The 137,806-nt window shown below is 44.8% G+C and overlaps 3 protein-coding genes across 3 annotated transcripts; 2 read left to right on the top strand and 1 right to left on the bottom strand.

The window, feature by feature from the left end:
* The first annotated feature begins 41,512 nt into the window (after positions 1-41,512).
* LOC128409452 (vomeronasal type-2 receptor 26-like) lies at positions 41,513-43,285 on the top strand. The gene is made up of 2 exons (XM_053379961.1): positions 41,513-41,930; positions 42,336-43,285. The coding sequence occupies exons 1-2, from the start codon at positions 41,804-41,806 to the stop codon at positions 43,250-43,252; spliced, it is 1,044 nt and encodes a 347-aa protein (XP_053235936.1). The 5' UTR covers positions 41,513-41,803; the 3' UTR covers positions 43,253-43,285.
* Positions 43,286-52,452: 9,167 nt separating this feature from the next.
* LOC128408859 (vomeronasal type-2 receptor 26-like) lies at positions 52,453-62,670 on the top strand. Its single transcript, XM_053378879.1, has 5 exons — positions 52,453-52,860; positions 53,321-54,109; positions 60,547-60,774; positions 61,056-61,182; positions 61,755-62,670. Exons 1-5 carry the CDS (start codon positions 52,453-52,455, stop codon positions 62,666-62,668), a joined length of 2,466 nt encoding a protein of 821 aa, XP_053234854.1. The 3' UTR covers positions 62,669-62,670.
* Positions 62,671-65,540: 2,870 nt separating this feature from the next.
* On the bottom strand, positions 65,541-130,586 carry LOC128408858 (alpha-2-macroglobulin-like). Its single transcript, XM_053378878.1, is given in 36 exon segments — positions 65,541-66,375; positions 67,612-67,653; positions 67,884-67,986; positions 70,267-70,335; positions 71,304-71,394; positions 71,662-71,789; positions 73,324-73,542; positions 75,976-76,208; positions 76,746-76,911; positions 77,622-77,696; positions 78,765-78,921; positions 79,448-79,532; positions 81,278-81,454; positions 87,319-87,405; positions 88,924-88,975; positions 90,445-90,566; positions 91,954-92,080; positions 92,254-92,488; positions 98,082-98,264; positions 99,757-99,920; positions 102,344-102,517; positions 104,655-104,804; positions 105,723-105,865; positions 107,041-107,110; positions 108,724-108,945; positions 109,512-109,673; positions 111,070-111,179; positions 114,371-114,485; positions 115,516-115,666; positions 116,982-117,066; positions 118,043-118,211; positions 120,920-120,940; positions 122,512-122,564; positions 124,052-124,229; positions 128,591-128,768; positions 130,400-130,586. Coding segments are annotated over 36 exon segments (4,617 nt in total). The 5' UTR covers positions 130,495-130,586; the 3' UTR covers positions 65,541-66,349.
* Between the last annotated feature and the right edge of the window lie 7,220 nt (positions 130,587-137,806).

Here is a 137,806-nt window from a genome sequence, read left to right as displayed (position 1 = left end):
GGATTAAACCAATTCATGAAGGCAAGGGCTATTAATGGCTGCTAGGCATGATGACTGTGATTTACCTCCCTAGTTGGAGGCACCAATGCTTCTGGGTGCTGAGTTGCTGGGAATCACATGAGGGCAGAGTCCATTTGTGCTCATGCTGTGCTTGCTGGTTTCCTACAATCACCTGGCTGGGCACTGTGTGAACAGGATGCTGGGCTAGATGAGCCTTTGGCCTGATCCAGGAGCCTCTTCTTATGTTGAAGGATTTGTCCTGCTGGGTGAAGAAGGGTTTCACAAAAAGGGTCACCATCAGAGCAGTCTAAGGGGTGAACATTGGCTCATGGGAGTTGGAGGTGAATTTCACCTGGAGGGCATCACTTTGGGAACCTGGCCTGTATGGTAAATGAATGTTTCCTCTCAAAGAGCAAACAGCTTTGTGAAATGGGTTTGAATTTTAAAACTGGAAAACAGTCTAGGAAAAATGGGACAGATTCCCACACGACTAGTCACTGGTTGAGTACTGCCCTAAAACTTGTTAATCCCAGAACATCCCCAACAGAAGCCATCTCTCTTAAAACAAATTCTGCTGTTTTTCATTACTTGTTCTTATGAATGTGGGTTGTTGCTGTTCTAACTGTGCAACTTTAAAAGGACAGCAGATAAGATCGAGGGTCTAAATCTAGCAATGTTCTAGCAAACGATTGTGTGGTTATGCATGAATTATTGTCCAAGTCCCATTTCTTCCTGCTGAGCTTCTTGAGTAGGTCTAGGGCCTTTTCATTTCCATATTGTGCCATGCTGATGCTGTTCTGTACACCATAAATGTAAAGCACTCAATACAAGAATCCTGGCAACTGTGGTTTACCCTTCAAAGAGCTATAATTACCAACAAACTACAGCTGTCAGGATTCTCTGGGGGACACCAAGAGCCTTCGACATGCTCTAACTGTGTTGGGTGCGTGTAATATTTTTTAAAGTAACAGTGCATTTTTGGATTATTTTATTTAAGGTGTCTGTTGTTGCTTCACTTTTCTGTGCAATGCTTACAGATATTTTAAATATATTATGCAGTATAAAAATTAAATAACCAATCCATCAAAACCCACTGCAATGCAGGAATCACAGCTGATCAAATCCTTATATTGGCAGGTGTGTGAAATAGCGCCATACAGTGGCGGAGGGTGCAACCCTGAGTGAAGGATCCTCCACACGCAGCTGCGATGGCAGACGCTTGTGATGCCACTCTCAGGGGTGGGGATGCGAATCCCCCCCCACGGGGTGTCTTCTTGTAACCTCCCCTCAATGATGGCCCCCAGGGCAGGACACCCCCGCCCCCTTCCTCCACCACTACACTCAATGACAACATATCTTAACTCAACATAGTGTTAAATATCGGGGGGGGGGACATTCAGGGAGAGAATAATGTGGAAGACATATTAAATTGTTGCCTATAGTGAATGAATTGATTTATTTCGTTCACTGACCAGAGTGTATTGTTGCCAAAGGTGTCCTACATATCCTTTCCAGAGAAGCACTGGAAAATATGGCTCTCCCTGACCACAATTTCCAGTTGACCAAGAAAACCCTCTATATCTTCCTGTACTTCCTAGGTCAATTATGCTTCTGTTCACCATGCCCTTGACAAAACGCAATCTCCTTTGCTCTACCGAATGACCCCAAATGAAGAACCCCCAGGCTCAGGGATTGTCAGACTACTCCTGCATTTCAGGTGGACTTGGATTGGGCTCATAGCTCCTGACTCTGACAATGGAGAAAGGTTTCTGAGCACCCTGGCACCTGCGCTTGCTACGGGTGGTGTCTGCGTTGCCTTCTCACAAACCTTTTCACGATGCAATCTCTTTACATTACAATGGATCGGAAAGCTCCGGCAGAAGATTTCACTTTCCATGGACAGGCGAATCAACGTGTTTCTTTCCTATGGGGAATCTCAGTCCCTCATTGAAGCTGCGATTGTACATCGCACAGTGGGTGAAACCCTGAAACCGATTACTGGGAAAGTTTGGATCACAATAGCTTTCTCATATGTCAGCTCCAACATTTCTCCAGAATTACTTGAGAACAAACACATTCATGGATATTTATCTTTGTTTATCCAGACCAAAAAAAGAGCAAAACACGATGGTAATCTGCCAGTTACTTTACCCTATAAGAATTTCCATCCATGTTGGCCTGAAGGCTATCATTGCTTATATTCAAAGCATGTCTTGTCTGTGAAAGGCCAGAGGCGATGCAGAGTGAAGGAGACCCTTTTGGGGTTCTCTCAAGACGTCCTTGAAAGGAGCCTGTTTCAGGACACCTCCAGCATTTACAACGCGGTCCGAGCTCTGGCCCATGCCTTAAATGCTGCGTACTCCTCTAGATCCAAGAGGGTGGTGATGGTGGGACAGAACAGGTTGGAAGATGAAAAAGTCCAAGCATCACAGGTATTCATTTTTATTGTCTAATGATCTGGATAGATATTGTTCCATTTTAAATGAAAATGGGTTCTATGACAGATTCCTAGATTCATTTCCTTTAATTAACAGAAATTTACCAAACATTAAAAAAGAGGAGATAAATAAGGTTATAAAATACTGTAGGTCAAAATGATTGATGCAGAATTGATATGCCCTTCAATAGTTACCTTGATCTGCAGGGCTATGGACTGCTAGCAATAATCATGTCACCCTTTCAAAGAGAAGACTAAAGATTCGTCAAAAGGACATTCATATTAAATCTCCATTCATATGCATTCCTAGGTATACCATCGTAATTATTTCCATCATAATCATCATATCTCGCTTTCCTAATATCAAAGACAAACAAAGCATTCCAAAGTTATAGCAAGATAATTAGCACTGGAATTAGAGCAGCATCTTGACCACACCCTGCTACCTGCCCACCTGGAAGCATTAAAGCATTTCCATTCACCCCATTTACAATTGGGGGATTAGGCCACAGAATACTAATCTAAGGCACATTAATAGACATGCCCCACACTGTCGGAAGAAGATGTTAGTTCCCTTAGCTACTTTCCTCCCACTGACTCTCATTCAGAGGGGGAACTCCACCAAACCAAACTTCCTTTTCAACCAGCCTCTCACCCTGGTTGAGGGTCACAAGCCTGCATCACGCAGTGCCTGGAGATGCAAGAAAGAAATAGGAACAATGTTTCACATGTGGTGGGAATGCCGACCTATTCAACAATTTTGGAATGAAATATATGAAGAAACCAAAAAGATCTTTAAAATATCTTTTAGTAAAAAACAGGAGGCATTCCTTTTAGGTATACAGTGGTACCTCGGGATGCGAAAGGGATCCATTCCGGAGCCCCATTTGCATCCAGAAGCAAACGTAACTAGCGGCGGCACGTCTGCGGACCCGCGCATCGCTTATCGCCGCTTCTGCGCATGCGCGTGACGACATTTTGAGTGTCTGCGCGAGCAGCGAAACCCGGAAGTAACACGCTCTGTTACTTCCGAGTTGCTGCGGAGCGCAACTCGAATGCACTCAACATGAAGCATATTCAACCTGAGGTACGATTCTAATTACCAAAGATATTCCTGTCAATTAAAGGAAAGTATTCCTTTATGCAACAACAGCTGCCAGGATGCTCATAGCAAAAAACTGGAAAGGGGGGAAAATCACATCAATAAAAAAATGGCAAATTAAACTTTGTGATTTTATAAATTTGGCAAGATTCACAGCATTCTTAAGGGGACAATCGGACCAAAAATTAGCAAAGGAATGGGATTGTGTTAAAGAATATATGAAAAACATTGTTCTGGTGTAAGTATAACGGTATGTAATGAATGAAGCTTTGCAGGGTTAAAGAAGTTGAAAAGCGGTGTGAAATCTGTAAAGATAGAGGTAATTTACATTAGACACAACAATTCAGAAAGATTAAAATGTTTGAGGTCTCAAAACAGAGGAAGGAAGTCAATATGTGTATATGTACGTAAAGATTAGTATGATGGCAGGGGATTTTTTTGTAGGTGTGATTTTTTTCTTTTCTGGTTTCTGTTTGTTTTGATTTGTTTTTGTTGGTTTGTTCTTTTTTTAGGATTTTATGTTTGTAATTTTTGTTCTAAATTTGCATTGAAAATATTTTTTTAAAAAAGAAGTATATTGGGAACATTAAATAGAAAAACCCTCCATGGCCACTATGTGCCTAGATAATATGTGAACCACCTGGGCGGAAACAGCCAACTTTCTTAAATGCTGTGATCTTCTCTGTCATTCTAGTTTCACCGTTTCCTGAGTGATTTTCAGTTCTACAATGCTTCTATGGGTGGAGCATATTTAGATGAGAATGGGGACCTGACAGCTGATTTTGACGTGGTGAACATTGTGATGCTTGCCAATGACTCCCTTCACGTGGGGAAAGTTGGGAGTATGGAGAGAGAGGGATCTGCAGACGTAAAATTCACCATTGATCAGGATGCCATTGTGTGGCCCCTTTGGTTTAATAAGGTGGGTTAAATCATTCAGATACATTTGACTATGATCCAAAAAAGAAAACAGAGGATATTGGATTGAAAGGGGCTTTTAGTTTTGTAGGAAGAGTCACTCCCACTTCAACTCCCATGAGCATATTTATGAAAGTAATATATTTGCCTCAACCTGCATCACTTCACACTTGTTTGCTTTGAATTACATTTCCCAATTTATTGCTTAATGCGTCTACAGATTGACTATTGTTATTTAATATTTTATTGGCAGCCACCCAGTGTGGCTGGGGAAACCCAGATGGGTGGGGTATAAATAATGAATTATTATTATTATTATTATTATTATTATTATTATTATTATTAATCACTCAAGTTTGGAGAGGTTCTTTTGGAGGTCTTCACAATCTATTTTTATTTAAAATTCCCTGAACAATTTAGTAAATGTAAAGTTCATTCCAGTGCAATCCAGTCAAATCCAACTATGGGGTGTGGCACTCATCTCTGCTTTCAGGCCAAGGTAGCTGGCATTTGTCTGTAGACAGATTTTCTGGCTCATTTGGCCAGACTGACTAAACCGCTTCTGGCGCAACAGGACACCAGAGAGTAAGGAAATGCCGTTTACCTTCCCATAGCAGCAGTATCTATTTATCTACTTGAACTAATATGCTTTCAAACTGTTAGGTGGCAGGAGCTCGGAGTATTGGCTGCAGTATTATTGCATAGATAGACATACTTGTGGGAAGGTTTACTTTAGCAGAGTTAAACAATCCCCTTTATAAGTTTATGCAGCGATCAGCTTATTGCTGACTTGTCTGAGTTCTACTAATAAATATGCCTTCCTGCTTAGAATCCCTCTATAGGAATACACACACGAATCTGATTCATGTAATATAAAACCATTTTACTCTCAGGTTTACAGAAGCGTATCTGAAGGCAGGCTTAGGTTACATAACAAGCAAATGAACTATACCAGAGGGAAGTTGGTCCTAAGGTGACTGCAACTCAGCAGTTATCTTTCAAAGCTACCAGCAACCGACAAACTGGTTGTCCCAGCAACCGGTTAGAACCTGGAGGCCGTTAGTCCTCTGTCGGAAGGTTGCACTTGACTTTACATCCCACAATACCACTAACTCCTGACCATCTTTCTTTATGGGCAGACTGTCCCTCAATCCAGATGTGCTGAGAGCTGTCATATTGCGGATGTCAAGGTCATCTCGGAAGGAGAGCCACTTTGCTGCTATGATTGTGCTCCCTGTGTAAAAGGGACCATCTCCACCGAGGAAGGCAAGTGAGAGAAGGAATAGGGCAACTTTTGTAATCTTGTCCAAAACAGTATCATTTTATTTCTCTCCCCCCCCCCAGAAAACCTTTACCCAAGGTTGGGGCATCTGCTTTTCACGCAACAGATTGCCGATTCAAGTCATAGTATCTCCTGCTGGGGCTGGGAATGTCTCTTGCTTGAGACCCGGGGTACTGAAATCACTCATCTTACTTTCAGATGCAAACCATTGCACCAAATGTCCGGAAGATCAGCACTCAAACAAGGACCGAGATCAATGTGTTCCCAAGATTGTCATTTTCCTGTCCTATGAAGACTATTTGGGGATTCTCTTGTCTTCCTTTACCTTGTTATTCTCCTTAATCACATGCTTGGTGTTAGGAATTTTCATCAAATACTCAAGAACTCCCATAGTCAAAGCCAACAACAGGGACCTGTCCTACATCCTCCTTGTATCCCTCTTGCTCTGCTTTTTGTCCTCCGTGCTCTTCATTGGCCAGCCAAGAAAAGCCACCTGTCTTCTCCAACAAATTGCATTTGTCTTCATCTTCTCAGTTGCTGTCTCTTCTTTGTTGGCCAAAACCATTACCGTTGTGCTGGCTTTCCTGGCCACAAAGCCAGGGAACAGGGTGAAGAAATGGCTGGGCAAGACTCTGGCCAATGCTGTTGTCCTTTCATGTTCCAGTGTCCAAATTGTCATCTGCACCACCTGGCTGGGGACTTCTCCCCCATTCCCAGACTCCAACATGCACTCCCAACCTGCAGAGATTATCCTGCAATGTAATGTAGGGTCTGCTGCCATGTTTTATGGTGCCCTTGGCTACATGGGCTTCCTGGCTGCCATCTGCTTTACAGTGGCTTTCCTAGCCAGGAAGCTGCCTGGGGCCTTCAATGAAGCCAAGCTGATCACCTTCAGCATGCTGGTCTTCTGCAGTGTTTGGGTGTCCTTTGTTCCCACGTTCCAGAGCACCAAGGGGAAATACGTGGTAGCCGTGCAGGTCTTCTCTATGTTGGCCTCCAGTGCTGGGCTTCTGGGCTGCATCTTCATGCCCAAGTGCTACATTATATTACTCAGACCTGGTCTGAATACAAAGGAGCATATGACGACAAAAAGTAAAGATGGCATTTGATTCTTTGTACATTCTTTTCCATTGTAGGGATCTGTGAACAGAAAGGCAATAACAAAATCCAGCCACTTGCTGGTCTAAAATGAAATATTCAAATGTCAAAAAACTTTGTCAGGAGAGGATATGAGGTGATGGGGAGAGATACAAATACTCTGAAATAAAATATTTGACTGGCACAGGAGGCTTCAAGTTTCCCTCCCATATGCATAACAAAAGTCCATCAAGCAGCAGAAGTTCATCATATCAGGCCCCAAAAGCTCCTGAAAAAATAGCTTGATGCTGGCTTATCTGGTGAACATAGAATCAGGGCATTATGGAAGTGTAAAGTTTGAAGAGGGATCCCAAGGGGCATGTAGTTCAACCCTCTACAATGCAGGAATCTCAACCAAGCATTCATGACAGATGGTCATCCAAACTCTGATTAAAAACCTCCAAGGAAGGAAAGTCCACAACATCCCAAGGGGGACTATTCAATCAGCTCTTGTTGTCAGAAACGTTTTCCTGAAGTTTAGTTAGAGTCTCCTTTCTTTTAACTTGAAGCCATTGGTCCTATCCTCTAGAGCATCAGAAAACAGATGGTGATGTTTTCTTCCAGCTCTGCAGCTGCTGCTCAAGCTCCACAGTGATTCCAGAGATGTATATTCCCTGCATAATTATCATAATCATAGTGATTTTTTCCTTGGCAAAACTCAAGCAATGTACCCACTTTTGACACGAAGAACAGATATTTCAGAAACGAAAGCTTGAAATGCCTGCTGCATATTTAAAGACGTCTTGTGCCATCGAGGGCTTTGCCTTATCTTCCAGGCAGGCAGGGATTCTGCCATTGCGAAAGTTTGTTTCTCCCTTTCCTCACATTTTCACTGGGGCTTCGGTCTCGTTGGAGACTTTGGGCTTCATCTAATTCACTTCTTGCTAAGTTGAGAGCAGTGAGGACAGACGAAATGACAGGAGGCAGACCCAGAGTGAGGCTCTTATTGATGTTGCTGCTGCTGCTTCTGCTTCCCTGTGCAGCTTCTAGGATGCGGAAAGCAAAATGCCCATTGAACTTGAGAAGGGATCGTCCAGATGCAACAAATTATTATAAGCCAGGAGAGCACCTCATAAGCGGGGTCATATCTACATTACAGACAGTTCATCCTGAACACAGTTTCCTTATCCCCCCTTGCAATTACATTGTAAGGTAAGCTGTACTTTCCCCTTGCAATTTCAGCATAGCCGATAAGATTGTGATTAATGGGTAGGCATATATCCATAAGGTACCCCTGCCCGTATGGGCCAGTCGTGTCCGACTCTAGGGTTGTGCGCTCATCTCACTTAAGAGGCTGGGAGCCAGCGCTGTCCGAAGACACTTCCGGGTCACGTGGCCAGCGTGACGAAGCTGCTCCGGCAAGCCAGCTGCAGCGCAGCACACGGAAACGCCGTTTACCTTCCCGCTAGAAAGCGGTACCTATTTATCTACTTGCACTTAGGGGTGCTTTCGAACTGCTAGGTGGGCAGGAGCTGGGACCGAAAGACGGGAGCTCACCCCGCCGCGGGGATTCGAACTGCCGACCATGCGATCGGCAAGTCCTAGGCACTGAGGTTTTACCCACAGCGCCACGCGCATCCCCTAAGGTACCCCTGCCCCCTGTACTTTCCCCTTGCAATTTCAGCATAGCAGATAAGATTGTGATTAATGGGTAGGCATATATACATAGCATATTCTTGAATACTGTTGTGCTTAGCTGTGATCGCCCAAGCCTGTAATGCTTACCGTATTTTTCCCTCTATAACACGCAGATTTTTTCTCCTAAAAAGTTTGGGGAAATGTCTATGCGTGTTATTGAGCGAATGTGTGGTCCCTGGAGCCGACTGGCCCAAGTGCATCACACATTTTCTTCGAGGGACGTCTTCGTTGCGGTCAGCAGAAGCCAGGGAAGTGCTTGCTAGGAGGTTTGGCCACTCTGCAGCGCGACTGTGTGTTTGCTAGTGTGTGTGCTTTGTGAGTGTGTGGTTGCCTGTGTGTTTGTTCGCTAGCGTGGGTGCTTGGAGGGAGTGAGAGAGTGACTGACTGCTGCATCTTCTCCTGCAATTTGCCTTTTAAAAAATTGGAAGCAGCGGGGCAGTAAAAACCACCTCCGAAAGCCCCATTTTTCCCTTCTAAGGCTGCAGCTCGGCTTTGGGAGCCCTGAACCCCTGCCTTGTTCTTGGGGGATCTTTGAGGTTTTCCCTTTAGCTTTAACCCAGCCCCCTTATTTTACCAGTTTATCTTCATTCTCTGCTTTGGAGCCTCCCGAGAGAGAAAGCTGTTGCTTTCCTGCATTCTGCCTCAGGGTCTTACTGCCCACCCGCTTCTGTTTCATTACTGTGTTTGCTCAAACGGAACAAAGAGCAGAGAAAACCCCTCCCCTCCAGGCAAGCAGAGGGGAAAGCAGCGCGTCCTTCCTTCTACCGTAATTCCTCTCCGTGCTCCAGTGCTGCTGCGTCTAGGGACTCGCAGGCAACACGCAGGTGGGGGGAGAGAAAGAGAGAGAGAGCTGGCTGGCTGGCTGGCTTGGGTGGGTGGGTGGGGGGAACTTTTGCCTTCCTTTCCTCCCTCCGGTAAACCCCCTATCCTGCATTCTTAGCCAGCTGCTTCTCCACACACCCCTCTCTGTGCTCCTTGTCCATTCTATGTTTTTCCTTCCCTCCCCACTTAAAACGTGGTTATAAAGCACGGATCCACATGGATCCTCAGGATCTTTGCATAGGGTCACCCCAAATTCACCATCAGATCACATAGCATATCCATGGCTACAGCCTGCACCAAAAGAATCACACACCCACTGTTGCCTGGGGCTGCAATGGTGCAAAAACGTGGTTACAAAGCATGGATCCACATGGATCCTCAGGATCTTGGCATAGGGTCACCCCAAATTCAACATCAGATCACATAGCATATCCATGGCTACAGCCTGCACCAAAAAAATCATGCACCCACTGTTGCCTGGGGCTGCAATGGTGCAAAAACGTGGTTACAAAGCACAGATCCACATGGATTCTCAGGATTTTTGCATTGGGCTACCCCAAACTCACCATCAAATCACATGTCTGTGGCCACAGCATGAAGCACAAAAATGATACACCCACTGCTTCATTCAAAATTTTTTTCCTTGTTTTCCTCCTCTAAAAACTATGTGCGTGTTATGGTCAGGTGCGTCTTATCGAGCGAAAAATACGGTATATGCCAGGGACAAGTCCTGCTTTCTAGATCTTGCCCAGTGAAGACACAAAATGCATGTGCATTGCTTCCCTCCTTTCTTTTTTCCACTGAAAAAAACCAAATCGATGGTGAATCATGAAAAGCCAGAGATCATCTGCATCCCAAGTTCCTGACTTGGGAAATGTGAAGATGGCCTGATCCGCACTCCTCTGAAAGGAGCAGGACTATTGCTATTAAACTTTCACAATCTATCTATCAAGTCAACATATAATCACATTGAATTGAGTCTAGAAATTAACTGGCAGCCAGTACAGTTCTCCTGCCCTGGGACCTTAGGGTGAAAGTTTGGTACTAAATAGGATAGGAACAGCAATAACAATTAGAAGCAGGAATTATATGACTTGTAAAGGTCTCTATTTTACATCTCCTCTACCTTTTTTAAAAATAAGGAAGCAAACTCTTATAACCTACCACTCCCCTTGAACTAGTGCCCTGTCCTTTTACAAACTTTTGCTCAATATATTTGAGGGTGGTATTTACTCCCTGCTTCCAGCACTTAAGTGTTCAAATATGCTTCTATCTCCCTTTAACTGGCAAGCAGCCGTTCACCTTCCAACAAACTCACAGATGGCTGATTATGTGATGTGGATGTTCTGTTTTGCTTCATTCTTGTGGCTGCAATTTCTTCCAGGACTTAGAAAGCAGGGACTTGACACTTTTCACTGAACGGAGACTGACATTAGGCTTCATGTTTATTACAGGGAAAGAGGGACAAGAGCATACTGGAATCTCCTGTCCTTCATGATCGCCATCCATGAGATTAACCAGGACCCCGGGATCTTACCCAACATCACCCTGGGCTATGACATCCATGAGAATCATTTCAATGCAAGGATGACCTATGACGCCACGCTAGATCTGCTTTCTCCTGGAAGGGCCAATGTCCCAAACTACCACTGCGGAAGACAGAAGAAGCCCTTGGTTTTCATTGAAGGGGTCAACTATGACACCTCACTCCAGATTTCAAATATGCTGGGAACCTACAAAATCCCCCAGGTATGAACACACTAGCCTAGACAACATACAGAGAACAGCAACCTCCCTTAACAGGAAACAAACTATGAAACTCACTCCCAGAGGAGGCAGTGAAGGTTTTAAGAGAGGATTAAACCAATTCATGAAGGCAAGGGCTATCAATGGCTGCTAGGCACCATGACTGTGATCTACCTTCCTAGCTGGAGGCACCAATGCTTCAGGGTGCCAGTTGCTGGTTTCTTACAAGCATCTTGTTGGCCACTGTGAGAACACAATAGATGGGCCATTGGCCTGATCCAGGAGGCTCTTCTTATGTTGAAGGATATGTACTGCTGGATGAAGAATGCTTTCAAAAGAGAATCACCATCAGAGCTGACTAAGGGGGGGAACAAGCCTTTTGGAAAGAGAGATGCCTCTCAGAAGCTACAACAGGAAGCTCACAAGATGTGTACTGTGAGCTGCTAAGTACTTTATACTTACAAGGGGGAAATAGACTCTTTTTTCAGCCGGCACTTTATAAGAGGACAAGGGTTCATGGTGAGTTCTGGCACCTCTTTTTCTAGGAAAATAGCAATTTACATGGGGCATGAATCATACTTTGGTGGGACAGAAATGCGGCCTCCAGAAGACATCTCTGGGATGGCTTCACACAAGCCTATTTTGGTAACCTGCCCTGGTACTTTAAGGTGGGGGAATAATATAGACTGGGCAGAAAAACAAATCTAAGGAACGAAACTCATGTGAAACTAACACTCAATTGAGCTAAAAATCGACCCCTTTCCCCGAACCATGTTAAAAGTAGAAAATGCAACACATCTTAACTCTACATAGCCTCAAACATCGGTGGGGGGGAGCATTCTGGGTTGAAATGATGTTGAAGACATGTTATATTGTTGCCTATAATGAATGAATTGATTTATTTCGGTCACTGACCAGAGTGTATTGTTTCCTATAAGTGTCCTACATCTCCTTTCCAGAGTAGCACTGGAGAATATTGCTCTCCCTGACCACAATTTCCAGTTGAGCAATAAAACCGTCTATATCTTCCTTTTCTTCCTAGGTCAGTTATGCTTCTGTTCATCATGCGCTTGACAAAACACAACCTCATTTGTTCTACCGTATGACCCCAGATGAAGCACCCCCAAGCTTAGGGATTATCAGACTACTCCTGCATTTCAGGTGGACTTGGATCGGGCTCATAGCTGCTGACACTTACAATGGAAAAAGGTTTCTGAGCACCTTGGCACCTGTGCTTGCTAAGGGCGGTGTCTGTGTTGTATTCTCACAAACCATTTTACGAGGCTTCTTTTTTATAGCCGATGCATACAAAAAGCTCCAGCAGAAGATTTCACTTTCCATGGACAGGCGAATCAATGTGTTTCTCTACTATGGGGACTTTCAGTCCACCCTAGAAGCCGCACGTACGCTAGAAATAGTGGGCGAAACCCTGAAACCCATTACTGGGAAAGTTTGGATCACAATAGCTTTCTCATATGTCAGCTGCGGCATGTCTCCGAAAATACTTGAGAACAAACACATTCATGGATATTTATCTTTATTTTTCCAGACCAAAAAAAGATCAAAACATGATGGCAATCTGCCTGTTTCTTTCCCCTATAGTAATTTCCATCCATGTTGGCCTGAAGGCTATCATTGCTTATATTCAAAGCATGTGTTATCTGTGAAAGGCCAGAGGCGATGCAGAGCGAAGGAGAACCTTTCCGGGTTCCCTCAAGACGTCCTTGAAAGGAGCCTGTTTCAGGACACCTCCAGCATTTACAACACTGTCCGAGCTCTGGCCCATGCCTTAAATGCTGCGTACTCCTCTAGATCCAAGAGGGTGGTGATGGTGGGACAGAACAGGTTGGAAGATGAAAAAGTTCAAGCATCACAGGTATTCATGTTTCTTCTCTAATGCTCTGGATGGATATTGTTCCATTTTAAATAACGATTCGTTCAATGACAGATTTGTAGGTCCATTTCCTTCAATTAACAGAAATTAAGCAAGAATTAAGCTGGACCATAAAGAAGGCTGATCGCCGAAGAATTGAAGCTTTTGAATTATGGTGCTGGAGGAGACTCTTGAGAGTCCCATGGACTGCAAGAAGATCAAACCTCTCCATTCTGAAGGAAATCAGCCCTGAGTGCTCACTGGAAGGACAGATCGTGAAGCTGAGGCTCCAATACTTTGGCCACCTCATGAGAAGAGAAGACTCCCTGGAAAAGACCCTGATGTTGGGAAAGATGGAGGGCACAAGGAGAAGGGGACGGCAGAGGACGAGATGGTTGGACAGTGTTCTCGAAGCTACAAACATGAGTCTGACCAAACTGCGGGAAGCAGTGGAAGACAGGAGTGCCTGGCGTGCTCTGGTCCATGGGGTCACGAAGAGTCGGACATGACTAAACGACTAAACAACAAAGCAAGAATTAAAAAAGGAGATAAATAAGGTTATAAAATACTGTAGGTGAAAATTGATTCATATAGAACTGATAGACCCTTCTGTATCACATTCATTTTAAATCTCCATTCATATACATTCCTAGGTAAACCATCATAATTGTTTTCATCAAAATAATCATATCTCACATTCCTAATTATCAAAGACAAACAAAGCATTCCAAAGTTAAAGCAAGATAGAATTCAACTGCATGTAAGAAGTTCAATGGCTTTTATTTCCAAAGTTTCTCCACAAACCCATTGCAAGGTCAAGAGGCTCCCTGGTCAAGGAGATGGTGTCCCTGTAGACAATAGCAACTCCCCTGCCTTGACACCCTAGTCTAGTCTCGGGCAGTATCAAAAATTCAGGTGGGCAGAGCTAGTTAAGGTCAGGCCCACCCAGCTCCCTCACGCAAATCATAGAATCATGGAACTGGAGATTTGGAAGGGACCCTGAAAAACATCTAGCCCCACATACTGCAATGCAGGAATCTCAAGTAAATCATCCTTTACAGATGGCCATCCAACCTCTCCTGGAAAACCTCCAATGAAGGCGCGTCCACAACCTACCAAGGGAGACTGTTCCACAGATCCACCATCAAGCGGCTCTTAGCTTCAAAAAACTCTTGGTAATGCAAGCCAAATCAGCCCACTCATGTGCAATCAAATCATGGAACAGCATGTTTTTAACATGGACTGATCTGACATTCAGCAGTAGCAGCACCAGACCAGAGGGCTCAGTAGATCTGCTACTAGTAACCTCTGGTGGTGTGAGAGGGCTGGAACAAGGAACAGAGACCAAACACCTAGGTCTCCACTCCCGATGGTGGCCAGTCCACCCTCCACTCCAACCACACTCTCCCCTACCCACCTAGCTACTTTCCTCCCACTGCCTCTCATTCAGAGGGGGTACTGCAGCAAACCAAAGTTCCCTTTCAACCAGCCTCTCACTCTGGTTGAGGGTCACAAGCCTGCTTCATGAAATGCCTGGTCTGCAAGTCTATAGCCTGACTGGTAGCTGCCACATCTGCAGCCAGACCCACAGCTGCAGCCACCGCTTGGAGCAGGACTCTGAGAGGAGCTGCCATACCCTCTCTAGCCCCAAGTCACAGGATCTTGGACGCAACCTATTTCTTAAGCTACTCAGCTGAAGGAAGAGCTCATTTTGAAAGACCTCAAGTATATTGAGAACATTAAATAGAAAAATAGTCCATGGCCACTAGGTGCCTAGATTATATGTGAACCAACTGGGCAGAAATGCTGCGATTTTCTCTGTCATTCTAGTTTCATCGTTTCCCGCGTGATTTTCAGTTCTACAATGCTTCTATGGGCGGAGTATATTTAGATGAGAATGGGGACCTGACAGCTGAATTTGACCTGGTGAACATTGTGATGCTTGCCAATGACTCCCTTCACGTAGGGAAAGTTGGGAGTATGGAGAGAGAGGGATCCGCAGACGTAAAAGTCACCATTGATCAGGATGCCATCGTGTGGCCCCTTTGGTTTAATAAGGTGGGTTAAATCATTCAGATACATTTGACTATGATCCAAAAAAGAAAACAGAGGATATTGGATTGAAAGGGGCTTTCAGTTTTGTAGGAAGAGTCACTCCCACTTCAACTCCCATGAGCATATTTATGAAATTAATATTTTTTGCCTCAACTTGCATCACTTCACACTTGCTTGCTTTGAATTACATTTCCCAATTTACTGCTCAGTCACTGAGGTTTGGAGAGGTTCTGTTGGAGGTCTTCACAATCTATTTTTGTTTAAAATTCCCTAAACTATTTAGTAAAGGTAAAGTTAAAGCCAGTTTAATCCAGTCAAATCCAACTATGGGATGTGCCACTCATCTCTGCTTTCAAGCTGAGGGAGCCCGTATTTGTCTGTAGACAGCTTTTTTGGGGTCATGTGGCCAGCATAACTAAACTGCTTCTGGTGCAAGTGGACACTGTGACAAGTGCCAGAATGCATGGAAAAGCTGTTTACCTTCCCACAGCAGCAGTACCTAATTATCTACTTGCACAAGTAAGCTTTAGAACTGCAAGGTTGGCAGGAGCTGGGACTATTGGCTCCACTATTATTGCATGGATAGAAAGACCGTTAACTCCTGGCCATCTTTCTTTATGGGCAGACCGTTCCTCATTCCAGATGTGCTGAGAGCTGTCATATTGGGGATGTCAAGGTCATCTGGGAAGGAGAGCCACTTTGCTGCTATGATTGTGCTCCCTGTGTGAAAGGGACAGTCTCCACTGTGGAAGGCAAGTGAGAGAAGTACAGCTTTGAAGGAATAGGGAAACTTCTGTGTGTGTGTTTTAAAAATCATTTTTATTTATTTTCCAATAAAAACAGCCAATCAACATATCCGCATCATAATCCAATTAAAAACAAGAAACTAAAAAAAGACCAAATTATAGTCCAAATTGTAATTATTAATTTTTCCGGGTTCCCCATAGTCTGGACCTCTGAAGCATATCTCCAAATCTTCCGTCCTGCCTCTTCTCATTGTTTTCATATTTCTGCCTTCTGCTTTTAACACTTTAAAGTACTCTGCCCCTGGCTATGCGATTCTCAATCATGTCAAAAGTCATATGTCCTTTCATTCATCAAACACAGCTTTATTTGTAAATATATTTTTTCCAACTATTTACCAGCACAGCTTTTCCTGACTTCATTCCAATCTTCCAATCCAGGCTGTTGTCCAAGTTTATCATTTGAAGTTTAACGATGCAGCAACTCCCAGGTTGTTAAATCACTTCAATCCAGGCTGTTGTCCAAACCTTTCTTTTGAGATTTAGTGACGCAGTGTCTTCCACGTTGTTGAGTTGTTACTATAGTTTGTTGGGGAGACTGTTTGCAATATTGCAATGTAAATGAATTGTGTTCCACAGATATGTCATTTGGCGATCGATCAGCCTTCTTGGAGACCACACAATCTCCCCCCTCTGGGCCCGGGGGGCGGGGCTGCTAGACATCCATTCAGCCTTCTCTCTCTCTCTCATAATGAAAAATTTCTGCAAACAGCTGCACTATACGTTATCCCAAATTGTTATCTCAAGACATTACAGAGTCAGCCAGCAAATATTTCCTACTCCCCTCAAAAAAGAGAGGAATTCTTATCTTTCTTATCGATCGTATGGGAGTCAGCCATGTCTCACCACCGGAAACAGGAAGCGAGGGACAACTTTTGTGATCCTGTCCAACACAATGCTATTACTTTATTTTATCCCAGCCCCCGCATAAAAAATGACCTTTACCCAAGGTTGGCGTATATGATGGGTGGGATATAAATAAATCATCATCATCATCATCATCATCATCATCATCATCATGTGTAGCGATGACAGACTCCCTGTGGTTTGATTTTGAATTGGGTTTTCTCTTAGAATCTTTAGAAATAGGACATCTGGTTTCTCTGAAAGTTCTCTTTTGGTGACCCATGTGGGACCCATGCTTTCCTCCTAGGAAACAGGATGTGTTTTTGCCTGCTTGGTGCCCACCCTGTTCCACCAGCCTTGCCAGAGGCTTTCCTGGAAAACTTCAGAGGTGTCTGCTTCTGCTGGTTGAAAGGCTGTAGTTCAGTAGCACAGGATTTGATTTGCAAAAGGTTGCCAATTCAAGTCATAGTATCTTCAGGTCAGGGCTGGGAATATCCCTTGCTTGAGACCCGGGGTACTGAAATCACTCATCTTACTTTCAGATGCAAACCTCTGCACCAAATGCCCAGAAGATCAGCACTCAAACAAGCACCGAGATCAATGTGTTCCCAAGATTATCACTTTCCTGTCCTATGAAGACTATTTGGGGATTCTCTTGTCTTCCTTTACCTTGTTATTCTCCTTAATCACATGCTTTGTGTTAGGAATTTTCATTAAATACTCAGAAACTCCCATAGTCAAAGCCAACAACAGGGACGTGTCCTACATCCTCCTTGTATCCCTCTTGCTCTGCTTTTTGTCTCCCTTGCTCTTCATTGGCCAGCCAAGAAAAGCCACCTGTCTTCTCCAACAAATTGCATTTGTCCTCATCTTCTCAGTTGCTGTCTCTTCTTTGTTGGCCAAAACAATTACAGTTGTGCTGGCTTTCCTGGCCACAAAGCCAGGGAACAGGGTGAAGAAATGGCTGGGGAAGACTCTGGCCAATGCTGTTGTCCTTTCCTGTTCCAGTGTCCAAGTTCTCATCTGCACCACCTGGCTGAGTACCTCTCCCCCATTCCCAGACTCAGACATGCACTCCCAACCTGCAGAGATTATCCTGCAATGTAATGTAGGGTCTTCTGCCATGTTTTATGGAGCCCTTGGCTACATGGGCTTCCTGGCTGCCCTCTGCTTCACGGTGGCTTTCCTAGCCAGGAAACTGCCTGGGGCCTTCAATGAAGCCAAGCTGATCACCTTCAGCATGCTGGTCTTCTGCAGTGTTTGGGTGTCCTTTGTTCCCACCTACCTGAGCACCAAGGGGAAATACATGGTAGCCGTGCAGGTCTTCTCTATGTTGGCCTCCAGTGCTGGGCTTCTGGGCTGCATCTTCATGCCAAAATGCTACATTATTTTACTCAGGCCTGATCTGAATACAAAGGAGCATCTGACGACAAAAAGCAAAGATGCCATCTGAATCTTTGTACATTCTTTTCCATTGTAGGCATCTGAGCAGAATGGCAATAACAAAATGCAGCAACTTGCAGGTATAAAATGAAATAATCAAATGTCAAAATGCTGTGGAGTGATGAGGCCCAACATATGAGTCAAGAGAGGAGAGGAGGTGACGGGAGAGTTAGTTTAAATCAGTATTGATTTCAAAAGTTTAATACGTCCTGTACTGACCACCATAAGACACAGAAGTCAGTTTAGTGCTTAGAAGCTAACCTCCTCTTACTCAAATGACATTTCATTTTGATAGTGGTATCACGGCACTCCAGCAGGGTTTGCTCGAACAACCATCACTTTTTATTTCTTAACTATGGATCGTCCTCACTTCCCAAGGGCAAATGCAGGCAATTTTGCACAATTGGCAGGAAACCTTCACAGCTTAGGCCCCACCCAAATGAATGAGCTGTTTTCTTAATAATTACTGATTCAGTGGAGCTAGAAGAACATAAATTCCTAAAGGACTGGGCTGCTTGTAAGCAGAGAGGCAACCAGCTTTCAGGTGGAAGTGCTTATTTCCCAGGAACTCAAATCCAAACAAGGTACTTCATAAATATTTATTCATCTAGTATATCTAATGTAAATATGGTTGCTTATATTACACTAAAACTTAATATCCTAAAAGAGTAAAGAAATCAGAAGTTGAAAAACTACAGAGAAGTGTTCATTTTTTGACTAAACCCTTAAAAATGCGCCCCTTGGAGCTTATTCACAGATAAAATCTGGCTCACAACTCCTTCCACAGTCCCAAAATTTCAGGCCTTTCACCTGTGGAGCAGCAAAACATGTACAATGTACTAAAAGGTAAAAGGTGTTTTTTTAACACTATTGACTTTGTAGATTATATAAGGCAGTCTCCAAGGTAAGAACTCTATCCTTTGTTGTTGTTTAGTCATTTAGTCGTGTCCGACTCTTCGTGACCCAATGGACCAGAGCACGCCAGGCACTTCTGTCTTCCACTGCCTCCCGCAGTTTGGTCAAACTCATGTTCATTGCTTCGAGAGCACTGTCCAACCATCTCGTCCTCTGTCGTCCCCTTCTCCTTGTGCCCTCCATCTTTCCCAACATCAGGGTCTTTTCCAGGGAGTCTTCTCTTCTCATGAGGTGGCCAAAGTATTGGAGCCTCAGCTTCACGATCTGTCCTTCCAGTGAGCACTCAGGGCTGATTTCCTTCAGAATGGAGAGGTTTGATCTTCTTGTCTTGCAGTCCATGGGACTCTCAAGAGTCTCCTCCAGCACCATAATTCAAAAGCATCAATTCTTCGGCGATCAGCCTTCTTTATGGTCCAGCTCTCACTTCCATACTCTATCCTAAGACAAGTAAATAATAATCTCTTTCGGCACAAGCAGCTTTTCCACATTCACTACTTCCAAAGTTTGAGTAAGAAAGCCACTGATTAGGTTAAATTGGTTCCTTCACATCTTTCCAGCTTTCTTATTCACATGAGCTTGAGCTCGAAGAATGTTAGGGGTTTCCTCCATAACTCTGACAAGCAAGTTATCTTCTTCTTCTTTTCCCCCCAAAAAATTTTATTGGTTTTTACAATATTATCGACAAACAAACACACAAAACAAACATAACTAACATAACTAACATAAATCATAACCTTATTAAAAATAACAGTTATTAACTTTGTAAAGCGACTTCCTCGTTTCCCCTTGGTTGAATTTCATTGCATATCCTTATAATGGTTTTCCAAATCCCAATTTTTATAAACTATAACTTAGACATTAACATCTTTAAATCATCTCCTTATAGTATTAAACATATTATTTTATCACTTAACATAAATACAATCCTAAGCCCATTAAATATCTGGAAGCTATTTCCGGCTAGTTAACTTAACAAATTTAGCTAAATAATCATTAAATTTATTCCATTTTTCCTGATATTCCTCCTCCTTCTGGTCGCGGACTCTTCTGGTTAGGCCAGCTAGCTCCGAAAAATCCATTATCTTCATCTGCCATTCTTCTACTGTTGGTAGTTCTTGAGTTTTCCACTTTTTAGCTAACAAAATACGAGCCGCTTGAACACATTTCTGTCGCCAAACGACTATACCCCTTTGCAGTTTGTCTAATCCCGCCAATAAATTTACAAGCTTCCTAACTCAAGGAACAGACCACCCAATTAGGTTTTAAAATATAGTATGTCTTAAATAACCTTTATATCGGCTTCATTTTGGTTATCAAAGATCTTTGATGTTATGCTCTGGTTTTTTGCAGGCAATCCTATAGTACTTTGTACCTGAACAATTTTGTGCAGTTCTCCTTTTGGTCTGAAGGGACGCGGGTGGTGCTGTGGGTTAAACCACAGAACCTAGGACTTGCCGATCAGAAGGTCGGTGGTTCGAATCCCCACGACAGAGTGAGCTCCCGGTGCTCAGTCCCTGCTCCTGCCCACCTAGCAGTTCGAAAGCACACAGCGTAAGTAGATAAATAGGTACCGTTCCGGCGGGAAGGTAAACAGCATTTCCGTGCGCTGCTCTGGTTTCGCCAGAAGTGGCTTAGTCATGCTGGCCACATGACCTGGAAGCTGTACGCCGGCTCCCTTGGCCAATAAAGTGAGATGAGCGCCGCAATCCCAGAGTCGGTCACGACTGGACCTAATGGTCAGGGGTCCCTTTACCTTTACCTTTACTTTTGGTCTTGCATGAAGCACCGCATGCACACATGTTCCTGCTTTGGCTTCTAAAAAGAATAAAGTACATTTTCCTCTTCTACGTACCTCTATTAGTGCAAGTTTAGATTTTATATTTACTGTTAAAACAGATTTATTCTGCCCTCCTCTCTACACTTCAAGACTGATTTAGAAGCTCTCAAATGAAAAGTTTTACTTACCTATTTATTTATATCCCTTCAAGGACCCTGAATACATGCCCCCCAAATTTTCCTCACTACCACCCTGTGAAGTAGGTTAGACATAGAGATAAGAGACTGGCCCATCACTGAGTGGAATCCTAGTCTGACACTCTTGATGGTTCAAAACATCTGTTCCTCCCCCCCACCATAAAATATGGTTGGTTCCTTGGGTATTTGTGTAGTTACCCAGATGTTTAGCAAGTGTAAAAAATAGAGTTTTCAACAAAGTTTATTGCAAAAGTTTGCCTTGATTTCTTTTTTACTTAAATTACACCCGTGGAACAATTCAGAAATCTAGGTAACACAAAACCTGTGCCGCAGTAAATTGCACTGCACTTGTGATCACAACTAACACCGCTTTTAAAAAAAGTTAAGCATTTATCCAACTGCTGCTTTCACTTATTTTGGCAGAACATGAAAACTATAATAACTATTGACTTATTTACAAGAGAAATTTTATCCACATTCCATGCGCTGATATGCTTTCTTTTTATATATATATAAGTATTTATTAAGGTTTTCCATTTTATGCAAACAACAAAGAAAAAAGAGATAAAAAAAACACACAAAAAAGAGACAATATTAAAAACACATAATTTCCAAATCCTAATTTCCAAACCATCGTCCTTTGACTTCCTCGAACCTCCCCTTCTTGTTTTCTAGATCAAATTATTTATCCAACAAATCGTAATCTCCTAACTTCACAATTAATTAACCCTTTATTTTCTATTCAGCTTCTTAAATTATTGTAACTTAAACCTTATTAAAACAAAAGAAAAAGAAAACATATTTCTTCCATATTCTTTTACCATAACAGCTAAAAACCATTGGTTTCAATCCAACTCCCTTCAAAATTCAGTAATATTACAATATTTCTTTAAATAATCCTTAAATTTCTTCCAATCTTCTTCTGCCGACTCTTCTCCCTGGTCGCGGATTCTGCCAGTCATTTCTGCCAATCCCATACAGTCAATCAGCTTCGTCTGCCATTCTTCCAGAGTGGGTAGATCTTGCGTCTTCCAGTGCTTTGCTATAAGTATTATTGCTGCTGTTGTTGCATACATAAAAAAAGTTCTATCCTTCTTTGGCACCAATTGGCCGACTATGCCCAGAAGAAAGGCCTCTGGTTTCTTCAGGAAGGTATATTTAAATACCTTTTTCATTTCATTATAAATCATCTCCCAAAAGGCCTTAATCCTTGGGCACGTCCACCAAAGGTGAAAGAATGTACCTTCAGACTCTTTGCATTTCCAGCATTTATTATCAGGCAAATGGTAGATTTTTGCAAGCTTGACTGGTGTCATGTACCACCTGTAAATCATTTTCATTATATTCTCTCTTAAGGCATTACATGCCGTAAATTTAATACCTGTGGTCCATAACTGTTCCCAGTCAGCCATCATAATATTATGTCCAACATCTTGTGCCCATTTAATCATAGCTGATTTCACAGTTTCATCCTGAGTATTCCATTTCAACAGCAAGTTATACATTCTTGACAAATTCTTACTTTTGGAATCTAACAGCAGTGTTTCCAGTTTTGATTTTTCCATCTGAAATCCAATTTTTTTTGTCCAAATTATATGCCTCCATTATTTGATAATAATGGAGCCAATCACGCACTTTATTTTTTAATTTTTCAAAGCTCTGTAGTTTCAATCTATCTCCCATGGCTTGCATTTTCAAGGGCCAGTGCTGAAGGTGCAACCAGTGGTTTGGTTAGTTCAAATCCATCATCAGGAGCACTTTTCTTCCTGAGAAGTGATACAGTCTGCCTCCCACCAGTCGCCTTTTTAGGCAGAGGAGACTTAGCAGAGTTTGAAGAATCCTCTATCTGGGATTCTTGTTCCCTTTTAGGAGCAAATGGTTTATTTTCATTCCCAGAAGCAGAAGAAGTAGCTATAAGGCATTCTGTATCTTGCTTGGGATTCTGTCCCCATTTTGTAGTGAACGGATTGTTGTCACTAGCAAACCTATCAGTGTCCCGAGGTTGCTCTTCTGGATCAAATCTCGCCTTTTTATTTGCTGTCACCTTTTTATTTGCTGTCAGCTCTCCTCCCTCAATGGAGGACCGTAACTCTGAGGAACCATCTCCACTCCTGGACAAATCTCCAGAAACCGCAATCTTTTCAGTACCCTGGGGATAATCACTCAGCTGCTCATCATCCAATCCCACTTCTGGAATAACAGAAAGGGTGGTGGGTTTTACATTCAGATCTCCAGGGATCAAATTGCCAGGATCTCTCTGATTAGTTAAACCTTCATTTTGGGGCTTCTCTGAAGGCACAACATGAACGTGCTTGGAATCATCAAGGTTTCCTGCTAAGGAGGAAGTAGAGAAAGATGCTGGAGGACTGTTAAAACTTTCAGAGTCCTCTCCCACTTTAGACACGGGAGGATTATCAGTATCAGAAAGCTGAAAAGCAGAAGGGTTCAACTCAAGAACAGAAGTTGCAGGAACAGGCAGGGGAGACTTAGCAGAGTTTGAAGAATCTTCTGTCTGGGATTCTTGTTCCCTTTTAGGAGCAATTGGTTTATTTTCATTTCCAGAAGCAGAAGAAGTAGCAGCTATAAAGCATTCAGTATCTTGCTTGGATGTCTGTCCCCATTTTGTAGCGAACGGATTGTTGTCACTAGCAAACCTATCAGTGTCCCGAGGTTGCTCTTCTGGATCAAATTTAGAGATAAAAGGGTTGTTTTTATTAGAGTGATAGGGAGGAGAGAAAAGGGAAGCAGAAGGAGGTGCAGAAATAGCAGAAGTGGCTTTGGTTTCATTCTCTGAAGACACACCCAGTCTGTAAAAAGGGACAAAATAAAACCTGCGTGTCAGTTGCAGATGCAACGTAAGACAGGCAGAAACATTTTGAACACAAGTTTAACAAGGTTGCTGCATGTTAAGTGAATAGGAAAGGTGTAGGGTTTTAGCAAATGTTACGGAAATTACGGGGGGTGCACATCTTTAAAGTTAAATATTACAAATATTATGCCTGAATGTATCCTTTCAACTTGACAGCTCAGGGAAGTTACCTAGCTTTAAAAATAATATAAAATCATCTCCTTTCCCAGTTTCCTCCATTCCAAAGCTATTTTCCCCTTGAAAAAGGACTCCAGGAAGTTCTCAGAGGTGACAATTGCTGGGCTCATTGTTAGCCAAAGGAAGCCAAATCTCATCACCTGACTCACCTCAGGCTCCAGACATGCAAAGGAACTTCTATTGTACTTTTGGGTGGTGGGTACTTAAGACATATTTGTCTATGCTAATCTTATACCTGAGTCTTGCCCTGCCATGTACCAAGGACTTGTCTGGACATGTTTGCCAAGGTTAACCCCTCCCCTTTTGTGACATGTCAGTGATGTAGCAATGATGTTGTGATGATGCTGTACGAACTGTATTCTGGGATATGGTGGGAAAGTTTTTAAACCCCATCCTCGGGGTTCAAAATTTGCTCTTTGAACCTATTGCACAATAAACTTTGGTCTACAGCTATTTGCTCTGGTTGGCTGGACTCCTTCCTTTATTCTGCAGGGACCCGCGGGCTCTGCCTGACGATCTGGGGGACTGAGCAGCCTCACACCTAGATTTTTCCATAACAGCAAACCACCCCCTTCATGTTATAATTTACCTTTTAACAGCAGCAAATGCTTATAAAAGAAAACAACACGTTGTCTATCAGTAACATCTCTTTTCAATAGAACACCTTTTTAATCCCAATTACATTATAGTATTATCATAGTATTAGTAGTACAGTGAAATATACAAAGCACCAAGCATACGGGAGTCAGGCAGGAAAAAGAGTGGGGCCTCTGTGACACACAGCTTCCATGCAAAAGCAACGTTTTATCCAAAGGTTGCATTCCACCAAGCCATAAAAATCACATTTTAGATTGTGAACGTTTTTCGCCCCCCACAGCCAGAAAGATTCCTGCTCCAGTTTGTCTATCTCCTCCTTAAAATGCAGCAACTGGAACTGGACAAAGTACTGAACCCGGCTAATCCTACACTGACCACAACACTCTGGCGCATTTCCTCTCTCTCCTTCGAAGTTAAAGCATACCCTTATCCGCATTCCTTCAGAAGTCCTGCTATGACTCCCTAAATAAAGAAGGAGCGAAAATCAGATGCAACGGGTCATATTTAGGAGGACTCTCTAGGCAGCGCCTGGCTCCAGCCCCCTCTCCCTCCCTCCCTCCCTCTGCGCACGTGCCCCACGCCCCAGCAAGCAGACTGCCCCTGGCAGCGGGAGCTCCGCGGGAGGCCCCCGCTCGCTCGCCCTCCCCTCACCGTGTGCATGTAGGGACAAAAATTAACTAAGCAGCTCCATTAATCAGAGTGACTGACTCACCACCTATCTTGTGACACGGGTATGATGTTCAGGAACCACCATACCATGTTCTATAAAGAGATGCTTGCAAAGCCACAACTTTTTCTTCTGGATCTAGGTTTAAAGCAAGCATGTCTGAAACAACCTACAATTAGATTTTCACAGTTCTCTTCCACTCTCTCATGCCTAACTATGAGGACCATAAGTAGACCAGACAAACATTCATTCAAGTCAAACACCAACTCAAAGAGGTATTTGTTGCTCAGGCTGGCTGACTGCCTCCACCCAACCCTTCAAGAGTGGATACTACTTCTCACCCAGAGATACGCCAATCTTTACACCAAAAGTTGTCCTAAACAGCATGCAAACCACTGCAATGTGGTCACTTCCTATACCTCTTGTCAGAGTTGAAGGAAAATAATCAGACAATCTCGCCAACTGGTTACTAACCACCAGTAACCAAAGTTATCCAGGCCACCCAAACCTGTCTTTAATTATTACCACAGTAGGGTGGAAGGAGCCATGCCTGAAGGATGCAGGAGATTCTTAGTGGGACAGGAGAGCTGGGGGGGCGGGGGGCGGGAAGCACATCTGGCAACCTAGGAATCCCTTTGCTTCAGACAGTGCATAGGTAGACAAGTCTAAAAAGCCAAGGACACAAATTTTCACAATCCTCTAGTGGTCATGATGGCTCATTTACCAGAAGTAATGTATTTAGCATTAACTTTGGAAGTGTATACTCTATTCTTACCAAACTAAGCCTCCTAGAGCAAAATATGTATCAGAAGGCTATTGCTTGCAAGCCTGTCTGAATCACTTGCAGTTTCGAGGTCACAGGCACGCTTGAGCCTTGTTAAACATCTCCTTTTCTTCTGGAGTCCGGATATACTGCTCTATCTCACTGTCTAAAATGGGCTCATCCCTAGTGATAGCAGAATCTTCAAGGCTTAGCTCAGGAGTTCGTAGCCTCTTTGCGGGGTTCAAGACGCAGGATGGGAGCAAAGGTTTCCACTTGCTGAACTTCTGCTTCTCTCCTGAAAGGGAGGCCTCTTCTACTGTTGCAGCGCTCTCATCGATTAGCTGCAGTGGCGCAGCTGCTGAGTTTTCTAGGTCACAGTCTTCCGTAGTATCCACAATGCGGAAGGCAGCCTGTAGAAGCACACGGTGGTGCCGTAGCAGGTCACCGATGTACTTTGCCACGCTCCGATGGTCCACTTTCAGCACTCGGAAGCTGTACGCCGGCTCCCTCAGCCAATAAAGCAAGATGAGCGCCGCAACCCCAGAGTCGGTCACGACTGAACCTAATGGCCAGGGGTCCCTTTACCTTTACCTTTATTATTATTACTACTACTACTACTATTATTATTAATTGAGTTTATATACCAGGGCTTTCAGGGCGGTTCAAAGAATAGTATCAACCTAACCAGTTGGAATTACCCACAGAATTGTTTTTTTATCATTTACTAAGTATTAAAGTATATCAAATTCTATTCGAAAACCACAATCACTGCCGGGATGTTAGAAGACATAATAGGACAAACAGTATGGAGAAGACAGAAAAACAAAGTCTTTTTATTTCCCTCAAAATCAAGGTGTCTCCTAGCTTGAAGGCCTACCATACTCTCACATTTGAAAAGTGTCATCATAAAATCAGTCTGAGGATTCTACAGTACAGCGTTACATTTCTGAAAAGAGCTACAAAGACTACCAGAGATTTGTGGGGGCTCTGTCTTCAGTTCTGATATGCAGCTTTGATTAGGAGGGGAAGGAAACGTTCTCAAAGTACTCAGCTCAAATTACATAGGGCCTGATCCTGTCTTGTCATTGGAAACTACTGTATTTAATGTGTTAATGTTTTAAGGGACGGTTTGGGAAAACACAAACTATATTGTCATATACTATTAATAATACCCTAGGAGGAGGGAATCATTTGAAGAAAAAAAAGAGCCTAAGGAAGGTACTAAGGTGTATAAACAAGACTCTAAGTTTACCAAGGTCGAGATATACTGGGATTATAAGTGAAACTATTTTCTTTGATTTCTGGACATTATCTTATTCAACTGGATCTGTAACTGTATATTATAATAGTACATATTTTGTAGCAAACATTGGTGGTACTCGGAGATATTATGGCTGTACTTTAGGATACAGTTGAATTAATTGACTTCAAAGGTAATACTCTGTTTGAAAACAAGGAAATACAATAGTAAGTGATATAAAAGAAATTGTAAGAATATAAAATAAGAAAAACAAAATTGCACGGGTGTAATAAGGTAAATTAAAGGAGAGTGGTTAAGACATAGAAAAATAAGAATAACAAAAAAGATTGTGCGCCCCTCAGGGGAGAGAGAGAAAATTAACACAGACTATTGTGTAAATAATCACAAAATGTCAGGGAAAAACGGGAAAAAGGTAGGAGGGACTCCTGGAGACAGAAAGGCCTCACGACAGGAGGAAATTAAAGACCTAGACATTTTGTGGCTAAAGATCAAAGAAGAATTCAAACAGAGTGAGTTACATATGGAAAACAAATTAGGAGAGGTCAGGAACAGATAGATAAAAAAATCGAAGGAGCTGTAGGAGAACTTACTAATAAAATACAAGATTTATCAGTCAGGTTAAAAGTAATAGAGGAATCAAATAAGAAAATTCAAAAAGAATTGAAGGAACACAAGAAGGAGACAGAAAAAATGAAGGAGGAAATAAGAGAATTGAATAAAACACAAGAACAAATTGAAGATAGTTTAGCCATGACAGAAATGCGACAGAAACAACTTAACTTAAAATTCAGAGGAGTAGGAGAAGAAACCAACGAGAATGTAAAAGAAAAGATGATAAAAGAACTAGCAAAATGGTTGGAAGTAAGAGAAGAAGAAGTAGCTTGCACGGTAGAAAATGCATTCAGAATTAGGGTGAAATCCCAACAGCTTAAATCAAAAAAACTTCCCGGTGACTGCTTGGTAATTTTTAATTCAATCGAGATGAAAAATACAATACTAAGAACGAGCTACAGAAAAAAATTAATAATTGAAAATAGGCCAATTATTATATTCAAAGAAATACCAATTAGGCTGTTGCGTAAAAGAGAAGGATATAGACAAATAGTAAGTGTTTTACAGAGAAATGCTATACAATATAGATGGGAGTTCCCTGAAGGAATCTCCTTCTATTACAAAGATAAAAGATTCAGACTGACAGATACACAAGAAGTGAAAAAAATCCTGAGAAGGTATGAGAAAGATCTTGGAAAGGTGGAAGAAAGGTATGGAGGAGGAGGGAGATATACAGAAGGAAAGAAGGAAAAGAAGGAAGAAAGCATAGAGAAACAAAAGAGAGGGAGAGAGGAAGAAGAAGAGGATGTGGAGGAGGAAGGAGCAGTAGGTGGAGAAGAAGAGGAGGTGGAAGAGGAAGAATTAATGGAGAAGAGGTCGACTAGAATATAAATTAAAATTAAACTGTATAATGACGCTAAAGGTACTGTCTTGGAATGTGAATGGTCTAAACGAAAAATCTAAAAGGAATAAAATCGAAAAGGTGTTAAAGAATAAAAATTATGATGTGATTTGTCACCAGGAAACACACGTGGCAAAAAACCACAAACATATTTTATCAAATAAAAGGTTAGGGGTAGAATTTGTCAATTCAGATACTAATAAAAAAAGAGGGGTAGTGATATATGTGAAGGAGAAATGGGATCCAATATTAACATGTAGAGATGATGAAGGAAGAATTTCGGGAGTACAAATTACCGTATTTTTCGCTCTATAACACACACCCGACCATAACACGCACATAGTTTTTAGAGGAGGAAAATCCGTAGGCATGCCACCCGTAGGCATTCCCTCCATAAAACGCACAGACATTTCCCCTTACTTTCTAGGAGGAAAAAAGTGAGTGTTATGGTGCAAAAAATATGGTAATCACCAGGGAGAAAAGATTAACGTAATAAATGTTTACGCACCAAATATAAATAAAGCAGAGTTCTTTAAAAAATTGGAACAAATGTTATTAGAATTTGAGAATCACAAGTTGATCTTACTCGGAGACTTGAACGCAGTGCCAATACCGGAATTAGATAGAAGTACGAAAAGAAGAAAATTCAAGCAAGGGAAGTTACCAAGAACATTTAATAATCTGGTGGAAAATTTAGATCTGATTGATATCTGGAGACATAAAAATCCAATAACAAAACAATTTACACACTTTTCAGAATCACACCAAAGCTGGGCTAGGTTGGACCAAATATGGGTTTCAAGAGAATTAACAACAAGAGCAGTGAAATGTGAAATCCAACCTAGAACCCTTTCTGATCACAGCTCAGTAACCTTGGAGTTAAAAAGTAGAATACAAGGGACATACAGATGGAGAATGAACGAATTCCTTTTTGAAAATGAGGAGATAACTGAGAAGGCCAAAAGAACTTTAAAAGATTATTTCGACATGAATATGAACAAAGAAACAAATATTAATACAGTCTGGGATGCCAGTAAGGCAGTGCTAAGAGGATTCCTAATTAATCAGAATAGCTACAGGAAAAAGTTAAGAGAACAAAAAAAAAGAAGAAATACTTAATCAATTAAGAGAATGCGAAAGAAAACTAATAATGAACCCAAGTAAGGAACAGATCAAACAAACCTACAGAATACTTCAAACGCAATATTCAATTTTAATAGGTCAAGAAGTAGAATGGAGAATTAAGGTATGGAAACAAAAATATTTTGAATCACCAAACAAAACTGGGAAACTATTAGCGTGGCAACTACGAAAAAGTAAAAAACAAAATGTGATCAATAAAATAAGAATAGAAGATCAAATTGTGGAAGACCCCAAGAAAATAAAGGAAAATTTTATTAAATTTTATGAAAAACTATATAAAAGGAAAAAAGAAGACATAATTGAAATAAAGAAGTACTTAGAAGAAAATAGAATGAAAGGATTAACAGAAGAGGAGAAAATACAATTAAATAAACCTATAAAAACGGAAGAAATACAGGAGTCGATAAAAAAAATGAAACTGGGAAAAGCTCCAGGGCCTGATGGCTTATCTGCTAAATACTATAAAGTTTTAGAGGAATACTTAGCCCCGGTACTATGCGAAGTAGCAAATAACATCTTAAGAGGAGGTAAAACACCAGACTCATGGAAGGAAGCCTATATTACATTGATATCTAAGCCAGATACAGATAAGTTGGACATGAAAAATTATAGACCAATATCATTATTAAATAACGATTATAAAATATTCGCAGAAGTAATGGCCAATCGTCTCAAGAAATGCTTAACAAACCTTATTCATACAGACCAAGTTGGATTTTTACCCAATAGACAATTAAAAGATAATATAAGACACATAATAAATATTATTGAATATCTAGACTGCAAGAATGATATCCCTGCGGCAATAATCTTTATTGATGCTGAAAAGGCTTTTGATAATGTGTCCTTGCAATTCCTTTTGGGGTGTTTGGAAACAGTAGGGATAGAGGGCTCCTTTTTGGAGGGTATAAAAGCTATCTACTCAAGCCAAAGAGCAAAATTAATCATCAATAATGACTTAACTGACTCTTTTGAAATTTCAAAGGGCACGAGACAGGGATGCCCTCTGTCTCCTCTTCTATTTATAATGGTATTAGAAATTATCACGAATAAGATAAGAACAACACCAGAAGTACGTGGAATTAAAATCGGTGGAAAAGAATATAAATTGAAAGCATATGCTGATGATTTGATGCTATCATTAGAAGATCCACAAAAAAGTGTACACAGGGTAATAGAATTATTAGAAGAATTTGGAAAGTTATCGGGTTTTAAGTTAAACAAATCAAAAACTAAAATGATGACTAAAAACATCGAAGAAGTTGTGAAAAATCAGTTAGAGGTACAAATTGGAATTAAGGCGATAAAAAAAGCAAAATACTTAGGAATTTGGCTAACTATGAAGAATATAAATTTAATGGCGGATAATTATTTAGTTACTTGGAAAGAAATCAAAAGGGACCTAGATATCTGGAACAGGATGAAATTATCATGGTCAGGAAGAATGGCTGCAATTAAGATGAACATACTTCCAAAGCTGCTATTTTTGTTCCAAAATATTCCGGTGATAAGGGGAACCACAGTTTTTAAAGATTGGCAAAAAATTCTATCCAAATTCATTTGGCAGGGAAAAAGGCCTAGAATTAAATTCAAATTACTTACAGATAGAAGGGAAAGAGGAGGATTTGCTGTACCGAATTTGAAACTGTACTACGAGGCTTCATGCCTCTGTTGGATTAAAGAATGGATTGTCATAAAAAAATACTGACCTGTTAGATCTAGAAGGCTTCAATACCAGATTCGGATGGCACGCATATTTGTGGCACAACAAAGTAAAAGTACACAAAGGATTCTCCAATCATATTATCAGAGGACCATTGATAGAGGTATGGGAAAGAAACCAAAATTTACTTGAAAGAAACACTCCCTGGTGGCTGTCTCCAATAGATATTTTAACAACCAAAAAAGTAAATATAGAAGGTGAAAGATGGACATATGAAGACTTGTTGGTTAGAACAGAGAAAGGTTGGAAAATCAAAACTTATGAAGAATTAGGAGATAAATTAACGAGTTGGTTACAATTCCATCAAATTAACGCACTGTGGACAGAAGATAAAAAGATTGGGATGAACGAAAAAAATCCAAATTTCAGATAGAAATATTGAAAGGAAATTCAAAACTTTTATCAAAAATGTATAACCAATTGTTAGAATGGGATACTAAGGATGAGGAGATAAAAGAAGTCATGGTGAAATGGGCGATAGACCTGGGATATAATTTGGAATATGATAGTTGGATAAAGCTTTGGAATAAAGATATGAAGTTTACAGCGTGTGTCACACTAAGAGAAAACATGGAAAAAATGATGTACAGATGGTACATCACCCCTGCAAAATTAGAAAAAAATTATAAGACTGGAGACAAAATGTGCTGGAAGGGCAAAAATAATGAAGGAAGTTTCTACCACATGTGGTGGACCTGCGAAAAAATTAAAAAGTTTTGGGAGCTTGTTTATAATGAATTAAAAAAAAATGTTCAAATACACTTTTGTTAAAAAACCGGAAAACTTCCTTCTGGGGATGATTGGTAATGAAATTAAGAAAGAGGACCAGACTTTATTCCAGTATGCAACAACAGCTGCTAGAATATTAATAGCACAAAATTGGAAGTCAATTAGTATCCCAATGGTAAGAGATTGGCAAAGTAAACTATTCGAATACTTAGAATTGGCAAAAATAACACAAAAAAATCAGAGATCAGAAAGAAACAAAGTTTATTAAGGAATGGAATAAATTCATAACATATATTGAAGCAGGTTTAAAAAATCTAAAAATCACAGTAGGCTAAATATAACCCTCCGACATGCAGAAGTCTTAAAGATAAACTGCGGAAAAAATCCTTTATTATATAACCCAAAACCAAGGTGGAGGGAAGTCAATTAGTTATATGTTGTTTTTTGTTCTTTGCTTTTTTTTCTATATAGCCGTGTTGTTTGGTTTATTTTTTGTTTGTGATGAATTTGTCTTGTGTGTATTGGTGTGTAATGAAAATTAATAAAGAGAATGCAAAAAAAAGAGAAACTACTGTATTTAAAGACTATTGGTGGGTGTGGGGTGTCACAGTTTGTCCCAAACTGGAGGGAGCCAGGATGTGGGGCTTGCGGTTTTTCCTCTCGCATTTGAAGCATCACCAGCATTTCCATCAGAGTTTGGTGCTAAGAAAATACCTAGCACCACGAACACTTTTCTGGTGGCCTAGCAAGACTTGCCCCACAGCCATTCGCTAAACAAGTGCCTCGTAATCGTTCTCTTGCTTTATTATATAAGGGGCAGTGCAAGATATAATGCATAAGGTCCTCTACTTCAGGACATCCCCTAATGCAAATACGTTCAATTATTGGTATGCCTCTGTGTCTCCCATCTCTATAAGCAGAGTTTATTGTATTTAAACGTAACTCTGTAAAAGCTTTCCGAAGTTGTTTCAATTCATTAGAATAAGTTATATGTTCATAGGCCTCTCTAAGTTTAAAATATAATGGGGCGCATGTAGATGTGTACATAGAGATTAGGTCGTTTTTAGTTGCCACTGCCCTTATAATATTTTTCTGGGAATATAAGGGACAAACTCTAATGTTCATCTTTCACCTAATGAAATAAGCATCATGTGGTAGCAAGTTGTGGGGTGGGGGGTGTTCCACAGGACAGTTTCTTTGGTTTGCAAATTCAAAAGTGGTGGTGACGCCTATCCAAAAAGCATAGCTTGATCCGAGCTCATCAGACGGCCGTTCTCAAATAAAGGGCCACTTTCCAGGGTTAATTTCCCCTCCCTGAACTTTCTCAGAAGATGGAGTGACATCAGTGAGGTCCTGCAAACATGTTTTCCTTCTGCACCTCTTCCTCCAGCTCCACCAAGATAGTCCTTGACAGGGAAGAGGTGATGCTTCCCCTCGCAATTATCAGAATCACAGTGATTTACTCCTCTTTCCGCTGCAAATACCCAAAGGATCAACCAGCCAAACATCACCTTTGAGACCAATAACAGAGACCTCAGAGTGGAGAGCAGGATGAGGCAACTTCAAGCAACAAGTTTGTATTTAAGTTTCTCATGTGTCACTGGGGGCTTTTGTGGCAGGCAGGGACTCTGCCAATGTGGAGGTCCCATATCGCCCCTCTGTTTTGAAATGTCACTGGGGTCTTGCTGGAGACTTTGGGCTTCTTCTCATTAGCTGCTTATGAAGTTTAGAGCAGTGACAATAGCGGCCACGACAGCCGTCAGACCCAGAGTGATGCTCTTTCTGCTGTTGCTGTTCCTTCAGCTGCTACCCAGTGCTGCCTCTGGGATGCGGAAGGCAGAATGCTCATTGAACCTGAGAAGGGACTTTCCAGATGCGCTGAACTATTACAAGCCAGGAGACCACATCATAAGCGGGCTCATATCTACAGTGCAATCTATGCTGTCAACGTACAATTTTAGCAAGCCCCCACAAAATGTGGTTATACGGTAAGCACTTGAAAAGCAATCAGAATAAGGCTGTTACTCAGCTATGATTTTGTCCAATGCCCCACCATTCCACAAACATTTCCTTAACATGTTTGAATATTGCCTACTCCCTCTTTACAGTGCTCAGGTGCCCAAATGTATTGGCCATCTGTCATGGATGCTTTAGTTTCGATTTCTGCACTTTAGGGGGATGGAGTCCTTTCCATGTGTACAATTTGATGATTTTGGTCTGTCTCTGCTTTGGTGGCAAGCAGCTGTTTGCCTTGTATCAAACACACTTATGGCAGATTATGTGATGGCGATTTGCTTCATGCTTAGATCTGTGCGAAAGCTGTGGTGTCATTATTTGAGTAAAATCCAGAGGCTGAAGATTAAGAAAGCAGGGATTCGATATGATTTCAGTGAATGGAGAATGACATGAGAATAATACATTGTTTTATGGTAGGACTGATGTCTCCTACTGGTATCTCCTGTCCCTGCAGATTGCTATTCATGAGATAAATCAGGATCCTGGGATTTTGCCCAATGTCACCCTGGGCTACGACCTCTATGAGAACTATTTCAATTCAAGAATGACTTACGACGCGATGATAGATCTGCTCTCTCCTGGCAGGGCAAATGTTCCAAACTACCACTGCGGAAGACAGAGCAAGCCCCTGGTTTTCATTGAAGGGCTTGATTCGGACACCTCTGCCCAAATTTCAAGTTCGCTGGGAATTTACAAAATCCCCCAGGTATGAAAACAAAAGCATAGGCAGCCTGCAGGAAAGCACTGCAGGATGACAGGAATTGTTCAGAGAAGTAAGGGCTGCCCTTTCCACCAGAGGAATCACACAGCCGCTTGTTCCAGTTAATAGCAGGCATGTGGTTAGGGAAGCTCTCCTACCCTTAGTGGAGGGTTTGTCCAGCTGTGAGAAGAAAAGTCCCAGAAGGAGAGTTCACCAGAGCACCCTTGTAAGAAGGGAAACAATCCTAGCGGTGCAGCAGTAACATTGCTAGCACATTTGCAAAGCTAAGCAGGGCCCGGTATGGTTTCAAATGGGATGGGAGACCGTGCATTGCATGGAGCTTGGACTAGATGACTCTCGGAGTCCCTTACAATTCTATGTTTCTATAAACAGAACACTCATGAGAACCACACTGCTTAGTAGCTTAGTGGGGAAGTACAAGGGAAAATAAGGCATGATAAAAATGCAACCTTTTAGGGGTCTGTCTGGCACCAATAATTTTGGAGTAGATTTTCCAAGAAGAGTTCTTCAGATCCATTAAGGTTATATCTTGACTGCCTTCTTCCAGCTGCATCTATTCCTCTCCTCTCCTCCTTCCTTCCTTTTTGATTTGGCAGAAGTAGAGGGATGGCACATTTGCACTTTCCCCTTGCAAAATCACCTATCAGTGTTGCGATCCCTGCTTCAGAGCTGCTCCAAATACCCAGGAAAGTGTGGTGCTTTCTCACATTGCCAATAGATCCCTTTTCCATTGTGAGCGCCAACCACTTTATGAGATATCATCACAGTTCAAAATGGCATATATAAATGTAATGCACCAGGTAGCTTCTCCGCAGTGCTCAGGTGAGAAGCAGAAAGTGAAATGAGTGCAGGTGGTAGGACCTTATGCTGAAGGCTGATAAATATAGGGCAGGAAAAGAAATCTGTAGAACTGACCTCGCACGGAAGATGTGAAATATCTATTAAACAGCTGCTTAGGAGCACCCTACGCACACAGAGAAATGTGCAGGACATGACTCTTCCTGAACACAATTCCCAGTTAATTGATAATATCAGCGCTTGCCCTGAAAGCAAAAGAAACCCATCAATCTCTCCTTTCCTTACTAGGTAAGTTACATTTCCGTTAATCATGCTCTTGGCAAAGCACAGTTCCCTTTCATCTACCGGGTGATCCCAAATGAAGAACCCCCAAGCCAAGGGATTGTTCGTCTACTTCTGCATTTCAGGTGGACGTGGATCGGGCTCATTGCTCCTGACACGGACAATGGAGAAAGGTTTTTGAGCACCTTGACCCCTGTTCTCATTCGGAGCAGTGTCTGTGTTGCCTTCTCACAAAAAATGTCACGAGAGGATTTCATTGTGCCCGATTTGCTTGACAAGATCCTGCACAAGATTTTGTTTTCCATGGACAGGAGAATCAATGTATTTCTGTACTATGGGGAGTCTCTGTCTTTGGTAGATGTATTAACAACAATTGACGTGGTGGGTGCAACCCTGACTCCAATTACAGGGAAAATTTGGGTCACAATAGCTTTGTCGTACTTCAACTCCAACCTATCTCCCACAATGCTTATGAACAATCACATCTATGGTTATTTATCACTTTTTATCCAGACCAAAAAAAAATCGAAGCATGATGATAACCTGCCAGTTATATATCATGGTAATGTCGATATGAATACAATCTGGGAGAATGGATATCATTGCTTATATTCAAAGCATGTGTTATCTGTGAAAGGCCAGAACCGATGCATTGCGAAGGAGAACCTGAAGAGCTACCCTCAAAATGTCCTGGAAAGAAGCCTTTTTCAAGACACTTACAGCATTTACAACACTGTCCGAGCTCTGGCACATGCCTTAAATGCTGCAGAGTCATCCAGAGCCAAGTGGATGATGATGGTGGGCAGAAAGAGATCGGAAGGTGAAAGAATCCAGTCATCGCAGGTATTCCTTTTTATTCTAGTGACGTGGCTGTATATGGTTCCACTTGAACTGCCAAGCAGTTCCACTCTGCAACTGTTATTTTACTTATATAACAGGTCCAATCCTTGGGGTCTCTAAGAACAATGTTGCTGTTCAACATCTTTATAATAAATAATAAATTCTTATTTATACCCCAGTTCAGAAAACCGGGCTCAGGGCGGTTAACAACAAAATTAAAACAATTGATGCAGCAAAAAACAGCTTAAAATACAGTATAAAACATGAATAACAATAAATTCTGAATTCAAAAATCAATTTAGGGGGGAAATCCATCCAATAATCATTAGATGATCACCAGGGCTAGCTGGCTAAATTAGTCCTATTTGGGCCAGCGGAGAGACCAGGGGAGAATTAGCTGTGGGATCCCAGAGCGGGATAAAAAGGGGAGGGGGAGGGAAGGAAGGGGAATAAAAGATCAGGCTAAGTTCAAATTGAACTTTAGAAACGACTTGCATGAAGGAATTGAGGGGGTGCTCATCAAATTTGCTGATGATACCAAACTAGGAGGGGTAGCGAATGCCACAGACGTCAGAATCAGAAATCAAAATGACCTTAACAGATTGGAGAACTGGGTTCAAACTAACAAAATGAATTTCAATAGGGACAAATGTAAGGTTCTGCACTTAGGCAGGAAGAACCAGATGAACAATTATAAGATTGGGGATACCGGGCTTATTAGCAGTAGAGGAATGCTTGAAGAAACTGGGTATGTTTAGCCTGGAAAAGAAGAGACAGAGAGGAGATATGAGAGCCATCTTCAAACATCTTAGAAGAAGGAACAAGCTTGTTTTCTCCTGTTCTGGAGGGTAGGACTCAAACCAATGTCTACAAGTTATAAGAAAAGAGATTCCTTATGTATAAGGCAGCTTACTATCGTGGAGCCAGTCTCTGAGGTGCTTTCAGAATTAAAGGAGAACTGAGGCAACATTTTACCTATTCTGAGGTCACATTGACTCCTCCGACTCCTCGGCTGCAACATGTGAGCTTCTACTGGTGCCTATTTATCATAGAAACATGGAATCATAGAATTGTAGTGCTAGAAGGGACCCCTGGGAGTCATCTTCCTACATTCCCCTGTAATGCAGGAATCTCAACTAAAACATCTATGACAGATGGCTATCCAACCTCTGTTTAAAAACATCCAAGGAAGGAGTGTCCACCACCTTCCAAAGGAGTCCATTCCACTAGGCTCCACTGCTGGAAAGAGGGCCCCGTTTCACAAGACCTCAAGTAAATTGGGGCCACTTAAAAAAAACAAAAACTTGTGTGGCCACTATGGTGCTGATAACACCAAGGTTGCAGGTTCAATCCCCGTAAGGGACAGCTGCATATACGGTACCTGTATTTCAGAGGGCTAGTTCCAGATGATCTTCAGGGTCTTCCAGCTCTATGATTCTATGACCCTAATCCATGAATCTTTTTTTTTTTAATTTTATTCATTTTTCTTTTTCATTCATTACACACATCTCATATTCATAACATTTGCTATGCATTCCTTCCTCCCTCCCCTCCTAGGCTTCTCCCAACTTCCGCTTCTGGTTTGCTTCTCCTTTCACCCACCTTGCTACCTCCTAAAAGAAAAAGCTACTCATAACATATTTATACAATAATATCAAACCTAAAAACCTAAAAATAACAATGAATACACCATATTATTTCTCTATCTTCTACACAATTTCTAATGCTAACAATGTGAATGATTATTTAAATCCTGCCATCAAGTCTATAGACTTTCTTTGTTTCTGCAAGTGTAATATAAATGGTTCCCATTCTTTTTCAAAGTCACTGTTGTCTTTTTCTCCTAATCTGTCTGTCATTTTTGCCAGTTCTGCATAGTTCATCAACTTCTCTTGCCACTGTTCTTTAGTTGGTATTTCTCCAGTCTTCCAGTTTTGTGCAATCAACATTCTCGCTGCTGTAGTGGCATACATAAATAAAGTCCTCGCTGCTGTAGTGGCATACATGAAAATAGTCCTCTTTTCTTTCAGTATATCTTGGCTTAAAATACCTAATAAAAAGGCTTCTGGTGTTTTTACAAAAGTTATTTTCAACAACAGCCATGAGTCTTAGAGCATGAGTCTATTTTAATCCTTTTTCTTTCTATCCTACCTCTTTCTCTCTCTTTCTTTCTTTCTTTCTTTCTTTTTCTTTCTCCCCCCCCCCCCTCTCCTTTTTGTCTGGATCTGTCTTTTTAGCTACATTAACATTTAAGTTTGGATCAAGTGATATTTGATAATAATCTTTGTATCTCTCTTTAAAATTCTAATAAAGTTTATTCAAACAAAAAAGAAAGGAAAGAAAAAGAAAAAAACCAACTTTGATAAATGCCAGGATTTTCTCTGTCCTTCTAGCTTCACCCTTTCCTAAGAAACGTCAGATTTTATAATGCATCTGTGGACGGAGTTTATTTGGATGAGAATGGGCAACTGGCAGCTGACTTTGATATTGTGAACTTTGTGATTCTTCCCAATAACTCCCTTCATGAAGGGAAAGTTGGGCGTGTGGAGAAATGGGGATCCCAAGGCGTACAAGTCACCATCGACCAGGATGCCATTGTGTGGCCTCCTTGGTTTAACAAGGTGGGTTGAGCCATTCAATTAATGTTATTCTTTTGATCATCTGTTGAGTTCTAACAATACTTCTGGTATTCTTGATTAGACCTCAAAAAAAGAGAGCTATCATTGCTTTGAAAATACTCAGGAAAGGTTCTTCCATATTCACTCATTCTCAAAAAAGCATAGTGTCAGCGCTGCCCGAGGTCCCAGCTCACATAAGACCAACGCTGCTTCGTTGTTTAGTATAAAAGTCTTTATTGAAGTTTAGTTCACTTCCACAGCCGCAGCGTGCAACACTACGTCTCAAACTTTAGACCGCCGAAGCTCCGTCTGAATCTCCTCCCCCCTGACACCAGTTTAAGATTCTAGCCTTACTCCACCTCTTCCTCTGTTCCTTCCTTCTCTGGGTCCGCCTGCTAGTCGGGGTCTCACCCTTCCTAGACTCCTCTGACACTGAGTCCCCTGACTCTTCCCCCTCCCTCCTTCGGGCTTTAGGACCTGGCTCCCAATCCGGGTTTTCTGCTGTCCCGTGCTCCTGCACATTTGAACTTGGCGCGCGCGCCCAGCCTCCCACTTTCCTTCTGACCGTTTCACTGCTGTCACTGCTCCCTCCTTCGGGGAGGCTAGCTGGACCTGACCTCCCCTCCGTTTCCCCACTTTCCGATGGGGGGCGTGGTCAGCCCTGACTCATCTTCTCTCCCCGCTGGAGGAGACGCTGGTCCTGACTCATGTGACTCTTCCCCCCCACTGCGCTCTGGTGGGGGAGCTGGTCCTGATCCTCCGCTGCTCCCTTGGGAGTCCCCGCTGGCTCCTTGCTTCTGGTGCGTCCCCCCTGGGACCCCCCTTGCCCTTACCATCGGCGCCCCCTTCTGGGAATCTTCTGATTCGCTGGAGAAGCTCATGGAATCTCTCGGGTCACTGTCATATTCCCCTACGCTCCCCTCGGATTCCTCTCCTTCGCTCTCTATTTGCTCTCTCCCCTGTGCTTCTGCTCCTGAGCCCCTGACGCATAGCAATTCCAAATCAGAGCTCCTCTGTTTTGAGCTACAAGTTAAATCATGGGCAGGCAACCATTTTTTCTCCAAAGGGTCACAGTCCCTCAGAGGGAAATGAAGGGTGAATTTCTCAGGGAGCCGCAGGCAGGGCTGAGGGTGGAATCGGTCTTGAAGGTGGGCAGAGCAAAACATTAAAGAATTCTGGATCAACATATCTGAACTAAAGATTGCCTTTCATTTTTTACCATGGTTACATCACAGGAGATTTCCCTATGCAGCTCTGTTCAGAAGTAAGCCCACTGGTTTTGATGGCAGCCCTGTACAGTGGTGCCTCTGGTTACAAACAAATTCGTTCCAGAGGTCTGTTCTTAACCTGAAACTGTTCTTAACTAGAGGCGTGCTTTCGCTAATGGGGCCTCTTGCTGCTGCTGCGCTGCCGGCACATGATTTCCGTTCTCATCCTGGGGCAAAGTCCTCAACTCGAGGTAACTCTTCCAGGTTGGCAGAGTTTGTAACCTGAAGGGTTTGTAACCTGATGCGGTTATAAGTAGAGGTTCTACTGTTTAGGGAAGTTTAGTGTTTTATTATGTTTTTACATACGCTGGAAGCTGCCTAGAGTGGCTGGGGCAACCCAGTTAGATGGGCAGGGTACAAATAATAAAATTATTCTTATTATTAAATAAGTATACAATGGACCAGTAAAGGTAATGCTGAAGAAGGAACCTGATCGTTAATTCTTTGACAACTAATCTGCTTCAGTTTTGAACACAGGCTGGAGGGTGGTTTCCATATCAGCAACATGGATTTTTCAGATATCTTCTAATACCTTAAGTTTTACTTAAGGTTCCTAACAGACTTGAAGGAAATAACAAATACAGAGACGCGGCAGGGATCAAGTAAGATCTGCTCTCATAATGGATCCATGAGGTCAGGAAATTCAGAATACCATGGAGCAGGTTAGGTTGAGAACAGCAAACTGAATGAACCAGCCTCTTGCAGAGAAGTCATTAAACTGCATTTTTATACATATAATTAGCCAAAATCAAGGTCTAAACTGCTTGTGATACCACAGTCCTGATGAAAATACCTCCCGCAATCTCCTTACTTTCCCTTCCTATTACTTCTGGTGACTTTGCATAGATAGAAATAGCCCTCACTATTGATCCTTTGTCTATGAGTAGATGGTGCCTCATTCCAGATGTAGCAAGAGCTGTCAGCCAGGGTATGTCAAGGTGATCCGGGAAGGAGAGCAGGTTTGCTGCTATGATTGTGCTCCTTGCAAGGAAGGGACAATCTCTACCCAAGAAGGTAAGTGTCTCCAGAGGAAAGGGCAGCCTTTAAGGAATGGGTAAACTATATTTAAATATTTTTGGACGAATTAGACCTTTGTGGAGTTGAAAGAAATGGCCTTATGAGTGGACTGGTGGCTGTTTAAGGATCCAGAAGTCCCAGGCACCATAATGTCATTTCTTTGTATCATCCTCATTACCATTACCCCAAGTGTGTGATTGGTTGCCATTTTGATGTATCCACTAACCCTTTGCAATTCAATTAACACATTCATCTGCCTTACAGAGACTAGAACAGGCTATCAGTCTATTTTTCAAATGTAGTTGGAATGTAAATTTTCACAACAAAACATGTCTTTTGTGGAATGTAACAGAGTAATTGTGCACATATGAATGATGCTGAAGTCATTGTTCTTCTTTTCAGATGCAAAACATTGCACCAAATGTCCAGAAGACCAGCATCCAAACAAGAATCAAGATAAATGTGTTCCCAAAATTATCAACTTCCTGGCCTATGAAAAACCCTTGGGAATAATCCTGACTTCCTCTGCCCTATTCTTGTGCTTAGCCACCATCTTTGTGTTAGGAGTTTTCATTAAATACAAGGAAACTCCCATAGTCAAAGCCAACAACCGGGACCTCTCCTACATCCTCCTTGTCTCTCTCCTTCTCTCCTATTTAACCTCCTTCCTCTTCATTGGCCGGCCAAGGAAAGAGACCTGCCTCTTTCAACAAATGGCCTTCAGCATCATCTTCTCTGTTGCCATCTCTTCTGTCTTGGCAAAAACCATCACTGTGGTGCTGGCCTTCCTGGCCACAAAGCCAGGGAACAGAGTGAGGAGATGGCTGGGGAAGAGTTTGGCCAACTCTATCGTCATTTCCTGTTCCAGTGTCCAAGTTCTCATCAGCACTATCTGGCTGGGGTTCTTTCCCCCATTCCCAGATTCCGACATGAACTCTCAGCCTGGAGAGATCATCTTGCAATGCAATGAAGGGTCTGTTGCCATGTTTTATACTGCCCTTGGCTATATGGGTTTTCTGGCTGCCATCTGCTTCACGGTGGCTTTCCTGGCTAGGAAACTTCCTGGGGCCTTCAATGAAGCCAAGCTGATCACCTTCAGCATGTTGGTCTTCTGCAATGTTTGGGTGTCCTTTGTGCCTACTTACCTGAGCACCAAGGGGAAGTACATGGTAGCCGTGCAGGTCTTCTCTATGTTGGCCTCCAGTGCTGGGCTGCTGGGCTGCATCTTCATTCCTAAGTGCTACATTATTATTCTCAGGCCTAACTTGAATATAAAAGATAATCTGACAACAAAACTAAAGATGGCATCTGATTCTTAGTAGATTTCCCCCCCCCCCCAACTTACACACCTGTGTTCAGCAAAGAAGTAATAAAAAAAAGCTATTTCACTTGTGTGTGATTATTATGAGTTGCTATTTTAAACATTTTCTCTTCCCTTTACTAATGTCCCAAAGGCTATAGGTCATGGCCAATGAAGATGAGGCTATGGTAATCAACAACAACAACAACAACAATAATAATAAATTTTATTTATATCCCGCCCTCCCCAGCCGAAGCCGGTAACCATGGAATGCCCACAGGTTTTATTGATTTAATATTTTGTAGGTATCAAATATGCAACAAACTGTGTGGTATGTTTCAGATCTCTCACTTGATTAAGCAGACATTAATAGTTGGCCTCTGATAAAGTGTGAACGTAGAAAATATTTCACAAAATGCAATCCTTTCCAGAAATCAGGGCATGATGAGGATTGGTGTAAAAAGGGGTGGCCCACTCCCAAGAGACTGCAATCTACTTACAGAATTAAAAACTGGCAGTGATCTACGAAGAAGAATATGGAGATCATCAGGGGGGTTAGGCTGATGTGGTAGTGTTATATTGTATTATTTATGCAAATTGATTTTCTCTGGAGTTAAAGATCTGACTGGGACAAACCTTGTTATGCTGAGCTCGTATTTTGCACAATTTGTATACGGTGTTTGTTTGATAATTTGTGGTTTGCTATGCCTAATAAAGGATTGACTTTTTAAAGCAAACACAAATAAACTTTAAGTGCATTCAAAACGTTGTTATTCTTTACCTTCTTAGTCTTGTTTTATCCTGTCTCTAACTCTTCTACCTCCCCTCACTAAAGAACCAACTGCACTGTCTCTCTGTTTCCAACTGTCTGCCAACTGCTTTCCCAACTGCCTTTCCTAACCAACCAACCAACCAACCAACCAACTAATTCAACCTTGGGCTAAGCCCTTTTATAATCATGTAGGCTCCGCCTCTGGCTTTTCTATTGGTCTACCTATTAACCCTTTCTCTCCCCCTGTACAGACATTTCCAAAAGAACGGGCAAACGCCACAACAGTCAGTTGGTATTTAGGTACCAAGTCATTGTTTTGTGTAAGCCTTAGCTGAAGCCCCCCCAAAAAATTCAAGGAGGGGACCACAACACCCCCAAAATCCACAGCGGATGTGAGCAAATGCCATGAGACATGCTCACCTTAAGTGAGCAGCCCATGTGGCATTCGGGTGGCATGTCAGCATTGCAGATTGTGCAATGTAAGCTTGATCCTTGTGTATGTTGTGCGGCGGCGCCCCCCTTAATCATGGCGGCAAGGGGGCGCTCTTGAGACTGAGGGAGGGAGGGAGGCAGGTGGGAAGTCAGGCGGGTGGGTGGATGATGGGGAAAAAAATATTGAGGGGACTGACCCCCTAGAAGAAATTTATTAGGGGGCAAGGGACCACAGACTCCTACAATTGGCACCTATGCTAAGTTCCTCTGCTTTGCCTCCATGGTCTTAGACAGACAGCAGGAGGCAGGGGTGGTTTTGGGCTCAGTCCCTGCTTCCCACAGGTGTGGCAACAGAATACTCAATTACAGAAAGGTAGCCGTGTTGGTCTGCCATAGTCAAAACAAAAAATTTTTTTCCTTCTAGTAGCACCTTAAAGACCAACTAAGTTAGTTCTTGGTATGAGCTTTCGTGTGCATGCATACTTCTTCAGATACACTGAAACAGAAGTTGCCAGATCCTTCTATATAGTGAGAAGGTGGGGAGGGGTATTACTCAGAAGGGTGGTGGGAATGGGTGATTGGCAGATAGCTGTGATGAGCCTGTTGACGACTCTTAACGACTGCAATAGGTCTTACAGGAAAAAGCAAGGGGTGAGAAGGTGAAAAATGGCTTTGTCATGTATAATGAGATAAGAATCCAATGTCTTTGTTCAGACCAGGTCTCTCCATGGTTTTAAGTTTGGTAATGAGTTGCAATTCAGCAGCTTCTCTTTCCAGTCTATTTCTGAAATTCCTTTGTAGTAAAACAGCTACTTTGAGATCTTGTATAGAATGTCCTGGGAGATTGAAGTGTTCTCCTACAGGTTTCTCTGTCTTGTGATTCTTGATGTCCGATTTATGTCTGTTTATTCTTTGGCGTAAGGTTTGGCCTGTTTGTCCAATATAGAGAGCTGAAGGACACTGTTGGCATTTGATGGCATATACAATGTTAGACGATGAGCAATTAAATACTCCCGAGATGGTATGTGTGATGTTGTTGGGGCCAGTAATGGTGTTGTCCGGGTGTATGTGGCAGCAAAGTTGGCATCTGGGTTTATTGCAGGCTCTGGTGCCAGTGTCCGTGTTACGTCTGGTTGTAGTATTATTGTGGGTTAGAATACTCAATGATATGTATGTATGTATGTATGTATGTATGTATGTATGTATACCCCACCCTCCCAGGCCAGAGCAGGGCTCAGGGCAGCTAACACTGGTAAAATTACAATAAAAACATAATGGGGGGCGGACCAATTTAAAATACAGGTTAAAATGCAATTTATAATGCACCCTCATTTTAAAAGTAGCTGATAAATCAAGACCATAAGGGGAGGGAAACATAAGGGCCAGACTGAGTCCAAACCGAAGGCCAGGCGGAAAAGCTCTGTCTCACAGGCCTTGCAGAAAGATGTCAAGTCCCACAGGGCCCTGGTCTCTTGTGACAGAGCATCCCACCAAGTCGGGGCCAGTACTGAAAAGGCCCTGGCCCTAGTTGAGACCAATCTAACCACCTTGTGACTTGGGACCTCCAAAATGTTGTCATTTGTGGACCTTAAGGTCCTCCACCAAGTGTACCGGGAGAGGCGGTCCCGTAGGTACGTGGGTCCTGGGCCACATAGGGCTTTAAAGGTCAAAACCAGCACCTTAAACCTGAAGCTGCTGGCCAGATCCAGCAGGCTCTTCTTATGTTCCTACATCAGCCCGTATCCCCAGCTCCATCGAATAACATCTCACATCTCAGGTTACAGACGAAGCCGTCTCACCTCTGCAGCTACCCTATCTTGCAATCTCAGCTGCAGATCTTGAGCCACCACTGCTTCCCTGAGGTGACTGATATTGTTCTTGGTGACTCAGTTTCACATTTTAATGATGCTCAGCAATGTGTGGTAGGTCACATATACAGCCTGAATGAATAGATTGATCCTGGCATATCACATGGTGAAGCTTTTTAATGTTGAATGTTTTATCAGGCTTTTGACTATAGCCGTACCTTGGATCTCAAACTCCTTGGCTCCTGAACAAATCAGCTCCCGAATGATCGAAACCCGGGAGTGAGTGTTCCAGTTTTCGAACAATTTCTGGAAGCCGAACATCCAACGGGGCTTCCGTGGCTTCCAATTGGCTGCAGGAGCTTCCTGCAGCCAATCAGAAGCAGCACTTTGGTTTCTGAACATTTTGGAAGTCGAACGAACTTCTGGAACGGATTCCGTTTGACTTCCAAGGCACGGCTCTATGCTGGATGCCGACCAGAGTGGCTGGGGCAACGCAGTCAGATGGGCAGGCTACAAATAATAAAATCACCACCACAACCACCATTCTCCACTAAAGGTCAGACCAATCTCACCTTTCCCCTCCCTGACCCTTGTCAGAATCCGTGTTTCCACCAACATGTTTTCCTCCAACTTTGCAGCTGCTCCCAGGAATGAGACTGGTTGCCAGAGGTTTTTCACAGGTACCAGGACAGGATTACCACACCACAGGTTATGGGCCCAGAACGCTTCCGCTGCGCCACTCTGCTTTTTTCACATCACCTACATCTTCCTCTGGGTAACTCTGGAAAATTCCCACATTTTCCCCCCACTTAGGATTGTACTCAACACTCCTTGTGAACTTTATGGATTTAGAGTTAGTCATCCATACCCTGTATGCACCTTTTTCGTACCCCAAGAAAAACATGACCGCCTGCATCGGCCTGCTTTGTTGCCTGAGCATACCGATGCAGGCGGTCATGTTTTTCTTTGTTCTGACCCACGCTGAATAAACTGTAAATATGCTCTCCTGCTGTGCATCTCTCGCTGTGTGAATTCTGCTGATAGAGTGTGCACCAGCCTAAGAATGTGGCAATACCATTTCTGAGGCTTCGTGTCGCTAATTGCTGATACTGCCTGTCTACGGGAGGTCGATGGATCGTCCGGCAGCCGGCTTGGGGGCTATGATGGACTTTGCCTCCCTGGCGGTATCCCAACAACACGGAGAATCCATGAAAGTGCAGAGCTCTTAATTATAATTAAAAGTAAATAAATCACAGTTATTTATTACTCTTTTTCTGGTCAAAACTTCACTTGGAGACAAATCACAGTAATATCAAAAATGAGGCAGCATGATGCAACTCCATTTCACATGCCTGAAATGCCTCCTGCACATTGAGACCTTTGGCTGTGATTTGGGGCAGGCAGGGACTCTGCCAGTGGGAAGGTTTCATTCCATTCCTCTCTTGTAATGTCACTGGGGCATGGATAATAATTCATAGAAATAATGATGGAAGATGGATGATTTTGGAAGATTTCTTGATTAAAGGCCCAGCCTGCCCCTCTGACCTATCCCAATATGGGAGACGTTGGGGGGCAGGATTCCTCCCCCCAAGTTCCACAACTGAACCCGCCCAGAAAGTCCAGGAGGCTGCAGAGGTGGTGCATCCCATGCTAGTTATCAAAATTGTAGTGATTTATTCTCCATCGCCTTGCCAATGCTCAAGGGCATTCCCAAAGATCACAATTTAGAGCAATAACAGAAACATTGGAATTGAGAGCAAGGAGGTGAAACTTCTTGCAGCAACAACCCTGCAGCATAAATACCTCCTGCACCACCGAGAGCCTTGGGTGACAATTAGGAAGGGGTGGGGAGCAGGGGGCTGAGTCAGGTTAAGGCCTCCTATGTGGCACTGTAGCCATGACTAGATTCCCTCTGTGATTCATTGCAGTCTCAGCCTTGCTCTCATGAGCATGGAGAACAGCCCCAGAGGCAGCAGCTGTGGCAGGTATATCCAGATTGTGCTGATGGTGATACTTTTTTCCAGGACAACCTGTGAGATGCCAGTGGCAAAATGCCCCTTGAATTTCATAAACAACCAGACAGACCCCTTGAATTATTACAGAGCAGCAGACTACATCATTAGTGGGGTTGTATCTGCCACCAATGTCATTCTACTCCCGATCAAGTTCTCCAAGACTCCCTCTACGAGATATTACCCGTAAGTAATTAAGGGGCGTAAGTAATGGCAGGGACGCGGGTGGCACTGTGGTCTAAACCACAGAGCCTAGGGCTTGCCGGTCAGAAGGTTGGCGGTTCGAATCCCCGCGATGGGGTGAGCTCCCATTGCTTGGTCCCAGCTCCTGCCAATGTAGCAGTTCGAAAGCATGTCAAAGTGCAAGTAGATAAATAGGTACCACTCTGGAAGGAAGGTAAATGGCGTTGCCGTGCACTGCTCTTGTTCGCCAGAAGTGGCTTAGTCATGCTAGCCACAAGACCCCGGAAGCTGTCTGCGGACAAACGCCAGCTCCCTCAGCCTATAGAGTGAGATGAGCGCACAACCCCAGAGTCATTTGTGACTAGACCTAACGGTCAGGGGTATCTTTACCTTTAATTAAGGGGCAGTGGTGGATTTGTTGCAATTCCTGCTGATTCTGATTTCGTATGTCCCAATTGTGCCCCAGTCTCTCTTTTTCTAGTCCTAAAACTGAACATTATCCCCTCTTTTGGCAGAAAGTTGTTTATTATTATTATTATTATTATTAATAATAATAATAATAATAATAATAATAATAATAATAATATACCACCCTATGCCCGCAGGTCTCAGGGCGGTTCACAGGTTAAAATCAGAATATACTAAAACCACAAAATACCTAAATCAAAATATCATCATCTTCATCATCATCGTTACTTTTACTTAAATTTGTATGCCCAGCCTTCGCCTGAAGATCTTAGGGTGGTTCACAGCTTTAAAAAACACCACAAAACAAAAATTTAAAAATGTAAAAATTGCACAGCAAGGGGTTGGAATTTTTCATTTCCCAGAATGCCTTTATTACCTCACAAGACCACCACATATGATAAAAGGTGCCTTCTTTTTCTTTACATTTCCAACAGATATTTGTACCTGTCTTATACAATTTTGCTAACTTACAGGGAGTCAAATACCATCTGTAAATCATTTTCATATAGTTTTCTTTCAGTGTACAACACACTGAGAATTTCAAATCAGTTTTCCATAACCTTTCCCAATCTGAAAGTTGGATATTGTGTCCCAAATCCCTTACTCAGTGTATCATTACAGATTTAACTTGTTCATCCTTTGTATTCCATTCCAAAAGCAATTCATACATTTTCAACAGTATTTTTATTTTATTTTCTAACAAATCTTTTTCAAATCCTGAGGTCTCATGACTGAAACCCCTCTTTTTATCTGTCTTGAAAATATCATTTAATTGATGAAATTGTCACCAATCAGTTAGTAAATCCCTTATCTCTTCAAAATCCTTCAATTTTTTGGCAGTTTTTGAATTTGCTGGCATGCTCTGTATTTTGTATATATTTGTATTTTGACGTTTTGAGTGTTGGCTGTAAGCAGCTTTGGGCACAGCTCATTGTGGGAAAATGACATATAAACATGGTATTTTTATCAGCCGGAACTTGCCGGAACTCAGTCACGGCTCCTCTCAGGTGGGTGCCATTGCCATTATAAGATAATGAGGGAGGCGTTCATGGTGACTGACGACACCTCTTTTTCTAGAAAAATAGCAGTGCAGAAGTAAACTCAGTCGATCAATCGGACTCATATGGCATACAATATATGTCGCTTCACTGACTGATGTTGTCATTGAATAATGATGATGATATATGATTTATACCCTTTCCAGCTGGCTGGGTTTCCCCTGATGAACTTTTGAAGTGCTTTTGCCTGTTGCACAGCTTAGCAGAGTATAGCAGAGTACTGCAGCGTTTCTTAGGCAACTCTTGAGATTTCCCAGGCAGGACGACGATCAGGAACAAAGCTGACGACTAGCAACTTGATTCTTGTAGTTACAGATAGGTAGCTGTGTTGGTCTGCCATAGTCAAAACAAAAAATTTTTTTTCTTCCAGTAGCACCTTAAAGACCAACTAAGTTAGTTCTTGGTATGAGCTTTTGTGTAGATACACACTGTGTATCTGAAGAAGTGTGCATGCACACGAAAGCTCATACCAAGAACTAACTTAGTTGGTCTTTAAGGTGCTACTGGAAGAAGAAGAAAAAATTGTTTTGATTCTTGTAGTTTATTATACACAGCAGCAAACATACAAGTCTATCTACAAGTCACTATTTACAACACAACTTCTTCACTCTCAGCAACTCCTCAACACTAACCAACTCAACACTCACCAACACTAACCACTCAGTGTCATAGGTCATGCTGCCTATCTGAGGGACCTCAGCCAATCACAGAGCTGTTACTGGGTCTCCTTATCTCTAGGCAGATTCCTTTCATGCTCTGTCTTCCCAGGCTGTGGAGACACTAATTGCTAACTTGCAAAGCTGCACATAAGCCATGGATTCCAACATCCCCAGCCACTCTAGGCGGCTTCCAGCAAAATATTAAAATACAATAATTCATCAAATATTGAAAGATTCCCTAAACAGGGCTGCCTTCAGATGTCTTCTAAAAGTCGGATAGTTGTTTATTTCCTTGACATCTGATGGGAGGGTGTTCCACAGGGCGGGTGCCACCACCACCTCCAGATACTCACACAGGAAATTTACCTCCTTCACTGGTTCCGATTTAAAAGAGAGGTACAGCTGGATATCCGCACATTGGTGAACACTCAGCCTAACCCCCCTGATGATCTCCATGTTCTTCTTCATGCTCAGGCTATGAACTAAAACATTAAATTTGCTGGAGAGCCAGTGTGGCTTATGCCCCCTAGGATGTGTCAAGGGAAGGGTTAAAATTGGTGTGATGTGATTGGCCAGTGAGAATGCAAGGGGGGAGTAAAAGATAGAGTGGGGGTTGTCAATTGAGGTCTGGGGGTTGTCGGTTGAGGTTTGGGAGTTGGGAGTTGAGGTTTGTCAGTTGGGGGTTGAGGCTTGGGTGTTGGAGAAGGAAGAGGGTGGAATACGCAGTGGGTTGGTTGAGCTGCATTGTGAGAGAGTGAGAGGAATTGTTAGGGAGTTAGATAGATTGTTGTTGTTTAGTCGTTTAGTCGTGTCCGACTCTTCGTGACCCCATGGACCAGAGCACGCCAGGCACCTCTGTCCTCCACTACCTCCCGCAGTTTGGTCAGACTCATGCTGGTAACCTCGAAAACACTATCCAACCATCTCGTCCTCTGTCGCCCCCTTCTCCTTGTGCCCTCCATCTTTCCCAGCATCAGTGTCTTCTCCAGGGAGTCTTCTCTTCTCATGAGGTGGCCAAAGTACTGGAGCCTCAGCTTCATGATCTGTCCTTCCAGTGAGCACTCAGGGCTGATTTCCTTAAGAATGGATGCGTTTGATCTTCTTGCAGTCCATGGGACTCTCAAGAGTCTCCTCCAGCACCAAAATTCAAAAGCATCAATTCTTCGGCGATCAGCCTTCTTTATGGTCCAACTCTCACTTCAACATCAAAAAAACGAAGATCATGGCCACTGGTCCCATCACCTCCTGGCAAATAGAAGGGGAAGAAATGGAGGCAGTGAGAGATTTTACTTTCTTGGGCTCCATGATCACTGCAGATGGTGACAGCAGCCACGAAATTAAAAGACGCCTGCTTCTTGGGAGAAGGGCAATGACAGGCCTAGACAGCATCTTGAGAAGTAGAGACGTCACCTTGCCAATAAAGGTCCGTATAGTTAAAGCCATGGTTTTCCCAGTAGTGATGTTAGATAGATAGTTGGGAATAATTCAGTTTGTAGTTGTAGGAACTAAGATTTAAGAAACTGATGAGAGAAAAATAAACCGAAACCATACGCTTATTCCTGCACTTAAAAACAAACTTGATTATTTGTTTATGTTAACAACTGTCTGGATGCTGTGTGTCCCTGTGAGAAGCGGGGAGGTGGCAGCGAAGGAAGCAACCGCAGTGGTGGCACAGGGTCAATAGACCGTGAAACATCCAGGGGGCCTGTGTGATCACCACAGCCAGGTTGCTGGTGACCTAGTTGCTGGAGTTTATTGGCCAGTGACGTTACCCTGGATGAATGCAGATGTATCATTTTGACATCAGTGTATGATGTCACAGACAGAATGAGCTTGAAACCCCAGCAAAGAGAGGGGCAGTTAACAGTCAGAGCCATGCTGAATGCTGTGGGTATTCATCTAGCTGGATGGTCGTTAAACGTGGGACACAAATTTTGTTGCAGGTTATCCAACGTGCAGTTCAGGCAGCTCCTGCCCTTCATATTTGCCACTCAGAGAGTCAGCAGGGATCCTGGGCTCTTGCTCAACGTCACTCTGGGCTACAACATCTACGAAAACTACTTCGATGCAAGGACGACTTATGATGCTACAATAGACCTTCTCTCTACTGGGCAAGCAAACATCCCAAACTACTGCTGCGGAAGGCGGAATAACCTCTTGGCTGTCCTCGAAGGGGCTGACTCTGAAATCTCTGGCCAGATTTCAAATATGTTGAGCATCTACAAAACCCCACAGGTAGGAAATGGGAAGTGTGGCTGGTACAGTGATACCTTGGTTCCTGAACGGCTTAGTTGACAAACAAATCAGCTCCCAAACACAGCAAAACCGAAGTAAGTGTTCCGGTTTAAGAACGTTTTTTCGGAAGCCGTGCGTCCATTTTGGCTGCTGCCATTGTTTCTGGGGCCAATCATCCAATCAGAAGCCACACCTTGGTTTGCAAGCGTTTTGGAAGTCGAACGGACTTCCAGAACTGATTGAGCAGATTATGTACTGACACCCTGTATTTCTAAGGCTGCTTTTTTAAAAAGTATAACCACATGTGAAGCAGATGTTAATGCATAGTCTAGGATTTTTATTGCAAAATCACACACACACAATAAATGACAACAGCCATTTCAATAGCTAGTTGTGATGTTTTAGGTTTGCAAGCACCTCAGCTTTATCCTGAGATTCAAAACCTTCCTTTTCTCCACAGGTCAGTTACGATTTTGTTTCTCCTGCTCTGAAAGACAAATCTCAGCTCCCTTTTGTCTACCGGATGGTCCCAAGCGCTGAGACCAAGTACTTGGGCATTGCCAAACTTCTGCAGCATTTTGGGTGGAGGTGGGTCGGCCTCGTCGTTCCAGAAAATGACAATGGAGAGAGGCTCATGAGGACTTTGACAGAAGTGCTGGCGATGGAGGGGATCTGCGTGGCCTTCTCAGAAAAAATCCCAGCACTCGTTTTGTACAGAAATATTTCCCCCATGATGGCGTTCCTCGTGCAGAGGCAAGTCAACGTCGCCATTTTCTCTGGGGACTCTCAATCTGTTTTCGGTTTAGCTTACGTCGTATTCCGGGCTGTGAGGAGCAAGCAGCCCACAGCAGGTAAAGTCTGGATCATGACGGCTTTGCAGGACATCAACCTGAGTGCTCTTTACCGCATGTTTGAGATGCAAAACATCCACACTTCATTGGCCTTCCTAATGCAGTTCAAAAAGGGGACGAGGTATGAAAACGTCAAACCGCGGTTTGATAAGAAAGGATTTCGTTGCTTTCATTTGAAGCATGCGTTGACGGCAAGAGGTCAAATGAGATGCGTCGAGAAGAAGGAGAGCATTTATCAGGAGGTTGATGGAGACAGCTTGACCCTGGACAGCTACCTGATTTACAGTTTGGTCCGGGCTCTGGTGCTTGCCTTAAGGGCTACATTTGCATCCAGATCCCGGCGGATGGTGAGGGGAGGTGGAAGCGACTTGGTCTTCCAAAGGGTACAGCCATGGCAGGTATTCTTTTCTCCTTCACTGCTAACATTATTGCCAGTTCATTTAATACCTTGAGTCTATGGGAGCCAGTGTGGTGCAGTGGTTAAGAGCGGTAGTCTTGTAATCTGGGGAACCGGGTTCGCGTCTCCGCTCCTCCACATGCAGCTGCTGGGTGACCTTGGGCTAGTCACATTTCTCTGAAGTCTCTCAGCCCCACTCACCTCACAGAGTGTCTGTTGTGGGGGAGGAAGGGAAAGGAGAATGTTAGCCGCTTTGAGACTCCTGAGGGAAGTGATAAAGCGGGATGTCAAATCCAAACTACTACTACTACTACTACTACTCCTCCTCCTCCTCCTCCTCTTCTTCTTCTTCTTCTTCTTCTTCTTCTTCTTCTTCTTCTTCTTCTTCTTCTTCTTCCATTTGTGTTTCTCACAAGTTAGGTTGTCTGCCTTTCTTTAGCAACATTTAGCAGCTATATAGGGTTTTCTATAGGGTTTTCAATGTTTAATGTTTTTGTATATGCTGGAAACTGCGCAGAGTAGCTGGGACAACTCAGACAGATGGGCAGGGTGCAAATAATAAAAATGTTGTTGTTGTTATTGTCAGTTTGAAAACGAACACGAAGGGCCGGCCGAAAGCAGGGTTCTGTTGTATGATCAAAGACAACTTAGGGTTTGAAATCAAGCAGTTAGAAAAATGCTTGCCACTTGCACAAGCCCTACTTTTAACCCAAAAAGACGATACTTTGCTACTTGTAAATGTCTATATCCCCCCATCCAAAAACAACAGCAACAGTGAAAATTGGTCACAACTAACCTTTTATATAGAAAATTTGACCGATAAATACCCAAACACCTCATTGATAATAGCAGGTGATTTTAATGCCAGAGTGGGAACCAACAATGAACAACTATGTAGCAAACTAAATTGGAATACTGATAATGATATCGCACATGCCCTGAAAATAGGACGATTCTCCAGAGATAGGGTTGTAAACACCGAAGGCTTACGCCTACTTGAATTATGTAACAACTTTAATTTGCAGATTGTGAACGGTTCAACAAAAGGCGATAGAAGCGGGGAGTTTACATACTTCTCCCCCCGAGGATGCAGTGTCATCGACTATATTCTTGTCCCTTATAATATCATAAATTCGATCATGGACCTCAAAATTGGAACGCGTACTGAAAGCGACCATCAGCCATTATTGTTGTCTATTAACTTAAAGGACGAAACCAAAATAACCAAGCACAATATTATAGAACCCTCTCAATACAAACAAATGACCCAATTAAAATGGTCCCAGGAAATGAGTGCAGTAGTGGGGCAAAAACTTACAGCCAACCTGAGAAAACAAGTATTATCCAACTTAAAGACTACTAATTCCTACAGCGATATTCCGAAAATTTATAATGAAATCTTCCAAATGTTCGTAGAACTTAGTACTCCACCTAAAGTTTGGGTACTTAAACATAGCGCTAGCCCTTGGTTTGACGATGAATGTTTCCAGCTAAAAAGAAAACTGCGCCAAACATTTAAAAATAATCGTACTAAACTAGAGCCCTCTTATCTTGATGAAAAAAGAAAATATCATTACATTCTGGCCGAAAAGAAACAGAAATATGCAACCCAAAAATGGCTACAATTACTCGACTCAATTCAGAGTAAAAATAACAAAGCGTTCTGGAACCTAGTGTACGGAGGATTGAAAGCCGAAAATCAACTAACTCTACCACCAATTGCAGAATCCAAATGGTCCCAATATTTTACATCGGTATTTAACAATCTACACAGTGAGCTTAAAGGAAATGAAACCACTAAAAATAAAATCAATAAACTCCAGGAGTGGCCAAGGGTAGAAGAAGAGGAAATTAGAGAGATAGTTAAAAATTTCAAATCGGGGAAATCTCCTGGGCCAGACGGTCTACCAATAGAATTATTCAAGACCTATATAGATTGGTGGGCAGAACCCTTAGCTCAATTGTTTACTCTCATAGATAAATATGGGATCATACCTGAGATATGGTTAAGATCAATAATTATCCCAATCTTTAAAAATGGCGACCCAAAAGAACCGAGGAATTATAGACCGATAAGCCTATTATCAGTGATAGGGAAAATCTACGCTAAGCACCTTTTATCTAAACTCCTTACCTGGATGAAAAATCTAAATTTACCAGGGAAAGAACAAATAGGTTTCTCCAAAGGTTGCTCTACATTAGACCACTGCCTTATACTTATGCACTTGGTTGAAAAATACAGATCTCAAAGGCAATCTAAGATATATGCTGCTTTTGTAGATTTTCGTGGTGCATTTGATTCAATTGACCGCCCAAAGCTGTGGAGGAAACTCACAGAATTAAAAATTGATCAGCGCTTATTGATCCTAATAAAAAATTTATACTCTTCCAATATCTGTCAAGTCAAACTTAACACCAAAGGTCACCTCTCACCAGACATCCCAAATTCGAAAGGGGTAAAACAAGGGTGTATTCTTGCCCCCTTCCTATTTAATTTATTTTTATCAGACTTGCCAGATCACCTTCAAAAAATAGAATCACATGCCCCTAAACTTAATCAGAAACCAGTTTCTCTGTTATTATACGCAGACGATGCTGTTCTACTATCATTAACGAGCTTGGGTCTGAAACGTCTTATATCTTCTCTGATCCTTTACTGCGAATGTAACAAGCTCTCTATAAATTATGAGAAGACAAAAATTTTGGTCTTCTCGAATGGTTGGAAATTAGAGAAATGGAAAATAAGAGGGCAGGAAATCCAACAAGTGAAAATCTATAGGTATCTGGGAATCTTATTCCAGAGCAATTTAGGGTGGGCAAATCATCGCACAAATGCCATAAAACAGGCAAAGTGCACCTCATCAGCTGTTGCCCGTTTTTATTATCAGAAAGGCAATCAATTTATTCCTGCGGCCAATCAGATATTCCAAACAAAAGTGCAATCCCAGATATTCTATGGAATCCCGCTATGGGTCCAAGCATATAATAGTGATCTAAAAAAGATTCACTCCAGCTTTCTGAGACGTATTCTTGGACTCCCAACTGTGATCAAATATGAAACAATGTGTGCAGAAATAGGCATACACACAATGGAATATTGGGCCTGGTCCACCTCAATAAAGTACTGGTTACGCTGCCATTTTCGCTGCCCTCCATCAAGTCTGCTCGCTGATTTGCTCAAAGACTCCTACAAATCAAGATGGTATCAGTACCTCGAAAAAAAGATTGAATCTTTAGGCATCGAGCTGGAGCCCCTGTACAATTCTAATGAGCAATACATTTTCCATAATATCCTAACTAGACTAAAGGATGTCGAGAGGCAAAATATTATGGCAGCTGTAAACAAAATTTGTTCGCCCATATTCTATGATTTAAATATCTTAGATAGCAGAGCCAATTACGTCACCAAATTAATAATTCCAGCCCAACGTAGGGCCTTTATGCTGGCCCGTTTGAATGTTTTTCCCTCAGCATTTGTCAGGGGAAGATATCAAAACATCCCCAGAAACAAGAGATTCTGCAGATGTTTTATGAATGTCCCGGACACGGTAGAGCACATTCTCTTTCAGTGCCCATTGTACAGTACGCTCCGTCAACGCGTGCTGTCCCCTCTTTTGGGTGGTCTGGAGCCCCAACAAGGTGAATGTGTGGGATTCTGCCTATCCGACGTTGACCAAAGGGTAACGGCGGGGGTAGCCGAGTTTTTGGTAGTAGCCCTCCAAGGAGCGGGTTAGCAAGGAAAACCACTGATTTTATATGTATATATATATATATGTATGTAGCCAACTGCTGCCTTTCTGTATATATCTCAAGGCTTTTATATGTTACTTTCTCTTTTATCGTTTTATTTGTATAATGCCTAATAAAGGTTTGAATAAGTAAGTAAGTAAGTATTGATCTGATGTGTAGTGATCTTTCCTATTCTAATTCATTCAAGAGGTTTCTGGAAGCTTCTGGAAGCTTCTCTGTATGAAAGAAGCTTCATGATTGTTTGGGTTATACCTTCAGAGAATCTGAGTACAGCTGGCTTGAACTGGTTTTCTTATCTCTTCCGATTAAGGTCATGTTGACTATAAATATGGGCCAGAAGGAAGGAGCCTGGGTTAATATTATTATTATTATTATTATTATTATTATTATTATTATTATTACCCCACCCATATGGCTGGGCCTCCCCAGCCACTCTGGGCGGCTTCCAACAGAATATTAAAATACAATAACCTATTAAACATCAAAAGCTTCCCTAAACAGAAAGCTTTCCCTTTCTGTCTCTCTTCCTCCTGGTGTGATGTTCTGTACATTGTATGCTTAGCATTAAAGTTTAGTCTTGTTATAAGTTTATAAGTTTTTGTAAGTGCTGCAACCAGATTTTTATGGACTCTGCCAGTTCTGAATGTAGTGGATTTGTGACTATTATGCTCATTTGCCTTCAATAGCAAGTAAAAGCTCTGCTGAATGAAGTAGAATTGCCTCTGGTCTATTTTTTGGGGAGTTCTGCTACGTGGTTAAGTTTTTTTTCTTTCCCAGAAGAGGCTGGGCAACAGTTGTTGTTGTTGTTGCTCATGAAACCTCATGAAAATTCTTCAGCAATTTAGTGTGAATTTCTTCTAATCAACACATTTTTTTGTATGCGGTTTTGATTAATGCACACATATTTGGAAGCAAGTGCTCCTAAATTAACATGTTGTATGCTATTTTCATGGATATGGCACATTTCCCCCTAATATACAAATGTTCATGAATGTTTGGTTGGAGGAACCGCATTGCGAAATTGTTCTTAGTGCAGATTTGGAAGGCTGGCTCTGCTCCGGTTCTCTTATTGTTTTGGAACGTGCAAATTTGATAAATTCAGCTTTGATCACAAACTGAAATTGAATTTCTCCTCCATCCCCAATAGGCTGAGAGTTAGTGAGGGTCCAAAGTTCTTCCAATGAGCATCATCTCCTCCTTAGCTGTGGTCATTGGACCTCATAGGGCAGGAGGCAGGGAGGTAAATGACAGGCATAGTCAAGTGAATGTTTCGTCCCCATCCTCTTCCTTGATGAGTTCTACAAATGCAACATTCCAAAGAGGAGGAAGCTGACAGGCAATGCCGGCCATTGGATTGGTTAAAAGTAAGAAGGCGGGCAGGGAGCCTGGCCGAAGGTTGGTGGGCTGGAGCCCCATTTGCCCTAACTTACCAGCCTCCATTGCTGTCTGCAGCAGTGCTTTCCAAAGGCTGCCCTTTGGATGCTTGGCTGGACCAAGGAGTTCTCGCCAGTTCACTCTGCCCTTCTCTGCATGATGGGAAGGGCCACGGGCCACGCTGGGACAGTCAGGACAGACAAAAGAAAGCACTCCTTCATGCAACCAATAGTTAATCTATGGAACTCACTCCCACAGAAGGCGGTGATGGCCACCAATTGGAATGGCTTCAAAAGAAAAACAGACAAGTCCACAGAGAAGCCTATCAATGGCTACTAAGCCACGATGACCCTGTTCTGCTCCTAAATACCTGCTGCGGAGAGCATTGCAGGTGTGCTCCGGTCCTGTTTCTGAGGAGAATCAGAGCTTACAGGGCTAAACAGCTCAGGGCTAAACAGTCCTGCCCACTGGGGAGTGGTTTCCCTCATCTGGGAATCTGTTCTTTGTGTTCAGTCTCCTTTCAGTTTTGACCAAGATGGGAGACAAGATGCTGATGGGAGCCAGTGTGGTGTAGTGGTTAAGAGCGGTAGTCTCGTAATCTGGGGAACCGGGTTCGCGTCTCTGCTCCTCCACATGCAGCTGCTGGGTGACCTTGGGCTAGTCACACTTCTCTGAAGTCTCTCAGCCCCACTCACCTCACAGAGTGTTTGTTGTGGGGGAGGAAGGCAAGGAGACTGTTTGCCACTTTGAGACTCCTTAAAGGGAGTGAAAGGCGGGATATCAAATCCAAACTCTTCTTCTTCTTCTGTCTCTTGAGTTTCTGCTTTATTGCTGCTGTACATAATAAAGCTTCTTAGATTAGTGAAGAAGCTGCGTACAGACTCTCTTTTCCTGCATGCTCAAACACAAAGCACATGGTGTGCCTACACTCTGCTACGGTCCGGAGAAGCTGAGCAGTGGCAGTGGAAGCCTACTGGACCTCATTACTTCACACTGTTTGTGGGTTTCCGACAGGCATTGGTTTGGCCAATAGGAGAACAGGATGCTGGGCCTTTCATATTCTAGGACAGTGTTTCCCAAACTTGGGCCTCCAGCTGTTGTTGGACTACAACACCCATCATCCCTAGCTAGCAGGACCAGTGGTCATGGGCGATGGGCATTGTAGTCCAAAAGCTTCTGGAGACCCAAGTTTGGGAAACACTGTTCCAGAACATGCTTGCTTATCTATGCCCAGAAATTTTGGAGGTCCAACAAGGCAGGTTTGCAATATCCGACTTCCGTTTCTAAATGCTGCTGTTTGCTTTGCCATAATAGCTTCACCCTTTCCTGAGAAACTTCCACTTTGACAATACTTCCGTAGACGGGCTGCACTTGGATGAGAACGGACACCTGGCGGCCGTCTTCGATGTTGTGAACGTGTTAGTGCTCCCCAATAAATCAATTGAGAAAGTGAAGGTTGGGAGTGCAGAGGGACACAACCCCTCAACAATAACGTTTGCTATAGATCCAGGTGCCCTTGTGTGGCCTGGGTGGTGTAACCAGGTGAGAGACCTACTTAATTTTCTTTCTTTTTTTACTAGAAACTCAAAGCCAACAAGTGAAGGGGACAATGACAGACACAATAGTGTCCCTATTTCCCAGGGACAGTCCTGGATTTACAGAAGCCATCCCGGTTTCTGATTTGTTTTAAATTTTAAATAATTTTAAATAATTTTAAATAATTTTAAATAATTTTAAATTTCCCAAGTTCTACTGTTATAAGAGAAAGATAAAAACTTTTCTCTGTTCACTTTCTCCACCCACTTCCTTCCTTTTATGAACAGACCCCGCCTCATTCAAGGTGCAGCGAAAGCTGTCGCCAGGGATACACCAAGGTAATTCATGAAGGCCAACCCTTTTGCTGCTACGGTTGCTCACGGTGCATGAAAGGGACAATTTCTGCTCTGGAAGGTAAGAGGGGAGCCCTTGGAGAAGGCAAAGAGAAAGGATTTATATGTCAGCGCCAGTGTTCCTTAGAAACAGTTTCTACCCCAATGTGCTTTTGGTTTTAAACGCATTGTAAGGAGTCTGTATGGGAGTATATTGTATTTAAAAATGGGGTATCAGAGTTTTTAGGGGGCTAACCAGGTTGGGATAGCTGGGATAGCAGGCTTGTTGGTTTTTGAATGTCTTATGCAGATTTTTCAATTTTGTTGTTCTGTATCGTATCATATGTACACACTGATGGGGTCAGGATGCCTCCTCCTGCCTGTTGAAGTGAGTTTGGGTGGCTATCTGCCAGAGGTTCTTTAGCTGTGGTTCCTGCATTGCAGGGGTGTGACTCAATTGATACCTGGGTCCCTTCCAACTCTACAGTTATATGAATCTATTATTCTAACTCCTACTGGACACTAAATGGCTCGTCATGTCTTCTCACTCCTTCTCCTGTTGCATGTAGGACTTCTTAACGTAATAGAATGTAATACAGAACAGAGATAATAGTGATATATGAATGATGCTGAACTCACTGCTTTTCTTTTCAGATGCAGACCACTGCACCAAATGTCCAGAAGATCAGCATCCAAACAAAGATCAAGATCAATGTGTCCCTAAGATTATCACCTTCCTGTCCTATGAAGAGTCTTTGGGGACCCTCCTGACCTCCTTCACCCTATTCTTGTCCTTAACCACAGGGATTGTGTTAGGAATCTTCATTAAATTCCTAGACACTCCCATAGTCAAAGCAAACAACCGGGACCTCACCTATATCCTTCTTGTCTCCCTCCTGTTTTCCTTTTTGTCCTCTTTCCTGTTCATTGGGCGGCCAAGGAAGATGACCTGCCTTCTCCGACAATCTGCCTTCAGTGTCATCTTCTCAGTTGCCGTCTCTTCCGTGTTGGCCAAAACCATCACAGTGGTCTTGGCTTTCCTAGCCACAAAGCCAGGGAACAGGGTGAGGAGATGGCTGGGGAAGAGTTTGGCCAACTCCATTGTCATTTCCTGTTCCACTGTTCAAGTTCTCATCTGCACCATCTGGCTTCGAATGTTTCCACCATTCCCAGATTCCGACATGCACTCCCACCCTGGAGAGATCATCCTGCAGTGCAATGAAGGGTCTGTTGCCATGTTTTACATTGCCCTTGGCTACATGGGCTTCCTGGCTGCTATCAGTTTCACAGTAGCTTTTTTTGCCAGGAAGCTGCCTGGGGCCTTCAATGAAGCCAAGCTGATCACCTTCAGCATGCTGGTCTTCTGCAGTGTTTGGGTGTCCTTTGTTCCCACCTACCTGAGCACCAAGGGGAAGTACATGGTAGCTGTGCAGGTCTTCTCCATCTTGGCCTCCAGTGCTGGGCTTCTGGGCTGCATCTTCATGCCCAAATGCTACATTATTGTATTCAGACCTGAACTGAATACAAAAGAGCACCTAATGATGCAAACATCTGAGAATAGGAACTAGAAATGGAGGAGATAGACTGAAACTGCAGAGTTTTGAGAAACTAAAAAACAAAGTGCAAGACTGGCTTCATTATTATCAGATAATGGAGGCTTACAATTTGGATAAGAAAGTTGGCTTCCAGGTGGAAAAATCTAAATTGGAAACAGAACTTTTAGAACCCAAAACTAAGATTTTGTCAAAAATGTATAACTTGCTGCTGAAATGGAACACTCAGGATGAGACTGTCAAATCAGCTATGATTAAATGGGCACAAGATGTTGGACATAACATTATGTTTGCTGACTGGGAACAGTTGTGGACCACTGGGATGAAATTTACGGCATGTAATGCCTTAAGAGAAAATATTATGAAAATGATATACAGGTGGTACATGACCCCAGTCAAGCTTGCAAAAATTTACCATTTGCCCAATAATAAATGTTGGAAATGTAAAGAAAATGAAGGTACATTTTTTTCACCTTTGGTGGACGTGCCCTAAGATTAAGGCTTTCTGGGAAATGATATATAATGAATTGAAAAAGGTATTTAAATATACCTTCTTGAAGAAACCAGAAGCTTTCCTCTTGGGCATGGTCGGCCAGTTGGTGTTAAAAAAGGATAGAATTTTCTTTATGTATGCTACAACAGCAGCAAGAATACTCATTGCAAAGTACTGGAAGATGCAAGATTTACCCACTTTGGAAGAATGGCAGATGAAGTTGATTGACTGTATGGGATTGGCAGAAATGACTGGCAGAATCTGTGACCAGGGAGAAGAGTCGGCAGAAGAAGATTGGAAAAAATTTAAGGACTATTTACAGAAATATTGTAAAATTAAGGAATGTTGAATGATGTTGGATTGAAATTAAGTGGTTTTTAGCTGTAATGGTATAAAGGAATATGAAAAAATGTTTTTTTATAAGTAAAAATTTAAGGTTATAATAACCTAAGATGTTGGATAGAAAATAAGGTGTTTTTATAAGCTGTAATGCTTTGAGATAAGGATTTGCTGAATAAATAATTTGAATTGGATTACAAGAAGGGGAGGTATGAGGAGGTCAGGGAAATATGTCATTGAAAACTAAGTATTGTGAACTATATGTGTTTTTAAACTTTTTTTGTTTGTTTGTATAAAAATTGGAAATTTTAATAAATATCTTTTTTAAAAAAATAGAAATGGAGACAAGTTCTGTCCCCACTGATATCTAGACTAGAACCATAGCTTCTGATAAGGCCGATGGTTCCAAGACGTTATTCCTTTTGTGAAATTAACAAGGCTGTGGTGTAGGGTCTCCTCTGCAGTGGCTCCAGTGTTATGGAATTTCTTCTGCAAGGAGGTCCACTAGAACTCAATGTTCCAGTGACTCTTTTAAAACCTGCCTCACTCACACTGAAGCTCCTTCCACACTCCGTACATTTATATGGTTTCTCCCCTGTGTGGATTCTGCAATGAGTATTCTGATGTGTCTAAATGTGTGTTTTTTAAAAAAAAATTTTATTAAGAATTTAAACAAAACATATTATCTTAAAACATATCATCCTTGATTCCCCCCCATTTCCCCCTCCCCCCATAAAATGACCCCCCTCCCCTTCCCCTCTGGCTTCCCTCAGCTCCAGTCTCTGATTTCTCTACAAATGCTGTTCATTGCATGTTACAGAATTGTATGAATCCTTAATTTATCTGACTGGTTATTGTCAATAAAAAGTTTGTGAGTGTTTATTCAAAACCTGCCAAGGAGTCTGATTCACTTTGTTGTTTCTTTAAGTACTTTGTAAAAGGTTCCCATTCATCTTTAAAGTCACAGTTGTCTGTGTCCCGTAGTTTATGTGTCAGTTTTGCCGATTCTGCGTACTCCATCAGTTTCTCTTGCCATAGTTCTTTAGTCAGGGTTATGTCTAAGTGTTTTAATATACAGTGGTACCTTGGGTTAAGTACATAATTCGTTCCGGAGGTCCGTTCTTAACCTGAAACTGTTCTTAACCTGAAGCACCCGGGCTGGGGAGGCCCGGCCAGATGGGCGGGGTATAAATAATGAAAAGTAATGAAAGTAATGAAAAGTAATGAAAAATTACTATTACTACTACAGTGGTACCTCGGGTTAAGAACTTAATTCGTTCTGGGGATTTGTTCTTAACCTGAAACTTCTTAACCTGAAGCACCACTTTAGCTAATGGGGCCTCCTGCTGCTGCCGCGCCGCCAGAGCACGATTTCTGTTCTCATCCTGAAGCAAAGTTCTTAACCCGAGGTACTATTTCTGGGTTAGTAGAGTCTGTAACCTGAAGCGTATGTAACCCAAGGTACCACTGTACACTGGACTCATTTTTGTTCTGTTTCTGTCATCCGCACCCTGAGAAGTAGAGGGTTTCTTCTTCCCATTCTTTGACTGTTTCCCCTCATGGTTTTCTTTGATTTCCAAACATCTTTCTTCCTGCTTCCTTCTTGCCTGTTTCTGACGACATCATCAGATGCTTCATATAATCCACATTGTCCTTCCCATCATCTCCTGGAGGTAGTGGACCGGGAGAAGAAAATCTATAATGCTCAGGTGCTGCTTGTGGGCTTCCTAGAGACATCTGGTTGGCCACTGTGAGATCAGGATGCTGGACTATAAGGGCCATGGGCTTGATCCACCAGGGATCTTCTTATGTTCTTTCATCTGCTTCATCTGCAGCTACATACATACACACACAAACAAACCGCATGCAACCTTCAGCAGCAACCTGCTTTATGAGTTTGCTGCTAAACTGGCTGCTCAACCCTAATGCTGTTTGATTTTGGGCCAGTTGGAAAACTAAAATGCACCAGAGAATATAAAACACCAAAAATAAATGGTTGGACTCGCACCACATCCCACCCCAGAAATGCCCGCAGAGATATGCTTGAGACATGACTGGAATCAAAAATATGGTTCTCTTTTATTTTATCCTGTAGAGGGAAATTGAAGCCACACAGAAGGATCTCAAAATGAAGACAAAAAACAACAAAGGAGGTGCCTGAGTTTGTAGCGATCCCCTCTTCTTCCTTTTGTTATTCCGGGTTTTGCCAGAGCAGGCTGCAGTTCAGACCTTTGGGACTATCAAGGGGTGGAATAAGCAAACTGGGCCACACACTTCCGCTTGTCCCATTTCTAGAAAAAAAAAATCCTTTACCCCACTACTTTCCCTTGGATAACGCTCTCTTGAGCGCTAAATCAGAGCAAACCTCAAGATGGAGAAAACCCAATCAATGTTTGCTCCGACTCAGCGGTAAAAAGTGGCTTTTTCCCGGGGGAAAGCAGAGATGTGGATGAGCCTTGCATTTGGAGAAATCCTTCTTCCCTCTTCATAGCCACTGCTCTGTCCCCCCCCTTATCCAGTGGAAGGAAGATAATGATAATAATAATAATAATAATAATAATAATAATAATAATAATAATATTTTTTTATTTATACCCCGCCCTTCCCGGTTCAGAAAACTGGGCTCAGGGCAGCTAACAACAAATTTAAAACACTTAATTGATGCAACAAAAAGCAGCATAAAATACAGTATAAAACGTGAGTAATAATAAATTCAGTGTTAAAAAATCAATTTAGGAGGGAAATCCATCAAATAAACATTGGACGATCACCAGGGCTAGCTGGCTAAATTAGTCCTGTTTGGGTCAGCGAGGAGACCAGACGCCAGCAGAGTCCGCCTGGGAAGCGATGGGCTGCATTCTTCATCATTCATTCCCCTGTTTAGTTTCGGCTGCAGTGGAGGAAAGAATGTAAGAATCTCCTTTGGCCAAGCATTCACCCCCAAGTGTCCCAGTATGCTCTGGGGAAACAGAGGCAGGAGATCCAGATGGCAACCCCCCTCCAACCCCCCCCCATATGCCCAACTACTGCCGTTTCATGCCCTTCCCCAAACCTGGCAGCCCAGGTGGGGCCCTTCAACCTGCCCAGCAGGAGGCCTGGCCTCCATTCAAGTTGCTTTAATCCAGGACACTAAATCAGTGGTTCCCAAAATGGGCAGTACCATGCCCTGGGGGGCAGTGGGATTACTTGGGGTGGTGCTAAGAGGCAAGTGGGCAGCGAGGGGGGGCGGTGCTGGAAGTGTAAATGACTATCAGGCTTTAAAAATCTGGCAGCACTGCATCAAACTCATCCGTTTTGTTGAATCAATGAAAGAGTTGAATTAGGTTTTGAATAAACATGCAATTAATTGTCACCCTTTTGAATTTTATTGTGTTATTGCCTTCTTTCGTGGGTCGTGAAAACTGCTGTTTTGAATGATGCTTTTTATAGGGTAGGGTAGGACATACCGTATTTTTCGCCCTATAGGACGCACCGGCCCATAGGACGCACCTAGATTTTGGGGGGGGGAAATAAAGGGGGGAAATTATTTTTCCCCCCCAGGCGCAGGGCTGGGGCGGGGGAAGCCCAAGCTTCCCCCTCCCCCAGCCCCCAGAACGGGACCCAGAGCGATGCCGAAGCTGCGTGCAGCTTTGGCATGGCTCTGGGAGCTTGCGGGGTTGGAGGAGGGGGAAGCCCTCCGCCAGCCTTCTAACCAAGTCGGGGGACAGTGGGAAAGGCGCGCTGCGCCTCCCCGCTGTCCCCCGAGCTTGTGGGGCTGGCGGTGGGGCTCTCCAGGCTTCAGCGAAAGCCTGCATTCGCCCCATAGGACGCACACACATTTTCCCTTCATTTTTGGAGGGGGAAAAGTGCGTCCTATAGGGCGAAAAATACGGTAGCTGTCAACTTTTCTTGTGAGGAATCCTATTCGGAATAAGGGAATTTTCCTTTTAAAAAGGGAAACATTGACAACTATGAGGGGAGGATGATTTTTGGGGAACCAAGGGGGCAGAGGCCCTAAAAGGTTTGGAAACCACTCCCCTATATCATGTCCTGCCCCCCAAAGAAAGCTGGATTATGGTCTGGGATGGCCTTTGGTAGTTTCGAGCCAGTTCAGATTTGCACAAGGCAATCTCTATTCATACTCTACCTGTACTGCAGGGGGCGCTGTACTCTGCATCAGCAACATCATCTGGAAAGAGATGGAAGCAACAGAGAAAGAAAGGTGGTCAGGCCAGCCTCTGCCTCCCAGAGCTTTCTCCATCACCACTTTTAGACTAGTGGGTGGTTTTTAAGGGGTTGGTTGCAGAATGCTCATAAACGCACCTATTGCATGGTGGTTCTAAAGTTTGCTTTTGGGAGTTAACTAAGAAGTGGGATATGTGAGCCTTAATGGTCTTCAATGTGGGGGGCCTTTCTCACCTGTTTCATAGTAATCATAGACTCTTGCCACAGCTGGCTTTAAGTTCTGGACAGGCACGTCCTGCTCCACAGTGAAGGTGTAGCTCTGGGTCATGTTGGTCACCTGTGGACAAGCAGGTGGGATCATCACGTGAGATACAGAATCACAAGACTGCTGAGATTCTGTGTCCAGGGCAGCTGTTTACTCGCTCCATCTGGTATGCAGGCTGAGACCCGCCCTGCCCACAGACTGACTCGCCAAAGTGGTGTATGCTCTGGTTATCTCCTACTTGGACTACGGCAATACGCTCTATGTGGGGCTACCTTTTAGGTGATCCAGAAACTACAACTAATCCAGAATGTGGCAGCTAGACTGGTGACTGGGAGTGGCAGCCGAGACCATATAACACTGGTCCTGAAAGACCTTCCTTGGCTCCCAGTACGTTTCCGAGCACAATTCAAAGTGTTGGTGCTGACCTTTAAAGCTCTAAAGAGCCTCTGTCCAGTATACCTGAAGGAGCATCTCCACCCCCATCGTTCAGCCTGGACACTGAGGTCCGGTTCCGAGGGCCTTCTGGCAGTTCCCTCACTGTGAAAAGTGAGGTTACAGGGAACAAGGCAGCCCTGTTTAGGGAAGTTTTTAATGTTTGATGTTTTATTGTGTTTTTAATATTCTGTTGGGAGCCTCCCAGAGTGGCTGGGGAAACCCAGGCAGATGTGCAGGGTATAAATTATTATTATTATTGTTGTTGTTGTTGTTGTTGTTGTTGTTGTTGTTGTTGTTGTTGTTGTTGTTATTATTATTATTATTGGTTCCAGATATGAGTCAACTGGCAGCTAAGACAGACCTTCACACACCCAGCAAAGAAATGGCGGAGGGCATGAACAAAACTTTGTCTTTTCTCTAGGATGGCTTCTCCAGAAGGTTCATTTCCCCGTATCTGAGCGGCCCCCTTCTGCAATGGGTGTGTAAGGAGCACTGGTGGGATTGATTAGGGCTTCTGGTTTGTCGGTGCCTCTCTCTCACACAGTTACAATCTTCCCCATCTGATGCCCTGCACATCTCCAGCGGCTACAATGAGCAGCATTCAGAGTGGTACCCTGAATGCCAAGCCTTCTCTCCCAACAAACTCCAACCTTCTATGCAGGAAGGAAATCTCCTCCACAGGCTCCGCACCATCCCTCTGTCCTTCCTTGAGGTGAAGAAGAGGAAGGGTTTGAACAGTATCATCCTCTCTTCCCTCCTCTCACATAGCCAAGTGATTGTGGAATCACAGAATCAATATTGCAGTACTCCCATTATGCAATTTGGAGGTGCAATGTCTGGTTTGCAATGAGAGAGAGAGACAGAGAGAGAGAGAGAGAGAGAGAGAGAGAGAGAGAGAGAGAGAGAGAAGGTCAACCGCTGTCCTGGTAGCTTATCCATGTTTCCAAAGGAATGAGTGTGAGGAGCAAATCCCACCTTCCTCTCACTCTGCCCACCAGTGCACCCAGATAATAATAATAATAATAATAATAATAATAATAATAATAATAATAATAATAATAATAATATATTTATACCCCGCCCATCTGGCTGGGCTTCCCCAGCCACTCTGGGTAGCGTCCAACAAAATATTAAAATACTGTAATACATCAAACATTAAAAGCTTCCCTAAACAGGGCTGCCTTCAGGTTTCTTCTAAAAGTCTGGTAGCTGTTTTTCTCTTTGACATCTGGTGGGAGGGCGTTCCACCGGGCAGGTGCCACTACTGAGAAGGCCCTCTGCCTGGTTCCCTGTAACTTGGCTTCTCGCAGCGAGGGAACCACCAGAAGGCCCTCGGCGCTGGACCTCAGTGTCCGGGTAGAACGATGAGGGTGGAGACGCTCCTTCAGGTATACAGGACCAAAGGAGAGATTCTCCTGCCTCCTGTCTCTGCCCTCTATTGTCAGGGACTGGACAGAAGAGGAGGGTTAGGGATCGCCTCCTCTTTCTCCTCTGCATCCACTGGGGGGATTGCCCCCCCTTTCTCCAGCAGTTTCAGGAGAAGAGAGAAACAGGATTGAATTACAGCAGAACACAGAGCTGCCAAGTTATGAGGTGTTAGGAGAAGGAGGGGGAGAACTGGCAACAGAGACAGAGCATAGAAACACCACCATGCCCCTGGACTCTCCGCTCAATTAGAATTCAAGAGCAAAGGGCTCAACGACATTTGTCTTCTGAGGCCCTCCATAGAGCCAGGTACTGTTGCTGGGAAAAGATGGGGAGGAGCTTAAAGTGAGCAACGTCACTGTGGAGTTCAGGGCTGGGTTCTTTGTCTTGCGACACAATGACTGAATAAAACCATAAATACGAACTTCCTTGTTTCTTCCTTGATGCTACTGGGGAAGGAGAGAATTGCCCAAGCCTGACATCTTTGCTCACCTTCTCCAAATACAGCAGGACATGACTGGTGCTCACTTCCGTGCGCTGGACCAGATTGTGGCTTTCCAGCTGGTGGGCGCAAAATGAAGATTGTTGTTGTTTCTTTATTTCATAGAATTCATACACTTATTGACTGTAAAAGAAGCAACCTCAAAGCAGTTCATGAAAAAGATAAAATGATAAAACTCTGAATAAGAAACCTCAACAACAATAATTTGAAACATTCAAAAAGTTAATATAGCAGTAGACTGAAAGCAGATTGAAACTCGCATTAGCTTCCTAAGCACCTGGGTTAGCTTGTCCAAACAAGAATGTTTTTAACAGTTGCCTGGTGTCAAGAGGCAGGGAGTTCCACAGTGCACTAGAAGATTGAGTTCTTACAAATGCGGAACAGGTATTATGCGGCAAATGCAAGAGTGCCAGTTCCGCCAATTGAAGGGGTCGAGTGGGCATATATGGGGAAAGGCGATCTCTGAAGCCTCAGGGAGTGCAGCGTAGTCTACCTTAAGGTGAGGGCAAGGAGAGCCTTCTCTGTAGTCCTGGCAGAGGAGGTTGAGCTGTGTGGTGTCCTTGGCTTATATTTATTCATTCATTCATTTATTAGACATTAGTCACTTGTCACCAGAAGGTCTCCAAGTGACTTAACTAGTGGCTAGTGGACATTGCAAGCTAGTACAACATTCGCAGCCCCAAGATATGACTATGCCTGTTAGGTCACCTGACTTTAAAACCAAGACGGGATTGGACAATCCCATGGCCAATTACTGTATCCATCAGCTGCGAAAGCTCACTGGCGCCTCTGTGAACAAAGGTTGCAGGCCTCAGAGTAGCAAAGTTTGGAGACAGACTAACAAACACAAGGAGAATTCCCGCTTGTGAAACACCCAGACGGATCCTCGTGGCTGTTTTTGGAGAGAAGATGCCTGGGGTAGGTGGGCAATATGGTAAAGGCAGCTCTTTTCTTCTCAAGTCTCCTACAGCCAAGGAAGTAGGCTGTAGTTTGTGGCGCGACCTTCACACACAAACGAAGCTCTTACCTGCTTTACGGATGGTTTCACTGGGATGAATCCCGAGAGCATCTTAACATCGATGATGGCCATGTTGGAGGCCGGTCGGTTGCCGGTGTAACTGAGAAGCCAAAGAGAGAGGGGAAATAATCGCACCACTCTTCGCCCCTGACAGCCCACCCCGTAACCATCTATCCATCTTCTAATACAGCCTTTGTGGATCCCCCACAACTACCATCACCCCTAGCTAGCAAGGCCAGAGCTCAGGGGTGATGGGAGTTGTAGTCCAACAACTGGGGACCCACAGGATGAGAACTGCTGTTCTAATACATCCTGATTGTGGGATGGTCCAGATTCCCAAATAGCCTTGGCCAATGAAGGGGGCTACCTGACATTGATGGCAACGTCAAAGGTTTGGTGGGCTTTGGGTCCAGCGCAGGTCTCTGGAACTGTGCGTACCTCCAGCATGAACGGCGCCTCTTCCTGGTGTGGCTGCACGTTGTATTTCAAAGTGGTCTGGAAAGGAAACAGGGCTCTAATAATAATTAGTAATTTTATTATTTATACCCCACCCACCAGGCTGGGTTTCCCCATCCACTCTGGGTGGCTTCCAGCACACATAAAAACATAGTAAAACATCAAACATTTTAAAAATTCCCGATACAGGGCTGCCTTCAGATGTCTTCTAAAAGTTGTGTAGTTCTTTATCTCCTTGACATCTGATGGGAGGGTCTCTCTCTCTCTCTCTCTCTCTCTCTCTCTCTGCATCAGGCATGTCCTAGATTTACAGCAGTGACCTGGACACCAACTCAGAGGGTAAGAGGCACCTGGAACCAGGAGGGCAGTAGCACAGCCAACCAAGGGGCTAATCTGGAACTTGACATCACTGAGCCCATCAACCAATGCAGCCCCCTAGCCAATACCCCCAGATGGGCCAGAGTCCTCACACCTGAGGGCTTTATAAGAGTTAGCAGAGAGAGGACACAGGCCCTAGCTTCAGGCTGGAGGTCTGCCCCTTTAAAGGTGGAGTGTCTTAGACACAATATAATGGTTCAGTTAGCATCTAGCCTTTGCTGGGACAGCATATCCCTTCATTGGCACATCTCTAGGATTCTGAATGACCTATTTCCATTCCCTGGCTTGCTAAGTTGCGATAAGGCCTTGCTTACTGGTCATAGAACCATAGTAGAGTTGGAAGGGATCCCAATGATCATTTGTCCAACCCCATGAAATGCAGGAATCCTAGCTAAGGAATCCCTAACGGATGGCCATCCCAACTCCATTTAAAATCTCCAGTGAAGGATTGCCCACTACCCTCCAAACAGCTCTTACTGTCAGAAAGTTCTTCCCAATGATTAGTTAGAATCTCTTTTATTTTGAACCCATTGGTTTGGGTCCTACCCACTGGAGCGGCAGAAAACAAGCTTGCTCCATCCTCCATGTGACAGCCCTTCAGTTTGTTTGAAGTTGACTATCATGTCACCCCTCAGTCTTCTCTTCTCCAGACCAAACATACCCAACTCCCTCAATTGTTCCTCATAAGGCTTGGTCTCCAGACCCTTGATCATCTTGGTTGCCCTCCTCTGCACACATCCCAGCTTTTCAATACCTTTCTTAAACTTTGGTGCCCATAATTGGACACAGTACTCCAGGCAGTGGTACTATTACTTCTCTTGATCTGGACACAATACTTCCACTGATGCAGTCTAGAACTGCATTAGCTTCTTGGCTAACACAATGTTGACCCCTAGATCATTTCCAAACATACTGCTGCCAAGATCAGGGTCCCCCATCCTTTCGTTCTTGCTACCTGCTCAGGGCAACTGCCCCAACTTGGTTTCTCCATACTCCACCAGATCATTTCTAGGGCAGGGCAATGTCTTCCAAAGCAAAGCTGCCACCACCTTGTGCAACCTCAACAGTCTCGTGGGCCACCTGATCTTTGCGCCAGGCAGTGCTGGCCCAGGCAGTTGTGTTGCTGGGATCCAGAACACCACATGTCACACTTTCTCTTTCCCAGGCACCCATCCCGGGTGGGACACTCACTCACCTGGACGTGGACACAGCCGTCCCCCGTGGCCGTGCTGCCGTAGTCCCCTGGCACTCTGGGCAGAGCCTGGCACTGGAGAAGCAGGCGGTTGGTGCTGTCCACCTGGAACTGCCTCAGGACGCCCCCTGTGGAGCTCAGGGTCACTTTTGTGCCCGTGCTGCTCTTGGAGTAGGTAAGGGCACCGTAGAGGGAGAGGGCCTGGAGGGCAACCACAGTGTCCTGCAACACAGACGCAGGGGAAGGTGGGCATGGACCTTGTTGTAGAGAGGACAGTCCTCAGTTTGAAGTTGTCCCCTGGTTGAAGTCCAGTTATCATAGACTAGTAGAACTGCAGAGTTGGAAGGGCCCCCTAATTGTCATCCATCTTGTCATGAATTCTACTCCTATTGACCCAGAGTAGATTCCAATGTATAGTTAGCAACTTAAACACGTTGCCACTTTTGCCATCTAAGCTGCGTCGCTGGGCAGGGCCCCGCCCAGGGGTAGTTCCACCGACCAATTAGTGTCAGCAGGAGGCGTGGCCATGGGAAATTTAAATCGTGGTATGGCCAGAGAGCCCTCCTCTCGCGCCCTTCACACCAGCCATTTGGTATACACCTACCTTGTAGCAATCGTCACAACTTTGTCAGGTTAGGCGTTGAGTAAGCCTTTGTTTGGATGGAGGGAGGTTACTATCTGTTAGGATATTTCTGTTCCCCCTTAAAAGGGAGCAGGATGTTTGTGTCACAGCCTGCGTATTTCCTGTTCACAGGATGTTTATGTTTTCAGTTGCTTTCGTTTTCTTCTTGTTGCCTGAGCAGCCAGAGCAGGCGGTCATGGTTTCTTTGTTCTGACCAACGCTGAATAAACTGTAAATATGCTCTCCTGCTGTGCATCTTTTGCTGTGTGAATTCTGCTGATAGAGTGTGCACAAGCCTAAGAATGTGGCTATCTATTCTTGAGGCTTCGTGTCACTATTGCTGATACTGCGTGACTACGGGAGATCGATGGAACGTCCGGCAGCCGCCTTGGGGGCTCAGATGGACTTTGTCTCCCTGGCAGTATCCCAACACTATCCACTAGGGAAATGCGGGTCACCGGGCCTTGGCACACAAGAGTTGCCCATCCGGACAGCATAGGCAGGCACAGAGGTCACAGTCCTCCTTGCTCTAGTCTTGCATTTCTATACATTACAGTAATCATTTCCACATTTCCATCTCTTTCTCTGCACAAGTCTGTTGTCCTCTTTTGTTGGGAATGCATTTCCACTTTGTGGAGTAATAATAATAATAATAATAATAATAATAATAACAATAATAATTTATTTATACCCCGCCCATCTGACTGGGTCTCCCCAGCCACTCTGGGCGGCTTCCAACCAAATATCAAAAACAATACAGAGTCAGACATTAAAAACCTCCCTAAACAGGGCCGCCTTCGGGTGTCTTTTAAAAGTAAAATAGTTGTTTGTTGCTTTGACATCTGCTGGGAGGGCGTTCCACAGGGCAGGCGCCACTACTGAGAAGGCTCTCTGCCTGGTTCCCTGTAACCTCACTTCTCACAGCAAGGGAACTGCCAGGAGGCCGTCAGAGCTGGATCACAGTGTCCGGGCTGGATGATGGAGGTGGAGATGCTCCTTCTGGTATACAGGACCGAGGCCATTTAGGACTTTAAAGGTCAGCACCAACAATTTGAATTGTGCTTGGAAACGTACTGGGAGCCAAGGAAGGTCTTTCAGGACCGGTGTTATATGGTCTTGGCGGCCACTCCCAGTCACCAGTCTAGCTGCCGCATTCTGGATTAATTGCAGTTTCCGAGTCACCTTCAAAGGTAGCCCCACATGGAGGATGTATAAGTGGCCCCAATGAACAAGGGAGTTGGTATACCCCAATCTGCCAGGGAAGAAGCTGACCGAGGGGGACATCAATGGTCACCTCAAAGTTATTGTGAGAATTTGGGTTCCTTGGGGTTTGATTCTCAGCCAAGGCATCCAAACTTTGGCAACATCCTCAACGGGCCCTGGGCTTTCCATTACCATACCCCAATTTCCTATGATTTAGAGATCTTTTTTTTTTATTGACTTAAAAAAAAATTATACAGACAGCAAAACAAAGAAGTCTAAATTAACATTGCCTTCTAGCGATAAGAAATAATAACTATTACAATAATGAAAAAACAAAAAGTACATTTACTTCCACTTTTAAACTTCTATTCTGGTTACAATATATTACTATTCTATAAGAATCTATTCTATCCTTTGCTGTCCCATATATTATTTTATTTCCCAATTTCAACCTAACCCTCCCCTCCTCCCCACTGCTTCACTTCACCTGTGTGAGATCTTCCCATCATAATATATTTTTTTCTAGTTGCTTTGATAAAATAGAGTAACTTGAAAACTGTTAAATTACAATTACTTCTTTTGTCCTTACTCGCTTAACAATTGCCTATTAAGAGTTCTGCTTTAACACCGTATTTCTTCGTGTATTCTCCTATGCATTCCCATTCTGTAAAGAATTTTTGATTGGATTTCAAGGGTTCAAGGGTTTGCAACAGCCCTGACAGCTTGCTGTGCCTCCCCATCGCTCCTAGCAAACTTTGGTATGGATCCCTGGAAGGAGAGAATGGCAGGGAAGGAAGGAAGGAAGGAAGGAAGGAAGGAAGGAGGCTTACCTGAGTGGAAGAGAAGCCCCCAGTGGGGTTCTGTTGCCGGCTGAGCCACTTGACAATGCGAGTGGCTATCCCCAGCTCTTCCTGGGACGGCGCTGGCTGTTTGGTCAGGTAACTCAGGAGGGCGTAGGCTGTCATCTCCACCTCCGCAGAGGGAGCCCGGGGAGGACCAAAGAATGAAAGGTACATGTCCACCTCTTTCTTTCCAGGCCGCTGCCAGTGAAGGGAGCCATCCACTTCAGGGAGGGAGGGAGTCGTTAATGTTTGGGTCGAGCAACCCAGGCACCACTAACAATGTGGGAAGAGGGCCAGCAAACTGTTTGGATCCTGAATAGAAGGCGGATCTTTGGACTGGTGGTTTTGTCTGCATTGCCAACTATTCATTCCCACCAGGGAATGAGGAGCCAGATTTTCAAGGGGATAATAATAATAATAATAATAATAATAATAATAATAATAATAATATATTATTTAGACCCTGCCCATCTGGCTGGGTTTCCCCAACTGAATATTAAAAACAATACAGCATTAAATATTAAAAACTTCCCTAAACAGGGCTGCCTTCAGATGTCTTTTAAAGATAAGATAGCTGCTTATTTCCTTGACATCTGAAGGGAGGGCGTTCCACAGGGCGGGCACCACCACCGAGAAGGCCCTCTGTCTGGTTCCCTGTAACCTCACTTCTCACAATGAGGGAACAGCCAGAAGGCCCTCGGAGCTGAAGAAGGGTTGAGTACTACACCCTTCCCTTCCACCCAGAGATCCGTTCTCACCTTCTTGCACGGCTTCCTCGTGGAGTAACTGCAGCATTTTCTGCCTCTGCTCCTCCTTCCCTGCCAGGGCAAAGGAATAAGCCAGCAAGGCCAGGCTGTAAACGTGGATCTCTTTCGCCTGAGCCGCCGTCTCCAGGCAGAACAGGGCATTACGGACGGTGGGATGCTGTGGAGAGAAGGGAGGGAGGAGAGGCTTAGCCCAAGCCATTGTAGCTGTTTCAGAAGGCCTGGGGGGAACCCGTAGGTGGTGGCTGGAATAGCAGAGTCAGGCCCATCCGCTGCAGGAAGCTGGGCAGAGCAAAGACATAAGAACATCAGAAGAGCGCCTTAGATCACACAAAGGGCCCATCTAGTCTGGAACCCTGTTCTCACAACCAGGTGCCTCTGGAAAACCCCTTTTATTTTTATTCATTTATTAAATTTCTAGACCACCCTTCATCTGAGGAATGTGTCCTGCATCTTCTCCCACTGGAATGAAGAAAACCCATCTTAAGCAAACCAGGAAAATTCTCAGCTCTGCCAGGATAGTGAAACAAATTCCCGCCACAGAACGCATGAAGGCCACTTGCTAGACTTGAGTTAGAGAACATCTGTGGTTGACTACAGAGCCCGTCATCCCTGAGCATTTGCCATGTTGGCTGGGGCAGATGGAAGTTGTAGTCTGACAAGATCTGGAGGGTCATGGGTTCTCCTGCCCTCTGCACGAGAAAGAAGGCTGGTTGCTTTGCTTTGAGAAGGAAACATGCACCCCACTTGTTTGTTGATTTGGAATTTGCCGAGAGAGATTCCGCTGTGATTGTGGGGGGCACCTCCTGCCTGCCCTGCGTGACTGTTTGTTCCACAATGGGCTTCGGGAAGGAGAAGACAGATACTTACATCGAGAGGCAGATGGCTCTCCAGCAAAGCAGCAGTGATGTAGGCAGAGAGACTGATCTCATCATCCACCCCACCCTGTAGGAAAGAAAGCGGAAAAGGCAGCGCCATGGGGTATGTGAAGGTCCTTCTCCATCTCCCAAGATCCACCTTCTCCAAAACCCACCTGATACTAGGATGCACTTCTTCTGGCTGTCCACCATACTTAGAGCTCCAGTCCACATGGGTCTCCTATCATGGATGGTTTCCATGCAAATAGTCCCATTCCTACTCCCCACTCCAGTTCTGCACTGCTTCCCGCCCAGGTGTACCAGGTTCCGCCCCACATTGGGGGTGCCTGTCGCACATGTATGATGTCACACATTGCCGGGCCTTCCGGAGGGTGTGATGGGCCCCATTTGGTCCCCCCACAGCTGTGATGAACCCCATTGGGCCTCGTCACACCATGTGATGTCACACGTGCAATGCATTGGGTCACCCGGCCGGCCACCCACACTGTAATGTGCTCTACGTGGGGCTACCTTTAAAGCCCTAAATGGCCTTGGGCCAGTATACTTGAAGGAGCATCTCCACCCCATCGTCCAGCCCAGACACTGAAGTCCAGCGCCGAGGGCCTTCTGGCAGTTCCCTCACTGAAGGAAATGCAGTTACAGGGAACCAGGCAGAGGGCCTTCTCAGTAGTGGCACCCACCCTGTGGAACGCCCTCCCATCAGAAGTCAAGGAGATAAAGAACTATCCGACTTTTAGAAGACATCTGAAGGCAGCCCTGTTTAGGGAAGTTTTTAATGCTTGATGTTTTGTTGTATTCTGTTGGGAGCCGCCCAGAGCGGCTGGGGAAACCCAACCAGATGGGCAGGGAATAAATAATATATTATTATTGTATTATTATTATTATTATTATGGCACCCCAGAGATGGGATCTATGTTCCCGCCTATCTTCTCTTCTCATGGTATCTTCCACACTACAACTTCCTCAGTCCAGAGGCCTCCGAAAGAGCTCAAGAGAACAGCGTAAAATAATCACACCAGGACAATTTCCAACTTAATTCAGCCCGAAAGGCCAACACAAACCACACTGGTGAATTTTTGTTTCTGAGGTTGCCCCAGCATCTGGTTCTGACTGCATTCTCTCCCTCTCTCTGTACCTTCAGAGCGTTGTTCCACAGGATCCCAACGCTTCTGAAGCAGCCAGTCTCTCTCTGCCTATAAGCCAGATACGCCTGAGCGTCCTGGATCTGTTTTTCTTCTACAAAGATGTAGGGTCTGGCTCGGGAAAAGGACTTGAGCGTAAACGCCGTCAGCCTGCAAGAAAGCCACAGGGCACAGCAGAGTCAGGCACCAGTGCCAATGCATTCGGGGAAATTTGAAAGGTAGAAGCCCAGAAATGTGCCCTTTGATAGGACCTCAGAATGAATAATATTGGATGCAACACCAGGAAAGCATTTTCAGGTATGAGACAAAAAATCGACAGCTTAAGCTAAGGAACACAGAATTGTATTAAGATAGAACATATCCTGGGGTAGGGATTGTGTAAATTACAGGCTGGTTAGCTTAACATCTGTCCCAGGAAAGAATTGTCAAGGATAAAATTACCAAGCATATAGAAGAACAAGCCTTGCTGACGTAGAACCAGCATGGCTTCTGCAAGGGCAAGTCCTGTCCCACAAACCTATAGAGCCCTATGAGAGTGTCCACAAGCATATAGATAAGGGTGAGCCAGCTGACATAGTGTATTTGGACTTTCAAGGCAATTCAACCAGGTAACCTCCCCCTGCTCAACATGTATATATATGCCTGGCATAAATGAGGCGGCCTCTGTCAATCTCACCAGGTGTTCCCTGGGCTCCGGTTATCTTGTCCAAAGGTGCTATAGGAGCCATCATAGTGCTTGTAGTTCAGTTGCCTCTGGTAGCCTGAAATGGAAGGAGAATCGGGGTGGGGGGTTTTGCCCTTTTTTAATCTTCTTGATAAAATTTGCAACTGACCCAAAACTCAACAGAGGCATCTTCTATGGAAAGAAGCAGTAATGCAACAAAAAAGCACAAGGTTGAATATTTTCTTGAGACTTACAATTCTGAAACCTGATAAACAAGGACTACTTTTCTATTTTGCACCTATCATTTTGTGAATTATGTCTGTTGTTGTTGTTTAGTCGTGTCCGACTCTTCGTGACCCCTTGGACCAGAGCACGCCAGGCACTCCTGTCTTCCACTGTCTCCTGCAGTTTGGTCAAACTCATGCTGGTAACTTCGACAACACTGTCCAACCATCTCGTCCTCTGTCGTCCCCTTCTCCTTGTGCCCTCCATCTTTCCCAACATCAGGGTCTTTTCCAGGGAGTCTTCTCTTCTCATGAGGTGGCCAAAGTATTGGAGTCTCAGCTTCAGGATCTGTCCTTCCAGTGAGCACTCAGGGCTGATTTCCTTAAGAATGGAGAATAATTCCTCCATTCTTAAGGAAATCCATTCTTAAGGAATTATGTCTACTTCTGCAATAATAGGAGAGGAGTGTGCTCTTTATGGCAATGCTACATTCAGTGTTTTCCTAAATGCTACCCAAAACTCGTCAGATATGCCATTTTGGGGAAAGGATGTAGTAAGATCGCATATCATTTAACATTTATTTTTTATCCATTTTTTAACAAAAATTAAATCTGTATACCGCCCTTCACCCAAAGATCCCAGGGCAGTTCACAGTAAAAAAACATACAAAATAAAGACACAAAATACATGATAAAAACAAGAACAAAACAAATTCATAACCCCATTGATAAATGCTGCTATCCACTCACCCCACAGAGAGGCAGAAAGAAAGTGGTACACAAACACACACCTAGTTCATTCAAGAGATCTGAGTAGAACCAGCAGAATTAATCCGAGCCTTGTAAAGCACATAGAGTTGAAGGAGGAAGTGAGAAAGAGCACCACTCTTCCAACTTCCTCCTTTGGCTCTGTGTACTTTTCAGGGGGAGGGACGTGGGTGGCGCTGTCGGTTAAACCACAGAGCCTAGGACTTGCTGATCAGAAGGTTGGTGGTTCAAATCGCCGCGACGGGGTGAGCTCCCGTTGCTCGGTCCCTGCTCCTGCCAACCTAGCAGTTTGAAAGCACGTCAAAGTGCAAGTAGATAAATAGGTACCGCTCCGGCGGGAAGGTAAACGGCATTTCCGTGCGCTGCTCTGGTTCGCCAGAAGCGGCTTAGTCATGCTGGCCACATGACCCAGAAGCTGTACGCTGGCTCCCTCGGCCAATAAAGCGAGATGAGCGCCGCAACTCCAGAGTCGTCTGTGACTGGACCTAACGGTCAGGGGTACCTTTACCTTTACTTTTCAGGGGAGGAAAGGTTACTCAGCCACACAACCAAGGGGGCGGTGATGGATGCTCAGAGGCTATGTGGGCATCAAGAGAAGACACGCCACCCTCAGTTTCTCAATAGTTTCAAAGTGTGTCCTGAACTCAAAGCCCCAGTGATTAAAATTGGTCCCTACTAGCAATCCAACAACTAGTGTGGTAGTTAATTAATGTATTGATTTCAGCCCAGTAAAGCCGGCAGCCATGCTTATAAATATGTTCTGAGTGAATCCACATTGTTCCTCCCACCCTGCAGGAACAACAAATGTAGAATTCTCCCCATACATCCTCCCTTCACAAGTTTTTCTCACCAGCCACTAAGTATCCGATGGCCTTGGACTTCACCTCCTCAGTCAGCTGCTCAGTCTTATTCAGGTACTCCAGGATGTAGATGTTGGGGCCAAAGAGGGCCATGTTCTGCTCCGCACAGCCGTAGGGCATCTGGAGAAGCTGGTGGAGGTTCTTTATAGCTCTTCCGAGGATGTCCCCTGGGATGTGGGAAGAGGAGGGGAGGGAAAAGATTGGTTGGAATAAGAGGGGATGGTGCAGAGCCACAAAGTGAAACGCATGACAAAAGAAAACATCAAAGCAATGCAAATTTCCATAAGGAATAATAATAATAATAATAATAATAATAATAATAATAATAATAATAATAATAATTATTTATAGCACGCCCATCTGGCTGGGTTTCCCCAGCCACTCTGGGCGGCTCCCAATTGAGTGTTAAAAACAATACAGCATTAAATATTAAAAACTTCCATAAACACAGATCAGGAAATCACAGATCAGGGAGTGGGAGGGGGAAATAGTTCAGGTGGAAATGTACGTAACGAAAATGCTGTGGAGGAGAGAATGGCCAGATGGCAGCAGATAAATATTAAGGGCTTGTTGTTGTTGTTGTTTAGTCGTTTAGTCGTGTCCGACTCTTCGTGACCCCATGGACCAGAGCACGCCAGGCACCTCTGTCCTCTACTACCTCCCGCAGTTTGGTCAAACTCATACTGGTAACCTCGAAAACACTATCCAACCATCTCGTCCTCTGTCGCCCCCTTCTCCTTGTGCCCTCCATCTTTCCCAGCATCAGTGTCTTCTCCAGGGAGTCTTCTCTTCTCATGAGGTGGCCAAAGTACTGGAGCCTCAGCTTCACAATCTGTCCTTCCAGTGAGCACTCAGGGCTGATTTCCTTAAGAATGGATGCATTTGATCTTCTTGCAGTCCATGGGACTCTCAAGAGTCTTCTCCAGCACCATAATTAAAAAGCATCAATTCTTCGGCGATCAGCCTTCTTTATGGTCCAGCTCTCACTTCCATACATCACTACTGGGAAAACCATGGCTTTAACTATACGGACCTTTGTTGTCAAGGTGACGTCTCTACTTCTCAAGATGCTATCTAGGCCTGTCATTGCCCTTCTCCCAAGAAGCAGGCGTCTTTTAATTTTGTGGCTGCTGTCACCATCTGCAGTGATCATGGAGCCCAAGAAAGTAAAATCTCTCACTGCCTCCATTTCTTCCCCTTCTATTTGCCAGGAGGTGATGGGACCAGTGGCCATGATCTTCGTTTTTTTGATGTTGAGCTTCAGACCATATTTTGCGCTCTCCTCTTTCACCCTCATTAAAAGGTTCTTTAATTCCTCCTCACTTTCTGCCATCAAGGTTGTGTCATCTGCATATCTGAGGTTGTTGATATTTCTTCCGGCAATCTTAATTCCAGCTTGGGATTCATCCAGCCCAGCCTTTCGCATGATGTATTCTGCATATAAATTAAATAAGCAGGGAGATAAAATACAGCCTTGTCGTACTCCTTTCCCAATTTTGAACCAATCAGTTGTTCCATATCCAGTTCTAACTGTAGCTTCTTGTCCCACATAGAGATTTCTCCGGAGACAGATGAGGTGATCAGGCACTCCCATTTCTTTAAGAACTTGCCATAGTTTGCTGTGGTCGACACAGTCAAAGGCTTTTGCATAGTCAATGAAGCAGAAGTAGATGTCTTTCTGGAACTCTCTAGCTTTCTCCATAATCCAGCGCATGTTTGCAATTTGGTCTCTGGTTGCTCTGCCTCTTCTAAATCCAGCTTGCACTTCTGGGAGTTCTCGATCCATATACTGCTTGAGCCTTCCTTGTAGAATTTTAATCATAACCTTGCTAGTGTGTGAAATGAGTGCAATTGTGCGGTAGTTGGAGCATTCTTTGGCACTGCCCTTCTTTGGGACTGGGATGTAGACTGATCTTCTCCAATCTTCTGGCCACTGCTGAGTTTTCCAAATTTGCTGGCATATTGAGTGTAGCACCTTAACAGCATCATCTTTTAAAATTTTAAATAGTTCAGCTGGAATACCATCACTTCCACTGGCCTTGTTATTTGCAGTGCTTTCTAAGGCCCATTTGACTTCACTTTCCAGCATGTCTGGCTCAAGGTCAGCAGTCACACTACCTGGGGTGCACGAGACATCCATATCTTTCTGGTATAATTCCTCTGTGTATTCTTGCCACCTCTTCTTGATGTCTTCTGCTTCTGTTAGGTCCTTACCACTTTTGTCCTTTATTATCTTTGTACGAAATGTTCCTTTCATATCTCCAATTTTCTTGAACAGATCTCTGGTTCTTCCCATTCTGTTGTTTTCCACTATTTGTTTGCATTGCTTGTTTAAGAAGGCCTTCTTGTCTCTCCTTGCTATTCTTTGGAAATCTGCATTCAATTTCCTGTATCTTTCACTATCTCCCTCGCATTTTGCTTGCCTTCTCTCCCCCGCTATTTGTAAGGCCTCATTGGACAGCCACTTTGCTTTCTTGCATTTCCTTTTCATTGGGATGATTTTCGTTGCTGCCTCCTGTACAATGTTATGAGCCTCCATCCATAGTTCTTCAGGCACTCTGTCCACCAAATCTAAATCCTTAAACCTGTTCGTCACTTCCACTGTGTATTCATAAGGGATTTGACTTAGATTGTATCTTACCGGCCCAGTGGTTTTTCCTACTTTCTTCAGTTTAAGCTTGGATTTTGCTATAAGAAGCTGATGATCTGAGCCACAGTCAGCTCCAGGTCTTGTTTTTGCTGACTGTATAGAGCTTCTCCATCTTTGGCTGCAGAGAATATAAGCAATCTGATTTCGATGATGCCCATCTGGTGATGTCCATGTGTAGAGTCGTCTCTTGTGTTGTTGGAAAAGCGTGTTTGTGATGACCAGCTTGTTCTCTTGACAGAACTCTATTAGCCTTTGCCCTGCTTCGTTTTGATCTCCAAGGCCAAACTTGCCAGTTGTTCCTTTTATCTCTTGCCTCCCTACTTTAGCATTCCAATCCCCTATAACGAGAAGAACATCCTTCTTTGGTGTCACTTCTATAAGGTGTTGTAAGTCTTCATAGAATTGGTCAATTTCAGTTTCTTCAGCACCAGTAGTTGGTGCATAAACTTGGATTACTGTGATGTTAAAAGGTCTGCCTTGGATTCGTATCGAGATCATTCTATCGTTTTTGAGATTGCATCCCAGTACAGCTTTCGCCACTCTTTTGTTGACTATGAGGGCCACTCCATTTCTTTTACGGGTTTCTTGCCCACAGTAGTAGATATGATGGTCATCCGAACTGAATTCGCCCATTCCCGTCCATTTTAGTTCACTGATGCCCAGGATGTCAATATTTATTCTTACCATCTCATTTTTTACCACCTCCAACTTACCTAGGTTCATGGTTCTTACATTCCAGGTTCCTATGCAATATTTTTCTTTACAGCATTGGACTTTCCTTTCGCTTCCAGGCATATCCGCAACTGAGCGTCCTTTCGGCTTTGGCCCAGCCGCTTCATCAGCTCTGGATCTACTTGTACTTGCCCTCCGCTCTTCCCCAGTAGCATGTTGGACGCCTTCCGACCTGAGGGGCTCATCTTCCAGCGTCATAACTTTTATATGCCTGTTGTCTTTGTCCATGGAGTTTTCTTGGCAAGGATATTGGAGTGGCTTGCCGGTTCCTCCTCCAGGTGGATCACGTTTGGTCAAAACTCTCCACTATGACCTATTCATCTTGTGTGCCCTGCTCGGCGTAGTTCATAGCTTCTCTGAGTTCTTCAAGCCCCTTCGCCACGGCAAGGCAGTGATCCATGAAGGGGATATTAAGTGCTAATAAGATACAAATCTATGCAATGTGTATTAGCAACATAACACCTGCCTGCCTTGTATGTTTAATCTAACAAGTGCAAGTACAGCCGTACCTCAGAAGTCGAACAGAATCCATTCCTGAAGTCCGTTTGACTTCCCAAATGTTCGACTTCCAAAGCGCGGCTTCTGTTTAGCTGCAGTCAATCTGAAACCGCAGATGCTCCATTGGACATTCCGCTTCCAAAAGAACATTTGAAAACCAGACCACTTACTTCCGGTTTTCGATCATTTGGGAGCGAGAATGTTTGACTCCCAAGGCATTTGGGAGCCGAGGTACGACTATACACTGATTAAAAGCTATTTGTTATTTAAACTTTAAAAAGAGAGTGTGTTTTGCGTAATTTTTATAGAACGGAAAAGGGAACTAGTTAAAGGGTTAAACAACCCGGTCTCCTCCCTTCACATAGTTCTGTAAATGGGAACTAGAGTCTAATTCCCACATATTATCAGTGCCAGATTACATGAGAAATGACTGGGCTCAGATGGAGGCATAAATAAGGAGGCAAGGAGAGGCCAGGCCAAGAAAGAATGGGCTAGAATAAGGGAAAAGACAAGAAGAAAATAAGTGCAAATACAGTGGTGCCTCGCAAGACAAAATTAATTCGTTCCGCAAGTTTTTTCTTCTTGCGAGTTTTTCGTCTTGCGAAGCACGGTTTCCCATAGGAATGCATTGAAAATCAATCAATACGTTCCTATGGAAACCGCCTTCAGACCAGGTCCGGGGACAGTCTGTCCCCCGACCTCTTCTGAAGGCTGGGGGGGGGGGACAAGGGCTTTTCTTCCCACCGCCAGCCTTCAGAAGGCTGTTCTGAAGGCTGGCGGTGGGAAGAAAAGCCCTTCTCCCCACCTCCCATCCCGCAAGCTCCGGGGACAGGAGGGCTTTCCTCCCGACTGCCAGCATTTTAAAAGCCCCCAGGACAGCGGAGACTTCTCCGCTGTCCCGGGGGCTTTTAAAATGCTGGTGGGCGGCAGCGAAGCGTTCGCTGCTGCCCGCCAGCATTTTCAGATCGCCCCGGGACAGCGGAGAAGTCTCCGCTGTCCCGGGGGCTTTTAAAATGCTGGTGGGCGGCAGCGAAGCGTTCGCTGCTGCCCGCCAGCATTTTCAGATCGCAGCCATCCGAAGGCTGCCGGTGGGGCAGAGAGACCTCCTCCCGCCGCCAGCCTTCGGAGCAGCCTTCCGAAGGCTGGCGGCGGGAGGAGGTCTCTCCGCCCCGCCGCCAGCCTTCGGAGGAGGTCCGAGGACAGTGGGGAAGACGTGCTGCGCTTCCCCGCTGTCCCGGAGATTTCCCTATGGGCTTTCGTCTTGCGAAGGAAGCCCATAGGGAAATTCGTTTTGCGAAGCGCCTCCAAAACGGAAAACCCTTTCGTCTAGCGGGTTTTTCATCTTGCGAGGCGTTCGTCTTGCGGGGCACCACTGTATTTACAGCATGTAGCATTGAGTTCCAGAAAGATACATTCTTTTCCAGCGTACTCCATTTCATTACCCCTGCCACTTGATTTCCCTTCCCAAAAGTTTGCTAGCATCCCATGCCCATGGTGCATGCTCAGTCCTCATTGAGCTGTTCCATTCCACCCCAGCTCTAGCCCTTAGCTCTCCTTCCACAACTTTGTTTGCTACTTCTGCAAATCTTGGGTCTCCTCCAAGCCTGCTGACTGTCGGAGCCTCTGTACGACCCAGCTGTAAAGGCTACTCCTCCGGCTCTCCTCTGACGGTGATTAACGACCTAAGCCTTTGAATGAGACTTCAGGCACACTCCCCTTTAAGCAGAGTACCCAGATAGCAGCAGAAGGAGACATGAAGTATGTGCTACATTGCTGCTTTATTTTTGACTACGCAGGACAGAAAAGAATATGCATCTGCTCTCTGTGAGAGACAGAAAACAACAAGAACAAAGAAACAGGAAACCAGTAACTTCAACATCCGTCTCCCGTGAGACTTCCAACAGTCTGGAATGTCAACAGAGTCTTGTGACTCCAAGAACTGCACAATGGCATAACAGAAACCTAACACTGACATCTATGTGGTCGGTGCTGTCTTGACTTCATAAGCGACTGCACTCAGCCCAGGACGTTGGAACTGGAGAGAGCTATTCACATGCGGAAGGGTGAAGACTGGGCCAGATGGTGTGGAATATAGAGCATTTACACAGGGTCTCTGTGAAGCCCAAGTCCCGGAAAGTTTTCATGACTTACCCAGCACACAGAAGGAGGCCCTGGCTGAGCCCTCCACCGCGTTGCCTGGCAGCTTTAAAGAAACAGGTCCTGATGACTTGGACTTCTCTGGAAGCAGAACAGAGGGAGTTTTGATCATTCCTGTTGCCTGATATTACAGCCTCTCTTCCAGTTAGCGGGAACATTTGCAAACCTACTCTTCGTTCCCTTCCAGGTTTGAGGAGCTATGGGCTGAAAATTTATGATTGGCTTTGAAGCAGTTTTGGAAGCAAGAAACAAGAAGACCCTCTCTTGGGCTCAAGGGAGAGGGATGCATTGCATTGGACTTGATATGCATAAATATTATTGCTTTTAATAGTTGCCATCCTGCAAGTAAAGAGTCGTTTTCAAAATCTTGTGTGTGGAGTCTACTTCATCACTAGGGCTTTGAGGGTGAAAGCACTGAATCACTCTATATGACTCAGAAAAATAGCTAACAAAGGGTGTGTAATTACTACTATAAATAATAATAATAGTAATAATAATTGTCACTTTGCTTCACTCTGTGAGAAAAGCAACTAATTTGTTAACAATTTTTTTTACCAAAGAATGGAAATGGTTTATTGAATATTTACAGATAAATTATACACAGATAAAAACATTGCCAGGATTACATATTGTAATAACCTGCAGTTTTATAAGAGTATATATTTAAAGAAGATGAATAAATGAGTAAATTAAGTTAATTTGGACATGCAGAAGTTATTAAAAAAACTAATTTAAGGAACCACAGAAAGAGGGGGAAGGAAGTCGAGTTTTGAAATGTCAAAATGATTGTAAAATCAGTGAAATATATAAATTGAAAAGTATGTATGTATAAATAAATAAATAAATAAGAGAAAAGCAACTGAATCATAGAATCATAGAGTTGGAAGAGACCACAAGGGCCATCGAGTCCAACCCCCTGCCAAGCAGGAAACACCATCAGAGCACTCCTGACATATGGTTGTCAAGCCTCTGCTTAAAGACCTCCAAAGAAGGAGACTCCACCACACTCCTTGGCAGCAAATTCCACTGTCGAACAGCTCTTACTGTCAGGAAGTTCTTCCTAATGTTTAGGTGGAATCTTCTTTCTTGTAGTTTGGATCCATTGCTCCGTGTCCGCTTCTCTGGAGCAGCAGAAAACAACCTTTCTCCCTCCTCTATATGACATCCTTTTATATATTTGAACATGGCTATCATATCTCCCCTTAACCTCCTCTTCTCCAGGCTAAAGATGCCCAGCTCCCTTAGCCGTTCCTCATAAGGCATCATTTCCAGGCCGTTGACCATTTTGGTTGCCCTCCTCTGGACACGTTCCAGTTTGTCAGTGTCCTTCTTGAACTGTGGTGCCCAGAACTGGACACAGTACTCCAGGTGAGGTCTGACCAGAGCAGAATACAGTGGCACTATTACTTCCCTTGATCTAGATGCTATACTCCTATTGATGCAGCCCAGAATTGCATTGGCTTTTTTAGCTGCCGCGTCACACTGTTGGCTCATGTCAACTGATGATGATGTTTCTGTATGGTGCAGTTGTGCCCTTTCCAGTTCTGTGAGATTCATACAGAGAAATGGGTAGGGTTGCCTCCATTAGCAGACACTTACCAGCTGCACAGAGCAGGTTGCTGAAGACCACATCCTTCTCAACGCCTTCCGGCTTCGTGAGAGGAGAGAAAAGAAAAGGAGAAGGGAGAATGAAATAAATTCTGCATTCCAGCAGTGTGCAGAAAGAAATACAGTCATACCTCGGGTTGAATGTGCTTCAGGTTGAGCGCTTTCGGGTTGCGCTCCACAGCAAGCTAGAAGTAACGGAGCACGTTACTTCCGGGTTATGCCACTTGCGCATGCGCAGACGCTCAAAATGACATCACGCGCATGCACGGAAGCAGCAAAACGCGACCCGCGCACATGCAGACACACAGTCACATCTTACGTTCTACTCAGGATGCGAATGGGGCTCCGGAACAGATCCCGCTCGCATCCTGAGGTATCACTGTAGTCCGGTTGGAAGGATAAAGAAAACTTAATGTGTGTTCCTCATGGCAAACAAAGCCTTTCTAAATGTTATTTGGTTATTACAAACCCTAAGGTCCCTGTATATGAATTTTACATGCAGCCAAGATACAGCCAATAAGTTAACACACTGGCACATGCTAGCTCACGTTGACTGAAACTTGGAAAATAAGCAGGAAACAGACCCTGAAAGGAAATAGTTTGCCTTACTATTAAGAAATCAATATTTTAAACATCAAACAGAACAACTCTGAGCTTTTTTTTGAGGGAAGCTGACCAAAGTTATTGAGCTTTTTTGGGTTGCCTTATTTCAAAAGCCCAAGCCAAGTGTATAAAACGACCCCCAATTTTGGACTACATTTTTTTTTTTAGTAAAATCATTGTCTTATACACAGGAGAATACAGTAATTGCTGAAAGAGAAGGAATCAGTGAGGAGGAAGAGCAAGTTCCCATTCTCTCTTTATTCCCCAATGATTCAGGCAATTAATTGCAAAAGATGTTGCTCTGCCATGCCCTCCAGCATTCCTCCAGTGACAATGGTGCGAGGAAGAAGCGGGACATTCCGGAATCAAATCAGAAACCAGGACGGCTTCTGTAAATCCGAGACTGTCCTTGGAAAATAGGGACACTTGGAGGGTCTGCTTTACTCCCCACAAAATCACACTTATGCAACCCCAAATCAAGATTAAAGCAGCCCTCGTAACCAGGGGCATAGGAAGAGGGGCGGTGCGGGCGGACTGCCCCAGGTGCCCTCACTGAGGGGGGTGACATTCGGACCACCACGCGCCTGTGACTCCCAAGCCTACCCTGAGCCGTTGGGGTAAGGGGGGGAGTTGCGCCGCTTTGCCGGTGGCGTTTCCCCCTTCCCCCTTCGTTTTGACAACTTGGGGGAGGCCTGGGAATCACAGGCAGGTGGCGCACCAAATGTCCACCATGAGCAGCTCCCTGTGCCCCCGTGAGCGGCTCGCTCCGTCCCAGCTGCAGGGCACACATGCTGCTCCGGGAACCCGAGCGGCGATCCTGTTCCTGGGAGGGCACCCTCCAGGCCATGCCCCCCTCGGGAGCGTGCCCAGCCTGGGCAATGCAGGCATATGCTCTGCCGCCACTCGTACCTCGACCAAAAGGGATTTGATCACAGTGTCCTTCTGCCCCTTGTGGGGAGTCTCCACTATTTCGTTCCCACAGAGCTGTTCAGAGTTCAGGGCTTCAGCGCTCACTGTGAAGTTTATTTCCCCTAGAAGAGAAAAAAGGGCCGCCCTCATTCTATTTTGTTAATAGCATGGTTCACTTGCAATCCTTTCCATTCTTATTAGGTTATTTAAAGTTGGGAGAGAAATCAATGCATACCCAAAATGTAGGCAGTAGCCAAATTTGCCATGGACTCTAAAAATACAGCACAGTCATACCTCGAGTTTGCTTCACGTCGCGTTTTTTCTGGTTACGAACGCGGCAAACCCAGAAGTGTTTACTTCCAGGTTCACCACTTCGTACATGTGCAGGAGCGATCTGCACGCTTCGCGCATGCGCACTCTATCACATCACATGCACTGCTTACGGACTTTTCGCGGTGCGAATGGCACCCCGGAACGGATCACGTCCGTAAGTAGAGGTACCACTGTATTTGATCAAGTTGATGGACTATGCCGAAATGGCTAAAATGACTAAAAAAATCAGAAATCAGGAAGACCAAAATTCTAATAAGGAATGGGGGAAATTTATAGTTTATCTTAAAAACTGTTGTAAATAGTTAAAATTGTTAGTAGGGTTGGAGTAACACTTGTAGTTTAATGGTGAATTTTGGACACAATGGAGATGTAAAAGATTTGGATTATCATAAAAGATGCAGGAGGAATTGATTAACAATAGGACCGACAAAGGGGAGGAGGGAAGTCCAGGAGATTCTTTGGAATCTTGTTTCTATATTGTATGTATGTTGGATATCTGACTGTAAATATTTAATCTGAAAAATATATACCGTATTTTTCGCTCTATAACACGCACCAGACCATAACACGCACGTAGTTTTTAGAGGAGGAAAACAAGAAAAAAAATATTCTAAACAAAATAGTGGATATATGATTTTTGTGGTTCATGCTGTGGCCACAGACATGTGATCTGACAGTGAGTTTGGAGTAGCCCAATGCAAAAATCCTGAGGATCCATGTGGATCCATGCTTTGTAACCATGGAGGAGGGAAGGAAGGGGAACCATGGATCCTCTGCTCACAACTGCAGCAGATCCCCCCCGCCACCCGCAGGCATTCGCTCCATAACACGCACAGACATTTCCCCTTACTTTCTAGGAGGAAAAAAGTGAGTGTTATGGTGCAAAAAATACGGTATATATTGTATTTACATGCTGGAAGTGCGCGCACGAGCACGCACAAGCACGCACGCACACACATGCACACACAAACTTTCACTGCAATCTAAAGGTGGTAATTCTGTAGGAGGAATCAGGACTCCTTGCATTTATACATATCCCTGATCTAAGGGTTTGGTAAAGGTAAAAGGTACAGGACCCCTGGGTGGTTAAGTCCAGTCAAAGGCGACTATGTGGTTACGGCGCTCATCTCGCTTTCAGGCCGTGGTGGTTACCCAGTTCCTAGCATTGCTGCTTACCCAGAGATTTGGGAGTTACCGTCCAAGAGACCGTTTTCCTTTCGTTGGCACACAGGCAGTAAGATTCCTCCTCCTTCTCCACAGGGGAAGCCACAAACTCAGCAGAGGGAGCCAGCGAGATACTGACCTGTCCGTGAACAGAAAGGCGTTAGCCGGGAGGGAACAAAAGTCTCTCGCCACTCAAGAGACTGGGGTGCCTGCAGCAATATGATTCCATGCCTAGGCGATCCAAATTCTACGCCAAGGAAAAGAGGGCGAGGAGTTTTCGGGAATCGGGAGCCAAACTAGGGCGTTCCTCACCCTGACGCAGCGCTGCATGTAGGTGAAGACAGTGGCCTTCAGGGTGAACGCTTCGCCCCGCACCACAGAGTAGGGCAAGGTCAGATCAAGGAAGAATGGCTGGAAGGCTTTGAGGGAGGCAGTCTGGGCCAGGCCAAAGCCCACATCCGGGGACAAGCAGAAAGCTCCCGCCTTCCACTCGGTGATGGTGTCCGGAATGGTCACAGGGATGTCAATCTCGCCTTGGGACTCGCCGCTGAGGGACAGAGAAGAACAGGAATCAAAGAATCATAGAGTTTGAAGGGGTTCCAAGGGTTTTATATATACCGTATTTTTCGCTCTATAACACGCACCTGACCATAACACGCACGTAGTTTTTAGAGGAAGAAAATCCGTAGGTATGCCACCCGTAGGCATTCCCTCCATAACACGCACAGACATTTCCCCTTACTTTTTAGGAGGAAAAAAGTGAGTGTTATGGTGCAAAAAATACGGTATGTATATGTATATGTATATACATATACATCTTTTCAGATATACACATTCCATTGATTTTACAGTCATTTTGACATTTTAAAACTTGACTTCCTTCCCCCTCTTTCTGCAGTACCTTAACTTTGTTTTTCTTCTGTCTTCTGCATATCCAAATTAACTTAACTTATTTATTTATCTTCTTTGAATATATACTCTTATGTAACTGCAGGTTATTACAATAACCCTGCCAGTGTTTTTATCTGTTTACAATTTTTCTGTAAATATTCAATAAACCATTTCCATTCTTTTATTAAAAGTTTGTTATCTTGATTTCTTATTCTTCTGGTAAGTTTTGCCATTTCTGCATATTCCATGCCTGTTCATATCCATTATTCCTTTGCTGGGACTTCTGCTTCTTTCCATTTTGGGGCAAGTACCACTCTTGCCGCTGTAGCCTTATACATGAATAAATTACTATACAATTTAGGTAGTTCTATCCCTATAATTCCCAAGAGAAAGGCTTCGGGTGTTTTTTTTACAAACGTTATTTTAAACATCCTTTTCATTTCATTGTATATCATTTCCCAGTAAGCCTTAACCTTACTACAAGGTATGTAAGGTTACCACATGAGTTTGGATTTGATATCCCGCTTTATCACTACCCTAGGGAGTTTCAACCCCTTCATGGATCACTGCCTTGCCGTGGCGAAGGGGCTTGAAGAACTCAGAGTAGCTATGAGCTATGCCGAGCAGGGCACCCAAGATGAACAGGTCATAGTGGAGAGTTTTGACCAAACGTGATCCACCTGGAGGAGGAACCGGCAAGCCACTCCAGTATCCCTGCCAAGAAAACTCCATGGACAAAGACAACAGGCATATAAAAGTTATGACGCTGGAAGATGAGCCCCTCAGGTCGGAAGGCGTCCAACATGCTACTGGGGGAGAGCAGAGGGCAAGTACAAGTAGATCCAGAGCTGATGAAGCGGCTGGGCCAAAGCCGAAAGGACGCTCAGTTGCGGATATGCCTGGAAGCGAAAGGAAAGTCCAATGCTGTAAAGAAAAATATTGCATAGGAACCTGGAATGTAAGAACCATGAACCTGGGTAAGTTGGAGGTGGTCAAAAATGAGATGGCAAGAATAAATATTGACATCCTGGGCATCAGTGAACTAAAATGGACGGGAATGGGTGAATTCAGTTCGGATGACCATCATATCTACTACTGTGGGCAAGAAACCCGTAAAAGAAATGGAGTGGCCCTCATAGTCAACAAAAGAGTGGCGAAAGCTATACTGGGATGCAATCTCAAAAATGATAGAATGATCTCGATACGAATCCAAGGCAGACCTTTTAACATCACAGTAATCCAAGTTTATGCACCAACTACTGGTGCTGAAGAAACTGAAATTGACCAATTCTATGAAGACTTACAACACCTTATAGAAGTGACACCAAAGAAGGATGTTCTTCTCATTATAGGGGATTGGAATGCTAAAGTAGGGAATCAAGAGATAAAAGGAACAACTGGCAAATTTGGCCTTGGAGTTCAAAACGAAGCAGGGCAAAGGCTAATAGAGTTCTGCCAAGACAACAAGCTGGTCATCACAAACACGCTTTTCCAACAACACAAGAGACGACTCTACACATGGACATCACCAGATGGGCAGCATCGAAATCAGATTGATTATATTCTCTGCAGCCAAAGATGGAGAAGCTCTATACAGTCAGCAAAAACAAGACCTGGAGCTGACTGTGGCTCAGATCATCAGCTTCTTATAGCAAAATTCAAGCTTAAACTGAAGAAAGTAGGAAAAACCACTGGGCCGGTAAGATACAATCTAAGTCAAATCCCTTATGAATACACAGTGGAAGTGAGGAACAGGTTTAAGGATTTAGATTTGGTGGACAGAGTGCCTGAAGAACTATGGATGGAGGCTCGTAACATTATACAGGAGGCAGCAACGAAAACCATCCCAATGAAAAGGAAATGCAAGAAAGCAAAGTGGCTGTCCAATGAGGCCTTACAAATAGCGGGGGAGAGAAGGCAAGCAAAATGCAAGGGAGATAGTGATAGATACAGGAAATTGAATGCAGATTTCCAAAGAATAGCAAGGAGAGACAAGAAGACCTTCTTAAACGAGCAATGCAAAGAAATAGAGGAAAGCAATAGAATGGGAAGAGATCTGTTCAAGAAAATTGGAGATATGAAAGGAACATTTCGTACAAAGATTTCCATAATAAAGGACAAAAGTGGAAAGGACCTAACAGAAGCAGAAGACATCAAGAAGAGGTGGCAAGAATACACAGAGGAATTATACCAGAAAGAAATGGATGTCTCGTATACCCCAGGTAGTTTAGTTGCTGACCTTGAGCCAGACATCCTGGAGAGTGAAGTCAAATGGGCCTTAGAAAGCACTGCAAATAACAAGGCCAGTGGAAGTGATGCTATTCCAGCTGAACTATTTAAAATTTTAAAAGATGATGCTGTTAAGGTGCTACACTCAATATGCCAGCAAATTTGGAAAACTCAGCAGTGGCCAGAAGATTGGAGAAGATCAGTCTACATCCCAGTCCCAAAGAAGGGCAGTGCCAAAGAATGTTCCAACTACCGCACAATTGCACTCATTTCACACGCTAGCAAGGTTATGCTTAAAATTCTACAAGGAAGGCTCAAGCAGTATGTGGATCGAGAACTCCCAGAAGTGCAAGCTGGATTTAGAAGAGGCAGAGGAACCAGAGACCAAATTGCAAACATGCGCTGGATTATGAAGAAAGCTAGAGAGTTCCAGAAAGACATCTACTTCTGCTTCATTGACTATGCAAAAGCCTTTGACTGTGTCGACCACGGCAAACTATGGCAAGTTCTTAAAGAAATGGGAGTGCCTGATCACCTCATCTGTCTCCTGAGAAATCTCTATGTGGGACAAGAAGCTACAGTTAGAACTGGATATGGAACAACTGATTGGTTCAAAATTGGAAAAGGAGTACGACAAGGCTGTATTTTGTCTCCCTGCTTATTTAACTTATATGCAGAATTCATCATGCGAAAGGCTGGGCTGGATGAATCCCTAGCCGGAATTAAGATTGCCGGAAGAAATATCAACAACCTCAGATATGCAGATGACACAATCTTGATGGCAGAAAGTGAGGAGGAATTAAAGAACCTTTTAATGAGGGTGAAAGAGGAGAGCGCAAAATATGGTCTGAAGCTCAACATCAAAAAAACGAAGATCATGGCCACTGGTCCCATCACCTCCTGGCAAATAGAAGGGGAAGAAATGGAGGCAGTGAGAGATTTTACTTTCTTGGGCTCCATGATCACTGCAGATGGTGACAGCAGTCATGAAATTAAAAGATGCCTGCTTCTTGGGAGAAGGGCAATGACAGGCCTAGACAGCATCTTGAGAAGTAGAGACATCACCTTGCCAACAAAGGTTCGTATAGTTAAAGCTATGGTTTTCCCAGTAGTGATGTATGGAAGTGAGAGCTGGACCATAAAGAAGGCTGATCGCCCAAGAATTGATGCTTTTGAATTATGGTGCTGGAGGAGACTCTTGAGAGTCCCATGGACTGCAAGAAGATCAAACCTCTCCATTCTGAAGGAAATCAGCCCTGAGTGCTCACTGGAAGGACAGATTGTGAAGCTGAGGCTCCAGTACTTTGGCCACCTCATGAGAAGAGAAGACTACCTGGAGAAGACCCTGATGTTGGGAAAGATGGAGGGCACAAGGAGAAGGGGGCGACAGAGGACGAGATGGTTGGATAGTGTTTTCGAGGTTACCAGCATGAGTTTGACCAAACTGCAGGAGGCAGTGGAGGACAGAGGTGCCTGGCGTTCTCTGGTCCATGGGGTCACGAAGAGTCGGACACGACTAAACGACTAAAAACAACAACAGGGAGTCTCAAAGCGTCTAACAATCTCCTTTCCCTTCCTCCCCCACAACAAACACTCTGTGAGGTGAGTGAGGCTGAGAGACTTCAGAGAAGTGTGACTGGCCCAAGGTCACCCAGCAGCTGCATGTGAAGGAGCGGAGACGCGAACCTGGTTCACCAGATTACGAGTCTACTGCTCTCAACCACTGCACCACACTGGCTTTTGCTTTTTCCCGTTCTCTCTGACACAACATGAGAGACGACATGTTTCTTTGTCCTGATTTATGATTAATAGATCTGTAGTTGTAGTATGACTTCACAAGCCTCAAGCCTATTCTGTGTGCGCAGTTCTATCTGCTGATAGCGTGCCCTGGTTCTGAAGCCCAGGTCACTGATTTATGTCAGAGCAGAGGTCGATGGAAGGAGTCATCTGAGCTGGGGCTTGCCAGCTGGCCTCCCGATCCTCTGCATGTTGACAAAGCCCCAGCAATGTTTGATCCATCTTCAATGTGACAGGCCTTTAGATTTCTGAAGATGGCCGTGCATGGTGAAGAACATTTTCATAGCTCCCTCCTGCAAGCCGTATCTTCATTTCCCATCACCAGGGAAATCCTGTAAAATGCACATCACTTCCAAGTATTCGAGGTGCTATCAAGAGCCTTGACCTTCATTAATTTGCCTAATTCTCCCTAGGGTTATGGCTTGTAATAGGGCAGAGATTTTGTGGGGTGGGGGCTGTGTGGCCTTCCCCTTGTTGTTGGGCTCCAACTCCCATCAGCCCCGGGCTGGATGGCCTGTGAGCAGGTATGATGGAGGTTGTATAGCAGTAACACCTGGAGGGCCACAAGTTCTAAGCATTACTTTCAAGAGATTTTTGCTATGGTATCCCCCAGCACCACCACTGCCCTATTGATTATAATGGTTTTAATTGACACCGAAATGGGAATGCCTATGTGTAATGGTGAAAGGGTTTAATGCTGGAAAATTCCACTGCCGTACTCTAAGGGACTCTGAGCCTTAACTGAGCTGATAATGGAATGTTGTTTTCTGCTAGCTAACATGTGAGTGTTTAACCTTAGATCACATGAGAGGTATTGAATTGAATTGCAACTTTGCCATCATGGAAGGGTGACGGCTGGAGTCCTTTGTTCCTGTGTTCTGTGAGAGTGAGGATGCAGATGAAGCTTTCCAGATAAACAGCCCCAGGCAGGATGCAGGTTGTGGGGAGAGACAGACCTCTGTTTCTAGGTCTGCTGAAATTGTTTGACATTTTGTAAGATGCTGAGCCTATGCCTTAGACTGGCATGTGTCTTATGGAGTTGTTTGGATGCTTTTGTTTTGTTTTGAAGAAAGTTCTGCAAGCAAAGCTTTCGTTAAACTTATGGGCCTTGACAGTGCTTCATTTCCAAAGGAGCCCGTTTTTATGCATCCACTCGCTTCAAACTGCATAATATTAATATCTGCAATATGCGCACCCCATAAAGTCTGAAAACCACTACTTACTTCACTATCCACATGTTCCAGAGCCACGTCTCGGGAAAGTAGCTCCTGACAGTCTCCTGCTGTCTTCCTGTTCTTGCAGCTTCTCGTGCAGGAATGCCTGGAGCTCCTGGCAGTCCACTCAGATCCCGTAGGTTAGCAGCTTGAAGGAAGACAGGGCATAGATGGTGGCCATTGTTATTCGGACTCAATGAACAGAAAGCCCTCTTGATTTCAGTAGGTACACTCTGAGTGGGACTGTTGGATATTGCCCTAAATTATGTACTTTATTTCCACAGTGGTGACCAGAGGAGAAATGGAGGAGAGCAGAGATAAGTACCACCACAGTGCATCTGTAACAGCAAAACCGAGACCTTCCTCTGCTCCAGCTGCAATTAAACATGTCTCTCCCATACAGCCACAGCAAGTGCTCTAACTCACCAACGGTTTGACTTTACCCCTAAGGCCGCACTCTTACATTATCTCTTGAGACAGATGCCAACTAATTTATTTATTTAATTTCATTTTGTTTTTCTTTGTACTCTCTATCACTCTCTCTTTGTGTATGCGCGTGTGTGGCATAAATTGTGTTTCATACACAGCTGTCTTGTGTGTATGTGCCAGTGTTTACAATCTAACCCCCAACCTGCATAGAAGCACCCAATTTCTATTTGGTTCCATTTAACTTTTAAGCCATTTCACTTTTTAAAACAAAAGGTAGAATTCTGCAAATCAACATGTGTCCTCCAAGGCCTATACAGTGGTACCTCGGGTTAAGTACTTAATTCGTTCCGGAGGTCCGTACTTAACCTGAAACTGTTCTTAACCTGAAGCACCACTTTAGCTAATGGGGCCTCCTGCTGCCGCCGTGCCGCCAGAGTCCGATTTCTGTTCTTATCCTGAAGCAAAGTTTTTAACCTGAAGCACTATTTCTGGCTTAGTGAAGTGCGTAACCTGAAGCGTATGTAACCTGAAGTGTATGTAACCCGAGGTACCACTGCAACCGTGTTCTATTGCTGCTGAGTGACTAATTAATCTATGCCATTTAAATAGCACGATATTTTACCATAACGATAACGGTGGCAAATTCATAAGCACGCAATAGAACAAAATACACTCTGAATCTATCTTTGGGCAAATACTGGTACATTGGAACCTCGGTTCCCGAATGCCTCTGTTCTTGTATGTTTTGGTTCCCGGATGCTGAAAACCCAGAAGTAAATGCTTCCATTTTCAAATGTTTTTCGGAACTTGAACGTGCGACAAGACTTCTGCGGAGTGCAAGAAGCTCTTGCAACCAATGGGAAGCCATGCCTCGGTTTTCGAACATTCCGCAAGCTGGACGGGCTTCCGGAATGGATTTCCTTCAGGAACCGAGGTTCCACTGTAAACTTTCTATTTACAGCATGCAAATGCCGGAAGGGATGAGGCAATTGAAACTCTTCCTGAAAACCCTTCTGCCAAGTATCTTAATATTTTTTAAAAAATAGAACTAGGCATTCAGCAAAAGTTTTCGTCATTGCCTCAAGGCCCTTAGGGACGTAGAGGGTAGCTGGATGTACATTTGCTGGTTTCCCACAAGCAACCCTTCAGCCAATGTGAGAACAGGATGCTAGAGAAGATTTGCCATTGGCTCTTCTTAAGCTGTTATCGTTCCTCTTAAATTTGCAGAGCTTATAAATCTTGTGATTTTCAGGGCATTATGAAGATGGAACGAAGGCTAACTGGAGGAAATCCCACCCCTACTCCCACAATTGCCACCAACATTGCCACCAGGTTCTTACTGGCAAATACTGGTATATCTGCTCTGCAAAGGTTAGGCTTCTTTATCAAGGTGCTGGTAAAAGCTTTCAAGCCAAAGTCCTGCAAAATGAGAAAATGAGCCAGTATGAACCCTTCTCTAGAGCGTTATGCCTTCCCAAACAGCATATGTGTCTCTGTTCCCGAATACCTGACCAGGAGAGTCTCTACCGAGTCTGGATTAACCCTTCAGGAGCTGAACATCCTCCTCTGCCCACTGCCGGGTGGTCTGGAAGGATACAGGGGGATAGAGAAACATTTTTCTCCCTCTTTCATAGAATTGCAGAGTTGTAAGGGTGTGCGGTTCGAATCCCCGTGACGGGGTGAGCTCCTGTTGCTCGGACCCTGCTCCTGCTAACCTAGCAGTTTGAAAGCACGTCAAAGTGCAAGTAGATAAATAGGTACCGCTCCGGCGGGAAGGTAAACGGCGTTTCCGTGCGCTGCTCTGGTTCGCCAGAAGCGGCTTAGTCATGCTGGCCACATGACCTGGAAGCTGTAGGCCGGCTCCCTCGGCCAATAAAGCGAAAAGAGCGCCACAATCCCAGAGTCAGCCACGACTGGACCTAATGGTCAGGGGTCCCTTTACCTTTACCTAAGGGAACCCAAGGATAATCAAGTGGCTATCCAACCACCTGCAACACAGGAATCTCAGCTAAATCATCCAGGACAGGTGGCCATCCAAACTTTGCTTAAAAACCTCCAAGGAAGAAGAGTTCACCACCTCTCATGGGAGTCCGTTCCACTGCCAAACAACTCTTACTGTCAGAAAGTTCTTCCTAATGATTAGTCGCAATCTCCTTTCTTGTAACTTGAAGCCATTGGTCCAGTCCCTATGCTCCAGAGCAGGAGAAAACAAGCTTGTTCCCTCTTTCACGTGACAGCCCTTGAAATATTTGAAGGGCTCCTCAGCCTCTTTTCCAGGCTAAACATGCCCAGCTCCTTCAACCGTTCCTCATAAGGCTTGGCTTCCAGACCCTTGAAATATATTTTAAAAATAAAATAAAAAAATAGTCCAGTAGCACCTTAGAGACCAACTAAGTTTGTTCTTGGTATGAGCTTTCGTGTGCATGCACACTTCTTCAGATACACTGAAATAGAAGTCACCAGACCCTTATATATAGTGGGAGGGTGGGGAGGGGTTTTTCTCAGGAGGGTAGTAGGAGATGGGTGATTGACTCAATGGGTATGGTAAACCTGTTGTGTATATACATTATATATATATATATATATATATATATATATATATATATATATATATAGACTGCTTTAGACCCTTGATCATCTTGGTTGCCCTCCTCTGTACATGTTCCAGCTTGTTGACATCTTCTTAAATTGTGGTGCCCAGAACTGGACACAGTACTCTCATGGGCATCCAGTGAAACTGAATGTTGAAAGATTCAGGGCGGATTCAAAAAGCAGTTATTCACATGGTGCCTAGTTCAACTGTAAGGATGCAGGTGACGCTGTGGTCTAAACCACAGAGCCTCTTGGGCTTGCCGATCAGAAGGTCGGCGGTTTGAATCCCCGCGACGGGGTGAGCTCCCGTTGCTGTGTCCCAGCTCCTGCCCACCTAGCAGTTCGAAAGCACGCCAGTGCAAGCAGATAAATAGGTACCAGTCCGGTGGGAAGGAAAACGGCATTTCCATGTGCTCTGGCCTCCATCTCATTGTGCCAGAAGTGGTTTAGTCCTGCTGGCCACATGACCTGGAAAGCTTTCTGTGGACAAATGCCGTCTCCCTCGACCTGAAAGCGAGATGAGCGCCGCAACCCCATAATCACCTTTGACTGGACTTAACCATCCAGGGGTCCTTTACCTTTACCTTTTATCTAGTTCAACATTGAAACTCGCTTCCACAGGAGGGAGTGATGGCCACGAATGTGGATGGCTCAGAGGATCAGACAAATTAGGGGCAAAGGCTATCAGTGGCTACGAGCCATGATGGTGATGGTTTGCCTCCCCAGTTGGAGGCAGTGATGCTCCTGAATACCAGTCGCTGAAAACCACAGGAGGGGGGAAAGGGCTCTTGCGCTCGGATCCTGTTTGCAGGCTTCCCATAGGCATTTGGTTGAGCAATGTGAGAACACTGGACTAAACGCATTGGCCTGACCCAGCAGGCTCTTCTTAAGATTACATAATCTCTCTGCAGAGGACAATAGCTTTTGGTGGAAAACGAACTGCAGGGGAATGGAAACACTGCTGCGTGCGACGTATGCGGGGTGGAATGCAACACCGTGCTTCCTTACAGCCCTAGATTTTGGGTGGCTGAGCTGCCACTGTCACGCGGTGGGTCCCTGCAATGTGCCCTCCTCTTCCTGGCAGACATTTCACTCCCCGACAAATCATAGAATTGCAGAGTTGGAGTGGACCACAAGGATCACCTAGCCCAAACTCCTGCAATGAAGGACTCTCTTGCCCACATGGGTTCATAACCCTGACCCTGAGATTAAGGGTCTCATGCCAATGCAGCGGGTCCTTTGGCACTCACCTTGAGAATGTCATAGGCATCACGTTCACTCCGCTTAAAAGATTCATATCTGTAGCTGATGCCTCCCAAAACAATATTTTTCCTAACCGTGCAGCGATCAAGGTCCGGTTCAAGCAGGTAGTGGTGCCTGTAGACGTAACCTCGGAGGTCCTTCACAGGGAGCATATCATAAACCTGACCACAAAAGTAGCCACAATTAAGCATGTCCTAAAATGCCCCTGCTATTTTTTATTTTTTCTATATATTTTTACAAAATAATAATCATAAATAAGTAAGAATAAAAATGTGCACCTCAGGCCACGGAGACCATTCCATTGTTACTATCCAACCACCCACAATTTCAACACCTCTTGCGATGGTTTGACCCCTTTCCATTTTAACAGTACAAATTCTACAAACGCCTTCCATATCTCCTCTAAATCACCTCTTCTCTAAAATGTCCCTGCATGGCCACTGCAGAACAGCTCTGCCCACCAGAAAGTTGTTCCCAATATTTAGTTGGAATCTCTTTCCTTGTAATTTGAAGCCACTGACTCGGGTCCCACCCTCTGGCACAGCAGAAAAGAAGCTTGCCCTGTCTTCAGCCTTGAAGGTAGCCATCAGATCACCTCTCAGCCTTCTCTTTCCCCAGGCTAAAGATACTCAACTGTGCTTCACGAGACTTGGTTTCCAGGACACAGTTTGGACAGAAAGGAATGGGTCCATTCAACACTTTGCCAAACCGTTTCAAAAGTGGATACAGATGTTCTATGCATCCCCGGTCCTCCGTTTATCAGTCCGGCATATAACTGGAATGAAACTTAGTTCTTTAAAATTGTTGTATGCACCCCAGTCTCTGAAAACGAGAGACTCCAGAGGTTCTAGTGGTTATCCAGAGTCTGGCTTCCTTGAGAAAGGAAGTGTTTTGGAGATCTATGGCCTTGCCCCTGCGATTGAGGGGGCCAGGGCCATACAACGTCAGTGTTAAGATAGTCCGTTCCACCTTAAGAGGAACAGGCTGTTGTGTGTCACATGTCTGTTTACTTTCCAGCACAGCTTGCTGGGAACTTCTGTTTGTGTATAGCTTTTGCTTATGCTGTTTGCTTGGACACGAAGGGGAGCAGACATGTTTTTCCTTTTGTCCTGATGCTGAATAAAATGCCTGTAAATATGTGTCAGGGGCTCAGGAGCAGAAGCACAGGGGAGAGAGGAAATGGAGAGCGAAGGGGAGGGATCCGAGGGGAGCGTAGGGGAGTATGACAGTGACCCGAGAGATTCCATGAGCTTCTCCAGCGAATCAGAAGATTCCCAGAAGGGGGCGCCGATGGTGAGGGCAAGGGGGTCCCAGGAGGACGCACCAGAAGCAGGGGGCCAGCAGGGACTCCCAAGGGAGCAGCGGAGGATCAGGACCAGCTTCCCCACCAGAGCGCAGTGGGGGGGAAGAGTCACATGTGTCAGGGCCAGCCTCTCCTCCAGCAGGGAGAGAAGATGAGTCAGGGCTGACCACGCCCCAATCGGAAAGTGGGGAAAGGGCGGGGAGGTCAGTTCCAGCTAGCCTCCCCGAAGGAGGGAGTAGTGACAGCAGTGTAACGGTCAGAAGGAAAGTGGGAGGCTCGGCGCGCGCGCCAAGTTCAAATGTACAGGCGCGCGGGACAGCAGGAAACCCGGATTGGGAGCCAGGTCCTAAAGCCCGACGGAGGGAGGGGGAAGAGTCAGGGGACTCAGCGTCAGAAGAGTCTAGGAAGGGTGAGACCCCGACGAGCAGGCGGACCCAGAGGAGGAAGGAACAGAGGAAGAGGTGGAGTAAGGCTAGAGTCTTAAACTGGTGTCAGGGGGGAGGAGATTCAGACGGAGCTTCGGCGGTCTAAGGTTACAGACGTAGCGTTGCACGCTGCGCCTGTGGAAGTGAAACTGAACTTCAATAAAGACTTTTATACTAAACAATGAAGCAGCGTTGGTCTTCTATGAGCTGGGACCTCGGGCAGCGCTGACAATATGTTTTACACAGCCTCTAATCTGCCCTTCTGTTGCGAAGAGTTCTTATCTCTGCTGAGTTGCGTGCCCAGCTTCTGAAGCTTCTGAAGCTCTGGGTCGCAGATTCATGCTGCACCAAGGACCGGAGATCGCCCGGCTGCCGGCCAGTGGGCTGGAGCCAGCTGGGGGCCTGCCAATTGCCCCCGTTCGCTTGGATGCATCCCAACAGTCAGCACACCGGACATACATGCCACACGGCTCATGTACATGACATCAGCACACCCCATGGCACGGAAGCGCAAAAGTGGCTCTAGGAATGTTACACTTGAAGACAGCTTCAAAAGCAGATTTGACTCACAGTCTTAGGGGACATCTCAGCTTCGGGCTTCAAGAGAAAGACACTCTTATCGACAGCATGGACAGCACAAAGGGAGCCTTTGGAGGCAGCAAGATGGAGGTGAGTTTTGCTAGTAGGGAGGCCTTCAGCATCAGAGAACCACAGGTTCACCTGGAGGCATAAAGGGCATTTGAAAAAATTGTGAAAACAGGTTATTTATTGGGACGGAGTGATTTTTGAAGCTGTTGTTAAAGTTGCAAAACAACAAAGCACAGGACGGAGCAATGGACAATTTCTGAAACAACAAGGGGGTATCAACCAAGGCATGGTGGAGAACAGCAACAACTGGGAAAAGGCAGACATAACATTTTACAAGGACAGGAAGAAACACCACAAAATAATTGTCACACACAGGAAGAAAAAGGATATGGTTGGGGTGCCTCACTTGTAGATTTATAAATCATTTAATGTGTCACCACAAATGGAAGTTATTAATATTGCAGTTGATGGATAAGGGATTATTATTTTGACCGGAATGTAATTGAAATTAATAAGATTTTGGAACGCAGAAGTAAAGAAAATCATCAAACCATCAAATCTTGCATGCAGGGGGGCCACCTAAATTATATAATTTGGTATATGAATGATTGGCTGGGGAAACCCAGCCAGATGGGCAGGGTACAAATAATAAACTAATTATTATTATTATTATTATTATTATTATTATTATTATTATTACTATTATTACTATTATTGCTTTTAGTAATTGTATTGCAATTTGGTATTGTTATAATGAGCCTATTATTGGATTGTAATTGAAAAATTAATAAAAATTATTATAGAAAGGGCATTTGAAGAGTTCATTCTATTACATGACAGCACAGAGATAATCCCTTCTGGGATTTGTTTTCTCAGCTTGGGTTGCCCTCCTCAGCTGCCAACAAGTTAATATTCTGCTGGTCCAGCTGGAAAAAATGGTGCTCTATGGACTACCAAGTGAGAACTTTGGCAAAGGTTTATGCCGGAGACGGAACAGAGAGCCTCATGGCCATGTCTGCCCTGGGCCTCAGAGAATCCCCACAACCTTACCTTGTTTGCGAAGCAGTTCTCCACGGTGAAATCTGCTGAATGGGCCACTAGTTCTCTATTGGGCAAAATCGTGTAGAGAAGCAAACGGGCCAACGGAGCAGTGTCCATGTCAACAGGGAGGTCCAGAGAAAACACCCCTTTGGCTGGTAGATAATGAAATGTTAGTGTAAGTCTAAAAATAGTCTTGAAATGATCCTTGCATAGTTTTGCCCCTAACAACAAATCTGCCCCTAGCAACAAGCTTTCTGCTAGCAACAGGTCTTCCCCAGCAACAGGGTTTCCTTAGCAACAGACTTCTTTATTAGACAGGCTCTGAAGGAGGAGGTGTGGTTGCTACTCTGCTCAGATGGCTGCAGAGCAGGGAGGAGGAATGATTCTCTGTACAGTGGTACCTCGGGTTAAGTACTTAATTCATTCCGGAGGTCCGTACTTAACCTGAAACTGTTCTTAACCTGAAGACCACTTTAGCTAATGGGGCCTCCTGCTGCTGCCGCGCCGCCAGAGCACGATTTCTGTTCTCATCCTGAAGCAAAATTCTTAACCTGAAGCACTATTTCTGGGTTAGCGGAGTCTGTAACCTGAAGCATATGTAACCTGAAGCGTATGTAACCCGAGGTACCACTGTACATAGTTTTACTTTATTTTCCTTAGGCCAGCAGTTGTATAAGTTTTAATGTTAATTCTTCCATCAATACTTAAAGCAGAACTGGAATGTGTTTATTCCCACAGGTGAGCTGAACTGAGGAAGTATATTCTGGGAGACTTTCTGAGTGACATTGCTGACTGAAAAGGGAACCCCAAATGCATAGCGCACTGACACAAAATTCCCAAGGAGGAAGAGAGGGAGGAAGAGAATGATTACAATTCATGAGTGTAAAATTATATTGTCTATGAGCATAAAATTGAGGAAACTCTGAAACATGTCATGCTATAACCGCAAGGGCACATGGAAGCATATGTGGTGGCACTGTACTAAGGTGTGGGTTTACATCATGGGTAGGCAAACTAAGGCCCAGGGGCCGGATCTGGCCCAATCACCTTCTAAATCTGGCCTGTGGATGGTCCAGGAATCAGCGTGCTTTTACATGAGTAGAATGTGTCCTTTTATTTAAATTGCATCTCTGGGTTATTTGTGGGGCATAGGAATTCGTTCATTATTTTCCCCCAAAATATAGTCCGGCCCCCCACAAGATCTGAGGGACAGTGGACCGGCCCCCTGCTGAAAAATTTTGCTGACCCCTGGTTTACGTTATCACCTGGGTTTATAAAAAGTTGGAAAGGTCACCAAGAATGAAGGGAGGAATGGAGTGCCACTTACCGGTACCTTCTCTGTGCTCCACAGGCAGAACATGGGTCCCTGATCGCAAAATGACCCCCTTAGCCATCACCTGCATGGAAGGCGGAAAACGCCTGATAAAAGCATAAGAACACAACAGCCTGCTAGGTCAGGCCAATGGTCTATCTAGTTCAGCATCTTACTCTCACTGTGGCCAGGCCACCTATTTGCCTATAAGCTGGATGAGGATGGAGGAGGCAAAATATATGGTTACACTGATATGCCAGCAGTTCTTACACACAGGGAGTGTTCTGGCTTCCAGAAACAATCTCTCTCCTGGTAGTACAACATGAATTGCCATTACGCTTGAGCCTATCTTTGCAATTGGAAATCAAACACAGTTTGGCAGCTGAAAATGGATTTGAATGAGCACTATTCAAAGTCCTTTCCTTAAAAAAAAGAAGAAGAAGAAGCAGTCAGTTCACAAAGGCCTGTCAGAATAAAACAGCTGGCAGACGGACGACAAGGGAGCCAGTCTAACTTCTCTATGAAGAGTGATAATAATAATAATAATAATTGTCAGGTGCGGGTGGTGGTTGCTCGTGAGTAACCAGGCAGGACTCTGACCTGTCTTTTACAGGTTTTATTGTGCAAACTATTTACAATGCAGAACCACAAAGTTCATGTCCGTCTTAGTCACTTGCAGAAGCCAGGAGTGGCCCCTTCTGGCTTCTCCCCCAGCATAAGAACTTTGGTACCCCAAGCCTCCGCCTTCCCTCTTTGCGCTTCACCCCTCTGTGCAAGCTTGGCGACGGAAGGGGCGTGCGTCCCTCCTGCCCAGCCTGGCTAGGTGAGGCGCTGGGGCTCTCAGCAGCATCCTCAAGCCCTTTCCTCGCTTGGCTGGCCCCTTCCCCTTGTTCTCCACTGGAGGTGTGGATGTTACGAAAAAGGAGCAATGCAGCTGGGTGCTCCAGATGGCTGGAAAGCCAAACAGGATGTGGACGTTATGGGACTGTACCGTGGGAACAAGGGACAGTCTATTCAGTGCACTGAGCACTGGATGTTAGCTCAGAGTGTCACATGACCCTGTACTGGAAGTACATGGGTGGAGTTATTCTCTCTCTGCTGTTGGTGATGAGAGAGAGCAGTCACGTTTCTCTGTACTGCTGGGAAGGACAGAAATAAAGGCATGTAAATACATTTCTGTCTGTCTCTTTCCCCTCCCTGGGGATGAGAGGGGAGGTGTGTTCTTCTCACGTTGAGAAGGATCGCCGATTGAGACCTCGCCTGGTCTTGCCGGGAGTCGCTGACAGGGAGGTCAACAAGGTTTCAAGCCGGGCACCTGGAGGGTGGCCAATTCCTCTGACTTTTGGCTTGAAATCAACAGCTTTTCCCACCGCTGAAGGAGGAACTGCTCCTCAGGAGTTTCGGAAGCTCTCTGTATCCCTGCGGCCTCCCGGCTTCCCTCCCCTGTTCCGATGGCAGTCCCATAATAATAATAATAATAATAATAATAATAATAATAATAATAATAATATTCATACACTGCCCAACTGGCTGGGTTTCCCCAGCCACTCTGGGTAACTTCCAATAGAATATTAAAAACACGATAAAACAACAAACATTAAAAACTTCCCTAAACAGGGTTCCAAAGGTTGGGAGCAGCCACTGAGAAGGCCCACTCCCAAGTCCCTACCAAAGAAAGGCCACTCTGTCCAGGCTTACCAAATAGTAAAAGACCATCTCCTGCTCTTTTACGACAGCTGAATTCAGAATATAATGGACCCGGAGCGTCTGAGTCTGACCACAGCTTAAGGTCCCAGGAACACGCTCAATGTGGAGGTAGCTTTGGCTTGGTGAGTAAAAACGCCCCGCTGAATGAGATGCGCTCTGGTGTTGGGGACTGATCCAGCCTTGTTCACACGCCGAGTTCGATTTATAAGTTGCCTGGCAAACAGAAAGAAAGAGGAAAATGGCAGGAGCTCAGGGACTGGAGAAAATAAATCCTTGTTGTTCCTGTATTAGGGAATCATTGGTGCCTTGGGGACTCTGAGATAAACTTTCTGATATTACACCAGCTCGAGACTCATCTCAGACCTATTTGCATGCCCAGCAACCAACACACACCTTTAGGAGTAAATAAGTCCCAATACATTTCCTGGAGGCATATTCTGGATTCAGAAATGGAAAGAGCAAGAATGAAATTAACGGGAAATGACAAACCCAGAAAAGGTGGTGAAGGAGAAAGAGAAAGGAAAAAAGTAGGAGCCACAGGAAACTGAATCTCAAAGCATTTTTTAAAATTTCAACCGATCCAATTGATATTGGAGAGGTTGGGTGGCCATCTGTCATGGATGCTTTAGCTGAGATTCCTGAACTGCAGGGGGTTGGACTAGATGACCCCTGGGTCCCTTCCAACTTTAAGACTCTTACGATTCTATGATATTCCCATGTTTTGTGCTTGCGAAGAATAAATCTGCCTTATTTAGTTCTCAGTCCCCTTGAACACTCACCTGGATCCTGAGTTCAGGAGCTGTGAAGTTATCAGTGTCTATGGAAAAACGGGCTCGTCCCTGGTCATCAGTTACGTAGTTGGTGCTGGTTCCAGTTAGATGTACCCTAATCTGAATTGTTTCATTGGCAATTGGCACTTTGGCAGCATCCAAAAGCTTCACCTAGCAGGGCAAAAACAATACATATAGCAGTTTGGTCTGATGATGATGATGATGAAGATGATGTTGATGATTACAGTGGGACCTCTGGTTGCGAACAGGATCCGTTCCAGAGCCCCATTCGCAACATGAGCAGAACGCAACCCGCGTCTGCACATGCAGGGGTTGCGATTCTCCGCTTCCGCGCATGCGCATGATGTCATTTTGAGCGCCTGCGCATGCGCTAACAGCGAAACCCGGGAGTAACCCTTTCCAGTACTTACGGGTTGCTATGGGGCGCAACCTGAAAAGACATAACCTGAACCGAATGTAAGAAGAGGTAAGGTAAAGGTAAAGGGACCGCTGACCATTAGGTCCGGTCGTGACCGACTCTGGGATTGCGGCGCTCATCTCGCTTTATTGGCCGAGGGAGCCGGAGTACGGCTTCCGGGTCATGTGGCCAGCATGACTAAGCCGCTTCTGGCGAACCAGAGCAGCGCACGGAAACGCCGTTTACCTTCCCGTGGAAGCGGTATCTATTTATCTACTTGCACTTTGACGTGCTTTCAAACTGCTAGGTTAGCAGGAGCCGGGACCGAGCAACGGGAGCTCACCTCGTCGCGGGGATTTGAACCGCCGACCTTCTGATTGGCAAGTCCTAGGCTCTGTGGTTTAACCCACAGTGCCACCCGCGTCCCAAGAAGAGGTATGACTGTATAAAATTTTATTTATACCCCGCCCTCCCTGGCTAGGGCCGGGCTCACAGCAGCTAACACCAAATATGAATTTCAATAAAACATAACAGGAAAAAATACAACAAACAAACAGTTAATTAAAATACGGCTTAAAATACAGCTTAAAATGCAGCCTCATTTTAGCAGTAGCCCATATGAATTGGGAGGGAGATGAGTGGCGGAGCTAGCTGTTCCGGCGCCCAGAGTGGTGTGCACCTGGGGGCGGGGCTAGCCGCCCACGTGGGTGAGGTGAACGTCCCGGGGGCAGGGTGAGCATGCCAGGGGGACGAGGCAAGCATCCCAGAAGGTGCGCTGTGCTGCCACCCGCGCTGAGCATCCTGGGGAGTGCGTGTCCCAGGGGTGTGCCGCCCGCGCTGAGCATCCCAGGGGTGTGGCACAGTGATGTCACCCCCCTCGGGAATGACACCCGGGGGGGCACACCCACCGCACCCACCTTACTCCGCCTCTGAGGGAGATGACTGTCTGTAGGGGGCGTTCTATAAGTTCAGGTGGGTGAGGATGGAGAAGGTTGAGGGCACACAAATTGCATGAGGGGTGGGGGGTGAATTGCTAACCACCCTGGCCCATCCATCCTCCTGTTCCAGTGCGTACAGGGAACATTTGTCTTTAAAACAAACATCCAGCTGTGGGGTCATGCACAGTGGGGATCTCTCAGCCTGCCGTACCTGCCCAGTAAAGGGGATCCCAGGCTTGTAGGAAGAGTCCACATTCTCAAAGGTGATTGTGCTGAGAGTGGTAATGATCATGGTGGAAGCCGTGCCTGTCATTTCCACCCCTGCCAAATAGTCAAAGAGAGGTAGGTACATATAAGCACACATGGTGGGACTGCTCAAAGGTGGCTGAATTGTGGAATAAGGCATTTGCTGAGATCTCTTTGGTAAAAAACAAACAAACTCTTACTCTATCTTTCCACCTGGCAATTTTGAACCTATATGGAAACAGAATGGGATTTGAAAAGTAAATAACTTATTTCTCATCTCTTAAGAGCAGCTCAGGGCTGTGTTGCCAAATCCTAGAATATCCTTAATCTTAATATTTGGGATTGCTGGTGTTCAAGGGTTTCACAAATTGCCCGTCTTGAAAAAGTACCCAAAGGGCAGAGCTTGAATGAATAATTTCCGAATTTCTTTTCGATATGTGGCATGATTTTCTTATGCAAATATTCTTTATACAAATATTGAGGCACATGGTTGGTGCCGTTTGCCTATGCAAATGTCTGGTCTATATGGAACCTTTATTCTCAATAAAGATGGAACTCACAGGTGGAGAATACTTTTATTTTTATAAATCTTTATTATTGTAAAGGGTATCCTTATAGGAGATAAAACTTTGTTATCCTTTTTGGAGATGTGTTGTATCTTTGCACTTTCACCCTTCTAGGTTGTGACGCTTCATGGTTTGCGTTACCAATTCTTAGTTTTCTTTCTTTTTGTTATGTTTGCACTCATTTTGTTAACAAATCAATAAAAAAGTAAAAGGGGGGGAAAGGAAGGTGGGTAAGCGAGGGAATGTTCTGTCCCTCCTGTCTGCCCTCACAAGCTCCATTGCCGGCTTCTGCTTTGCTTAAAATGCTGCCCTTCTTTTGTCAGGCTAGACAATTTCTCCCAGTAGCATTGTCTACCCATAGTAGACAATGCCAGTAGCATTGTCTACCCATAGTGGCAGGAGCCTGAACCTTTCAATGGGAGAGGCCAGGGACCATAATAAGCCCCTGGACCTTGGTCCTTCCTTGGTTCACACATACCTGTGCCTAAAAGTACATGAAAGAGCACCTTCCCCAATATCAACCATCTCGGTCCCTACTTATTAACAGGAGAGGCCCTCCTGGTGGTGCTGAACACTGAGGGTTGTCTGTTTCTTGGTGACCCATGCCAGGGCCCTCTCTGTGGTGGCTCCCTGATGATGGAATGCCCTCCTAGGGAGGTGTATCAGTCTCCTTCATTAGTAACTTATAGGCAGTGCTTTTTTTTTCTTTAAAAAAATGTTTAGGGGTACTCTCATTTTGGCTGCTCCCCCTCGCCCCCTTCCTGCCCCCAACCTCTGGATGAGGGACTCGAGGCGGCAGCGATGGCGCTGAGAGGACGGGAAGGCCCCCGGCAACGGCAGGGTTGCTTGAGCAAAGAGGGGCAAGAACTCGCCTCCTGGCTCTAGCCTGGCAAGAGGAAGAGGAAGAGGAGGAGGAGCAGTAGTAGCGTCGCCTCCACCACTGTGGTGGTCACGTGGGGTTGCTATGAGAAATTATGAAAAAATGAAGCAAGCCATTGTGTCAGCCATTGTTTTGACTGGGTTTGAGTCATGTTACATGATTTCTGATCAATCCAAGCCTCTGCCTCTCTGCCCCGTTTTCTCTGTGCCTGACAGTCACATACACAGACCGGTTGCTTCACCTGCAATCCTGAGTACATAAAGATAGGAGGTAGCTTTGATGTAGCTTTTGTTAATCTTAGGGCCAGGAAACAGAGTTCACATGGAGGTGATAAAAATGCCTGTCTTTCCTGTTTTCTTCCTGTTTATGACCTCCGGGGTTTGCTAAATGCATTCCTCCTTGGTTCCTCTTTTATTTAGCCTAAACATGTATGCATGCACAAGTAGTTCTCTGTAGTTAAGAAGCTTCCTCTGATCTGTTTTTTTAAATGATTTGGTATTTTTATTTTCTTATTATTATTATAAATTTTACTAGTATTTCCCACAAAACAACACAAAAAATATCAAAAATTAACAATACACAAAACAGAAAAACCGACATTCAAAAAAAAAAATCCATATCTTACAAGTTAATAATATAAACACTAAAAAGAAAAACAAACATTAATTTCCACCGATCCCACAGCACCTCCTTTACCTCTCATTGCCTCTTTCTGTTTTCCTTTTTAGCTTCCTCTGATCTGACTTTGTTCCCACATGGGGATTTTTTGAAATGCTCCGAGGAAAGCGGATTGCTTCTTACAAATGCTGTGTTAAAGTTCTTTTGTTAATAAAAATGGCCTGGGCCAGGGAGTGGCTATCGCATTTGCTCCCAGAGTCTTGCTGGTCAAGTCTAGTGTCTATTGAATTAATCAGGGTCCAGTCCTTCCTTTACCTGCAGAACGCAACATACTATGTCCGCCCCAGACTCCCCTCCCTGGGCACCAGCAGGGAGAATGACAGAGCTCCAGTCTGCCCTGCTACTGCAAAGACAGCTAGCATGTTGGTTGGTCCATCGGTCGGTCAGGGCAACACAAAATGTTTAGGGGTATGCGTCCTGCTGCATCCCCGCAGCTTATTAGAGACATTGCAGAACCAACCCTGTTTTTCCTAAGCATTTGATGGCTGAAAGACCTTCCCCTGAAATTCCAAACAAAAAAATTTTTTTCTTTCCAGTAGCACCTTAAAGACCAACTAAGTTAGTTCTTGGTATGAGCTTTCGTGTGCATGCACACTTCTTCTTCCCCTGAAATTGTTAGGTTTTCAGAGCAGGTGTGAAATATACTCTGAATCGAGACTGGATTTCATGCTCTTTATTCAGCTCATAGTGGTGAGGAGGAATGGAAGTTCTCCCAGAATGTCTGCTTTATATACATTGTTTACACAATGGGCCCTACGTGATTGGCTAATTCCGGGATTCACCTGTAGGCCAATCAGGTTGCGGATTCACTTCCACCTGGAGCTGGATTGGATAGCTCCTGTGGACCAATCAGACTGCTGCATTCTGGACCCTATTGTTCTAGGACCAATCAGACTGCTGCATTCTGGACCCTATTGTTCTAGGACCAATCAGACTGCTACATTCTGAATCCTATTGTTCTAGGGCCAATCAGACTGCTGCCTTTTGGATCCTATTCAACTCAGTACATAACAGGGTGATTGCTTTTAGGAGTTTTGAAACGTTTCCAGAAGGTTTTTCTTAGCTGAATGGTTTTAAAACTGACATGCTGGGCTCTTTTGGAGGACTGGTGGGAGATAAATTTAATAAATAAAATAAAATACCTGTGCCTTCCTCTTCGATCTTGCCTTCCACCTTGAGGTTCATCGCATATCCCTCCCGCTTCAGATGAAAAATCTTGGTTTTCACCACCTGAGGGAGGCAGCCATGCCCATTTGCCTGCACCGGAAGACAGAGAGTTGTAGCAGCTACCAATGAGAATTGTGTCATTACACAAAACAAGGTGTTTGAGGTCAAGACAGTCAGGTTCACACAATAGCCACTGATCTAGGCACACTCATTCATTTATATCTGTCCGTTTATACAAGGCTGGCAATATTTCAAGAGGAAAAATCCGGACATTTGTTGAGCTTTCCTTGGGCGATTGCCAAAAAAGTTGACGATCACTCGCTCTCCCCCCAGTTATCCGCCATCATCAAGCAGATCAAAAGCCAGAGCTGCCAGTACACGAAAAAATTTTAAAAAATTTAACCCCCCCCCCAAACTAGGACATTTGCTTTTATTTTTTTAAAATCCCCCCAGATGGGCATGTAGGCCCCCCAGATACTTTCTGGACAAAGGGATCAAATGTTCTTCAGGTTTTTGAAGAGACTTCAGTGAGGAACAACAGGCACCAACAAAATGAGCAAATATATATTCCTGCAGCCATATCCACCATTTCAATCATTTTGGCTTGTCTGATGGGATGACGTTTCCCTCGTTTCCTGCTGAATGCCATTCTGGGGTTTCTCCCAGAGCCTTGGGACTCCCCTTGAGTAAATCAGTGTTGGGATTCGCAGGATACTGAGTAAGTCTGCAGGCTTCAACAGGCTGATGCAATACTCTGTGAAGTGCTGGGTCAGAGTGACTCAACAGGAATGTGATTGGCTATCACCTGTTTTAAAAGGAAAGCCTGTTCAACAGTAAGTGTGGTGGTTGTGCTGTGGTGTGGTGGTGCTGTGGTGGAGAGTATTCGTTTGCCTTAAGGAGCAGGTACTCTGTATGGACTGTTTTTGTAAATACTTGTATATAGCTCACATTAAAAAGACTGCACTGGAAAGAAACCTGGGACTCCGAGCGTTTCGCTAAAAAGCGCCGCGAGGAATTCGCGACAATCAGGATGAATGTCCAATTATAACAGGTCACCCGGGAGGGCCGACTCCCCAACAGTGTCTTACATTTCATTTTCAGCTTCCGCTTTGGGTCTCACCTCTCCACTGAACTCTTCACATATTCCTTCCGACGCTTCTCTGTAACAGCTCCCTCCAGAACTGGAATAAACATGCCAGCCTCTGTCTTCATTATATTTCCGGCAAACACGGACCTTCACCTGCCCAGCGACAGGCTTCCCGTACGTGTACCTGTAGTCAGGAAACAGCCACAGCATCGCTTGAAAGATGACATCAATATACAGTGGTACCTTGGAAGTCAAACGGAATCTGTTCTGGAAGTCCGTTTGACTTCCAAAATGTCTGGAAACCAAGGTTCTCTTATGGTGGCAATGGTGCCCACCTGAGAGGTTCTGGAATGGAGTTCAAGTGAGTTCTGGGTGAAATAAGCCCTGAATAAGTGGCCCAACATTGTGAGGAATTCAGTGCAGCTATGACAATCATTCCATCAGAGCTAAGGTGGTGCGGCCAAGGCTGGATTGGAGGCCTAGCTGTCAAGCATCCCTTATTTGGAGGGACAGTCCCTTATCCCAGCGCCATTACCACTGCTGTCCCTTATTGATGGATGTCCCTTAAATTTCACAGGTTTCAAAGGAAGCAGCTCCTCTCCCTCCCTCCCTGCCAGCCAGGGAGGAGGAAGGCTCCAAGTGTGTTGCTTGGCTCCCCGGTCCGCCCCCCTCCGGCCTCCTCTCACCAGCCTCGGCCCCCGGGAGCCCCTCCCCGCCAGGACTGGTGGGAGCCTTGGGCCCTTCCACCGCCATCCTCCTCGTGGCCGCCGAACTGAGCGTCTCTGCCTGGGGCCTCCCCTCTGCCCGTCACCGCCGCTCCCACTAGGCCGTACTGCGGCTGTGCCGCTGAAGGACCCGAATGAGATGGGCAGCCTGGCATGGTCTATGAATTGATGAGGAGCCTTGAGAGGAGAGCGAGGGCAACCATAGAGAAAGCAGTTCAGAGAGAGGAGGAAGAGGAGGAGGCGGAGGCACAGGCAGGTGTTCCAAGGGCTACAAGGGAAGGACCACAAGCGCTTCTCCCATAGATTTGTAGTGGTAGACTAGCATAGATGGTCTGATCTGTGGGTTTACTTTGGGCGCTATTCTCCCCCCCCCTTCCTCCCGCCCCGCCTGATGGAACTGAGAGCTGCAGGTGGAGCACGAGAGAAAAGATACAGAACTGCCACAGCATCTTCGTAGCTTGGACTTCATTTTGCGCGAAAAGTGGTTGCTGCTGGTAGTTATTTAATTGCAGTGTTTCATCAGCTGGTGTCTTGAGCAGCAACCTCTGGAAACGAAGGGCTAAAAACCAGCGTTGCTCTCCAAAATTATCTGGTCCCTTTTAACTGGGTGACTAAAATCCCTTATTTTCAAGGCTGCTGGTCCCTTATTTTCAAATCTGTAAGTTGACAGCTATGCTTGGAGGAGAGGTTAGCTGGTGCTAGCAACATCACCCAAGTTCTCAATTCACGTGGTCCCACATCTATGGGATAGAAGCCCAGGCTGCTCTCACTTACAGGCCACAGACGGTCACTTCGAGTTCCTCAGCCACAAATGTTATCTCCTTGGGTGCCTTCACCAAAACTTCGAACTTGGGCAGCACTGTAAGAAGGAAAGAACACGGGGATGAAAAGCAACATAATCAGCCTGAGCACAGAAAGGAGGCGAATGCGTGCAGCATTAACACCCCACAACAGATTTTTCCCCCATTAGGTTTCCGGGGAAGCCCCCAAATCAGAGGTGCCATCTTCTCAAGATTGGGGGGCCCAACGCGACATTCTGACATCAAGCGGGCGATGTCACAAGGAGCCGGGGGCAGAGCCAAACACCCTCTGAACACTGAGGGAGTTCGCCCCCCTCAAAAACCCCACACATTTGGGGGGGGACGAAAGTGCCTCAGTCCCTAGGAGCTGACGCATATGCCCCGAACTAAGTTTTGGATCCAGCACAGAGCAAGACCTGTTCCTGTCTCCAGCCCCCAGTATCAGCCCTATTCACACAGGCAACTCTCCCATACCCAGCCACCATGCGAACCAGGAAGTGACCTCTCCAGACAACAGAACAACTCTTCTTATTTTTGTGGCTGCAATCTCCTGGCTGTTAGGCAGTTGAATGTGCATGCATACTCCTTCCATTTCCCTCTGTGCAGCCCCGGGCACTGGCAACTCGCGCTACGCCACTACGCGCTACGCATGGGGGCAGGGCGGAGGAAAGCCCCGGTGCACTTGCTTCCAGTAGCAGGACCAGTTCGCTGAACCTGGCCATTGGGCCAGATATTTTGGGAAGCTGTTCACTGTGCATTTGCACGCCTCTCAAGTTACCTAAGAACCCAATTTTGCACGATCCTTTTGCAGGCTTCTGTCTATGGTTCAATCCAACTGGGCGCAATTTTAAATAAAGATGGCAGGCCAAATCTTTCCAAAGATTTTGTCCACTGGTTTCGAAACTGCACTGATCTGTCAGTTTCTATCAGAATTCCTGAGCGGCGCTGCCAGTGTGCAAGAAAATACCCCCTTCCACATGCTGTCCTTGACACCACGTTCCCCAGACCAAGCGATTCCTCTCCTTCCTTCCTCACCGTATTCCTTCACTTCAAAGAGACGTTCCGCCTTGTTCCCGGAGGCTTTTTGCACCACCACTTTGTAGGTGCCTTGCGGGGGCTCAGAGGAAAGGGGGAAAGAGAGCTGGACCAGGCCCATTGTCTGCTCCACGTTGGTCCACTACAGCAAGCGGTTCCTCTTGGGGTCCTGGGAGCCACAAGAGAAGAGGGGGGTCACGGAAGAAGCCGCTTGTCAGGGAATGGTCTGAAGCAGAGTATGGGGGAGTGCATTCGCAGGCAGATCAGCTTTCCTCAGAAGAGGAGCTGGAGCGGGAAGATTCACACACACACACCCTTGTTACCAGCAGGCTCAGAAGCAGGGAGAAATACAGAGCAGCTTCGGCAGGAGTTACCTAGCTACAAGATAACGACCAGAGAAACAGAAGGGAGGGGACAGATAGCAGAGATGTCATTAGGGAGTGTGGGGGACCCTCCCGTTAGGATTTTTATCTACCCGGGCTGCTCCAGCGAGTGGTACTATGATTGTATACATCATGTGAGTGCCTGAGAGAGCGTGAGAAAGAAAGTCTGTATTATCTCTTCCTTCTGAGTACTGTTAGAAGTTTAGTTTCACTTCTGTGTGTGTTGCAGTTGTGTACTGGTGTTCAGGGAGCACAGACATACTGATGGAGTCACTGTATATAGACTGTAAATAAAGTAGTTTAGAATTACAATTGAGTCTTTCTTCTGCTATGATATGCCAGAAGACTGATGTGCTCTTTTCAGGAGAGGAGGGTCACCTATCACCGGTCTCTCTGGACTGAAGGAGATTTATAGCCAGAGAGGACCACTGGAGAGACGCCCCAAAGACTTGGGAAGTTGGCAGCCATTCCCAGGTGTTTTTCCAACACCTCCCTCCCCACAAACTAGGAGAAGATTTAGAGGAGCCAACTGCTCTCCTTGAGGAGGGATGTGGGTTTTTGCTTACAACCTGATGCCTGAAATAAAAAGGAGTATAAAGCGCTCATTAATTATTATCTGTGAAGTTACCGAAGGGGTAGGCGGACTCTCCACGCATGACACCGCTCAGGCTGAAAGCCGGGACGGGGTCTAAGCTGCAGCTGCCCCAAAATGGGACCATGCTGAGCCATATCAGTGTTCATATTTTCACCCCTCCCACTGACAGAATCTCCTGATCTGATGTTTTGAGAAAGGAGGGGGCGGAGACTGCTCTTCTCCTCTTCCGCTCCTGACTGACTGCCTGACTGACTCTGAGTGTGGAGAGAGTCTTATCTACGTAGTGACCAGATGGCTGAGTGGGAGATGTAACACTTAGGCAAGCCAGTGGTTCGTTAGTTTGCAGTAGCTATTAGAAATAAAGGGACGCGGGTGGCGCTGTGGGTTAAACCACAGAGCCTAGGACTTGCCAATCAGAAGGTCGGCAGTTCGAATCCCCACGACGGGGTGAGCTCCCATTGCTCGGTCCCTGCTTCTGCCAGCCTAGCAGTTTGAAAGCACCTCAAAGTGCAAGTAGGGAAGGTAAACGGCGTTTCCGTGCGCTGCTCTGGTTCGCCAGAAGCAGCTTAGTCATGCTGGCCACATGACCCAGAAGTTGTACGCCAGCTCCCTCGGCCAATAAAGCGAGATAAGCGCTGCAACCCCAGAGTCGGCCACGACTGGACCTAATGGTCAGGGGTCCCTTTACCTTTACCTTTATTAGAAATAAAAGGAGTTATGCTTCACAGCTAGCTTCCGCGTTATTTATACTCTGCATGAGTCTGGTGTTCACAATGCACCACTGGGACCTGTTTTCCAGAATTGGAAGGTCTCCGAAAGTGCTCCAGTCCAGTCGGGGCAGAACCAGTTATTGAGCCCAGTCGCTGACATCGGTTGAAAGGCGTACTGACAATCACTGGTCAAGAAAACCTGTGGCTCCTGCAAAGGCTTCCTGGGCTATCGTATCTAGATGGCTGTTTGAACACTCTTAAGCGGGTGGGGGTATTGCTAACCACGGATGGCAACAGACTGAGGTCTATTTGAGGAACCACGAAAACTAGTTAATTCCCCAGGAGAGGGGAAAGTGGGCAGGAAAAGATGCTCTTCTAATGTCTTCTAAGCAGTTTGCAAGTACAAAATCAATTTTAAAAGTATACAATCAATTCCAAAAGCCACACATAATTTAAAATACACGCTAAAGCAGTTCCTTCAAAAGCACTAACAATATCCATCATGGTTACACCCCAGAGATTATAGTTCCATGTTTTAGTCTCATAAATGTGTTATGGGGTGTTAATGCATCCTCAGGAAACAGTAGCAGGAGACCCTTTCAGGTGGTTCGCAATCTAACGGAACCACCTTCGCTTTCAGAGTCTGGTAAGGACCCCAAGATCTCCTGCAATGATTTTGCAAAGTAGCTCAGATTCGGAAAGAGGTAGACTCCACCGTGGGAACAGGGCCTGGGCAGGAGAATGCTAGAGTCCTGTCTAGCCAAGTTGCATGGGTTCAGTTCCAATCTGTGACCTCCAAGGATGTCGACAGGCTGCTTGGATGAGTGAAATATTTTTTTAAAAAAATGATGATGATGATGATGTAGCACAGGAGAAGGTCGTAGCCATTTCCCTCATGGGCCAAATAGTCTTTTCAGCCACACTTAATGGTCCCTCCAAAACTGTTGCCTGGGTTTTTCTTTTCAAGAACCCCACAAAGGGGTTGCAGGAAGGGATGAACTTAGGCGCGTAACACTTGTTAAGGATGGCAAAATTAAAACCCTCAGGAGATCTGAGCGGCTTATGGGGAAGCTATGGAATGAAGCAGCCTCTGGATATTAGGAAAGGTGGCCTGAGTGGGGCAATGTAGCAGCCGCTCTGGTGTGATGAAGAGAGGTGGTGGAGTAGAGGCGGGGAATTAGACACTTACCTGGATGTAAACCAAAGGAAACTGTGGAGTAAAAAAAAGAGGGGGGGGTCAGAGACAGCAGTGAATGGTGCTACCCCTCCCAGCACCGCACAAACCTGCTCCCACCTTGATTTGTTTGTTTCCAATATCTCTAAGCTCCTTCACCATAATGGTCCCAGTTAATAATGCTGGATACCCAGCTGAAGTCTAATTTATGCACGAAGGGGTTAATGTCATAGAGTAAACTGTCCTGCCAGGCCTAGGTAAGTCACTCCACTTCACTTTGGGAGGAAGACTTTTTGTCCTATTGTTTTCTTCATTCTACCATGTCAGTCCCGGCCTGTAAAAAGGTCTGAGCTGGTTGCTCCAAGCTCACAGTGAATGACTTTTTTTAAAAAAACAAAGCCATCCTTGTGTTCCTATATAAACAATTTAGGAATTTTCATCACTTTGGAACTAGCCTGTAATAATAATAATAATTTTATTATTTGTACCCCGCCAATCTGACTGGGTTGCCCCAGCCACTCTGGGCGGCTTCCAACATATATAAAAACACAATAAAACCTTGTACATTAAAAGGTAAGTCCTACTGTCTATGTTTTCTGAAAGCTGTATGGAAAAACACGTGAACCTGACCTTTGAAGAGTTTGTAAGTAAACCATTTTTAAATTGCCAAAAGTGTTGTCTTTTTCTACACTAGGGGAAGTGGAAAACTTTGGAATGAACATATTTTAAAGCTCTAACAGCTTAGGGCTTTAAAATATGCCCTTCTAAGTTCCTTCTAAAGTTTTCCACTTCCCCTAATGTAGCTTATATTTCCACGCTTTGAATTGTGTTGTGATTTTAAATCTCTGTAGGGATTCCCTCATCAAAGATTACTTGCTCCTAACCTGGATCTTTGCATAAAGGAATTCTCCTGCTTGTACTCATTTTTCCTTGCCAATCAACAAATAAAACAACTCATCAATAAAAATAGCATAGTGCTTAAAAGAAACAAAGGCTACAGGTCAGAGCATATACATTCCCGTCAGATGGGCAAGTCCAGTAGAGAAGGTCTTGCTCTCCCCAACTGGGGAAGAGTAAAATGCCCCCCCAGGGTATGTTGTTGTTCTAGTCAAGCAATCTCTACCCTCCAGCCCTGATGCTGCCAGGCCTGGTTCTGGCAAGGACCCTACAGAAGGGGTGTGTGTGAGATGGGTGGAGAGGATAGGTGGAAATAAGCCCAAGCAGCCTTGCACCACGAAAGTCCTTCCTCTGCAAACATGTTCCATAACAGCAGCCACTCCTCCTCCCCACCTTAGGATTCGGTTCTTGGAGATTTAATATACTTCTCCAAACCTTGAGGTTCCTCATAAGCTGCTAATTCCCACCCCCCTCGTGCGCATGCATGTTGCTATTTCAGCTTTATGAAGATCAGCACTTGCAGCCTGAACATCAGAAACAGAGAGGTGGATAGGGGGGGGTGCCATGTATGTTTGTTTGTTTGTTTGTTTGTTTGTTTGTTTAACTAACTTAAGGGCAAAGTGTCCCATCCCTCTTTGTAGGCCCAAAAGTCTGCATGGATCGAAAGAGGTTCCAGAGACCAGCATGGCGCACGTGATGACGAAACTCACCGTCTCGTTCAAGGGTCGGAAATCTTCGTCCACAGACATGATGCGGAACCGAACTATGAAAGGAAGAAGGAGGGGAAGGATTTACATGTGACTCTGCTACTCTGTGTGTCACAGCTCAGGAGCAGAGCACATGGAGATGGTACTCAGTTCAAACCCCCTGAAAATCTCTGGTCAAAAGAGGAATGTTTGGCAGCTGATGCCCTGGCAAGTGTGGGATGTTTCATCGCTGAAGCGGTCAAACACAACATTTCCTGTTGCCTAGAGTGGACACACAGGGGAATGTTGCTTCAGACAGGGAGGACTTCCTGTCGTACCTGCTCTGGAGCCTCCTCCCCCTGTGTGTGAACAGGTAGATGGGCGTGACCCTACCAGACCCTATAAAAGGGCCAGCCATGCGGCCATCTTCCTCTCTTTGGCTCTTTTGCCATCTTCCTCTCTGCTGGCTCTTAGCCAGCAGCACACGGCTCATCCTTACAAAGGATGGAAGCCACACGGTAGAAAGTCTGAGGCCTAGCTCAGAGACTTCTTTTCTCCACAAATGTAACTGTAACCACAAGATAAAGCCTGCCTTCAGATTACTGCTGTGAACTGAATGTAAGTACAGTCATACCTCGGGTTACAGATGTTGTATATTGAGTCAAAGGATTTTATATCTGTATTATTATTGTCTGTATTTGCATTAGGGTAAAGTAACTGCCTTTTGGTTCCAGAGGGTACAGCTACTATTGGTTCATTTAAGCTGCTGTATTTGGATCCTCTGTCTTATTGGTTTCCTCCAAAAGGCAGGACTGTGATTGCCTGATATTGTTCCCTCCATAATGTATCCTTTCTAGCTAGTTCCCTGTCCCTATAAATGTAGCTCTCCCCTCCTCAGTTCTCAGTCTTGTTTGCTTTAATAAAGAAGTGTTACTACAGAACTGTCTCCAGCATATTATGTCAAGAGAGCTGAAATCACAAACCCCACGTCACAACAACAGACACTTCAGGTTGCGCGTTTTCGGGTTTCGCACCATGCCGAACCCGGAAGTACCGGAATGGGTTTCTTCCGGGTTTCAGCACTCAAGCATGCGCAGAAACACTAAACTGCACTTTGCGCATGTGCAGAAGTGCCGAATCATGACCCGCGCGTGCACAGCCGCGGTGCTGCGGGTTGTGAAAGCTGCGGGTTGCGAACGTGCCTCCCACACCGATCACGTTCGCAACCCGAGTGTCCACTGTAAACCTTACTCTTACTTTTAAAGAAGACTGCCGTGTTATTATTATTTTAAGAGGGGAAACTTACCAGGAGCAATTCCGACTGGGTTGCTTAACTAACGAATTCATCAACTTGCTTCCAACAGTCTGCAAGGGAATGTGCTTTGCTGCTTGCTCACTAGCGTGAGTCAGGACGGGTAATATTTAATCAATATATCCGCTCCTACTTTCTTCAACATTCCCACGGCAAGAAGGGTCCACTAAATAAAAAGTATCTGGAAAGGGGATGCGTGGTCTGTAGGGGATTCTCCCACTGTCACTGCTGCCACTGCAGTCCCTCGCTTACCTTCCTGTCCTGGCTTGTAGATGGGCTTGTCTGTCTGGACAAAGACCAGGCTCTCCGGATTCCTGACCAGCACCTGTTTCCGTTCGTGGGATATCAACAGCATCTGCTCCACATCCACCGCCACCTCCACGCTGAGGGTGGCCTCAGAAGCACCAGAAGAGTTACTCAATCTGGGGACCTTGAAGAAGAGGGAGAAGAGGGAAGGCAGCAGCAGCATTAGAGAAGAAAAGTCACTTGATCCAGGGACAGTCCACATACATATTGGCCTATTCCGACCTCTTTTTACTGAATGGTGACACAGACCATTCAGAATGTACGAATATTTTTCACAACTGTGAGCAGGGCAGTGGGGTAGGGCAGGGGTCAGCAAACTTTTTCAGCAGGGGGCCGGTCCACTGTCCCTCAGACCTTGTGGGGGGGCCGGACTATATTTTGAAAAATAATAATGAACAAGTTCCTATGCCCCACAAATAACCCAGAGATGCATTTTAAACAACAGCACACATTCTACTCATGTAAAAACATGCTGATTCCCGGACCGTCCGTGGGCCGGATTTAGAAGGCGAATGGGCCAGATCTGGCCCCCGGGCCTTAGTTTGCCTACCCGTGGGTAACAGTAACATTGTTCACGCTCATGATCAGGCTGCACAGAAAAAGCATATTGGTTCCTGAAATTCATTCTGATTGTACAGATAAAATATAACGGATAGAATTCTACAGGATGTGTTGCTCTCATGTGCGAAGTCAGCCACGATCCAAGGATCCCCATGTTGGTGCGTGAGCTCATGGGTTTTCTTTTCTTTCTGCAGCAGAGTTCCTTTTACAGAAAAATTTTCCTGCATCTTTTACTTAGTGGAATTCCCATTACAGGAATACAGGAATACAGTCATACCTCAGGTTACAGACGCTTTGGGTTGCGTGATTTCAGGTTGCGCACCGCGCCAAACCCAGAAGTACCGGAACTGGTTACTTCCAGGTTTTGGCGATTGCGCCTGCATAGAAGCACTAAATCGTGCTTTGCACATGCGCAGAAGCGCCAAATCACGGGTTGCGAACGCTGCGGGTTGCGAACATGCTTCCCGCAAGGATCACGTTCGCAACCCGAGCGTCCACCGTACACACCATTTGGTTCTGTTTCTCAGAGTCTTTATTATTTACAAAACTTTACACTGGTCAAAAACAAATAATAATAATAATAATAATAATAATAATAATAATAATAATAATAATAATTTTTATTTATACCCCGCCCTCCCCAGCCAAGGCCGGGCTCAGAGCGGCTTACAAGCAATAATAAAAACAAGTTGATGATTACAACTTAAAAACAAAATTAAAATACAACATTAAAATATTGAAACATTAAAATATTAAAATGTAGCCTCATCGCAGGAGGAGAAGGAAAGGAAAAAAGAAAGAGAGGGAGGGAGGGAATCAAATTGGCTCCAAGCCAAAGGCCAGGTGGAACAACTCCGTCTTACAGGCCCTGCGGAAAGAAATCAGATCCCGCAGGGCTCTGGTCTCATGAGGCAGAGCATTCCACCAGACCGGAGCCAGAGTTGAAAAGGCCCTGGCTCTGGTTGAAGCCAATCTAACTTCCTTAGGGCCCGGGACCACTAGGGTGTTGCTATTTATGGGCCTTGAGGCTCTCCGTGGGGCATACCGGGAGAGGCGGTCCCGTAGGTACGAGGGTCCTAGGCCGTGAAGGGCTTTAAAGGTCAAAAGCAGCACCTTAAATTTGACCCTGTACTCTACCGGGAGCCAGTGCAGTTTGAAAAGCACTGGGTGAATATGCTCCCATGGCAGAGACCCCGTGAGGAGCCTCGCTGCAGCATTCTGCACCCGCTGGAGTTTCTGGGTCAGCTTCAAGGGCAGCCCCGCGTAGAGCGAATTACAGTAGTCAAGTAAAACAACATAATCCTTTTCTCTCTTTTACCCATCCGGCCAGATGGGTATGCTGACTCATTCACATACCCATTTACACTGACCCAGTCTTAGCTGATCACATGCCCTTATAAGGACACCTGTTGCTGGGGAAATTTCCTGTTGCCTAGCAACTTGTTCAAGACCATTTTCAAGTTTCTTCTAGAACATTCCGACACCCCAGGCATGCACCTCCAGGTGGTGGAGATGTCAGGTGCCATTGTGGCCCCCAGGCATCTTCGTTTGGTCGTGAGGGGCCAACAGCCTGGCTAACTTCCAACACCGGCCCAACTCCAATGGAAGTTGCAGTCCAAAGGCTGGCGGAAATCTGCTAAATTCCTATGCCCCACAAATAACCCAGAGATGCATTTTAAATAAAAGGACACATTCTACTCATGTAGAAACACACTGATTCCTGGACCGTCCGTGGGCCGGATTTAGAAGGCGATTGGGCCAGATCCAGTCCCCGGGCCTTAGTTTGCCTACCCATGGCATAGATCAATGGGTTAGTGTATCCAGCTGTCAACCAGAAGGTTGGTTGTTCGAGCCCACCTTGGGGCGGCTGTGGGTGGGAGAAGAGGACTGCAGCATCGATTTACAGCAGGGGGTTGAGGGAGGTCACAGTTCAGAGATAGATGAACGAAAGAGTTGGGAAGTATTAGAAGAAGGGAGAGAGGAGGCAGAGGCAGAGGCAGAGCTGACACGTTGTCACTGGAGAGTATCTCTGACCCTTCCCCTTCTTCCAGAACGCAGCATTCATTAAGAGCGCAGGAACAACAGAATCAGAGACATTTGGCCACATGCAGCCACCGTAAAGGGAGGCGCTGTTGCTCAGAAGGAGCAACGCCATTGTCAGGGCTTGTTGCATTCTTTTGTCTCTCGCTATTATGAATGAATAAACTCATTTAAAAAGTCTATGCATTTGTTTTCTTTGGCAAGTCTTGGCAACCCAATGCCTCTGGGTTGTTGTTTTTTTACAAATGTCAAATTTATTCATGTATGCCACAACAGCACAAGGATGGAAGAATGAGGAAACCCCGACAAAGGAACAGTGGCAAGAGAAATTGATGAACTATGCAGAACTGGCGAAGTTGACACCCAAATTGCGAGACAAGGACAACTGTGACTTTAAAGAAGAATGGGAACTTTATGCAAAGTATTTAAAAAGACAACAAAACGAATTGGACTCCTTGGCAGGTTTTGAATAAACATACACAAATTTATTGATTGACAACATGGTAGATAGGTAATATAAGGACTGATATAGTTTTATAATATGCAGAGAATAACATGTGCTGAGAAATCAGAGAGAGGAGCTGAGGGAAATCTTGGGGGAGAGGGAGGGTTTGATGGGGAGTGGGGGGAAAGGAGGGAAATGATGAATATGATATGTTTTGATATATTGTTATGTTGAAATTGTTAATAATATATATATATATGACTCTGCCTTGTTTTCTCTGCTCTTGCAGCAGCTGAGGGAGGAATAGCTTTCCTGAAGCCTTGACACCCAGCTGGTTTGGGACTGAATTCAAGGAGGGCTAGGTAATCCTTGGGTTGACCAAGAGCAGGGCAACCAGTTTGGAGGGCTTCGGATCAAAGGCCATAGGTGGGGATGGGCATGGTCCTCCTTAGGATGGAGTCCAAAATCCTGGAGAGCTGCTGCCAAGTCAATTCCGAGATGGACAGGCCCGTGTTCTGACTTGGGATAAGACAGCTTCCTGTGAGACCACAACAATCCTGCTTTTCCTTGGAAAAATGCCCAGACATCTTGATCAGTAACAGAAAACAAAATGGTTGCGCGTCGAAGTCCCCAAGCCACCCCTAAATAAATTCACACTTCACACCATAATTTTTGTTTAAGGTTTTTGGCATAATTTTGGCCACAACTTTATTAAAATGCAAACAATGTGTGTGGTTGCTTAGGCATTGGTTACGACTACCTCTCCCTGCCCAGGGACAGAACTGACATCCGCGAGCCTGCGAAGTCAGTAAGGGAAAACATTTTATGGGGAGTAGACGGAGTTGGGTGCCAGACCCTCACTTCTCCCCAAATGCTCCCAGGGGCTCTTGCGTGGCCCTATCCCCCTTTACAGGGGTGCGGACAAAAGCATGGCGAGCCCCTGGATTCCTTTAATGAAATACCCTTGCAGCAACAGCACTGGAGGGGCAGGCACAGCCAATCCATACCCCTTCACCAACCAATTTTTCCTAAAACCAATGCCTAACCGCAACCTTGCAAGTTGGGACAACTTGCTACGCAGTAGGCAAAAACCAAACGGTGCCAGCCAATCAGCCAAATGGACAAAAATCCTACCAGGCCCCTGCCCCAAAAGCAGACGACCCCATGACAGGCATAGCAAGGTCAAACGCAAAAAACACCCTAAAATTAGGGAGGGTGGGCAGGTGATCCGATGCTCGCAGCGAAAAGAGGAAGCAGTGAATATATTCAACCCAGGCTGTCACTCAAAGGCAACATCAAACTCTCCAAAGCAACCTGAGGAGTCCAATCACACTTTGGGACGACCCAACCAACTTGCCCAGCAACAGGGGTGTCTGGTTAACCCCACCGCAACCTGTGCTCTCCATGAAGGAGAACATGCTTAAGTGAGAAAAACTCACCCGGAATGGGATGCACTGGAACAGATTTGTCTTGGACACCACATGGCTGGTGCGAGCCTCTACTAGATTTCCCAGGGTGATGTTCACCGTCACTGACTTGTTCAGGTGACTCAGATGGACACAGATCTTCTCGGAGGTTTCTGCCTGGATGACGAAGGGTACCAGCACCAAGTGATGCCTGGGGAGAAAGGGGAATGAGGACATAGAATCATAGAATCTTAGATATATTTTTAATCTTTGTTGGAAGCTGCCCAGAGTGGCTGGGGAAGCCCGGCCAGACGGGCGGGGTACAAATTGTATTGTATTGATCTTTATTACGGCCATTGGCCCATCACACGACAGTTTCCCATACCAACATAATGTACTTAAACCTCCAAATTTAAAACCGCCAAAACTTACAAAAAACAGACAAGAACCAAAGCAAAACAAAAACAAAAGACCAACATCATACATTACAATAAATTTGTAACATAAACATCGCCCTCTACTCATAAATTAGTAGAAGACATCGATGGTGATATCACCTAATTACATCCTAAAACATAGATCATAGTTTAAAAGGATTATCCGAGCCGCACAGGAGTCCGTTTCTCTTCTTTAGGGATAGGACGCTGATCAAGAATCTGGCAACCATGAGTGATCTTAGGGGGTCATCATCATTTAATAGATATCTCAATTTGGCTTCATTCGTATCATCGGCAATTCCCTTTAGATACTGAGCAAGAAACTTGCTCCTGGCCGATGAGTGAAAAGCACAATCAAGAATTATGTGATGCAACGATTCCGGTGCCGGCGGGGTACAAATAATAAATTATTATTATAAATTATTAATATTAGAGTTTGAAGGGACCCCAAGGGTCCTCTAGTCCAACCCCATGCATTACAGAATCTCATCTAAAGCCTCCATGACAGATGGCCACCCAATCTCTGCTTAAAAACCTCCAAGGAAGGACAGTTCCCCAGGGAGACCATTCCACTGCCCAACAGCTCTCGCTGTCAGAAAGTTCTTCCTAATGTTGAGTCGGAATCTCCTTCCTTGTAACCTGAAGCCATGGGTTCGAGTCCTCCCCTCCAGAGCAGGAGAAAACAAGCCTGTTCCTTCTTCCATGTGACAGCGCTTAAGATAGCTGAAGAGGGCTATGGCTCATTACAGGTGGCTACAACCCATGTTGTTTTGTTTAAGATGAGACTTTTATGTCCCTTCCAAAATAATAGAAATGCAATACCGCGCAGAGTAGCACCAAATACAGCAAGAGTACTATTAGCCCAGAAATGGAAGCAAGAAGAAATTCCGACGAAAGAAGAATGGCAGACGAAATTAATGGACTATGCAGAATTGGACAAAATGACATGAAGAGTTTGAAACCTGCGGGACCAGAGATTTACAGAAGATTAGAAGAAGTATATGAATTATTTGAAGAACAACTGTAATCAACAAATTACGCTAGTAGGACTACAAGAAGTTTTGTAAGGAGAAATATACAAAGTGTTACAAAGTAGAAAAAGATAGAGATACTGGTTATAAGTTTGAAATGTAATAGGTAAAATAAGAAATGCACGCTAAGATTGGAAAATTTTCAGACAGGGCTGATGGAAGTCAAAAACATTGAATAAGATGTAAAAGTATGTTTAATTATTGTTGAAAATGGGATGTTAAAAAAAAGAGAGAGAGTAGTGCCAAATAGAAAAGAAATTTGGTCCCTTTCCAACTCTACAATTCCATGGTTCTAATTTATATAATTAAGCGAATTTTCTTTCGAGAAGTTTGTGGAAAGCACAGGGCGAGAAGGGGAAGGGCAAGCAGCTTACGGCAGTGTGCTAGGTGCCGAGATGTCCCCCTGAAGAAGGAACAGCAGGAAGAGAAAGGCGCTGGGTCCTCCAAGGATCTGGCCCTTCCCCATCATTCAGCCTGGGCAAGCGAGATGGTGACGGTGGAGGCTGGCTCTCGGCTGCTGCTGCTGCTGCTCCCACATCAACCTTCATACTGACTCTCTTTGCAAGGCGGAGGAGATAAAAGAGGCCAGGGGGCTGGGACTGTGCTGGAGCAACGGGGAAGGGAAGCTGCAACCCCCCACAGAAGGTGCCTTTGCCAAGCAAACAGAGTAAAGAGGTCACTGGCAGGGCCTCCTACGCAATGCAATGGCCTGCATTTCAACCAGGTGCAGGGAAGCAACGCCAAGTGCCGGGAAGAAGATTTGTTTGGCCCCAGATTTATCTTTCTGCAGAGTCACGGAATTGTAGGGTTGGAAGAGACCAAAAGGCTCATCTGGTTCATTTATTACCACAGTGGAATCTCCGTTTTCAAGCGTCTTGGAAGCCGGACGTTTCGGAACCCGAACGCCGACAACCCGGAAGTAAATGCTTCTGTTTTCAAACGCGCCTCAGAAGTCAAACGGCTTCCAAGGCGAGTTTTTCAATTTTCTCAGTGAAAATTGCCGGCAGACCTTTGTGTCTTGGTTGTCGAACGTTTCAGAAGTCGAACGGTCTTCTAGAATGGATTATGTTTGACAACCAAGGTTCCACTGTATAATAATAATCATAATCATAATCATAATCATAAATTATTTATATCCCGCCCTCCCCAGCCGAAGCCGGGCTCATTATTATTATTACTATTACTTTTTATTTTGACAAAGCAATAATAATAAATAAATAAAAATAAAAATGTGCACCCCACCACCAAGACCATTCCATTGTAACTATCCAACCTCCCAATGGTAACCTCCCAAAATTTCATAATACGAGGCAAGACACAGTGATAACAGCAAGAACCTGTATTGAACTACATAACTGGGAAACAGGGGCAAAGCAACTGCTTATACACAATCCTGAAAGCCTGGGCCACTCCCACTCCCAACATGATTGGCTGTCTAAACTTCAAAGGTGCAAATCACAACTCAGAGTTCAAGGGCCAATGGCAGAGGCCCAAATCCTGAAATGTTCTGTGATTGGACATCATGTGTCGAATCAGAACACAGGAACTCAGATTCCTTAGTCCAGACTTGAGCTCAGGCAAACACAGACCACTGAATACATAACGCTCAACACCTTCCCTCTCCTTATCAAATAGAGAAAAGCCTGCAGAGATTGCCCGAGCTGCTGCAATTCCTACACTGCAGGGGGCTGGACTGGATGACCATTTAGGTCCCTTCCAGCTGGACAATTTTACGATTCCGCCGTGCCGTTTCTCAGTCAAGCAGGGCCTGCGCTTCACGCGAGGGCAGTGGCGATGGTCACAGAGGCTGGTGGGGAGCAATGCAGCGGCAAAAAGGGCTGAGTAATGTTTGCCAATGGAAGGAGATATAATAATAATAATAATAATTTATTATTTATACCCCGCCCATCTGGCTGGGTTTCTCCAGCCACTCTGGGCGGCTTCCAACAGAATATTAAAATACAATAACCTACTAAACATTAAAAGCTTCTCTAAACAGGGCTGCCTTCAGATGTCTTCTAAAAATCTGGTAGTTGTTTTTCTCTTTCACATCTGGTGGGAGGGTGTTCCACAGGGCAGGTGCCACTACCGAGAAGGCCCTCTGCCTGGTTCCCTGTAACTTGGCTTCTCGCAGTGAGGAAACTGCCAGAAGGCCCTCGGCGCTGGACCTCAGTGTCCAGGCAGAACGATGAAGGAAGAGACGCTCCTTCAGGTATACTGGACTGAGGCTGTTTAGGGCTTTAAAGGTCAGCACCAACACTTTGAATTGTGCTTGGAAACGTACTGGGAGCCAATGTAGGTCTTCCAGGACTGGTGTTATATGGTCTCGGCAGCCGCTCCCAGTTACCAGTCTAGCTGCCACATTCTGGATTAGTTGTAGTTTCCGGGTCACCTTCAAAGGTAGCCCCACATAGAGCGCATTGCAGTAGTCCAAGCGAGAGATAACTAGATCATGCACCAGTCTGGCGAGACAGTATATGGGCAGGTAGGGTCTCAGCCTGCATACCAGATGAAGCTGATACTGCAACAACATGTTAATGGATCATTAGTGCCTTAGCCCAAAGTTAGTAATTGCAAAAAGTCAAAAGGCAACACCCCCCCTTCTTTTTTGTTTTTGGTTCTGTTTAGATTCTGTTTGTTTCTTTCAACTGTGTTGGAAGAGATGGAACAATGAAACAAAAGGCAAGAAACGTACGATCTAGGTAAACTTTCTCCGGCGTCAACATCTCTAAACCCAATTTGAAGTGGCATGCAGTGGCGGAGCTTCCGGGGGACAAAGAGCAGGCGGGGGCGGGCTCCCAGCGCAGGGGGTGCAGCCGCGATGGCACCCTACTGGGATCATGCTGCCGGGGGCGGTGCGCTCCCCCTGCACTCCTCTTCCTCCGCCAGTGGTGGCATGGTTTTTTATTTTAAAAAATGTATAAAACGCCCACAGATAAACATGTCCTCTGTCCAAATTCCAGGGGCTGAGGAGCAGTTGGCAAGCCTCCCTTCAAAGACAAGACAGTTGGCATAGACCATGAGTAGGCAAACTAAGGCCCGGGGACTGGATCCGGCCCAACCGCCTTCTAAATCCGGCCCACAGACTGTCCGGGAATCAGCATGTTTTTACATGAGTAGAATGTGTGCTTTTATTTAAAATGGATCTCTGGGTTATTTGTGGGGCATAGGACTTTGTTTATTCCCCCCCCCTCAAATATAGTCTGGCCCCCCACAAGGTCTGAGGGACAGTGGACCGGCCACCTGCTGAAAAAGTTTGCTGACCCCTGGCATAGACCTACCTGCTTCCAGTAAAAAAGCAGGCAAATAAAAAGAATTGTTTGCGCAATTTCCTCCGGGAGGTAGCTCAGCCTTCACCCGCTGTCTGGAACAAAAGTGCAAGCAAATATGAATGGGGCACATTTTGATTCGGGTTCTCGTGAGGAAAGAGTGTAATCATTTACCCAGCCTGCCTTCCCTCTCTTTGCAAGGCCTTGCGGCTTTGTGTCTCATTGTGCTCAGTCACAGTGAGAATGTAGCACCCTGCTTGTGGTTAACGCTTAGCTGGAATGAAATATTCAACGCAGCAATAGAGAAATTAAAATAATAATTTATTTGTCAGACAAATAAATGAGAGGCACAGTGGTGTATGGTTACCAAAGCTCTGCCTTTCCAGCCCTGATGGCCAGCACTTATATTCCCTCAGCCCAGCCCCCTTTCTCCTCCCTTTGGCTGCCTCTGTCCAATCAGCCTGGTTGAAATTCCTATTGGCTGTTTGCTAGAACCAATCATAAAAGATACACCCATTTCCTATTACCTTTTATGGGAGACAGAGAGCTATATTTTCTTCTATTTATAAATGGCAAATAAGTAGTCATATATCTTATATTTACCTCGACCAGGCACCTTAATTACCAGATAACCTTTGGCCCCTCTTGCCCTATTCCCTGCAAAACAGATGGCTAATGGTTCTAATTTTATCTTAAACAGAGATCTTGGGTTCATCTCCTCACACACCATCTATGAAAGATCTCCTTCTTTGGAGGTCTTTAAGCAGAGACTGACAACCATATGTCAGGAGTGCTCTGATGGTGTTTCCTGCTCGGCAGGGGTTTGGACTCGATGGCCCTTGTGGTCTCTTCCAACTTTATGATTCTATGATTCTATGAAATAAGAATCTAACATTTCTTACTTTCTAAATCCTTTGCATAATTACATTTAAGCCAATATATTTCATAACATATATAGTTTTTTAGAAGAAAGGGAACTTGGTAAAAGCTAAGCTAAATTCTAAATTCTCTAAAGCTTCAAAGCAGTTTCAGAGAGCTGCTTTGCCTAGTCCAGCTGCTGTTTCTATTTGCCCTTTTAACCTTATGAAAATGTGGCTCAAGTCTCTAATGGGAGGCACAATAATTCTTACTATTTACCAACTCTTAATTGTGTTTTGCAACTTGATTATTCTGTAATTTGTATGGTCAGTGTGACCTTTTGCTCCTAGCCTGTAATTTCCTTTTACAACCCTGAGGCACTGCTATAGATCAGGGGGGCCCTTGATCAAGAAGATAAACAGCTGCCAGAGTATGGTTTCTGCCTGGCATGAGAGATACAAACATTTACAAATATATATATTTTTTAAGCTCATTTTAAAATACAAATCTTGATCAGATGCCTCAAGAATAGGGAAGTGGACTGTATATTATTCACCCTTCACCCTATGGGCATAGCTGGGGCGGGGCAGCTGCTCCCCCCCCCAAAAAAAAATCAAGTCAATAAATAAAAATACTTAACTAAAAGTAGAAATAATCAGAATATTTGAAATTGAAATGCTCACTGAGATACCACGATCTCCCTCCCTGGCGAGAATTTCCCTAGAAAAAGGCAGTGCTTGCTTTTATTACATGTATAAAAGACGCCTGCTTCTTGGGAGAAAAGCAATGACAAACCTAGGCAGCATCTTAAAAAGCAGAGACATCACCTTGCCAACAAAGGTCTGTATAGTTAAAGCTATGGTTTTCCCAGTAGTGATGTATGGAAGTGAGAGCTGGACCATAAAGAAGGCTGATCGCCCAAGAATTGATGCTTTTGAATTATGGTGCTGGAGGAGACTCTGGAGAGTCCCATGGACTGCAAGAAGATCAAACGCATCCATTCTTAAGGAAATCAGCCCTGAGTGCTCACTGGAAGGACAGATTGTGAAGCTGAGGCTCCAGTACTTTGGCCACCTCATGAGAAGAAAAGACTCCCTGGAAAAGACCCTGATTTGGGGAAAGATGGAGGGCACAAGGAGAAGGGGATGAGAGAGGACGAGGTGGTTGGACAGTGTTCTTGAAGCTACCAGCATGAGTTTGACCAAATTGCGGGAGGCAGTGGAAGACAGGAGTGCCTGGCGTGCTCTGGTCCATGGGGTCACGAAGAGTCGGACACGACTAAACAACAACAACAACAAATAATAATATAATTTATTATTTATACCCTGCCCATCTGGCTGAGTTTCCCCAGCCACTCTGGGCGGCTCCCAATCAAGTGTTAAAAACAATACAGCATTAAAGATTTAAAACTTCCCTAAACAGGAAATGCAAGTAGCATATCATTTCATCCTTCGTTGAAATGTGTGGGGCGTTCTCTGCAGAACGCCAGAATTTAGGATACTACAGCAGTGGGTCTAACTGGCCATCTCTCTTGCTCAGCCATGTTCCAATTGTACCGCAGAACAGTCATTCAGGAACTAGCAGAGTGTAAAGACCCGGCTAAGGTCAACGATGACATGGGCTTTGCTTACTGAGCATGCACAGAAAAACTGCATTGGAAATTGAGAAGGAAGTGTTGAAAAAGTTCTTCTCTTTTGAATTTAACTTCTTAGGTTTCAAATGACTGAAAATTTTGACAGGGTTTTTTTCTGAGCACTTGGGGTCAAAAGAAAGTACCGCATTTTTCCATGTATAAGATGCCCCCATGTGTTTTGAGGGACTGCAAATTAAGAAAGGAGGCGGGTGGCGCTGTGGTCTAAACCACAGAGCCTAGGACTTGCCGATCAGAAGGTCGGCGGTTCGAATCCCCGTGACAGGGTGAGCTCCCATTGCTCGGTCCCTGCTCCTGCCAGCCCTAGCAGTTGAAAGCACCCCAAAAAGTGCAAGAAGATAAACAGGTCCCGCTCGGGCGGGAAGGTAAATGGCATTTCCGTGCGCTGCTCGCCAGAAGTGGCTTAGTCAAGCTGGCCACATGACCCGGAAAAACTGTCTGCAGAGTGGACAAATGCCAGCTCCCTCGGCCTGTAAAGCGAGATGAGCGCCGCAACCCCAGAGTCATTCGCAACTGGACCTAATGGTCAGTGGTCCTTTGTTGTTGTTTAGTCGTTTAGTCGTGTCCGACACTTCGTGACTCCATGGACCAGAGCACGCCAGGCACTCCTGTCTTCCACTCCCTCCCGCCTGGTCTTACACACAGAAAACTACGGTAATTTAAAATAACTGTTGTTGAGAAAATAAATAACCCTGGCTGTGTCCATGCTTCACCCTAAGGTCCAGGGATGGGTTACAACATTGAAACACAATCTGAAAACAGTTTAAAGCAACTTGCCATCGGAAACGTAAGATGGATCCTGGCTCTGTCTACTCTAGCAGATTCAGAATGAAATGTCACAACAACAGCTGTTCTAAATTACTTTCTTTTCACCCCGTGCTCAGAAAAACCTGTCAAAAACTTTTTACAATTTCTACTTAAGTATTTTTATTTATTTACTTGGATTTGAGGGGGGGGAAGCTGCCCCCTTGCTCGCCCTCCCCCCATGTCTGTATCAGAAGAGAAAGTGAAGGGGGTCAATTCTCTCTACAAAGTTCAGTAACAGGAACTCAGCTAGAAAGAGGCAGTGTGGTGCAGTGGTTAGCCTGATGGTCTAAGACCTGGGAGAACAGGGTTCAAATCTCCACTCAGCCATGAAGCTCATTTGGTGATTCTGGGCCTGTCACTCTCTGCCTAATCCAGGGGTCAGCAAACTTTTTCAGCAAGGGGCCGGTCCACTATCCCTCAGACCTTGTGGGGGGCCGGACTATATCTTGGAGGGGGGAAATGAACGAATTCCTAAACCCCACAAATAACTCAGAGATGCATTTAAAACAAAACTACACATTCTACTCACGTAAAAACACCAGGCAGGCCCCACAAATAACCCAGAGATGCATTTTAAATAAAAAGGCACATTCTACTCATGTGAAAACATGCTGATTCCTGGATTGTCCGCAGGCCAGATTTAGAAGGCAATTGGGCTGGATCCAGTCCCCGGGCCTTAGTTTGCCTACCCATGGTAATACACCTCACAGGGTCGTTGTGCGGAATTGCAGTTCTTAATATGCATCTTGTCCCTCCGGTCTAGCCTCCACATCCATGGACTGGAAAGTAGTCAATGTAGTAGTAGTAGTAGTAGTAATAATAATAATAATAATTTATTGTTTGTACCCAGCCCATCTGGCTAGGTTTCCCCAGCCACTCTGGGCAGCTTCCACAGAGACCAAAAATACACTAAAATGTCACACTTTAAAAACTTCCCTGAACAGGGTTGCCTTAAGATGTCTTCTGAATGTCAGGTAGTTGTTTATCTCTTTGACATCTGAAGGGAGGGCGTTCCACAGGGCGAGCGCCACTACCGAGAAGACCCTCTGTCTGGTTCCCTGTAACCTCACTTCTCGCAATGAGGAAACCGCCAGAAGGCCCTCGGCGCTGCACCTCAGTGTCCGGGCTGAACGATGGGGGTGGAGACGCTCCTTCAGGTATACAGGACCGAGGCCGTTTAGGGCTTTAAAGGTCAG

The sequence above is a fragment of the Podarcis raffonei genome, chromosome 2 (genome assembly GCF_027172205.1).
Source record: "Podarcis raffonei isolate rPodRaf1 chromosome 2, rPodRaf1.pri, whole genome shotgun sequence".
In the NCBI taxonomy this organism is placed as follows: Eukaryota; Metazoa; Chordata; class Lepidosauria; order Squamata; family Lacertidae; genus Podarcis; species Podarcis raffonei.
The sequence above is the reverse complement of the archived record's forward strand: the minus strand, read 5'-3'. Positions and strand labels throughout refer to the sequence as shown.

What these genes read in the sequence shown, in the direction of transcription:
- LOC128408859 (XM_053378879.1), top strand. Translation starts at nt 52,453, where the DNA reads ATGAGCTTGAAACCCCAGCAAAGAGAGGGGCAGTTAACAGTCAGAGCC. An exon ending in GCATCTACAAAACCCCACAG is followed by an intron (nt 52,861 to 53,320) that starts GTAGGAAATGGG and finishes TTTTCTCCACAG; the next exon opens with GTCAGTTACGATTTTGTTTC. An exon ending in GGCCTGGGTGGTGTAACCAG is followed by an intron (nt 60,775 to 61,055) that starts GTGAGAGACCTA and finishes TTTTATGAACAG; the next exon opens with ACCCCGCCTCATTCAAGGTG.
- LOC128409452 (XM_053379961.1), top strand. Translation starts at nt 41,804, where the DNA reads ATGGTGCCTCATTCCAGATGTAGCAAGAGCTGTCAGCCAGGGTATGTC. An exon ending in GACAATCTCTACCCAAGAAG is followed by an intron (nt 41,931 to 42,335) that starts GTAAGTGTCTCC and finishes TCTTCTTTTCAG; the next exon opens with ATGCAAAACATTGCACCAAA.